The sequence below is a fragment of the Haliotis asinina genome, chromosome 12, assembly GCF_037392515.1.
Source record: "Haliotis asinina isolate JCU_RB_2024 chromosome 12, JCU_Hal_asi_v2, whole genome shotgun sequence".
Taxonomy (NCBI): domain Eukaryota; kingdom Metazoa; phylum Mollusca; class Gastropoda; order Lepetellida; family Haliotidae; genus Haliotis; species Haliotis asinina.
This window is the reverse complement of record NC_090291.1, coordinates 55,838,813-55,982,991: the sequence shown is the minus strand read 5'-3', so window position 1 is coordinate 55,982,991 and position 144,179 is coordinate 55,838,813. Positions and strand designations below refer to the sequence as shown.

At 39.6% G+C, this 144,179-nt stretch overlaps 3 protein-coding genes across 3 annotated transcripts; 1 reads left to right on the top strand and 2 right to left on the bottom strand.

Moving 5' to 3' along the window:
* Window positions 1-56,145: 56,145 nt before the first annotated feature.
* LOC137258672 (sodium- and chloride-dependent glycine transporter 1-like) lies at window positions 56,146-105,717 on the top strand. The gene is made up of 14 exons (XM_067796363.1): window positions 56,146-56,356; window positions 56,770-56,901; window positions 57,056-57,244; window positions 58,006-58,135; window positions 58,858-58,990; window positions 66,047-66,181; window positions 80,095-80,198; window positions 87,164-87,288; window positions 88,500-88,612; window positions 89,114-89,242; window positions 89,559-89,658; window positions 90,032-90,132; window positions 103,663-103,830; window positions 104,716-105,717. The coding sequence occupies exons 1-14, from the start codon at window positions 56,146-56,148 to the stop codon at window positions 104,851-104,853; spliced, it is 1,908 nt and encodes a 635-aa protein (XP_067652464.1). The 3' UTR covers window positions 104,854-105,717.
* Window positions 71,026-72,170, bottom strand: LOC137258622 (uncharacterized). The gene is made up of 2 exons (XM_067796319.1): window positions 71,939-72,170; window positions 71,026-71,843 (listed from the first exon to the last, which is right to left on the bottom strand). Exons 1-2 carry the CDS (start codon window positions 72,168-72,170, stop codon window positions 71,026-71,028), a joined length of 1,050 nt encoding a protein of 349 aa, XP_067652420.1.
* A 14,393-nt stretch (window positions 105,718-120,110) lies between the features above and the next one.
* LOC137257584 (sodium- and chloride-dependent glycine transporter 2-like) lies at window positions 120,111-135,523 on the bottom strand. The gene is made up of 11 exons (XM_067794903.1): window positions 135,463-135,523; window positions 135,042-135,336; window positions 134,713-134,845; window positions 132,190-132,324; window positions 131,130-131,233; window positions 130,776-130,900; window positions 128,927-129,039; window positions 121,212-121,343; window positions 120,796-120,895; window positions 120,457-120,557; window positions 120,111-120,305 (listed from the first exon to the last, which is right to left on the bottom strand). Exons 1-11 carry the CDS (start codon window positions 135,521-135,523, stop codon window positions 120,111-120,113), a joined length of 1,494 nt encoding a protein of 497 aa, XP_067651004.1.
* Between the last annotated feature and the right edge of the window lie 8,656 nt (window positions 135,524-144,179).

Sequence of the window (144,179 nt, the reverse complement as noted above, 5' to 3'; positions counted from 1 at the left end):
GGGTTCAACTGCAAGGGTGTCTTGTCAGGAGTCTCAGTTACAATGAAACGTGGCCAATACTCAATCGATGCAGACGGTCTATAGTCAATATCAACAGGGTCAGTATCAAGTGGACGTTTCGTTTTTTGGTTTGGTTTTCATAAGCCATGGTTAGTTTAATTTGGTTCTTCATCCGAGCTCGCCAACCACCACGGAGTATCACAAGGACAATGCTAAAGTAAGCGGGCCTCCAGCTTACAGCACCAAGGATACTCGGATGACATACTCCAGCAGAAGAATTAAAACATTAATAATTCTACCAGATTGGTCCATGAGCCATCGCCTTCAGAGCATACTACTCCAGGCAAAAACATGAATTAGTAAAATTTGAAATCGGCCAAGACCTACTAAAATATACATTCGATTCTCGAAATTTTGTGCACCATTACATACAGTAATGCTCAGGGCTTGGCATGACCAGCCGATTGGTTGAACCGGGCCCATTCAACCTCCCATCTAGGTAAAGTCAGGGCCGAAGTGGTGTGTTGAGCAGTAGGAACACTGGTCTTGCTCCCATTGCCCTCAACCACCAGGATCCCTTCCTCCACCGACACAGGGCGGCAACCCACGGCAAACGGGTTGGTGGACCAAATATCTCACCCCCCCCCCACCTCCCCCCGGGTCCACTACGGGGGTGTCGGCGAGCTCTTAGCATTACCCAGCACCCACCACGAGGAGGTGGCTCGCCACGGGTGCCACAAATAGACAGAGTTTTAAAATATGGACAATATGTTTTGGTCTACAACTATGGTGAAAGCAATACTTTTAGAAACTGCTTGATATGAACCTATGCCACTGATGTATTCTTATCCTAACTAAATATACTATCGAATTGTCTTCTCTGTAACAAACATGTCATTGTTAGTCACCTTATTTGGATATGTGAATATAACATGTACCACTTACTGTACTTCTGAGGGTCACACACAAAGAACTTTTTCTTTCATTACAAATAGATCAACGATTGTTGTTACTTTCAAATTTATTTCACACATTTTCTTTCCAATAACGTAGAGTGTCTTTGGCACAACTATGCTGTCTTTCATATAACAGGACTTGAAAGTAAATGTTTTATGATCTAAAGACTAAGAAATTGTCAGAAATCAATCAGAAATATCACAATATTCTCTTCAAATCGACTTCAGTGCAATATGTTTTTATGACAGGCAGTTGAGGGGATATCAAGAACATTGAAAAGTACCATCAGATTTAACTTTTTCATCTGACACAGTGTAGATCAGGTTTATTTCATAAACATCATAGAACTGAATTTTTAAGTGTGTGTAACACAATAACGGGTGAGGTAGAATTTACAATGCAATATCTTTAGGTATCAATGTATTTTTGAGAAAAGTATAAGTATTTCTGTTGTTGCAGGAAAGACATTGTGGCTTTGACCTAATTAGTTTAATTAGTCTTTATGACAATACTGAACATAATTAAGCCTCAAACATTATTGATATGTGAACCTTAACAATGTAGTTTGCCATTTGTGAAAACAGTGATTGATTATTTTGTATTTGAATTATGTTGTCTTTTGTACACCAAATACTGTCTCACAAAAAAGAAACAAACTTCGTATTTAGAGATGGAGGTAAACTTGCTAAGCATGAACACTGGGCATATGACAATATTCCTTTAGTAATTAAGGCATATTTTAAGTATTTAGGATTAGTTACATCTTCAAGATTATCATGGTCAGTATCTTGTAAACAATTAGCATGTCAAGTCTCTAAACCGTCCAGTTTATACATTAAAAGAAAGTGGTAAACGTTCCATTTTCTACAGCATGTTCATTTTAATGGTAACAATTTTCTTATATGGGGCACAAAGGACTTGAACCATGTGTACATTTTGAGCTTTCCAACACAATTTTAATGTCATGTTTTCCAGAAGGTATAAACAAGACGATATTGGTTTAATGAAAGTGCAAACTCTAAGTTGGGTTTTACTGAAAATTAATTTCATGTGTTATTAATCTGTGAAAATATAAATATTTAAGAGAGATATACATGCAGTTGCAACGTTGCTAAAAAAATATGTTTACTGATAGATAACTATCCGTTTGTGCTCAGGTGCCAGTACAAATACATTTAGGAGATACCTCCGTCGGTTCCAATGTATTCCCGGGCTGCAATTACTCATTACCACCCGCAAATTGGCCAACACATCATGTTTATCGACACTGTAAACAAAATGGTAAACCAGAAGGTTTTGCTGTCTGCAGACGTTTACATCGAGTACGTGTAGAGCAGAGAAGTCTCAGCTGATTCCAAAGGTAGCATCTGGAGCTGCTCATTTGTGACGTCATTCTGACAGTCTTACAGTTTCCGGAAATTGAATAACATTTGATCATGTTTTTCAACCAATCAGATTACAGAACACTATGGATTTTGGTTCAGAATATAAATTAACTGTAAAATGGCCAGTAAGGCCGGATATTACCGAATAAAGCGCCTGTCTGTCTGTTGTTCTGTCAGTTATATGGTAACACTTCTGCGGTCAGTAGATTGCCCTAACATGCTCATTATGCTAATTATGCTCATTAAAATGATAGGAAGTCCGAAGACTTGGTTCCTCTGATCTCTTGTAATTTGTAAGTGAGTGAGTGAGTTAATATTTACCGTCACTGTAATTTGTGTCATGGCAATTGTGTCAAAACAAAAATGATTTTAGACTAGTTTGTGACTCGCTTTTATTGGTCGAGTTGTCACGATATGCACCGGCACTTTCATTTTCACGCATGGTATCCTGAACCCTTTCCCACATCTGCCTTTTAAGGTGCGTGTCTTTGATATGATTTTTTCATCAGTATCGCACACTAATGTTGGTAATAATTATCAATCTGGATTGAAAAAACATGTTAACAAAACGATACAAGCAAAAACATTTTGTAAAAACAAAAACTTGCATTTTGGTTTTGAAAGGCGACGTTTCTTTTGTGGTTTAGTATATGTTGTGCAGACATTTGTCATCATCCAGCTGGTGACATGGGATCCTGAACTACTGAACCACAAGTGTGATGAATAGTAAATAAAGATAAGGACATGCGAATTTACCAAATAAAAACACTATTGAATCTAAACTGAAACGAAGTAATTCCATTCTTCTGAAGATCATCACAGTGCATGAGAGATCATGTGAGGGAATGCTAAATATTCCCTGCCATAATAGTCATTTTTATTGACGACATGTGTCGGTATTACATACCAGCCTCCATTACATTATAAGTATGAGATACATGTGATACAGCAGTAGGATGACGCAGGTCTAGCGCTATCAGTGTGGTAATGGGGAAAAGTCTAAAAACAAATGTTTCGTTTACATGATAACGTACGCTATGCTGGAGACAATAGTGAGTTTTTCAGAAGAGCTTTTAGAGAGAAATGTATGAATGTTGGCATAGCCTGTAACCACTACACATTCATTTCCATTTGTATTAAATGATTAAATTTGGCAGTACTTATGAACTATAATTATCCCGCTCTTAATGCTCTGCACTATACGTTTACAAGCAGTTAAAACAATTCGAGGAGTAAACGAGACTGACTCTTTGACGATTTGTTAAAGGTCTTTTTTATCATCCCCTATGAGTACAAAAGACATCCAGGAGACATCGTTGAGTGTCGTTGTATGTGGAAGATGTCTAGATACATGACAGTCCCGTTACTCTGTGAGTACGAAAAACACCTAGGGACATTTTTAAGTGCCGTTGTATGTGTTGCAGCTTGCGTGGATAGAGACGGTGATAACCAATGTGATTGATCAGTTCCCACCAGTGCTACGAAAGCGGCAGATTCTGGTCACAGCGGTCTCCTGTACGGCATACTTCCTGCTTGATCTGCCCTTCGTCACAAATGTGAACATGAGTTTACGTTTTCTGTCAAAGAATCTGGTTTCTTTTCGAACATATGACTCAAACGTATCTATTTAGTAGCCATGTCATAAAGTTGCAAGAAAAGACCAAACACGCAATACAAGGATTTAAGAAGTTCTCAAGAAATTTCACGCCTTCATGTTCATGCAAGTTCCATTGGCTTATCCCTCCAGTGGTTCTTGTATTATAAGGTATCACATCTTGTCGAGGGAAATACGAGGTTTTATCAGTCCCGAGTAAGGTTGTATTCACCGAATATTGGCTTATCCCTCAGTTGTTCTTGTATTGTGTCTTACATACATTGGAATGTCTGTTATTCTTATCATGAAATACACCCTCTATATCGATATATAAGACACCCTAAACTCGATGATTGAAATTCTGTTACGGGACTTTACGGGACGCTGTTACGGGAGCTCATAAATAAGATTTTGGAGTGCATAATTTTCAGCTGGATTTACGGTAGGTGTTAGCATGCACAGTAGCCTTCAGAAAGTGATTACACGTGACACATAACTTAGCTGGTTTACTCTTCTTGTGCAGATTCTAGTGTTTTTTAAACTCTACCTTGACCAGACCCACGCTACAAGAACTAACATCTGTACGTTCTTGAGAAAGTATGATTCCAAACCTATATAGATATATTATGTTCATTCATTTAAATTCATTCATTCATTTCTCACACTGAAAACCACTGAAAAATGTGCATACCATTTATGCACAGAAAATCTAGTTACATATAGAGACATTATGCCTTGGTCAGGTTCCAGGAGATTCAGTAATGACGTGCGGCTGATGCTGGGGAGAAGAACCCCTGTGTTCTTCTTCATCATGTTGGCCTACGTTACACCATGCCTCCTTACCGTGAGTTATAAAACCTATCTATTTTTACTTTGATGTGATCCTTTTAAGGGTACGATTAATTCTATCTGCAGGTCTGACTGGTTACATCTTTTGTTTATGCATTGATGGTTCTGGTCATTCTCATCTGATCCTCATAACATTGCAGATCGCCTTGTTCCTGGTTCTGTGGAGGTTCCAATCCCCGACCTATGGTGACTATCACAACCCCTGGGTGTGTCAGGCAGCAGGGTTGATCTTAGCCCCCAAGTCTGTCATCCCTGTACCTGTCATGGCGGCTGTCACCTTAATGAAGGCTAAAGGATCGATCATGGATGTAAATGACATTACCAGTACCTGATACATGTAATGGATGCAGCCCACCTTTTGTAAACAGTACCACAATAATGACATGTAATCAACATTTATGAAGCTGTTGTTTCAGTAACTAGATGAGTTGGGTCAGTGCTTAAATTTGCATCCCACAAATTGAACCGTAAGGCAAAATTAGAATACTTGCTGTATCAAAGTTAAACATGATAGATGATCACGTTTCCACCATCCTGAATGATAACAAAATCTCAGAAGAGGAGTTTCGTTTCATAAGCAAAGTAGAAGAATACAGCAAAATTAAGAATGAGATTAGATCAAAGGTTCATAAAAATTCTATAAGTGAGGACGAGAAAAAAAGTACATAAAACAGGGACACAACAAGCTCAACAGGCATGTATCGCGAAAACCAATGGCATAATAGAAGATACACATTAAACTGCTTCGCTGAAATCAACGTAATGGAGGAGGCCCCTATACTGCCTAGCTGGCTGCAAGCCACTACACCACCACCCTATTATAGATTTGTTTACACCTATGTATAATGATGGACTTGTGGCCAGCTGGAAACATATCTTGGGTTGCCGTTGAGCTTCTGATAGTTAACAAACTCAAAGAATTAGAGAATGGTGACTATATACTGACTATTGTTATTAAAGGAAAGGTCTACAAAGAATATTTCCCAATTGAATCGCTTGCTAATAGAATAAATATAAGGGTAGCCTTCTTCTTACCGTCAATAAGAGAACTAGATTATGGGTACATTTTCCCTATAATTGACATAGTTACTCTGAATAAAGCACATGATTACTGAAAAGCTACAAAGGCACACACCCTATAATACCCTCTCAGCCAACACGACCGCACATTGTGTGACCCAACCAGACAATATCGATCGTGCTTTACACAGCGTCTCGTTGCCATTGTCACATGACCCACTTTTCCTATTTTTCAGTGTAGTCTAATAATAGGCCATACTGCCACCTACACTGACATTGTGTGGAGGGAGACAGATCGTGTCAATTTGGGTTAAGTGTTTTGGTAAAGAGTCTAGATCTTTGTTAATGATATTAATTAGTAGCATAAATAATGCTGGTCTCGTGCCACCGTCTCACAGACCCTCCATTCTATGCACAAATGAGCCATGCTTTTGTTGAAGTGTTTGCATAATTATGTACGTTTATAGACACGTCATTGGTGGAATGGAAGAGCTTGTCTTTATTTGGTGATTTCGCATCAGTCAACTCTGCATCACTAGTTATGTACTGTAACACATTGAGCTCCAGATTGTGACAATTGTATCACGACCCGACCTTCGTGTACTTACCTAATACATAAATGCAATGAATAAAGATGCCCTGATATATATGCACTTACTGACGAAAGCACATGTACATGCGGCACCCATGAAGAGCCACCTCCTCGTGGTGGGTGCTGGGTAAAGCTAAGTGCTCTTCTCCCGTGTGGACCCGGGACAGAATGTGTTCACAGCACCCCAATGCTTGTCGTAAGAGGCGACTAAATTGGGCAACCTGTTTGCCATGGGTTGCGTCCCGTGTCGGTGGAGGACGGGATCCTGGTGGTTGAGGGCAGATGGGCTTTTAACTGCGTTTCATTTGCCCAACGCACAACTTCGGCCCTTACTTCACCTAGACGGGTGGTTGAATTGGCCCGATTCAACCAATCGGCTGGTCATGCCAAGCCCTGTGCATGGACTATATATACATGCCATTGCACAAATTGTATTTGGACATTTTAATTTCGGTCTTGGCCTTATTGTTCATCAATATGTTCTGAGTTTGAAATGCATTTTTGAAGTTCTTACCTTGCCTAGAGTCTTATGCCCAGAAGGCGGTGGCTCATGGGCCAATCTGGTAGATTAATTATATATAATTCTTCTGCTGGAGTATATCATCCGGGTATCCTTGGTGCTGCAAGTTGGAGACCCACTTGCTTTTTAGCATTGTCCTTGTGATACTCCGTGGTGGGTGGGGAGCTCGGATGATGAACCTTCTACACTAACTATGGAATACAAAACCCCCCAAAAACGAAACAAACGTCAACTGGACAGTGATGATGATGACCAACGACCTTCTAACTCAACTGAATACTGGCCACGATTTTTAGTTCTTGAGACACTTGACAAGTCACCATTAAAATTAAATCCGTTTGCAGTGTCAAAAGGTATCCAAGGTATTGCAGGTGAAGTCCCAAACATCAAACGACTGCGATCAGGTTCTTTGCTCATTGAATGCAGCAGGAAACAACAAACAACAAATTTGATGTCAACACAGCTTTTGGTTGGAATACCAGTTTCGGTATCTCCACATAGAACTTTGAACACTAGCAAAGGAATTGTCAGAGACCGGGATCAACTGTTTGCCGACATGAGTGAATTAGACATAGCCACAGAAATGAAAGAACAAGGAGTGATTTTTGTGAAACTATTCACAACTCGAAAAAACTCAGAAACTAAACCAACAAAGACCTACCTATTCCATTTTTCTTCTCCAACTGCACCAAAAGCAATTAAAGCAGGATATTGTCGTCTCAATGTTGATACTTATATTCCTAACCCGTTGAGATGTTTCAAATGCCAAAGGTATGGTCATGGTGTTACCAACTGCACAAATGCTATTACATGCGCTCACTGCAGCGAAAAAACTCATGTTACTGAAGACTGTGACAGCAACTTTAAAAAATGCACCAACTGCTCTGGAACACATTCATCTTTTTCAAAAGAATGTCCGATCTGGAAACAACAAATGGAAATTAATAAAATCAAATTCACAAGGAATCTTAGTTTTGCTGATGCAAAGAAACTTGTTGTTCACACATCAGAACCCAACGAATCCTATGCTTCAGTTGCGAGAACATCAACAAATCAAACTGTAACTTCAACAGTGTCCACTTCATCAGCGCAGTGCCAAACTGATTTGACATGGGTTGACACTGTTGCACCCGAAATCTACTGTCCTGACCAGTCAACGCAAACTCTTGTATGTACATCAACAACTGTTAGAGAAGAAGTTCAGTCTCGGCCATCTTCCCAGGAACAATCATCATTACAGCCCATTTCCAAACCTTCCTCTGGGAATAATGGGAAGCAACTACCAAAACAAAAACTCAAACCAATAAATGAGTCTGCAAACAAATACCATAAGGGCAGAACCTCAAAAGCGGCAGAAAATACAATCCAAATATATAATTTGTTTGGATCTCTTGAAGATATGGATGTTTCTGACAACATCCTCTGTAGAGCTCGTAGCTTGTCACCAACAAAAAAGATCAGGGGTAGATCCCCAATCAATCCCCCATAGAAACAGTTTCTCCGTGTATTGTCCAGTGGAACTGTAGAGGACTAAAAACCAACTTTAATGAATTACAGCTGTTGATTCAGGATTTACAACCATCAGCTTTCTGCTTACAGGAAACTTACCTGAAGCAGGCAGACAATTTTAACTTACGTCAGTTCATTGGATATCATTCTCTTTCTCCTCCAGGTGATAGGGCCACTGGAGGATCTTCAATCCTTGTAAATCAGAATGTTATACACAGCCCTGTCTCACTTACAACTAATCTTCAAGCCGTTGCAGTGAGACTTACTCTTCATGTTGCCTTCACAGTATGTTCGTTGTATATTCCGCCTTCTTCAACACTTCAACTGTCTGATTTGCAAGCTCTCTATGACCAACTTCCAAAACCCTGTATAATAATGGGTGATCTCAATGGCCATAATCCACTGTGGGGTGGTACAAATATAAACACTAAAGGTAAAACACTGGAAGATTTTATTTTCAATACTGATTTGTGCATATGTAATGATGATTCGAGCACATATCTGCATCCTGCAACCGGCACCTACTCTTCTCTGGATCTGTCTCTTGCAGACTCTAATCTACTTAATGAATTTGAATGGTCAGTCTACGATGACCTCTGTGGAAGTGACCATTTTCCTACTATATTAAAATCGGTACCTCCATCTGCTGTTCCTTCTTCATCAAGGCGGAATTTTAAAAAAGCTAACTGGGCTTTGTATGAAACACTGTGTGCTGAAAAACTTAAACCTGAACTTTTTATTGACATTCCTGATGCTATTCAATGTTTTTCTGATGAACTGAATTCCATAGCTGATGAGTGTATACCAAATTCCTCTGCAGTTCCACACATAAGAAAACCATGGTTCAACGATGAGTGCAAACAAGCTAGGAAGGCACGGAAAAAAGCAGAACATTATTTCCGTCGCCATCCTATGGTGCATAATTTAAACAAATTTAAAATTTTAAATGCTAAAGCAAGGCGTACTTTTAAACAAAATAAACGCCAGTCATGGCAAAATTACGTTTCAAAACTAAATTCACGTACGCCAATTTCAAAGGTATGGAACATGATCCAGAAAATAAAAGGTAAGGGCTCTAAATCTAGTATTCACCATCTTAAAGATGGGAATCAGTTATTGACTCATAAATCAGATATTGCTAATAAACTTGGTGAGACTTTGGCGAAACATTCTTCCTCATCAAATTATGTACCTGAATTCCAAAAATATCAAAAACAGCAGGAAAAGAAATCTATTAATTTTACTTCAGATAATGGGGAAGATTACAATGAAACCTTTTCGATACAAGAACTTCATACTGCTCTTGACCAAGCTCACGATACTGCTTCCGGTGCTGATGGTATACATTATCAACTTCTGAAGCACTTGCCAGAATCCTGTTTAGAGACACTTTTACATATATTTGATGACATTTGGACAACTGCAAAATTTCCTCCCTCGTGGCGAGATGCCATAATTGTACCCATCCCTAAACCTGGACGTGATCATACTGATCCATCGAATTATAGACCAATTTCACTAACGAGCTGCGTTTGCAAAACCATGGAACGCATGATAAATAATCGACTTGTTTGGTACTTGGAGACTAATAACCTTATAACAGATATACAATGTGGTTTCCGTAAAAACAGAAGTACCATCGATCATTTAGTGCGTTTAGAATCTTTTGTTAAGAATGCCATAATTAATAAACAACATGCTGTCTCAATCTTTTTCGATCTAGAAAAAGCATACGACACGACATGGAAACATGGGATTTTAAAAGATTTACAAGACTTTGGATTACGAGGCCGCCTGCCTCAATTTATATCCAACTTTTTAAATGACAGGCAATTTCAAGTCCGAGTGGGTTCTACCCTGTCTGACCATTATACTCAGGATCAGGGTGTCCCACAAGGCAGTATTTTCTCTGTCACTCTCTTTAGTATTCAGATCAACAGTCTCTCAAAGGTTTTAACTGATTCAATCGATGGATCACTTTTTGTGGATGATTTTAATATTTCTTGTCGTGGTAAAAATATGCGCACCATTGAACGGCAATTACAGTTGTGTTTAAATAAAATAAATAAATGGTGCCTTGAAAACGGCTTTAAATTTTCTCAAACAAAAACTAATTGTATACACTTTTGTAGAAAATATAAACCGCATAAGGACCCAGAACTGTCTTTAAATGGTACTCCAATCAAAGTTGTAAAGGAGGCTAAATTCTTGGGTATAATTTTCGATTCTCATTTAACCTTCTTACCACACATTAAATCTCTTAAAGTTAAATGTCTGAAGGCACTAGATTTGCTGAAGGTTGTTTCCAATTCTAAGTGGGGAGGGGATCAAACTACCCTCCTTCATTTATACAGATCATTGGTACGATCCAAACTTGATTATGGTTCCATTGTATATGGTGGAGCCTGCAAAAACAACCTGAAACTATTAGATTCTGTCCATCACCAAGGTCTAAGACTTTGTCTTGGGTCCTTCAGAACTTCACCTATTGACAGTCTTTACGTTGAGGCCGATGAACCATCTCTTGCACAACGCCGTATCAAATTATCTTTACAATATGTCACAAAACTATACTCTAACGAATCTAACCCTGCATATAACTGTGTCTTCAATCCTCTTTATGAGGATTTGTATAGCAAAATGTTTTCTCTTGTTCCACCTCTTGGGCTCAGAATAAAGCCGTTTATTGCTGCTGCTGGTATTCAGCTGGACAACGTAGCTCCTTTCCGTCTTCTTTCCTCTCCCCCTTGGCAGTTGGTTAGGCCACAGGTCGACCTAACATTAACGACTTTTAAAAAATCAGAAACGAATGAATTACAGTATAAACAAGAATATAATCAATTGAAACATAAATATAACAATTACAAATCCTTATTTACAGATGGGTCCAAGGATGGTGGCGCAGTAGCTTGTGCCAATGTCATCGGATCCAGAACAATATCTTTTAGATTACCAGATAATAGTTCTATTTTTACAGCAGAAGCTAACGCCATATTAACAGCTCTTAAATATATTGAAAGACACCCGAAACGTAAACAGTATATAATATATTCCGACTCTCTTTCTTGCCTTCAGGCTATTAAAAATATTTCTTGTAAACATCCACTTTTAATTGAAATTATTGAACTGTATAATAATCTTGCTACTGGCCAATACGACATCGTCTTCTGTTGGTTACCCAGCCATGTAGGCATTTCCGGTAACGCGGTGGCCGATCTTGCTGCCAAGGCAGCACTCAACAAATCTGTGACACCACTTCTTATTCCATACACTGATTATAAATCTAGCATTGGAACTTACATCTGTGATCTAATGCAGAAGAAGTGGGACACCCAAGTAGGTATAAATAAATTACATGAAATAAAACCGTATATTGGTTATTCCTGCTTGGGTTGTCAGTCCAGACTTGAGGAGGTAATCATGCGGCGATGTCGTATTGGCCATACTAGATATACTCATTCATACCTATTGAAAGGTGAGGATCCTCCGTTTTGCATCCCTTGTGATGAGAGAACCACGGTCAAGCATATCTTGCTTGACTGTGTTGAATTCTCCATCATAAGGGATAAATATTTCAATGTAAAAACAATTAGAGATCTTTTTAACACCGTAAGTTCTCATTTAATTCTTGGATTTTTAAAAGAAATTGATTTCATCTTTGAATTTTGATTATTATGTTCTGTAGATAGCTGTATTTTAATTCATGGTAGTTTAGATTAGTAACTAGAATTGTTAGTGGCTGTACCCTCAAAGGGGGTTGAAGTACCGTAAAATTATTGTCCTCCTGAGAGGGTACGTAAGTCCCAAAACATTTCCTGCACGTTTAGACTTCCACTGTTTTTAGTCGTAGTATATGTGTATTTTTAATTTTTGGCTAGATATGACTAAATTGCTAACAGCTGGGGGGATGATGTAAATCCAACTAGGGTCCATGCAGGTAGCAAAGGTACTGTAAGTCCCCATGGTCCCTAGTATGGTGATCTACCTTCAGTTGTTGGCAATCTATAGCCTGATTTTATATTGTATTGTCCGAATAGTGATATAAGTTTTAACTTTCCACACTAGTTTTAATCATATTTGTGATATTCTAGTTGTTTTACTGTCCCTCGTTGACAGGTTTTTATAGTATCCATATAATTTCACTTCAGTATTAAACGTTCTCGTCACGATATGGCTGAGATATTGCCGATGTGACGTTAAATATTAACTCACTCACTCACATGTACATGCGTTCACTTTCTGTATGTAGCTCACATCATTCTCTTCCCCATGACCAGACGCAGTAAATTCACTAACACTAACACCAGCCGTGAGTTACAAGCATACGCTGCCACTGGACAGGCTGAACCGACACGTACGCGTGTAAACACATCTCACTGTCAGATGCAAGCCACAGATATTGAGGCACTTGCCATGGAAACAGCCGATGACATGGACATCCAAGCGGCGATCTCTGGCGATTCCCATATATTTGTAACAGGACTTGTGGTGGTGAGTTGCTGTTGTCTTCTCTTTGCCTTATCTTCCTTTTGAACATGAGTGAGTGAGTTACAAGTTAACGTCACATAATCAATATTTCATCCATGCCATGGCAACAAAAAGGTACATACTAAGTTATATACTAAGAATGAATATATTTGTAGTTTTTTAAAACCTCTGACCAAAGGAAAGTATAACAAATAGATCATCACAAATGAATTAAAACTAATTTGAGTTTAGAGTAAAATGCTGAATCATTACAAAACCACACGGTATAAATTCAGGCCATACATTGTGATCAACTGATGATGATGATGATGATGATGATGATGTCACTTATGTAGTGCACATGTCCACACACTTATGAATGCGGTAAAAGAATTGATTGAAAGAGTCAGCCATAGGCACTCTGAACAGGTGAGTTTGATTACTAGAGGTAAAGAGTTCCAAAGAGTTGGTGCAGCATAGGAGAAAGCCTTATTTCTCATACAAAACTGGGTGGAATTGGGGAACTTGTTCTGAGATCGAAGTGATCTTGATGGGATGTAATCTGTGATGAGTTCAGTGACATATTCTGGAGCTTGATTGTGTGGAGACAGCTGGAAGTGATGTAGGGACGTTTGAAGTTGATTCTCTGTTGAATACGGAGCCAGTGTAAGGTGTTGAGAACAGGAAATATGTGATCACACTCAGTCTTCAGAGAAATATTTCTTGCAACAGTATTTTGTCTTTCACAAGTCTTGACGTTGGTACATGCCCTCAATCAAATGTGACTTTATTCCTGAGATCAGTTAGGTAATGCTTTCTGACAAAAGAAGACCCTCAATGTTTTCGTCATTGTGCTTTAAGGCTTGGTCGTTCATCCATGATTATATTCCGGAAATGCTGAGTTCTAGTTGTTGAATTGTTGGTGATTGTACACAGGTGAAATAGGGTTTAAGAACTGAGTGTCATCTACATACGAATATTTCAAGATTTTGAAGATTTTGAAGTTGATAGAATGAAGCCGGTTTTTATAGATGAGAAAGAGAACTGGACCTAGGGCAGAGCCCTCAGGTAAACTGCACGAGAAAAGGCCTTGCTGGAGAGTTTATCTGCAACTCATACAAGCTGACTCCTGTCTGTCAGATAGGAGTGAAACCATGTCAAGGATACACCATGGATTCCAGCATGACGCTCCAGAATGTGCAGCACTATCTTATGATCCATGGTATTAAATACTGCACTTAAACTTAGTAAGACCAAATATGCAGCATTGCCTGAGTCAACTGTCCATCTGAGATCATTTATGACTCTCAGTAGAAGAGTTTCGGTCGAGTGGTTTATATGCAGACTGGAATTTACACAGAATGTTATTTTCAGACAAATGATCCAGGAGTCTCTTTGTAACTGCTCACTCAATCAGTTTGGGCAGGTAGGGTAAGTTAGAGACAGGCAGTCTTCATGTTATCCGGAAACACACCCTCTGACAGACTCATGTTGATGATGTCTGTGATCAACAAAAATTTTGAGATGGATCACTCACAAAGGTTGTTACGTTTGATGATCTGATGAGAAGTCTAACTTCATGCTGTGAGAATGGTTCAAACTTTGACAGGGTTGTTCCAGTGACCTCAGACAGACTGCCTTGTCTTTTGACTGCACCGTCTCCATGAAAGAGAGTTTTAATGTTTCTGACTTTGGATTCAAAATAACTGTTAAAGTCATTTGCCGGCTTAGAGAAATCATCTGAATCTGGGAGATATTTGTGTCCAAGAGAATATTCATAAAATTATGAAGATTATGTGGCTTGCATGCAGATTGTATAATTTCGTCTTTGCAAATTTGGCGTTTGGAGTGTTTAATCATCTTCTTGACCTTGCTCCTGCAAGATTTATAAATCTGTTGATCAATTTCAAGCTTTGACCTGCGCCAGTTTCGTTTTGCTCTACGTCTTTCACATTTGGCACTGTGGATGTCTTCAGTGTATCACGGACAGTCTGTCCGCTGGGGAAAACGTCTGGTTTGGGATGGAGCATGCCTGTCTACGATGTCCTTAAGGGTCTGATTATACAGCTCAATCCTTTCATGGATGTCTGATGAGGTAGGGAGAGGGGGGTGGGTGGAGGGATTGAGAACTATGAAAGCTTAGCGTCAATGATATTTCACTGTGATCAGAAATATGTTTTGTCCTCAACAGATGTTTTGAATTAGATGTTCATCATCCAGTGATGTGACAACCCAATATTCGTCATGGGAGCTAAAATGTCATGGGTAGATCCTCTTGTTTCTTTAACATTTTGCCATTCTGATAATGGTGATATTCATGGCGATATTCAACATATCTTAGGAGCTTTCCTCATCCCTTTCCTTCTGTTACTTGTGACAAATATGTCTCGAGATGTAAATCAGTCAGTTTGCTGCCAAAAGTATCACAACCTACGTGTGTCAATCCTAAAGGGTATTTAACGTTGACTTATAGTTTCAATGATTGTAGTAATGCTATAGCCATTAAACATGGTTATTTATTCACGAAATTCTCTTTAGAGACACGGATGCAGCTGAACAGAAGAAAACAGATGTTTTCACTGTATTTTAGGAAGAAAGTTCTCGTTAAGAAATCAAGGAGAAAACGTCTTATTATTGTCAAAACAGATTAAATAGATGTCGACTTATAACTTATTGTAAGAAAAAAAATTAAGTCATTGAACATAGGAGACATGGATTAAATACTACGTTTACCTGCTTGAATCCAAGAATAATTAGTATTCACAACAACAGTGTTTGAACAAACTGGCTTGTGGAGTACTGTTTGAGTTCCAGAAGTGGCTAACAAGAGTGTCAGGACTGTATTTGCACAGGACACCATTGGCCCATGAAAGAAACACATCAAGATGAAGAAACGTCTGCAGAAACTGTGCACTGCCATTGTTTCAGGGAGGAAATCAACCCCACCATTACCTGGCCACCAACATGAGACTGCAAAAATGTCAGTAAATGTTTGCAAAGTCTTGCAAACTTACAGGGCAGTGTGAAAGTGAATGTAGTATTAAAGAACAAGTCCTACAAATGTATCAGTGCAGATGCAGATTTTTACCAAATTACTCCCACATAAATGTCTTTTTCTGATTGAAAAGGCACCCATGAAGAGCCACCTCCTCGTGGTGGGTGCTGGGTAACGCTAAGTGTTCTTCTCCCGTGTGGACCCGAGACAAAATGTCTCCACAGCACCCCATTGCTGGTCATAAGAGGCGACTAAATTGGGCAACCTGTTTGCCATGGGTTGCGTCCCGTGTCGGTGGAGGATGGGAACCTGGTGGTTGAGGGCATTTGGGCTTTTAACTGCTTTCCATTTGCCCAACACACTACTTTGGCCCTTACTTCACCTAGACAGGTGGTTGAATTGGCCCGATTCAACCAATCGACTGGTAATGCCAAGCCCTGTGCATGGACTGTCTACGTGTCATTGCACAAATTTGATTGGGAATTGTTGTGAATTTCGGTCTTGGCAATACTAGTGATAAGTAACTTGTTTGATTGTAAATTATGATAATATGAACACTGCCTAGAGTTTTCTGCCAGAAGGCACCCGTGGCGACCCACCTCCTCGAGGTGGGTGCTGGGTAACGCTAAGAGCTCGCCGACACCCCCGTTGTGGACCCGGGGGATATTTGGTCCACCAACCCGTTTGCCGCGGGTTGAGGCCTTGTGTCGGTGGAGGACGGGAGTCTTGGGGTTGAGGGCACTGGGGGCCTGTAACTGCGTTCCCTTTACTCAACACACCCCTTCGACCCTTACTTCACCTAGACAGGAGGTTGAATGGGCCCGGTTCAACCAATCGGCTGGTCATGCCAAGCCCTGTGCATAGATTATAAATATATGTATCATTGTACAAATATAATTTGAAATTGATGTAATTTTGGTCTTGGATTTATTGGCTTCTGAAATGAACATAATTCATGTTTGATTTTGAATTATGTTGTTTTGTAATTTGCCTAGAGTCATATGCCCAGAAGGCGGTGGCTCATGGGCCAATCTGGTAGAGTAATTACTTTGTGATTATTCTACTGGAGTATATCATCCGAGTATCCTTGGTGTTGCAAGCTGGAGGCCCGCTTGCTTTAGCATTGTCCTTTGTGATACTCCGTGGTGGGTGGGGAGCTCGGATGATGAACCAATTTACATTACCCATGGCTTATGAATTCCCCCCCCCCCCCCCCCCCCAAAAAAAAAAAATCAAAACGTCCACGTGAAGTTGATCCTGTTGATACTGACCATAGACCGTCTTTATCGATTGAGTATTGGCCACGTTTCCTTGTAATTGAAACTCCTGACAAGACACCATTAAAATTGAACCCTTTTGCAGTATCTAAGGGTATTCAAGGTATTGCAGGAGATGTGAAGACGCTTACATTCGGGTGCCCTGCTGGTTGAGTGTGGGAAAAAGCAGCAAGCAACCAATCTGATGAGTATTGATTCTTTTGTGGGCATTCCGGTCACGGTCTCTGCTCACAAGACCCTGAACACAAGTAAAGGTATCATCAGAGATCGTGATCGGTTGTTTGCTGATATGTCAGAACTTGACATAGCATCCAAAATGAAAGATCAGGATGTGCTTTATGTAGAGCGTTTTTCAACACGGAAAAAATATTTCTTGTAAACATCCACTTTTAATTGAAATTATTGAATTGTATAATAATCTTGCTACTGGCCAATACGACATCGTCTTTTGTTGGTTACCCAGTCACGCAATGGCCAATCTTGCTGCCAAGGCAGCACTCAACAAATCTGTGACACCACTTCTTCTTCTTCCCTACACTGATTATAAAGCTACCATTAGAGTGTATATCCGTGATCTGATGCAGAAGAACTGGGACACCCAAATGGGTGTAAATAAATTACATGCAATGAGACCATAGATTGGGTATACCCACTTAAGTTGTCAGTCCAGATTTGAAGAGGTCATTTTGCGGCGATGTCGTATTGGCCACACTAGATATACTCATGAATACCTTTTGAAAGGTGAGGATCCGTTCTGCATCCCTTGTGATGAAAGGATCACAGTCAAGCATATCCTGCTTGACTGTGTTGAGTATTCCATCACAAGGGATCAGTATTTTAATTCACGAATTATCTTTTTACTAATACCAGCTCTCATTTAATTATTGCATTCTTAAAAGAATTAGATTTGGTATCAGAGTTGTAAATAAATAAACATTTTATAATTGGCAGTCTAGATTAATAACTCAGATTGTTAGTGGCTGTGCCCTCGAGGGGGTTGGAGTATTGTAAAATTATTGCCCTCCTGAGAGGGTACTTAAGTCCAAAACATTCTATGTAAATTTAGTGCGTCCAACGTTTTAATCGTAGTATATTTGTTGGTTTTAATAATGGCCAGTATAATCGCCAATGACTGAGGGGATGATGTAAATCCATTTGGGATCCATGCAGGCAGTAAAGGTACTAAAGTCCCCATTGTCCCTAGTACGGTGACCTACCTTCAGTTGTTTGCGATCTACAGCCAGTATTTTATACCGTATTGTCCAAATAGTGGTATTTGTTTTAACTCTCCACACTAGTTTTAATTGTAAATGTGATATTCTAGTAGTTTTTGTAATGTATACATATTTCAAACCAAAATGTTCTGATCACGATATGGCTGAAATATTGCCAATGTAACGTTAAATATTAACTCACTCACTCACTCAGCAAATCTGTGACACCACTTCTTATTCGATACAGTGATTATAAAGCTACCATTAGATCTTACACCCGTGATCTGATGCAGATGAAGTGGGACACTCAGGTAGATATCAACAAATTACATGAAATAAAACCCTCTGTCGGTTATACCTGTTTGGGTTGTCAGTCCAGGTTTGAAGAGGTCATCATGCGACGATGTCGTTTTGGCCACACACGATATACCCACAACTACCTATTGAAAGGTGAGGATCCTCCATTCTGCATCCCTTGTGATGAAAGACTCACAGTTAAGCATGTCCTGCTTGACTGTGTTGAATACTCCATCACAAGGGACACCTATTTTAAATCACGAACTATGAAGGATCTTTTTAACAATACTAGTTCTCATTTAGTTATTAGATTTTTAAAAGAATTGGATATGTTGACTGATTTGTAAATAGATCAATATTTTATGACTGGAACTTTAAATTAATAACTCAGACTGTTAGTGGCAGTACCCTCAAGGGAGGATGAAGTACCTTAAAATTATTGTCCTCCTGAGAGGGTACGTAAGTCGAAAAACATTTGAAGTAAAATTTCAACTTTCACACTTCTAGATGTAATATTATTGTCATTTTAATTCGTGGCTAAACTTGCATACAATCGCCAATATCTGAAGGGATGGTGTAAATCCAACTAGGGACCATGCAGGTAGCTAAGGTAATGTACGTCCCCATGGCCCCTAGTATGGTGATCTACCTTCAGTTGTTGGTGATCAATAGCCAGTTTTTACGTGGTATTGTCTAACATAGTTTTGTGCTTTTAAAGATACATTCTAGCTAGTTTTAACTCTTTTTTGTGATACTCTAGTTATTTTACAGTCCGTCCATGACTGGTTCTTTAATTACTTGCATTTTCTGTGTGCATCTACAACATTTCTCGTCACGATATGGCTGCAATATTGCTGATGCGACGTTAAATTTTAACTCACTCACTCACTCTGTACCATGTACAATGTGTTACCTTCCGAACTATTTGAAGCTTTACAAGTTGTTTCAAAATGTTTACAGTAGCTCTAATACCTGGTTTGTCAGCCATGACTGATCATGTGATCAGTGTACAAGCCAGATGCATTCTTCTTTGCTGGCACTGAGTGACAGTGAGACGGGTTAGTAGTGTACGCTGTGAAGACCTCATTGCAGGTACTGTAATGTCACGTGTATGCTGTTACATTTGTGTAAGGGAGATTATGTGTGTGATGTATACCTCGTGTATATGGTGTACATTACGGCATTTATGTAACGGGGTGCAATATGAGGATAGGTCAAATGTCGAATGCTCGTTGAACTCACTACCTAAAGTTGTGCACCAGCGTTACCACAAATATTTTGCATACATTGATCACTCATGAGTTACCTGTCAAAGTTTCAAGACCTTGCAACAAACAGTATAATTAATGAACTTTACGAGAGCCTCTCTACCGTTCTTAACGTTTTACCTACCCTCGTTCAAACTGATTTGAGGTAATTGTGCCCATGCACTTGAGACCTCAAATATCGTAACAGGTTATTAATCATTACATGCCAGGTCAGGAATGTACTCGTGGCTTGCGCTTGCGTTGATGCCCTTTAGTGAAGGGACATAACCTGCAGCTCTGCACTCACTATCATCAGAATCCGAACCCTGTCTCTCTCTCTCTCGCTCTCTCTCTCTGTATTTTATACATTCACCTTTTGTGATTAGTAAGTGAGACTCTACAGATGAGCGAGCACATGCTTATTTTAGAAAATAAGAGCCTATTGTGACGATCCTTTTTAATGCGGTTCCGCTTCATGAATACAAAGATTATCTTATATGTTTTGCAGCTTGTTTGCAGTGAGGCTGAACATGAAATACAGAACTCAGTATTAAAGACTCTGACACCATGGCAAATAGTATCTTGGCACCTGACAGAAACAATATCGTGATAACGTGAAGCGAAAGCAAACCAGACCCAGACCCAGTTTTTCAAATGGTTGCTCCTTTAATGTTAGGGAGCGACAGTTCACATTCAGTCTCACGTACTTGGTACTGTATAGTCTCTGAGATGACTGGAAGACTAGCGTCTTATGCTAGTGTTATAGTATGGTGATTTGGGAAAACCAAATGTGCGATACAGGACTGCATAAGCATTAACAATCGTGTGCCCCCTTACCTAAGTCTCTTTACCGAACATAACCCAGGGAACCTTTAATACGTGTGACAGAATCAAGTATTATGTAACTGAAAGCATCTGTTTTAGCCCTCCATTACACGTACACGTTCTTATATCTCTGAGTCACTAGGGCTGACAGGTCAGGTCCGGACCGCTTCATTAATACATGAAAGCAATGTACAGAGTAACGTATATGCGTGTATTGAATAGCTGTTTGTGATTATAGTGAGAGAGAGATGTTTATTTCTGTAAGAGGGCAACCGACTCATTATACACATACATGCAGACTTGGAGCGCCAACGTTGTTACATGCTAAATCTTTTTCAGGGAAACGAACACGCTTTTTTTTCGTGCCAACCCGTGAAGGTCCCGGGGAAGGATAGGCCTTCAGCAACCCATGCTTGCCATAAAAGACGACTATGCTTGTCGTAAGAGGCGACTAACGGGATCGGGTGGTCAGGCTTGCTGACTTGGTTGACACATGTCATCGGTTCCCAGTCGCACAGATCGTTGCTCTTGCTGATGATCACTGGATTGTTTGGTCCCGCCTCGATTATTTACAGATTCACGCCATATAGGTGGAATATTGCTGAGTGCGGCGTAAAACTAAACTCACTCATTTTTTCTTGTCTAGAAACACAAATCGTACAAGACTGTTAATGGCACTGAATTTATGTTAATAAGTGAGTGAGTGAGTTAATATTTAACGTCACATCGGCGGTATCTCAGCCATATCGTGACGAGAACGTTAAATACTGAAATCAAATATATGGATACTATCAAAACCTGTCAACGAGGGACAGTAAAACAACTAGAATATCACAATTGGGATTAAAACTAGTGTGGAAAGTTAAAACTAATATCACTATTCGGACGATACAACATAAAATCAGGCTATAGATTGCCAACAACTGAATTTAGATCACCATACTAGGAACCATGGGGACTTACAGTACTTTTGCTACCTGCATGGACCCTAGTTGGATTTACATCATCCCCTTATCTGCTAGCAATTTAGTCACATCTAGCCAAAAATTTAAAATACACATATACTACGAGTAAGAACAGTGGTAAGTTTAAATTTACTGTGAATGCTTTTGGACTTACGTACCCTCTCAGGAGGACAATAATTTTACAATACTTCAACCCCCTTTGAGGGTACAGCCACCAACAATTCAAGTTACTAATCCAAACTTCCAATAATTAAGATACATCTATTTACACAACAAGTTTTCAAAATTCAACCAAGAAATCAATGTCTTTTAAAAAACTAATAATTAAATGAGACCCAATACTGGTAAAAAGATCCGTGATTGTTTTAACTGTATAATACTTATCCCTTGTGATGGACAACTCAACACAGTCAAGCAGGATATGCTTGACCGTGACTCTCTCATCACAAGGGATATAAAACGGAGGATCCTCACCTTTCAATAGGTATGCACGTGTATATCGTGTATGGCCAATACGACATCGTCTTAAAATAACCTCTTCAAATCTGGACTGACAGCCCGAGTAGGTGTAACCAATATACGGTTTTATTTCGTGTGATTTATTTATACCTACTTGGGTGTCCCACTTTTTCTGCATCAGATCACGGATGTAGGTTCTAATGCTAGCTTTGTAATCAGAGTATGGGATAAGAAGTGGTGTCACAGATTTGTTGAGTGCTGCCTTGGCAGCAAGATCTGCCATTGTGTTACCAGAAATGCCTACGTGGCTTGGTAACCAACAGAAGACGATGTCGTACTGGCCAGTAGCAAGACTATTATACAATTCAATAATATCAATTAAAAGTGGATGTTTACATGATACATTTTAATAGTCTGAAGGCAAGAAAGAGAATCAGAATAGATTATATATTGTTTACGTTTAGGGTGTCTTTGAATATATTTATGAGCTGTTAATATGGCGTTAGCTTCAGCTGTAAAAATAGAACTATTGTCTGGTAATCTAGAAGATATTGTTCTGGATCCAATGACAGTAGCACAAGCTACTGCGCCACCGTCCTTGGACCCATCTGTAAATAAGGATTTATAATTGCTATATTTATACTTCAATTGATTATACTCTTGTTTATACTGTAATTCATTCGTTTCTGATATTTTAAGTGATGTTAATGTTAAGTCAACTTGTGGACTAACCAACTGCCAAGGAGGAGAAGAAAGAAGACGGAAAGGAGCTATATATATGGTCCAGCTCAATGCTAGAAGCAGCAAGAAATGGCTTAATTCTGAGCCCAAGAGGCGGAACAAGGGAAGATTTTTTGTTATACAAATCCTCATAGAGAGGATTTAAAACACAATTAAATGCGGGGTCAGACTCATTAGAAGCTAATTTTGTAATGTATTGTAAAGATAGTTTGATACGACGTAAGCAGAGGGAAGGCTCATCAGCTTCGACGTATAGACTGTCGATAGGAGAGGTTCTAAAAGAACCAAGTCTTGGGCCTTGGTGGCGAACAGGATCAAGTAGTTTTAGGTTGCTTTGACAAGCGCCACCACATACGATGGAGCCGTAATCAAGTTTAGATCGGATCAGTGATCTATATAAGTAAAGAAGGGTAGATTGATCCCCTCCCCATTTTGAATTTGAAACAATCTTTAATAAATCGAGTGCCTTCAGGCATTTGGCTTTAGGGGATTTAACAAGCGGCAAAACGGTCAAATGTGAGTCGAAAATAAGTCCCAAGAACTTGGCCTCCTTGACGACTTTGATTGGGGTACCATTGAGAAATAGTTCTGGTTCTTTATGGGGTTTGTATTTACGACAGAAGTGTATACAATTGGGTTTTGATTTAGAAAATTTAAAGCGGTTTTGAAGACACCATTTATCAATTTTGTTTAAACACAGCTGCAGTTGCCGTTCAATAGTATGTATATTCTTACCGCGGCAAGAAATATTAAAATCATCCACAAATAAATATCCATCGATTGAATCGTTTAAAACTGTAGATAAACTGTTGATCTTGACGCTAAAAAGAGTGACAGACAAAATACTGCCTTGTGGAACACCCTGATGCTGATTATAATGATCAGACAGGGTAGAGCCCACACGGACTTGAAATTGTCTGTTATTTAAAAATTTAGCAATGAATTCAGGCAAACGACCTCGCAAACCGAAATCATGTAAATCTCTCAAAATGCCATATTTCCAGGTTGTGTCATATGCCTTCTCAAGATCAAAAAAGATAGACACAGCATGTTGTTTATTAATCAGTGCGGTTTTCACAAATGATTCTAAACGCACTAAGTGATCGACAGTACTTCTGCGCCACCGTCCTTGGACCCATCTGTAAATAAGGATTTATAATTGTTATATTTATGTTTTAATTGATTATATTCTTGCTTATATTGTAATTCATTCGTTTCTGATTTTTTAAATGTGGTCAATGTCAGGTCTACTTGGGGCCTGATCAACTGCCAAATAGGAGAAGAAATAAGACGGGAGGGAGCTATGTTTTTCAGCTGAATGCCGGCAGCAGAAATAAAGGGTTTAATTCTGTGTCCTAGAGGCGGGACAAGAGAAGACTTTTTGTTGTATAAATCCTCATGAACGGGATTGAAAACACAGTTATATGCAGGGCTAGATTGTTTAGAGTATAATTTAGTAATGTACTGTACTAAAAAGAGTAACAGACAAAATACTGCCTTGTGGAACACCCTGATCCTGATTGTAATGATCAGACAGGGTGGAACCTACACGGACCTGAAATTGTCTGTCATTTAAAAATGTAGCTATGAATTCAGGCAAACGACCTCGTAAACCGAAGTCATGTAAATCTCTCAAAATGCCATATTTCCAGGTTGTGTCATATGCCTTCTCAAGATCAAAAAAGATAGACACAGCATGTTGTTTATTAATCAGTGCGTTTTTTACAAATGATTCTAAACGCACTAAGTGATCGACAGTACTCCTGTTTTTACGGAAACCACATTTTATATCTGTTATAAGGTTATTTGTTTCCAAGTACCAAACAAGTCGATTATTTCTCATGCGTTCCATGGTCTTGCAAACACAGCTAGTTAATGAAATCGAACGATAACTGGATGGATCCGTATGATCACGTCCAGGTTTAGGTATTGGTACTACTATGGCGTTACGCCATGAAGGAGGATAGGAGCGTCTCTAAACAGGATTCTGGTAAGTGCTTCAGGAGTTGATAATGTATGTTATCAGCTCCTGTAGCAGTGTCATGAGCTTGATCAAGAGCACTATGGAGTTCATGAATAGAAAACGTTTCATTATAATCTTCCCCGTTAACAGAATTGAAATTGATAGTTTTCTTTTCTTGTTGTTCTTGATATTGCTGAAATTTAGGTACATCATTAGAAGAAGAAGAATGTTTAGCAAGAGTTTCGCCCAGTTTATTCGCAATATCTGATTTATCAGTAAGTAATTGATCTCCATGTTTAAGATGATGGACAGTAGATTTAGTACCTTTACCTTTGATTTTCTGGACCATGTTCCATACCTTGGACATGGGTGTCCGAGAATTTATTTTGGATACATAATTTTGCCGAGATTGGCGTTTGTTCTGTTTAAAAGTACGCCGCGCTTTAGCATTTAAAATTTTAAATTTACTGAAATCATGCACCATAGGATGGCGACGGAGTAATGTTCTGCTTTTTTCCTTGCCTTCCTAGCTTGTTTGCACTCATCGTTGAACCATGGTTTACTTATGTGTGGACCTACAGAGGACTTTGGTATACACTCATCAGCTATGGCATTCAGTGCATCAGAAAATCATTTAATAGCATCGGGAACGTCAATAAAACGTTCAGGTTTAAGCTTTTCAGCACACAGTGTTTCATATAAGGCCCAGTTAGCCTTTTTAAAATTTCGTCTTGATGATGGAGGAACATCGGATGGAGTTACAGCTTTTAATATAGTAGGTCCCTGTCCCAGGGTGTAAATATGTGTTGGAACCATCATTATAAATACATATATCATTGTCAGAACAAACGTCCTCCAACAATTTACCTTTAGTGTTTGTAGTTACACTACCCCAAAGTGGGTTGTGCCCATTTAAATCTCCCATTATAATACAGGGCTTCGGGAGTTGATCACATAGAGCCTGAAGATCAGTTTTCGCAAACGTTGAAGATGGCGAAATATAAAGTGAGCACAGCGTAAACGCTACATGTAAAGTAATTCTCACTGCAACAGCCTGCATATTAGTATTAAGTGAAACAGGGCTTTGAATAACGTTTTGTCTGACTAGAATGGATGATCCGCCAGTGGCTCTATCACCTGGAGGTGAAAAACAAAATGACGAAGGTCAAATGTATCTGTTTGTTTTAAATATGTCTCTTGGAGACATATCGCTGAAGGTGTGAAATCTTGGACTAATAGCTGTAATTCATGTAAATTAGTCCTCAATCCTCTGCAGTTCCACTGTACAATAATATTGGAATAAACTATCTTTTGGGGGGATTTATTGGGGATCTACCCCGCACTCTTTTGGAGGGCGACAAGCTATGTGCCCTAGAATGGACGTTTTCAGAAACGTCCATGTCTTCAAGAGACCCATATTCATGAAACAGTTGAATTTTGTTCTGTGACCCTTTAGGAGCTCTTTGCAGATTCTGCTAGGTTTTGGTATGCACTTACCGAACAAAATCATCAAAAATGTCAATTCATACATTAAAATTGAAAAAAAACGCGATGAAAAAAAGCGATCACGATTAGTTCACGATTCACTAATTTTCCCCCAAGGCTGGATGAAAAACTGGTTTCAACAGCTATGCTGCACTACGCTTATAACGCATGCGCAGGCAGTAGGTTCGCGGAGTATGTCTGCCCGGAGTATGGGGTCGTGAGAAGTAGTCTAATCTTGGTTGTGTGCATAAACAAGAAAATCTACTCTTTACATAAAAAAGCATGTTGATTGTGATAAGCAGACACTGTAAGAGAGAAAACACAATGTCTGGTTTATTGACACCTGTATGTCTACCAGCCTGTCTGCTTATGACAATATGCAATGCATAACTTCAATTGCTGACCACTTACAATTTGAATTTAACACCTATCCAGCCTACAAGTCATAAAGAAGGAGTCGGCTAAGCGTATCGGCAGATGATCCAGTGGCCAATGACTGGGTTCGGTATTGCGGCTGCTTCGTTTCCGACGGAGGTAAACCCAAGTACAAAATATTGCACTTTTGATTTGCGATTATACGCTTATAATTCTGTTTATTTGGTTTTCACAATCACCAATTCAACTGATATACCATGCACAAGTGATAACTGTGTATCTTTAATTATATTTGATTTGTTGGTTGCATGTGACCTTTAAGGAATGACGATCTAACTCACCTCTTGCCACGGGTTTCGGAGTGGATCTTCCAAGATGTAAGACCTCTTTACAAAACTTTTTAAGAGCACATGATATGCATTTTGATTTGTGAAACCCCTTGATCTCCGCACCATACAATTGGATTGCAATATCTGAACATCAAAAAATATGAAAGTGAATAGTGTATGGCAGATTAGCAAAGTTACGCAAGACCTTACGATACGAAGGACTCTAAGGGCTTGCTGTAACAATGTCTGTCGACCAGGAGAAATGAACACCGAGAGACATATAGGTGTAGACAATATCCAACTTGGGGCTGTTCAAAAAAAATTTCATTTTTTCTAAACTTGTCCTGCTTTCTTGAAAACCACAAGTTTAGTCTTGTCTATATTCAGTTGCCATTTATTACAGTATTCACCGAGTTTTTCTGACCTCATTTGGAACCCAATGACCGAGGTTTCAATTATCACCATGTGATCCGATGCAGGAGAGGTGGGACACTCAAGTAGGTATGAACAAATAACATGAAATAAAACCCTACATTGGTTACACCTACTTGGGTTGTCAGTCCAGAGGTGAAGATCCTCCATTCTGTATCCCTTGTTATGAAAGAATCACAGTCAAGCATGTTTTGCTTGACTGTGTTTAATATACCATCACAAGGGATACCTATTTTAAATAAGTATGAAGGACCTTAAGTGTGAAGGACCTTCTTACTACTATCAGTTCTCATTTAATCATTGCATTTTAAAAAGAATTAGATTTATTACATGAATTGTAAATAGATAAATATTTTATTATTGGAAGTTTAAATTCGTAACTGTGCTTGTTAGTGACTGTTTCCTCAAAGGGGGTTGAAGTACCGTAAAGCTATTGTCCTCCTGAGAAGGTACATAAGGCCACAAACATTCAAAGTAAATTCAAACTTTCCATGTTTTAAATCGTAGAAAAGTGTCCTTTTACTGAATGACTAGATTTCCCGAATTGCTGGCGGCTGAGGGGATGATGTAAATCCAGCTAGGGTCCATGCAGGTAGCAAAGTCCCCATGGTCCCTAGTATGGTGATCTAGCTTCAGTTGTTAGCAATCTATAGCCCATTTATATTATTAATTGTATTGTCCTCTATAGATAAATTGTTTTAGGTATAGTTACCTGTTTTATATTCTACTCTGTGATATTCTAGTTGTTTTACTGTCCTTCCTTGACAGGTTTTATAATAGATATATATTTCATTTGAGTATTAAATGTTCTGGTCACGATGTGGCCGAGATATTGCCGATGTGAGGTTAAATATTCACTCACTCACTCACTCACTCAGATATGATAGGTGACAGAGGTTGAGGGAAATCCGTGTTCACCCAAGTCAAGTTTGTCTGACAGCTTGCAGATAATTTCATTATTGTGGATGCTGCTTCTGGGTTTGGTCTGGCAACGGAAGCATGGCTTTTTGTTTGTACTGAGCTCTGGACCAATTTTTTGCATCTGAAAAACTGATGTTTTGTGTAAACTTTATTCCATTAATAGCCATTTTTGTTTCCACACAGGACATTCTGTAGTGAAAGAGGGATGATCCCCTGCGCAGTTTGTGCACTTTTTGACATGGCTGTCGCAATCTTCTATTGTGTGTTATTTTTTGACTACAATGACCACACAATAGACAATGTGCACGCATTTACACCATGACCGAATTTTTGGCACTTGAAGCACCTCAGCGGATTAGGAATGTACGTATCAACATTGAGGTTACAGTACCCTGCCTTAGGTGACTTTGGAGCAGTAGGTGAAGAGAAGGAAAACAGGTAAGTGTTGGTTTTTATGGTTGCATTGTTTTTACGAGTTGAGAAGCGTTTGACAAATATCACACCCTGATCTCTCATCTCGGAAACGATATCTAGGTCAGACATGTCTGCCAGCAAGCGATCACGTGCACGATGTCGCACTGTTCACTTACTGGTGTTAAGTGTTTTGTGGGCCATGAGTACCAACAAAAGTGTCAATATTCAAAAGGTTGGTTGACTGTTGCTTTCTGGCGCACTCAATCAACACCGTGCAAGAACGTAATCTTCTAATGTTCTTTACTTCGCCACCAATGCCTTGGATACCCTTAGACACGGCAAATGGGTTCAGCTTCAAAGGTGTGTTATCTTTCGTCTCAATGACAAGGAAACGTGGCCAGTAATCAGTTTGTTTGGACAGTCTGAGATCGTCAACGGGATCATTTTCGAGAGGACGTTTGCTCTTCTTAGTGGGGGTTTCATAAGCCATGGTTAGTTATTCATATTTCATCATTCGAGCTCCCCACCCACCACGATGTATCACAAGGACAATGCTAAAGCAAGCGGGCTTTATGTATCCTGCAATTTAAGTGTATGTGTTATCCTTGCTGAGGACTGTTTACTTTGACACAAATGTTTATATTTCTTCCATGCCTCAGTCTGGCGCAGTCAAGTGTCGACACGGTAAGTTGCATGGAAAGCATGAAGGTTAAATCAGGGAGCAGCGCGTGCCGAGCCACGCCCCTAGTCGAACCAGTTCCGACTGGTGTGACCACGTGACATTTGTTTACAAAGAAACTGGGTCTTGCGGTCGCTTGCACAAGACAACAATACATCGTAGGATGATTGGTAGGCTTCATTACTATGACTAGTCATTGTGTATGAGCGATCTCAGGGAATCAGGAAAGTCTTTGGTAACACTGGTCCACCTGCCAGTGCACTCGGTGGCACGCTCGCTGTTCTAGGCGTATCTTACTCTAGGTTTAAAAACGTGTGGCGAGGTATCAGATGTTCATGGCTACTTGTCAGAGAGTGAGATGCAGGCAGATGTAGGACTTTCATCGCCTAATTGAAAAGTATAACATAAAAATAAAGCATTGTGGGAACACATCAACGGTACTTTGTACGTCATTGGCAAAACATGTTATCTTACCATTACATATCCTAATTCCATTCCTTTTGCAAAACTTTCTAGAATTTCATGACCACGTGTGTTCACCGCGTGATCCTGAGAAACTCGTTGGGCGATGGTGTCGCTGCTAATGTACCCAGTATAATCCTCGACAGGCAGATGTGTCGGGTCATCGTTCAGTATGTAATCTGGCAGGGACGCAGTTCGTGCATTGAAATCCCCTTGTATAAAGTGGCAGTCTGATTCTAAACTTCTTCATGTCGTCTTCAAGTCTCACCATACCGGTAGATCACCATACCGGGGACCATGGGGATTTAGATTACTTTTGCTAACTGCGTGTACCCTAGCTGGATTTCCACCATCCCTATCAGCTATTAGCAATTTAGGCACATCTAGCCATGTAGTAAAACAACGACTATGCTACGATAAAAAAGTGCAAAGTTTAAATTGACTGACGTACTTACGTACGTTTGAGACTCTCACGAGGACATGAATTTTACAATGCTTCAACCCTTTTGGTACACCACTAACAATCTAAGTTACTCATCTAAACTACCAAGCATTAAAATACGACTATCTACACTAGATAATAAGCACAATTAATCGGTGAAATCTATTTCTTTTAAATAACCAATAATTAAATGAGAACTAACAGTTGTAAAAAGCGAATGAGTGAGGTAATAATTAACGTCGCATCGGCAATGCCTCAGACATGTCGTTATGAGAACGAAATATATGCATTTTGTACAAATCTGTCAACGGAGGACTATAAAACAACTAGAATATCACAATTCGAATTAGAACTAGTAATGAAAGTTCAAAATAACATCACTATTTAGACAATACAATATAACAACGGGCTATAGATCGCCAACAACAAAAGGAAAATCGCCATACTAGGGACCATGGGGACTTACAGTACCGTTGTACCTAAACTAAACATATCAACATTTATCAAGTAATTTCTATTTCTTTATAAAACTCAAAAATTCAATGAGGATTGACATTAAGTAGATCCGTCACTGTTTTGACACTGAAATATTTATTTCTTGTGATGGCAAAATCAATGCCGTAAAGCAGGACATGCTTGACCGTGATTCTTTCATCGCAATGAGATGCAAAACGGATCAGCCTCACTGCTAAATAAGTATTCGTGAGTATACCATGTATAAGCTTCTCAAATCTGGACTGACAAGCCAAGTGGGTACAACAAATATTGGGATTTATTACATGTTATTTATTGACGTACTCGGGTGTCTTTCTTCCTCTGCATGAGATTTTGGATATAAGATGACAGCCATATGGAATAAGAAGTGTCACAGAGTGTTGTCTTGGCACCAGGTCGACCATTTCGGCCTATACTGTTTATATTTATGATGTTTATATGTATATATATGTGTGTGTGTGAAAACGATCTATTTCCTGTTTTATATTGTATCGTCCTACATAGTTACAATATTTAGATTTCAGGAAAACGGGGAGGAGATTTGTTTTCTAGCTTGATGCCGACAGGAGACACGAATGGTTAAATTCTTGCTCAATGAGGCGAAAAAAGAGCGGATCTCTTATTGTATAAATAAGAGAGTGAGTTAATATTTAATGTCACATCGGCAATATTGCAGCCATATCGTGACGAGAACAATTAATTATAAAAATGCAAATGAATAAATAGCACGTTCATTGTAAAAACCTGTCAACGAAGGACAGTAAAACTAACTAGAATATTACAGAGTAGAATGTGAAACTAGTGATTAGACCTAAAAAAATGTATCTATAGAGGACAGTACAATATAAACATGAGCTATAGGTTGCAAACAACTGAACAACTAAGGGCCATTGGGACTTACAGTACATTTGCTTCTTGCATGGACCCTAGCTGCATTTACATCATCCCTTTAGCTGTTAGAAATTTTGACAAATCTAACCATACAGTAAAAGAACACTTATTCTACGATTAAAAACCTATAAAACGTAAATTTACATCAAATGTTTTGGGACTTGAGTACCCTCACATGAGGACAATTATTTTACAGTATTTCATCCTCCTTTGAGGATACAGACACTAAAGATTTGAGTTACAAATATAATCTTCCAATTATAAAATATTTATTTATTTACAATTTATTTAACCAATCAAATTCCTCCTAAAATGCATTAATTAAACGAGGACTAATATTGCTGAAAAGATCCTTCATAGTTCGTGAATTAAAATACTGATCCCTTGTGATGGAATACTCAACACACAGTGTGTAAGCACTGTTATATACTGTTATGGTTATATACTGCGATAATTTTATACGGAGTTGGTTAAGTGATTGCTCATCGGCCTCGACGTACATTCTGTCAGCAGAAGAGGTTCTTAAAGTCTCTAAACATAGGTGCATGGGGGTAGTTTGATCCCCTCAACGCTTAAAAAACTGGAAACGATGTTCAACAAGTCAAGTACCTTTAGGCATTTTCTTTTAGATATGTAATATGCGGAAGATAGGCGTCGAAAATTGGACCCAAAAATGTGGCCTCCTTGACAACTTTGATGGGAGTGCCATTTAGAAATAGTTCAGGGACCAAAGATTCCACAGAAGTGCTTTGACTTCAAAGTAGCTTTTACCGACTCCAGCCAGTGTGAGCCTAGAAAATAATTTATTTTACTGCATTTGCCGTTCACCAGTAGTAGAATTATTTTAAACGAAATAGTGTGGGACACCCTCATCCTGATTGTAATGATCAGCCATGGTTGTATGCACACGGGCTTCAAATTGACTGTCTTTTAAAACCTGTGATATAAAGGAAGTAAACGACCCCTTAAATCAAAATAATGTAAATCCTTTAAAATGTCATGCTTTAGGTATTGTATCCTTTCTCCAGATCAAGAATATCGATGCTGCATGTTGTCTATTTGCTAATGTATTTTTAACAAAGGATTCCATACATACCAAATGATCAATGGTCCTATGATTTTTCCTGAATCCACATTGAATAATTGTTTTAAGATTAGTGGTTTCAATTCTTGTTAACCATTCGATCTATGGTTTTACAGACACGGCTAGTCAGAGATACTTCGAAGTGTTTCCAAGCATTCAGGCACATGCCGAAAGGGCTGATATTATCAGACCCTGTCATTGTACCATGAGCTTGCTCAAGGGCGGTATGTAGCTCATGTAATGTAGTTCTGTAAAATCTTCACCATTGTCTGAGCAACTTATGGTTTCTTAATCTCTTGTTGTTCCTTGTGTTTCTGAAACTCAGAGGCAAAACTGAATGAAGAGGAATGTTTCTTCACGCTTGTTTGCAGTGTTAGCCTTATCAGTTAACATATCCTCTCTGTCCTTTACATGATGAACAGTATATCTGGAACCTTTGCCTTTTATTCTTTTGGATCATGTTCCATACCTTAGACATCGGTGTTCTGTGGGAGTTTCGACAGCAGTGTCATATAGGATAATACTCTAGTATCTTCACTGGTCTTAAAGGGGTCTTGCTTCAAGTGTTCAATAGACAGTGTCTCGTCTAATGACCAGTGAGCTCTGGCAAAGTTCCTTTTAGATACTGGTGGGTCATCCCAAGGGTTGACCGTTTTGAAAATAGTGGGAGCATTTTGCTGTACCAGTGTATAATTTGGCTCCCTGGCCAAACTATTGACACTTATAGCATCGGAGTGGATTAGGGACGTAGGCCTCCAGCTTTTATTGATGTGGGATCTTTTATAATGAAAAGGTGAAACTTCACAATATTTCAACTTATGTTGTTTTTTTTACTGGTAAAGCACTTTACACTGGTTACACTTTTAGATGTCAGTTCAGCTGCTATGAGCTCCTGTCTCATGTCCGACAAACAAAGAGCATGATCTCTCACAATGCTTCTGCAGAAATATCGTTTCACCTTTTCATTTGTTTAAATTGTTCAAAATATCAAACATCGAAAACGGTTACCATGCACAGGGCACGGCATGTATCGCAATTAGTGTCACAATTAGTTCTGTGGTCTAACAACCACACATAAACTGGTCTAATTATTCTATAACATGCTCCTTTTACGCAAAGGGAGATAATTAACACATGAAAATGTGCGCAACATTTTTGTGAGCGAGTGAGTTAATATTTAACGTCACATCGTCACATGCAGCCATATCGTGGGTCACGAGAACATACGTGACATAAAAAAGAAATACATGTATATGTGCTTATTATGAAGAACCTGTCGACGAAGGACAGTGAAATCACTAGACTATCACAAACTAGTGTGGAAACTTATAAAAATATAATAGTATCACTATTTGGACAGAAGAATAGAAAACAGGCTATAGATCGCCAACAACAGAGGGTGGATCACCATACGAGGGACCAGGGGACTTACAGTACCTATGCTACGTGCATGGTCTCAACATTTTTGTGATACACCGACAGAGTTAACCTCTTGTTTCTGGGGTTTTTTTTCCTCTTTTTTCTTCATATTCATTTTTTGTTTTTGTTGTTTTTTGTTGTTGTCTTTTGGGTTTTTGTTGTTTGTTTGTTCTTCTTGTTTGTTTCTGGTGAGGGGAAGGTCGGGGTGGCGTTTGTGGGATGTAAGTCCATGCAGTAAACGAACCTAGAAGAGAAAGTGATCTTGTCCTTGGTGATCTCCGCTAGTACAGATTCGCGTACCCTCTCACACTAGGTACAGGGGTGTAAACCTCGAATTCAACCGTAAACAACTCATCGGTCATTCTAGCCACCTGTAGCGTTACCTTGCAAGTAGAAGCCCGCGTAATATCTTACCAACATGGCTAATGTCAGGCCCCCGAAGCAAAAGCCACTCACAAAGAACGAGACAATTAACTAATTAACTCTTCAGGAAACCAGAGGAAGAATTTAGTGCACATATTATCTACATCTTATAGATGCCAATTTTGCTCCCTTTCTCGCTGACGATAGTGCATGGCTGATGAAAGTAGGAGCTAATCCACTGAAAAGATTGCACGATGATGGTGACTATGTTGGAGAACATCGGCTCAAAACGACTGCACACAAAAACATGAACACCTTGAACTTATGCTAGGGCAGATGGCTAATTATTGTACTGCTATTAGCAGGAACTCCATAATCAAGAAGTCAACATCTATTCAAGATATCTGGCAAACGAAGAGACTCCACTCATAGTGTTACGAGTGTGTATTTTCTGTATATTTGGTTATTAATTAGGTACTAATTATATATATATATATATATATATATATATATATATATATATATATAAAGGCTGGATGCCGTGTTGAGGGCGACACACACGCATTCATATTTACTAGAGTTACATCATCTGCATCCGTCAACGCCTTATCTACATCATCCACTGTCAGACCGATCGCTGTGTTTACATTCTGCATAGTTGATTCTCTCTCACACCAAGACTTTGGTGAGTTTGCTGCTAAATATATTTTGTGACCCATTGAATTGGATTTTGTCTCACTTGTATTGAATTTGTAATCAGCATTGTGAAATTGACTTGTAACCTTGTATAGTGAGTGAGTGAGTGAGTTAATATTTAACGTCACATCGGCAATGTCTCAGCCATATTGTGACAAGAACATTCAATATTGAAATGAAATATATGGATGCTATAAAAACCTGTCAACGAGGGACAGTAAAACAAATAGAATATCACAAATGGGATTAAAACTAGTGTGAAAAATTACAACTAATATCACTATTCAGACAATACAACATAAAATCAGGGTATAGATTGCCAACAACTGAAGGTAGATCACCTTACTAGGGACCATGGGGACTTACAGTAACTTTGCTACCTGCATGGACCCTAGTTGGATTTACATCATCCAAGTCACATAGTCACATCTAGCCACAAATTAAAAATACACATATACTACGATTGGACGTCTAAACGTACATGGAATGTTCTGGGACTTACATACCCTCTCCGGAGGACAATAATTTTACAGTACTTCAACCCCCATACAGCCATTAACAATTCAAGTTACTAATCTGAATGACCATTAATTAAAATGCAGCTACCTACAGAACATAATAATCAAAATTCAGTTATGAGATCAATTTCTTTTAAAAATCCAAGAATTAAATGAGAACTTACGGTGTTAAAAAGGTCCTTACATTGAAATATTTATCCCTTGTGATGGAGAATTCAACACAGTCAAGTAGGATATGCTTGACCGTGGTTCTTTCATCACAAGGGATGCAAAACGGAGGATCCTCACCTTTTAAAAGGTATTCATGAGTATATCTACTATGGCCAATACGACATCGCCGCATGATTACCTCTTCAAATCTGGACTGACAGCCCAAGTAGGTGTCACAAATATACGGCATGTAATTTATTTATACACTCAAGTCCCACTTCTTTTGCATCAGATCACGTATATAAGTTCTAATGCTAGCTTTGTAATCAGAGTATGGAATAAGAAGTGGGGTCACAGATTTGTTGAGTGCTGCCTTGGCACCAAGATCGACCATTGTGTTACCTGAAATGCCTACATGGCTGGGTAACCAACAGAGGATGACGTCGCATTGGCCAGTAGCAAGAGTATTATACGATTAAACAATGTCAATTGACAGTGGATGTTTACATCATAAATGTTTAATTGCCTGAAGACAAGAAAGAGAGTCTGAATAGATTGTATATTTTTTTACATTTAGGGTGTCTTTCAATATGTTTTGGAGCCGTTAATATGACGTTTGCGTCAGCTGTAAAAATAGGACTATTATCCGGTAATCTAGAAGATATTGTTCTGGATCCAATGACAGTGGCACAAGCCACTGCGCCACCGTCCTTGGACCCATCTCTAAATAAGGATTTATAAATGCTATATTTAAGTTTTAAGTGATTATATTCTTGTTTATATTGTACTTTAATTCATTAGTTTCTGATTTTTTAAATGTGGTCAATGTTAGGTCTACTTGGGGCCTGAACAACTGCCAAGTAGGAGAAGAAAGAAGACAGGAGGGAGCTGAATGCCGGCAGCAGAAAGAAAGTTTTTAATTCTATGTCCTAGAGGCGGGACAAGAGAAGCCTTTTTGTTGTATAAATCCTCATAAAGGGGATCGAAAACACAGTTATAGGCAGGGTTAGATTCATTAAAGTATAATTTAGTAATGTATTGTAAGGATAGTTTTATACGACGTTGTGTAAGAGATGGTTCATCGGCCTCAATGTAAAGACTGTCAGTAGGGGAAGTTCTGAAAGACCCAATACAAAGTCTTAAGCCTTGATGGTGGACAGAATCAAGAAGTCTAAGGTTGCTTTTGCAAGCTCCACCATATACCATGGAGCCATAATCGAGTTATCAACGGACCAGTGATCGATATAGGTGTAGGAGGGTAGTTTGATCCCCTCCCCACTTTGAGTTGGAAACAACTTTCAACAAGTCTAGTGCCTTCAGGCATTTAGCTTTAAGGGATTTAATATGGGCTAAGAAGGTTAAATGAGAATCGAAAATTAAACCCAAGAACTTGGCCTCCTTGACAACTTTGATGGGAGAGCCATCTAAAGATAATCCAGGGTCCTTATGCGGCTTATGTTTTCTACAAAAATGTATACAATTAGTTTTAGATTTAGAAAATTTAAAACCGTTTTCGAGTCACCATTTATTTATTTTATTTAAACACAACTGTAGTTGCCGTTCAAAAGTATGCATATTTGTACCACCAAAGGAAATATTAAAGTCATCCACAAAAAGTGATCCATCCATTGAGTCATTTAAAACCTTGGATAAACTGTTGATCTTAATACTAAATAAAGTGACAGACAAAATACTGCCCTGAGGTACACCCTGGTCCTGATTATAATGATCAGACAGGGTTGAACCAACTCGTACTTGAAATTGCCTGTCCTTTAAAAATTCTGATATAAGAAGAATCAAACGACCTCTCAATCCAAAGTCATGTAAATATTTCAAAATACCATGCTTCCAGGTCGTGTCATAACCTTCCTCGAGATCATATAAAATCGATACCGAATGTTGTTTATTGACTATAGCATTTTTCACGAATGATTCTAAACGTACCAAATGATCAACGGTACTTAGATTTTTCCTGAAACCACATTCAATATTTGTGATCAGTAATGCTACAACCAAACGGCCCAGGTTTTTGTCCTACGCGATCCTCCACATAAAATAACAATTGTGCTACCTAGGGACTATGTTGAGCTTGTTACCCCCGACGTGGTCCAGCATGATGCATCATGGGCACTGGAGCCGCCATTTGATAAAACTGGAAGTGGCCTGGCCTCGTGTACAAGAGGTGTCGTCAATTTATATTATCATTAGAGGCACTGACACAACTGACGAGCCATGATTGTTGAAAAGTAGTGAACACATCTCTCGAATCAAGAGTTGATTCGGCCCAAAGACAGCTGAAAAAATATACTGGAGGCACACAGATCTGTTGTGTAGACACCCTACGCAGCCACATACCCATGAAGGTCACGGGGTAGAATAGGCCTTCAGCAACCCATGCTTGCTATAAAAGGCGTCTCAGCTTGTCGTAAGAGGCGAGTAACGGGATCGGGTGGTCAGGCTCGCGGACTTGATTGACACACGTCATCGGTTCCCAATTGCGCAGATCGATGCTCATGTTGTTGATCCCTGGATTGTCTGGTCCAGACTCGATTATTTACAGACCGCCGCCATATAGCTGGAATATTGTTGAGTGCGGCGTAAAACTTAACTCACTCACCTATGCAGCCATAGTAACAATCGAACATGACAACAGCGTTCAGTAGTGCTTTGAGAGAATTGCGAGAAGAATTTGAAGAAGTTTTCAGACCACGTTTCCAAGTACAACGGATCCAGTTGGCCTCTTGAAGCTGTGGTAAACATGGAGCCTACACTTTTCCACAGACGAAAGGCCGCTTTCCCCACTACAACAGTGAGATGTTGGCGGAACATCAAAATAAATTTGATGAAGTGGAGGTAAAATACCTGAACCTCTCTTTTCTGGTTTCTCCCAAGCCTGCAGATTGTAAGATTCAGAAAAATGTTCATGCCGAATGTGGACAATGTGTTGCCAGACTTTAGAAACGTGCAATACATCATCAATCTTGCTGAAGTATTTTGGAGCCATGACACCACACAAAAGAACCATGGGTACGCCTGGATCTGAAACATACCTTGAGGAACTTATACGTCGAGGTCTTAGCATACCACTCACGAAGGTTGTGTTGCAAAATTGTCCGATGATCGTTTCTGTGGTGGGGACAGCCTTGACCAGGTATTGAAAACTGTGACATGTATTGTGTACACCTTAAGCGAAAAACAATCTGAGGCTCACAACTTTCAAAACTGCATCGTTCAACGGAACTCTTACAGCCAGTACACAGGACATCGCAGCACTGACCTCTGTCTCAACACCTCCGACAATACAGGGGTTGCTATCAGTTGTGTATACATTGATTTGAAGATCTCCAACCGGGAGACAGCATACGACGCGAAAACAGTCTAAGGAGAAGATTTGCTGAACTGATGATCTGTTTTGTTCATGCAACAAGGCCAAACCTGCCTTGTCGGAGAGCACGACAATCACTATTCCGAGACTATATTGTATCCATCGTCACAGATGCATCAACGAATAATGGTTCAACGTGAACATAAGATGTTCGTCGAGATACCAAGAACATATGTGGTGTGAACAATATCCCTACAGATTATTGTAGTTCATGCATGGGTATGAGTTGCCAGATATGCAGATTCACCCAGGAGGATGCAGAATCAGTCATTCGAGGTGTGATTGAAAAGGATGTAGAAACTGGTGTTCGAACTGTGCAGCATGGCGAGCGACATGATTGTTCGGATCTCGGACACATTCCCAACTTTATCAGTGATCTCATCCCCCAAAGAAGCACACAGATGTTATCTGTGATGTACTGACGTAATGCAGAGTTCTGTTAGATATCAACTTTAGTTTACAAACTTACCATATACTTAACAAATAACCAAAGAATATTTAGAATGCCAAAATTTAATGAGGTTTTTAAAGAACAAATACGCCTGAGAACAATTTAGTGTTAAAGTATTTAACTTACCTTGTCTCGTCGTATTGTTGCTGTGCTGTGCTGTACTGAATTGTTATCACGGGGGTGCACAGAATAGCGCATGGGGATTTGAAATTAGCCAACTGAGAGCTCTGAATTAAAGTCACGTGATAAACAGTGATTCTGGATGAGACCATACTCTTAATCCATTACACTCTCGTCCGTGTACCCATGATAGGAACTCCACAAATATAGAAAACTCCTATATGATAGAAACATGTGTTACAGCAATATCAGAAGAGCCACCAGCTGTTACCACTGTAATTATTGCCGCAGATGTCACTTATCTCTGGATGCAACAGTAAATAGGTAAATATGTTCCCCAATGGAAGGCCCATAACTACACATCAAGTCCTGCCCCTCCTGAGAGGGTACGTAAGTCCCAAAGCTTTCAGTTTAATTTTTGCTTACCCCATTTTAAACGCAGAATATATGCTCTTTTATAATTTGGCTAAACTACCCTACAATCGTGAGCGGTTGAGGGGATGGTATAAATCCAACTAGGCTCCATTCAGGTAGCAAAGGTACTCCATGGACCCTGGTATGGCGGTCTACCCTCAGTTGTTGGCGGTCTATAGCCCGTTATTATATGGTATCGTTCTCTGTAGTTACTCTGTTTTAGATTTAATTACTAGTTTTAAATGGCTGTGATAATATAGTTGTTTTACTGTCTTTCGTAGACAGATTATTTACCATTCACTGTTATGTATAATATTAATGGTTCTCGTCACAATATGGCTGAAATATTGCCGATGTGACATTAAATATCAACTCACTCACACAAGTCCTGCCTGGAGGGTGTAACAACAAATTCGAGTGCAATCAGTCCTCACTGTTTGTAATTATTATTTTGTTTACAATTTCCCCACAATTCATTGATGACACCCATGAAGATGTGAGTTTGAATGGCGAAGTGACACCCATGACTAAGCATCACTATCAACGTACGTGCCTCCCTTGATTAAAGTTGTCTGTTTAAAATGTCCAAATATTGGATGTATGTGCACGATCGGTATGTATGGTGAGAGAAAAAGAGAGTGTGTGTGAGTGGGAGGGGTGTGGGATGGGCCACTGACCTTAGGTACATTTCGTATATATGAGGAAACATTGCTTATTACAATAAAGTCAGGTGTGTACACATAGTCATGAACGGAATTAGGTTAGGATATTTTAGAGCACACCTGTATGAGTTATCCTAACCCTCTCTGCATAGCTAAAGCTATAAATGAAGCAAGTCTAGATTTTATCAGACTCAGAATCTCTGGTCTGAATGGGGCTCCTTTTTAATTTATATTGATTAGTATGTTACTATCGATATATATATATATATATATATATATATATATATATATATATACTAAGCATTAGTCTAGTCTTTTGCTATTCTCGTGCCTCTATATGTGTTGATATCGAGGCATGGAGGACGGTAGCATTATTGTAAACAGTTTCGTAATGATTCGCAAACACATGCTTCTGATATGGTCGGAATCGTGCCATGGATTAGCAGATATTTATAATGAAAACAGGTTTTTATGCATGTGGCTAGAAACTCGCTTTTATAAAGCCCTATTGTTTCGATCACAATACTTTTCGTTCTGCACCTTCTTTTCTCTTAACATGAAGACTTACGTAAAAACTAATATAAATTCCAATCGCAAACTAAAGAATGAGAGAATACCTAGTAGGCCAGATTGACGTTACCATGGCAACCTTCTGGTATTTAACCTGTGTGAGAGAGTAGTAAATACGATTCTAGGTATGGCAGTAGTACTGTAGATGATAGTGTATGTCGAACATTGTAATGAGTTACTTTAACACTATCACTAATGAGTGGGTATCTATTCGGTTATATGTGTGATGGACTTGCGTCGCTACTTTTCTCAATAATTTGAATGCATATACGTAGCATGAAACCGGCAGATACCCAAAGAAGAAAGTGTTTGCCCTACCTGTATCAACGATGTTCTGTGTCTACAAAAGGCATATTTAAGATGAAGATATTATCTTGGCATATTTAAGATGACACATACTGCGATCTTTGACAATAATCTCTCTGACTATCAGAACGAGGGCACTTCTTAAACATAACCGGTATTCTGTTATTGTATATATACCGTATCTTTCTCCGTATACTACTGTTCATAATTTAAAATTACTAGTGCCACGACATACATACAAGCAAAACAAGCACCCACTCTTGGAGAGACTATGTATCAAAAATTCATTAACGTATACCCATGTCTAAGGTGTGAAACATGGTTCAGCGAATAAAAGCAAAAGCTCAAACTCTGCTGTTCACCATCAGATGGTGACAACTTCGTAACTAAAACATCAGAACTTGCAAATAAAAACAGGCGAAGCTTCAACGGAAAATTGTCATCGGACACTCTCTGGGTTTCAGAGATATCAGAAACATCAGGAAAAGACAAAAGTAATTTTGATTCCAATGGTGAAAACTAAAATGAAGAGTTTCCATTACATGACGTCCACACTGCCCTTGACCAAGCTCATGATACTGATGCGGGTGACCATATTCGTTATTAGCTACTGAAACACTTGCCTGAATCAAGTTTTGAGACACATTAAGATATATTTGACAAATTATGGACGTCTATGATGCACTTATAGTGCCAATACTAAACCCTGGCCGTAATCACACGGGTACATCAAATTAAAAAAAAGATGTCGTTAACCAGCCATGTAAAGTCATGGAACGGATTGTAAACAACAGATAATACACTAGTAACCTCATTACAAATATTCAGTGTGGTTTTCGGAAGAACAGAAGTACTACCGATCATATACTCAGTTTAGAATCTTTCGTCAAAAATTCTATTATCGCCAAACAACATGCAGTTTCTAATATTCCTTGATACTGAAAAAGCTGATGATACTACTTAGAAGCATGGAATTATAAAGGATTTATATGATTTTGGTTTGCGAGGTCTTATGCCTCTTTTCACATCACAGTTTTTAACCGACAGTGGATTCAAACCTATCTGATCATTACAATCAGGACCAGGGTTTGTCACACTATTTACTATTAAAATATAGAGTCTTTCAAAAGTTTTAAATCATTCAGTTGAAGTATCCCTTTCCATGGATGATTTTCATAATTCTTGGTGAAAATATGCGAACTATTGAGAGATCGTTACAACTTTGTTAATTCATAAATGGTGTCTGTAACAGGTTTAAATTTTCTAAATCCAAAATTAATTGTATACATTTTGTAGATATACAACCCCATAAAGACCTCGAATTATCATTAATGGCACACCCATCAAAGTTGTCAAGGAAGCTTAATTCCTTGGTCTCATCTTTGACTCGCATTTAACTTTTCTGCCACGTATCAAACATCTAAAGCCAAATGCCTCGACAATATATCACAAAGCTTTATTCCAATCAATCCAATCCTGCACATAGCTGTGTTATTAATCATCTTAATGAGGATCTGTTTGGGAAAAATCTTTACTTTCTTACGAGAGTGCATTTTCTGTATATTTTGTTATTAATTAAGTAACAATTATTATTGGGTCACAATATTTAGTGTTTTGAATAATAATTATGATAGGTCACATTTCGTTTTAATAGATGGTCGACACTTTTAGGAGTCTGGTTTTCCAAAATTCATCTGCTCCTAGGTTTCTATCTGTTTACTTCCGGGAGACTTACTCGAGGGAATTGTACAGTGTTGACGAGTGTCGTAAGTGCCCGAACTTTCGAGAAATGACTGTATGTATATATATATAAATGCTGGATGCCGTGTTGAGGGCGACACACACTCATTCATATTTACTGGGTTTACACCATCTGCATCAGTCAACGCCTTATCTACATCATCCGCTGTCAGACCGATCGCTGTGTTTACATTCTGCATAGTTGATTCTCTCTCCCAAATAGACTTTGGTGAGTTTGTTGACCCATTGACTTGGATTTTGTGTCGCACCCGTGGCGAGCCACCTCCTCGAGTTGGGTGCTGGGTAATGCTAAGAGTGGACGTAGTGGACCCGGTGGATATTTGGTCCACCAACCCGTTTGCCATGGGTTGTGGCCCTGTGTCGGTGGAGGAGGGGATCCTGGTGGTTGAGGGCAGTAGGCATTTGGAACCGTGTTCCTGCTTCTCAACACACCACTTTGTCCCTGACTTCACCTAGATGGGAGGTTGAATGGGCCCGGTTCAACCAATCGGCTGGTCATGCCAAGCCCTGCGTGTGACATATATATCTATTCACTTTTTAATATATACTAGTTGGTTTTGATTAGTCTTGGCTAATGTCTCATGCCAGAAGGCGGTGGCTCATGGGCCAATTCGGCGATGTTGACCTCCGAAATCTGTATGTTTCCAATTTCTTGTTCTGGGTGAACCAACCAGACATTTAATTTGGTTTACTAACGCAGCTTTTCGCGTCATATTTGCTGAAGTATACCATTTCTGTATCCCTGGTGTTTGCATGTTGGAGATCCGATGCAATTCAACACAGCTCAGATAAATGTGATATCAGAAAATGTAATATGTACAATCACTTTTCACCTCCAGGTGTAAAAGCCACTGGAGGTTCTTCTATCTTGGTTAGACAGGATGTTATTCACAGTGTTGTTCCATTGGCTACTCATCTTCAGGCTGTTGCAGTTCGGCTTACATTTCATATAGCCTTAACACTTTGTTCTTTGTACATTCCACCTTTTTCAGCTTTACAGCAGTCGGACCTACACGGTTTATATGATCAACTTCCCAAACCATGTCTCATCATGGGTGACTTAAACAGACAAAACCCTCTATGGGGAAGTGTTATTACTAATGCTAAAGGCAAAGTAATTGAAGATTTTATTACTGACAATAACGTATGTATCTTAAATGATTGCTCCAACACATGTTTACATCCTGCCACGGGAACATATTCAGCATTGGATCTGACTCTGACAGATGCCAGTTTACTAAATTTGACTTGTCTGTTCATGATGACCGATGTGGAAGTGATCATTTCCCTACACTGCTTCAAGTTATGAACCCCACTGATGAGCCACCTTTAACCAGATGGAATTTTTCGAAAGCAAACTGGCCATTGTTTCAAACTCTTTGTTCGGGAACACTGCAGCCTGAAAGTATCAAAAGTAGTCCAGACCCTATTCAATTATTCTCGGAGAAACTGAAAGGTATAGCAAATGAAACTATTCCTAAGTCCTCTATGAACCATCACATACGTAAACCATGGTTTACAGACTATTGCAAAGGAGCTAGAAAATATAGGAAAAAGGCAGAAAAGTATTTTCGTCGACATCCTACAGTTCATAATTTTAATATTGTAAAAATAAACAATGCAAAGGCTAGACGAACATGTAAACAATGTAAACGTCAGTCCTGGAGGCATTATGTATCTAAAATCAATTCCCGCACACCACTATCAAAGGTGTGGAATATGGTTCAAAGAATTAAAGGTAAGGCAAGCATTCATCACCTCAAAGATGGTGATGGCGTTTTAACAGATACATCTGACAGCGAAAATAAATTAGGTGTGACTTTGGCCAAACACTCTTCATCATCGAATTATAATCCTAAATTTCAGAAATTTCAACAAAATCAAGAACGTCAAAAAGTCAACTTCAGTTCGGACAATGGTGAAGATTACAATGAAGTATTTTCACTACATGAGCTCAATACCGCTCTTGAGCAAGCTCATGACACTGCAACTGGAGAAGATAATATACCTTATCAACTATTGAAACACTTGCCTGAATCATGTCTCCAGACATTTTTGAATATATTTGATGAAATCTGGACATCGGGCAGTTTTCCTCCTTCGTGGAGAAACGCAATTGTTATTCCTGTTCCAAAGCCTGGCCGAAATCATACAGATCCATCTAACTACCGTCCAATATCTCTCACTAACTGTGTTTGTGAATAATCGTTTAGTGTGGTACTTGGAAACCAGTCATCTTATTACTGATATTCAATGTGGGTTCCGAAAAAAATAGAAGTACTATGGATCACCTTGTGCGTCTAGAATCGTTTATAAAAACTTCCTTCGTAAGTAAACAACATGCTGTGTCTATCTTTTTTTATCTTGAAAAGGCATATAACACAACCTGGAAATACGGTATTTTAAGATTTACATGGTTTCTGACTGCGAGGCCGTTTGCCTCTATTTATAGCTAACTTTTTAATTGATAGACAATTTCAAGTCCGAGTGGGGTCTACCCTGTCTGATCATTACAGTCAGGATCAGGGTGTTCCACAAGGCAGTATTTTGTCTGTCGCTCTATTTAGTATCAAGATCAACAGTTTATCAAAAGTTTTAAACGATTCCATAGATGGGTCGTTATTTGTGGATGATTTTAAATTTGCTTGTCGTGGTAAAAATATGCATACTATTGAACGGCAACTCCAGTTGTGCTTAAACAAAATAGACAAATGGTGTCTTGAAAATGGCTTTAAATGTTCTAAATCGAAAAGTAATTGTATACATTTTTGCCGTAAATACAAACCACATAAAGACCCTGAACTATCGCTTGATGGCACTCCCATCAAAGTCGTCAAGGAGGCCAAGTTCTTGGGATTAACTTTTGACTCACACTTAACATTTCTGCCTCATATTAAATCCCTTAAAACTAAATGCCTGAAGGCACTTGATTTGTTAAAGGTTGTTTCAAATTCTAAATGGGGAGGTGATCAAGCTACCCTCCTCCATCTCTATCGATCACTCGTCCGTTCCAAACTTGACTATGGCTCCATTGTGTATGGTGGAGCTTGTAAAAGCAACCTTAAACTTCTTAATTCTGTCCACCACCAGGGCCTAAGACTTTGTCTTGGGGCCTTCAGAACCTCACCTGTTACCAATCTCTATGTTGAGGCTGATGAACCATCTTTTACACAACGTCGTGTAAAATTGTCCTTACAATGCATTACTAAATTATATTCTAATGAATCTAACCCTGCGTATAACTGTGTGTTCAATCCGCTTTATGAGGATTTGTACGACAAGAAGTCTTCTCTTGTTCCACCTCTTGGGCTCAGAATTAAACCATTTCTTTCTTCTGCCGGCATTGAGCTGGAAAACATAGCTCCCTACCGTCTTCTTCCTTCTCCTCCTTGGCAGTTGGTTAGGCCACAAGTTGACCGAACATTAACTACATTTAAACAATCAGAAACTAATGAATTACAGTATAAACAAGAATATAATCAATTAAAACAGAAATACAGCAATTATAAATCCATATTTACAGATGGATCGAAGGACGATGGCGCAGTGGCTTGTACCACTGTCATTGGATCCAGAACATTATCTTCTAGAATTCCATATAATAGCTCTAATTTCACTGCAGAAGCAAACGCCATATTAACGTCTCTTAAATACATTCAAAGACACCCTAAACAGAAACAGTATATAATCTATTCCAACTCTCTTTCTTGCACTTTTAATAGAAATTATTGAACTGTATAATGATCTTGCTACTGGCCAGTATGACATTGTCTTTTGTTGGCTACCAAGCCATGTAGGTATTTCTGGTAACATGATGGCCGATCTTGCTGCCAAGGCGGCACTCAACAAATCTGTGACACCACTTCTTATTCCACACTCTGATTGCAAAGCTAGCATTAGAACTTACATCCGCGATCTGATGCAGAAGAAGTGGGACACCCAAGTAGGTTTAAATAAACTACATGAGATAAAACCGTATATTGGTTACACCTACTTGGGTTGTCAGTCCAGATTTGAGGAGGTCATTATGCGACGATGTCGTATTGGCCATACGAGGTATACTCACGATTCTCTATTAAAAGGTGAAGATCCTCCATTTTGTATCCTTGTGATGAAAGAATCACAGTCAAGCATGTCCTGCTTGAATGTGTTGAATATTCCATCACAAGGGGTAAATATTTTAATTCACGAACTTTCAAGGATCTTTTTAATAATGTTAGCGCTCATTTAATTATCCATTTTAAAAAAGAATTAGATTTGCTAAATGAATTGTAAATAGATAAATATTTTATACTTGGAAGTTTGAATTAGACTTAGAGTGTTAGTGGTTGTATCCTCAAGGGGGGTTAAAGTACTGTAAAAGTATTGTCCTCCTGAGAGGGTACGTAAGTCCCAAAACATTTGAAGTCAAATTTGATCTTCCCTCTTTTTTAGACGTAGTATATCTGTTATTTTAATTTGTGGCTAGTCTTGCATACAATCACCTGCAGCTCAGGGGATGGTATAAATCCAGCTAGGGACCATGCAGGCAGCAGAAGTACTGTACGTCCCCATGGCCCCTAGTGTGGTGATCTACTTTCAGTTGTTGGTGATTTATATAGCCTGTTTTTATATTGTATTGTCTGAATAGGGATATTAGTTTAAACTTTTCACGCTAGTTTTATTTCTTATTGTGATAATCTAGTTGTTGTACTGTCATTTGTCGACAGGTTTTTCTCATATACATAGATTCCTTTTTTAAGAATGCTCTCGTCACGATATGGCTGCAATCCTGCCAAGGTGACGTTAAATATTAACTCACTCACTCACACACTAGATTTTGTCTCGCTTGTATTGAATTTGTAACCAGTATTGTGACTATTGACCTGTGACTTTGTATACCTTGCTCTCGTTGCATAATAATACAACATAATACAATAGAGCCACAATAAACTCGGTACACCTTGTGGTTGCAAGAGTTGTATACAGGGAGTTTATATTGAAATATTATGTGCTGTTGAGATTGAAATCTAGTGATCGGGGAAAAATACCAGCGCCTTGGGCATGCACTAGTGCGTGGATATGTGTGCTATATAAACATCCAATATATCTATCCAGTCTAACATTTATGACTTGTCTTTGTTCTGTTTTGCTGGATCACAAGGGGATTTCTTACATCGTTTGTCACAGTAAATTCTTAACCGTAACAACTTGTTCCAAGCGTTTATTTCTGCTGCTGGCATTGATCTTGAAACTATAGCGCCTTCCCGTCTGCTTTCGTCCCCTCCTTGGAAATTAGTAAGACCACAGGTATACCTAACACTGACAACTTGACACTATTGAATTAAATAGACAAGAATTTATCCAATTAAAAAACAAATGTCATACATACAAATCCTTATGTACAGATGGATGGTAGCGCGGTGGCTTGTCTCACTGTCCTTGGATCCAAAAAACTATCATCTAGATTACCGGAGAGCAAGAAGCAAAAGCCATATTAACTGCTCATCAATATTCAAAATCACCCAAACCATAAACAATCTTTCCTGACTCTCATTCTTGTCTGGAGGCGGTTAAGAATATATCTTGCTAACATCCACTTTTAATTGAAAATATTGAATTGTGCAATGATCTTGCTACTGACTAATACGACATTGTGATGTGTTGGTTACCCAGCCGCTATGGGAACACATTGGGTGATTTTGCTGCTTAAGCAGTGCTCAACTAATCTGTGACCCCGCTTCTTATTCCATACTCTGATTTTAAAGCTACAATTTGATCTTATATTCGTGATCTGGTGTAGATGAAGTGGGAAACCCAAGTAGGCGTCAAAAGGTTACATGCAATAAAAGACTACATCGGGTACATCTACTTGCGTTGTCAGTCCAGATTTGAAGAGGTCATTATTCCATGATGCCTTATCGGCCAAACAAGATATACTCATGAATACCTAATGAAAGGAGAGGATCCTCCATTTTGCGTCCCTTATGATGACAGAATTACAGTCAAGCATGTCTTGCGAGACAGTGTCTAATATTCCATCGCAAGGGATAACTGTTTTAAGTTACGAACCATGAAGGATCTTCGTTGACAGGTTATTTACAATTTCTCAATAAGTACTGTGTATGAGATAAATTGTTGAAATATTTTAAATTGTAACTCACTGATACAGTACCCATTGAAATTCAAAGGAATGCAATGGAAATACTGTGATCATGTATTTACCGAGGTATCCGTTTGGCAATTCATGTTTGGGAATACCTGACAATTCGTTCATGACCTACATGAACAAAGTGCTTGTGCATATGAAAATATACGATGAGCATACCTTTGGAAGAAATATAGGCCAGGAGTTTGCAAAAATATATGCAAACATACATAAATCCGGTCATAGCATGTATTTGCTACTGTGTTTACGTTTGTTTCAATGTTGTACTATCTGGCTTTTGGTCCAGTGAAACCATTTGCGCATGCGAAAAATGTTATTATTTTCAGTACCTCCATATCTGACCATATGTTCCGTGGATCAGTAAATAAATGTTATGCTTTTATCGTTAAATTTATCTGTTTAGCAGTTCCACTGTAGGAGAGCTTTTCTATCATATGTCAATGCTGATGAACGGTCTGAAACAGAGCAAGGTAACACCTGTATTTTGCACGAGGGGGTATCAACGTCACCCACACTCAGCTTCTCAAACATGATGCCAGAAAGATAATATAATACAGCACAGCAAGTATTTGTCAGATGGAGTCTGCTGCAGAAAGTGCGTTCCAAACAAACACTTTTATGGAAACGATCATTAGTCGACATGATCATGATCAACTATACCTACCTCCCTTCTCATGACTTTCCATGAACAGGAATGGAAGAGAAGTTATGTGCGGAAGAGCCGACCATATACAGAGCAACTAAAATGTGGTATTTTCTGTGTATGTGAACACTGGCTGGGGTCACAAAACGAACATTTCTTTTAATCCTGAAAGACTGATATTGTGTTGTGTTCTCTAAATGTTCGCAACAACATGATCGTAATCAGCGCGGATCTTGTGGTAATTCGATCTATGCCACAGACTGAGACACCAAGTGACAGGATCAGGATAATAGCAGTTGAAATCAAACTTTCTTCACAAATGATTTGTTTGATTAGAAGCTGGAGACAAATAGAGGGTAAGATTCTTTATGGATAACAACTTCTTCATTGCATATGATGCGACGTTTCGGTATAGATCCTGATACCGTTGTCAAGCAAGAGTCAAGCTGTAAACGAGCGAAATCTACCTTCTGTTATACCTCTACATGACAACATGGCCTATTCCTACAGCAGCAAAAGTATAACTTCAAATCGTTGATAGACTACATGTTCATCGGAGCATGAGCAGTGATTTCACCCAATTCTCCACCATCTACCTGATGACCTTCCATGTTGTACCGGAACCAACCCAGTCTAGTAGACAGTACTGAACTGGCATAGCGCAAGCAGTGACGAAGACTCTCTATGGTTTTGAAACATAAAGCTGTTTCCTTGGAGAATATTTTACCTCGATAACTATCCATGTTCTAGTGACTGTATTGAAGAAATTGATGAAAGAGAACATTACTCAGTGTCTTCTAAAAGCAGTACACAATGATGCGTACACTCCAATAAGGTCGTGTCGACCTTATCTTAATCCTAGATGGAAAAGAGTCAATATTAGTGGGTGAGTGAGTTTAGTTTTACGCCGCACCCGGCAATATTCCAGCTATGTGGCGGTGGTCTGTAAATAATCGAGTCCAGACCAGACCAACCAGTGACCAACAACATGAGCATCGATCTGCGCAACTGGGAACCGATGACATGTGAAAACCAAGTCAGCGAGCCTGACCCCCCGATCCCGTTAGTCGACTCTTTAATGGCATCATGCTGATGTACAAGGCAAACGTTAGAATTGGGGATATAAGCTTTATATGTGCAGTATGAACAAGCAAGTTCCGAAAAATGCTTGTAGCGGTCACGACAAGCAAGATATTTTCCAAGAGATATTGGATTATTTACCCATGATGAAGTCATATCTTCATTAAAAATCCCTGGCCCTGGCTCTCTCGTGTAACGAACGAAGTATGCTGGCAGGTGTCTGACATCTAAGTTTTGTGCCCAGTTTAGAAACATTTTAAAGAATGAATATTGGGAATATCATACCGATACATAAAGGGAAAAGTAAGTGTGACCCCTCCAGTTATAACAGTAAAACCCTCACATCAACTATACGCGAAGTTTGAATGCCTCAATTTTGGCTAGAATTTAAAGATGGGTTTCTTCATCGCCTTCAGTTGGATTTTCTACAGCATCTTGGAGGTTCCGTGTACCAGGATAGAGAACTTACTTTAAAGAGAGGAAATTCTCAATGTTCCGTATGTTTCTTGATAATGAGAAGCCCATTCATTGAGTTTTGTTGGATGGGTTGTTTTCTCGAATTGTATAATTATCAGGATCAGAAGTAAAATCTTGACACATCTTCTAATGTCATACTTGTCCAAGTAATCATGTGCTTGTTATGCTGGTTTTCTGTCTGATGGCTTTGGAAAAAGGTGTAAGACAGGGATGAGTGATTTCAGCTTGGCTATTCAGCAAATACAACAACGATACATCTAATACCAAGTACTGGTATAGCTTTCAGGAATCCACGTACTTTTCAGAATCTTCTGAAAGTCAACACAAGTGCCTTGCTAGCGTTCAGTGCAGACAGATCCCATACACCAGTTAGTCTGTACATGTTGTTCTGTGGCCATCCCTCTCATACAGTATGTTACGTACGCTGGAATTCAGTTGTCTCATATAATAAGTCATATGACAGAACAATATGTCATCATGCAAAAAGGCTCGTAAACTTGTTAATATGTATTATGACTCTATGCTTGTCGTGTATGGAATAATGTCATTTCACCATGTGCTTGATATGGTTGTGTCCTGGGCAGTTTAACATCAAGAGAATTCAAGTGAGTGCTAGAGTTATGTGGCGTCACATCTCCAATATTTCGGCCATATGGTGACGAGAACAATCTAATTTATATCAATATTAAAATTAATAGTTAGAACATAAAAAAATTATCATCGAAGTACAGTAAAACTATCACAATATCACAGATACATAAACTTAAAACCTGCACGCCATCGTAAAATTAAATCACTGTATAGAATGTACAAATTTAAAACGAGCTATAGATCGTCAAAAACTGAAGGTAGGTCACCAGACTAGGGTCCACTGGGAGTTACAAAGACTTACAAGGCTATCTGCAAAGTATATAAGCTCGATTTATATCGTTCCTTTAGCCATTGGCGAATGGAGTCAAAATGAATCATACTTAACACGTACTCTGCTATTACAAATATGTTGTGTGAAAAGATCTTTGAAGGAATGGGAAATAAACATCTTCTCAGGGGGACAATATGTTTACGCTACTTCAACTCCATTTTACAAAGAATTGGACAAACTGGAGTCCACGCAGCGGTACCTCTGTAGAAAGGCACAAGGTCTGTCTAACCACAGTGCTTCTTCTGTATTTCAAGATACACCTAAATCAAGGATATATTGAGTGAGTGAGTGAGTTAATATTTAACGTCACATCGGCAGTATTGCAGCCATATCGTGACGAGAGCATTCTTAAAAAAGGAATCTATGTATATGATAAAAACCTGTCCACAACGGACAGTAAAACAGCTAGAATATCACAATAAGAAATAAAACTAGCGTGAAAAGTTAAAACTAATATCCCTGTTCAGACAATACAATATAAAAACAGGCTATATAGATCACCAACAACTGAAGGTAGATCACCATACTAGGGCCATGGGGACTTACAGTACTTCTGCTAACTGCATGGTCCCTAGCTGGATTTACACCATCCCTTATGCTGCAGGTGATTGTGTGCAAGATACAAATGACAGATATACTACGTCTAAAAAAGAGGGAAGATCAAATTTGACTTCAAATGTTTTGGGACTTACGTACCCTCTCAGAAGGACAATAATTTTACAGTGCTTTAACCCCCCTCGAGGATACAGCCACTAGCACTCCAAGTTACTAATTCAAACTTCCAAGCATAAAATATTTAGCTATTTACAATTCATTTAACAAATTTAATTCTTTTAAAAACGCAATAATTAAATGAGAGCTAACATAACAAGGATATATTGGAAAATCTCTTTGCTCATGTGTGGTAGAATTATTTCTTCATCGTCTGTTATCACTGATAAATCCCTGTCACCTTTTCTGTACATTGTTGAGCTGGTAAGTAAGTATGGCATGGTTATGTTGTTAAAAAGGTGTGTGTGTGTGTGTCTGTGTGTCTGTGTCTGTGTCTGTGTGTGTGTGCGTGTGCGTGTGCGTGTGTGTTTTCGCCGTGTTGTGTGTTTTTTGTTCTTTGGGATATCCATTCATGTCGTACAGATGGATGTGTGGATCGGGTACGAATTTCCATCAACAATAAATCACCAGCCCCCAAATACATCACTGTATTGCTTCTTCAAGTGTTTGGATAAATCTAGAATGCTCATCCCCACATGGACCGATTGACTGAATCTGATGTGACCCTTGTTCATGTACAATGTCGCAAAGTTGTTATCCAACATTACTCTTTGGTTAAAGGTTTGACTTGTTATCAGTTTCCAGGACAAATAAGATCAGACTATTTTCCTCACATTTTCCTTCATTATAGTTTTCCAATTTATCAAATCATTTGGATAATTGTTCCGTTTGAGACACACATTCGCACGTTGTAATAAGAAACTATCATAGAATATCATAGAGACTTTGCTAGGTTTGATCAAATCATTCCAAGATACCTTCGGTATAATCAGATTGGTTTTTGGGGGTTTTTTTTATGTACATATACCATCTTTCCACTGTTTGGCTATACTAAGGAGAAAATCAAGTACAGTACCCTTAATCAAGTCTTTGAAGGGCATTTAGAAACCAGCAATCAACCGTGACCAAGGAGTGTACCTACCAAGTGCCTGGGACTTATTGATAAATTAATCTCATCTATCTGTGTACATTCTATCTATGTAATTCATGTATAGCCAATCTACCCGTGTACATCCTTATCTACTTGTGTTTGCACATCATCAACCCCCATGTAAACATGCCCATCAACTCTCATGCAGTCATGTACATCATCCTTAATCACCAATCAAGTGTTATGTAAACATCACCCACCATTGGCTTCCATCCTTTTCCCCTATCATGTACATCGTCCTTACCCCCTACCTGTGTTATGTAAACATATCCCATCATCTGTAATGTATTACCATTGGCTTCTATCATTGTTATCATAACTGTCGGGTTCCAATCAGCGCTTGTTTATACTGGCTTCCAGCTTTCGTTAGGTCATTCCACTTGTTACTTTGTTATTGTTTTACCTGTACATATAAATATAGCCCTGTACCCCATTCTCAATCACCTGATGAAGGAGTAAGCATTAACTCCGAAACGTTGTGTTCTCATATAAAGAAGTTGATATCCATAAAATCTTCATTCTTAGTACCCTTAATGCTAAATTTTCCCACAAATGTTAGAAAGGTGTGGTGATTTCAAATATTTCTTGTAAACTACACTACATTTAAAACAGTTATGAATGATCGGGATTGACTGGTTACAATGGTGTTGGCATAGAGTATTTCGCTAATATCATTATTGTTGCACACATATCTTTTCACGTATCTTATGCTGGACATAAAAGGATTGTGTTTTGTAATGTTGGCACATAGTAGAAGATTGTATTGCAAAGGGAAATGGGCAATATCATAGCTATTTTGAAATATATCTTCACAAGCTTAAATGTTAGACAAATCTAGATCTAGTCATACATTAAATGGTCACACATGCTATGATTACAAGAAGAGATAAGTTTGAGCTTTAGAACTTGTCCTTGAGTAATAACGCTAAGAAAGGCAATACTTTCATGATGATTGCAATAACCCAGCCCCTTTGTGGAGACAGCCACTAACTATATCAGTTACTACTTTTAAACTTCCAATAACAAACTAAACGTAAAAATGTTAAATAGGTTTTATTTACTTTACAAAATGAATAATCAAAAGACACTTAATATTAATTAGGGTCATTAACTGTTTTACTTTGAAATAGTTGTCTCTTGTGATGACAAAATCAACACAATCAAGCTGTGCAATTTACATATGCCAAGGACCATTTGTGGATTTTATACAGACATTGTACCAGTCTTTCGGTAGTATTCATATTTTTGCCACGACATGAAATAAGTACCGAAATATGGCAAAATGTAAAGACATCCGGTTATAGCCGTATTTCCTTCTGTATGTTGGCTGTGTAATATTGACTGTTGGATAGTTTGAAATAATATCACATCTGTTTTGCTTTTGTTCTGATTACAAGGAATGGTTTCTTCGTCGTTTTGGTTTCAGTAAAGACTTGAAAGAAAGAAGCATATATATGTATATGTATTTCAGTGATGGACTCTGGAAACGATATGGGGGAGAAAGGACCTGAAGTGATCGTCTTATCTGAAGCCTCTCACAGCAGCAACTCCCAGCAGGTGCAAAAGCCATCAGCGAGAGGAGCATGGGTTTCACAAATCGACTACCTCTTGTCTGTGATTGGCTACTGTGTCGGACTTGGGAACCTGTGGCGCTTTCCCTATATCTGCAAGAGAAACGGAGGAGGTATTTACTTATGAAGGCAATTTGTTGTTTGTTTATCTTTATTGTTTGTTTATCTTTATGACCTTAGTCACGTTGCATCACGTATCGTGATGATATTTATACAATCTTTCGATTAGCATGTAAATATATATTCTAAGTAGTCGTAGCTAAGACTGCGCGATGTCAATGTATGTTTGATTATATCCTTTATCTGTCTATTCTGTTGACATACAGAGAGGCACCTGTGACGAGCAACCTCCTTGGTGCTGGAACATGCTAATAGCCCTTCCCCAATGACAGTGTGTAAACTAAGTGGTTGGAGTGTTTATGTGTGTAATGCGTGTGTTTAGTGTATTCCACAGGCGATATTTCATTAATAACACTAAGGGCGTCCTAAATCCACATACAAATGAACACTAACCTCTCTCTTCAAGGAGCCTTCCTGATCCCATTCATTGTGTGTCTGGTGCTGTGTGGCCTTCCTCTGTTCTTCCTCGAAGTCGCAGTGGGGCAGTTTTCTGGAAAAAGTGCAACCCATGTGTGGAGCGTATGTCCAGTAATGAAAGGTATTTTGAACATTGACAGCTCCTGTTTGATTTGTAGAAGTTTAAAGAGTCACTTCCGCCGGACGCCGCCATTGCATTGATCACTTAGTCACTGATAGACCTGACATGCACTTGTAATCATACTAGCTCATTCAGACTGATTTTTCTACATCAGGTGTTGGGATTGGGATGCTGATAATGTCTGCCGGCACCGTCGTCTACTACACCGCAATCTGCGGGTGGGCACTGTACTACACCGTCTTCTCCTGTCGAGCTGTTCTTCCCTGGACGGACTGTGGCAACTCGTGGAACACTGACAGCTGTGTGAGGAGCCTGCAAGTCATGTCCCAAGGGCGAACTGAAGGTAGGATGTTTTCCCAGGTTTTGCAGAGTAGCCCCTTCCATTTTAAGCGAACACACGCACTGGACTTAGAGAGTGGTGTCAAAATATAAGAAGAAACCATAGTCCATATGCTACCTACAACATTCACGTTCTAGCACGAAACGTGCTCTGAGTAAATGTAGGATCACCTTACTTCAGTATACAAATTGCCAGTGGTGGCATGGCTAACCACATCTACTACTGACACGACCCGTGAAGAACCGGGTTAGAATACTGGCCTTCGGTAACCAATGCTTGTCGTAAGAGACGGGATCGGGGACCCATGCTCTCTGACATGGTTCATACATGTCACCGATTCCCAAATGTGTATGGGTAGAACTTGGGACTTTCTACAGGGGGTATTCCATTGTCATTTGGTGCCTGGACCTGATCATCCAGATTCAGATTATTCCTTAACGGTACGGAATGGCAGGATAGGAGAGCGGAAGAAAATGACAACAATAAAATAATGGCCGGTTATTCAGCCAACTGTATCATGTGTGTCGTTATAGAGTGCGAGAGAAACAAGGACCTTTCGAAGGATTAGTGTCTATCGGGAGGACACCAACAACAAAATAGTTATACTTTTCATAGAGGAGCGTACAGTTCGTCAGATTTGTACTTGTTTGTCAAGTTAAGGATTATTACAACTTACATTCTGCCATATATCACACGCCTTATTACGAAAACGTATTTGGAAATCTTACAAACTGTACCTGAGTTCGTCTTTCTTTCGTATTCAGTCAGCAACTCCATAGTGTTAAATGGAACGGAAGTGAACTCGACACTGACAGAGTACATCAACACTACCATCACTTACAGAAGGAAAGCCAATGACAGCCTGGCCCATACGGCGGCAGAGGAGTTCTTTCAGTAAGCGGAGGCTAAATTTCACTATTTCCAGTCGCTTTCATGATTCCTTACACATCCACATTACAAACATTTCTTCCTAGTTAAAGGTTTCTCTTTTCAAGTGCGACAATATGAAGTACTGAATATACATTTCCCTACAATTTGTGTGAAATTATCGCATCGAAAGTGTCTTATTTGCTTGTAATATCCCAAGCCAGCCATAGAGACACAACAATGCGATACAATGCGTGAGGCTGGAATATTAACGACGGTCTTGTTAGCCCATCTCACCTGATGTGTGTCCAGGTATAGAGGCCTCAGTATCGGTGGATATGTCCATGTTAGCCGATATCAGTGGATGTGTCCATGTTAACACAACTCATCTGATGTGTTACCAGATATAATGTTCTCGGTATCAGTGGGTGTGTCCATGTTAACACAACTCATCTGATGTGTTTCCAAATATAATGTTCTCGGTATCAGTGGATGTGTCCATGTTAACACAACTCATCTGATGTGTTTCCAGGTATAACGTCCTCGGTATCAGTGGGTGTGTCCGTGTTAGCACATCTCACCCAATAATATCCCAAGCCAGCCATAGAAACACAACACGTACAATGCGTGAAGCTGGAATATTAACGACGGTCTTGTCAGTCCATCTCACCTGATGTGTTTCCAGGTATAGAGGCCTCGGTATCAGTGGGTGTGTCCGTGTTAACACAACTCACCTGATGTGTTTTCAGGTACAAAGTCCTCGGTATCACTGGGGGTCTGGAGCAACTGGGCAGCATCAAGTGGGAGTTGGCGCTGTGTCTCTTGGCTTCCTGGGTACTCATCTTCGTATGCATTGTGAAGGGAGTCAAGTCAGTCGGGAAGGTGAGCTGTCCTGTACTGAACATTGACTCTAGCTTTGTCCACACTGGAGATTCATCTGAGCCGGATCATAAGGGATAGCTATTTCAAATCACGAGCTATTTCAAATCAAGATTTTTTAAAAATAATTTAAGTTATCATTTAATTGTTGCAATTTTAAAAGAATTAGATTCGTTAAACGATTGGTAAAGAGTAATAAATACTTTATTGTTGGCGTGTGTGTGTGCGGGGGGGGGGGGGGGGGTCGTAAAGTACTGTAAGAAGCTATTGCCCTCCCGAAGGGGTACGTACGTCCCAAAACATTCAAAGCATTCATTTTTAAACTTTCCGCCTTTTTAATCGCAGAACGGCCCCTTCCTCGTGGTGGGTGCTGGGTAAAGCTAAGAGCCGTTCAAACCCCCGTGTCTATAGAACCCCATTGCTGGTCGCAAGGGGCGATCGAATTGGGCCACGTTTTTGCCGTGGGTAGCGTCCCGTGTCGGTTGTGGACGGTAGTCTGGTGGTTGGGGGCAGTAAGAGCCTGAACCGTGTTCCTGTTGCTCAACACACCACTTCGGCCCTTACTTCACCTTGACGGGTGGTAGATTCGGCCCGATTCTATCGATCGGCTGGTGTATGCACTGTGTATGAACTTGTATGTCATTACACAAATTTAATTTGAAAAAGGTTTACTTTAAAATTTGGGACTTAGCACATTTGTTTATATCAAATGTTAACGATTTTTCAATATGTTGTTTTGAACTTTGCCTAGAGTCTTATGCCCAGAAGGCGGTGGCTCATGGGCCAATCTGGTGGATGTGTTATTTATATCCTTGGTGCTGCAAGTTGGTGACCCACTTGTTTTAGGCATTGTCCTTGTGATACTCCAAGGTGGGTGGCGAGCTCGGATGATGAACCTAGTCATGGCTTACGAAACCCCTATCACTAAGAAAAAACGTCCTTCTTGACACAGATCCTGATAATAATGAAGTAAGACCGTCCACATCTATTGACTATTGGCCACTTTTTATAGTACTTGAGGCCGTTGACAAGACACCCTTGAAGTTGAACCTATTTGCCCTTGCAAGGCAAGCAAGGCACTAACAGCTCATGCGACCATTCATCTTCGTCAAAACAGTGTCCAATATGGAAAGAGCAAATGGCGATTAACAAAATAAAGTTTACCCAAAATATCTCTTTTTCTGAGGCAAAGAAACTGGTGAAGAGATCTGACCTTCCAGAAAGTTATGCTACAAAATTATCATCTGATTCCAGTTCTAAAATAACAAAATCATCCACAGGATGCCAAACTACCTTGACTTCAGTTCCGACTCTCCACGGGTTTTATACCCTGCTATATCATCCAAGACTGAGGAATCACTTCCTACTACGTAAGTCTGATCATAAGTCATCTTCACAGTCACGCTCTGAGTCTCATTCAACAGCTGATAGACTACAAATTGTTAAAACTAAACCCAAACCTAAGTCTGATGCTTCAACGTAACAAAGTGGCAGAGCCCTAAAAGGTCACAAAATAGAATTCAGTTGTTCAACAAATATGGATCTCTTGAAGACATGGACGTATCTGAAAACGTCCATTCTAGGGCACATAGTTTGTCGCCTTCAAAACAAGTGCGGGGTAGATCCCCAATAAATCCCCCCAAAAGATAGTTTATTCCAATAATATTGTACAGTGGAACTGCAGAGGATTGAGGACTAATTTACATGAATTACAGCTATTAGTCCAAGATTTTACACCTTCGGCGATATGTCTCCAAGAGATTTATTTAAAACAAACAGATACATTTGGCCTCCGTCAATTTAATGCATATCATTGTTTTTCACCTCCGGGTGATAGGGCCACTGGTGGATCATCCACTCTAGTCAGACAAAACATTATACAATGTCCTGTTTTACTTAATACTAATATGCAGGTTGTTGCTTTGAGAATTACTTTACATGTAGCATTTACGCTATGCTCACTCTATATTTCGCCGTCTTCGACGTTTGCCAAAACTAATCTTCAAGCCCTGTATTATAATGGGAGATTTATATGGGCAAAACCCACTCTGGGGTAGTGTAACTACAAACACTAAAGGGAAATTGTTGGAGGACTATTGTTCTGACAATGATTTATGTATTTATAGTGATGGTTCCAGCACATATTTACACCCTGTGACAGGAACCTATTCTGTTCTTGACTTGTCAGTCACAAATTCAGAACAACTAAATAAATTCGAATGGTCAGTCAACGATGACCTCTGTGAAGTGACCATTTTCCTACTATACTAAAATCTGTAACTCCATCTGATGTTCCTCCATCGTCAAGGCGAAATTTTAAAAAGGCTAACTGGGCTTTATATGAAACACTGTGTGCGGAGAAACGTAAACCTGAACGTTTTATTGACGTTCCAGATGTTATTGAATGTTTTTTTTTCTGATGAACTGAATTCCATAGCTGATGAGTGTATACCAAATTCCTCTGTAGTTCCACATATTCGAAAACCATGGTTCACCGATGAAAGCAAACAAGCTAAGAAGGCTAGGAAAAAAGCAGAACATTATTTCCGTCGCCATCCCATTGTTCATAATTTCAATAAGTTTAAAATTTTAAATGCTAACGCGGCGTGCTTTTAAACAGAACAAACGTCAATCTTGGTAAAATTATGTATCCAACATAAATTCTCGGACACCCATGTCCAAGGTATGGAACGTGGTCCAGAAAATTAGAGGTAAAGGTACTAAATCTGCTGCCCATCATCTTAAACATGGAGATCAATTACCTACCGATAAATCAGATATTGCTAATAAACTGGGTGAAACTCTGGCTAAACATTCTTCCTCTTCTAATTATGTACCTAAATTTCAGCAATATCAAGAACAAGAAGAAAAGAAAACTATTAATTTCAATTCTGATAATGGGGAAGATTATAATGAAACGTTTTCTATTCATGAACTCCATAGTGCTCTTGATCAAGCTCATGACACTGCTACAGGAGCTGATAACATACATTATCAACTCCTGAAGCACTTACCAGAATCCTGTTTAGAGACGCTCTTATAAATTTTTGATGATATTTGGACTTCCGGGAAAATTACTTCTTCATGGCGTGACGCCATAGTAGTGCCTATACCTAAGACTGGACGTGATCATACGGATCCATCCAATTATCGTCCGATTTCATTAACTAGCTGTGTTTGCAAGACCATGGAACGCATGAGAAATAATCGACTTGTTTGGTACTTGGAAACAAATAACCATATAACAGATATACAATGTGGTTTCCGGAAAAACAGAAGTATTGTCGATCTCTTAGTGCGTTTAGAATCATTTCAGTACTTTTGATCACCTCGTGCGACTGGAATCATTTGTTAATAAACAACATGCTTTGTCTATCTTTTTTGATCTTGAAAAAGCATATGACACTACCTGGAAATATGGCATTTTAAGAGACTTACATGACTTCTGGTTGCCAGGCCGTTTGCCTGAATTTATTGCCAAGTTTTTAAACAACAGACAGTTCCAGGTCCGTGTGGGTTCTACCCTGTCTGATCATTACAATCAGTATCAGGGTGTTCCACAAGGCAGTATTTTGTCTGTCACTTTTTTAGCATCAAGATCGACAGTTTATCTAAAGTTTTAAACGATTCAATTGATAAATTGGGGGGTTTTTTTTGGATGATTTTAATATTTCTTGTCGTGGTAAAAATATGCATACCACTGAACGGCAGTTGTGTTTAAACAAGATATATAATTGGTGTCTTGAAAACGGCTTTAAATTTTCTAAATCAAAATGCATATATTTTTGTCGAAAATACAAACCACATAAAGACCCTGAACTGTCTCTAGATGGCACGCCGATTATAGTTGTGAAGGAAGCTAAGTTCTTGGGTCTAATCTTTGATTCACACTTCACGTTTTTACCGCATATTAAAACACTTTAAACTAAATGCCTCAAAGCACTTATTGAAAGTGGTGTCAAATTGTAAATGGAGAGGGGATCAAGCTACCCTTCTCCATCTATATCGATCACTCGTACGTTGTAAACTTGATTATGGCTTCATCGTCTATGGTGGAGCCTGCAAAAGCAACCTTAAACTTCTTGATTCTGTCCACCATCAAGGTCTGAGACTTTGTCTTGGGTCTTTCCGAACTTCACCTATTGACAGTCTTTACGTTGAGGCCGATGAACCATCTCTTACACAACGCCGTATCAAATTGTCTTTACAATATATCACAAAACTATACTCTAACAAATCTAATCCTGCATATAACTGTGTCTTCAATCCTCTTTATGACGATTTGTTAGCAAAACGTCTTCTCTTGTTCCACCTCTTGGGCTCAGAATAAAACCGTTTATTGCTGATGCTGGTATTGAGCTGGACAATATAGCTCCTTCCCGTCTGCTTTCTTCTCCCCCTTGGCAGTTGGTTAGACCACAGGTTGACCTAATATTAACTACATTTAAAAAAGCAGAAACGAATGAGTTACAGTATAAACAAGAATATAATCAATTGAAACATAAATATCACAATTACAAATCCTTATTTACAGATGGGTCCAAGGACGGTGGGGCCCACTGTCATTGGATCCAGAACAATAGCTTCTAGATTACCAGACAATAGTTCTATTTCTACAGCAGAAGCTAACGCCATATTAACAGCTCTTAAATATATTCAAAGACACCCTAAACGTAAACAGTTTATAATATATTCGCACTCTCTTTCTTGCCTTCAGGCTATTAAAAATATTTCTTGTAAACATCCACTTTTAATTGAAATTATTGAACTGTATAATACTCTTGCTACTGGCCAATATGACATCGTCTTTTGTTGGTTACCCAGTCACGTAGGCATTTCTGGGAATGTGATGACGCTATATTAACGGCTCTTAAATATATTCAAAGACACTCTAAACATAAACAATATATAATCTATTCAGACTCTCTTTCTTGTCTTCGGACGAATAAAAATGTATTATCTAAACATCCACTTTTAATAGAAATTATTGAATTGTATAATGATCTTGCTACTGGCCAATGCGACATCGTCTTTTGTTGGTTACCCAGTCACGTTGGTATGTATGGGAATCTGATGGCCGATCTTGCTGCTAAAGCAGTACTCAGCAAATCTGTGACACCACTTCTTCTTCCATATTCAGATTACAAAGCTTGCATTAGAACGTATATCCGTGACCTGATGCAGAAGTGGGACACTCAAGTAGGAATCAATAAATTACATGAAATAAGACCGTATATTGGTTACACCTACTTGGGTTGTCAGTCCAGATTTGAGGAGGTAATCATGCGACGATGTCGTATTGGCCATACAAGATATACCCATAAGTACCTGTTAAACGGTGAGGATCCTCCATTTTGTATCCCTTGTGGTGAGAGAGTCACGGTCAAGCATATTCTGCTTGACTGTGTTGAATTCTATTTCAATGTGAAAACTGTTAAGGATCTTTTTACAAACGTTAATTCTCACTTAATTATATTTTTTTTCAAAAGAAATTGATTTTTTATTGAATTTTTGAATAATATGTTCTATAAATAGATGTACTTTAATTATTGGTAATTTAGATTTGTGACTTGCATTTTTAGTGGCTGTACCCTAATAGGGGGTTGAAGTATTGTAAAATTATTGTCCTCCTGAGAGGGTACGTAAGTCCACAAACATTCAAAGTAAATTCAAAATTTCCAGGTTTTTAATCGTAGAATAAGTGTTTTTTTACTGTATGGCTAGATTTCCCAAATTGCTGAGGGGAAGATGTAAATCCAGCTAGGGTCCATGCAGGTAGCAAAGGTACTGTAAGTCCCCATGGTCCCTAGTATGGTGATCTACCTTCAGCTGTTGGCGATTTATAGCCTATTTTTATATTGTGTTGTCCCTTCTAGCTAAAATGTGTTATATTTAATTACTAGTTGTACTTGTATATCTGTGATGTTGTAGTTATTTTACTGTCCTTTGTCGACAGAGTTTTAACATATGCATAGATTCCGTTTAAATGTTAAATGTTCTCGTCACGATATGGCTGAGATATAGCCAATGTGACGTTAAATCTTGACTCAATCAGTCACTACTGTCCTTTGTTGGCAGGTTTTTATAATACAAATATATTCCATTTCAGTGTTATGTTCCCGTCACGATATGGCTGAAATATTGCCAATGTGACGTTAAATATTAACTCACTCACTGGTACTCTACCTGGGTGAGGTTAAGGGTTATATCTGGTGCCAATTCCATACTTTATGTAATGTATACATGCAATACTCATGGTTTCTATCTTAGTTCTATATGTGACTGAGGTACAGGGAAAGGGCTAACAGTATATCATGCAGTGGGCGTCCGAGACAAATCTACAGTTTATAGTGGGTGTGATGTGTGAAGTTAATACAGGATGTGTAGTGATTCTACAGTGTGAGTGTGAGTATAGTGTGAAGGGGACGGGTTGCTTAAAATATAGACTGACATCAATATTATTATGTCATATGACGGTGTTTCAAAACAACTGCGGCCACCCCGTCAAAATCACGCTTGGCACATGTTATTCTGATATAATGTAGGAGATTGGAGCTTTGCCAGTGAATCATCGATAAGCCCGTTTTCACGAACATTGTCTCCCAGCAACCATGTGCTTACCACTTTCTCAAATCAACGAAATGATGTGTACAGTGTTTATTGAATAGTGGATTATCAACAAGCGTCTGCCGTGTGGACCAAGCATTACGTCATATTTATTTCACATCTCCTTTCGTCGTGTTGAATTTTGCAATGTTCTTTTGCTGGGTAGGTAGGTAGGTAGGGTTATGTCTGGTATCAATTCCCTATCTATAGTCTGTAGACTTTACTGTTTACGTATATGCAATAATCGTAGTTTCTTTCGAGCTCCATATTTAACATGGGAACTTATTTTAGAATACAGTTGTGATATGTATAATGTTTGCAGAGTACTGATATAAAACTTGCATGTACAGGGCACATGTCTTAGAATAAGTTTAGAGATATGTTGTGTGTAGTTTGAAACATGTTGGTTCCTTGGAATACAGACTGACAGGTATAATGTTTTATCTCTGACAGGTTGTCTACGTGACTGCCACACTTCCCTACATCATCCTCACCATCCTGCTGGTCCGTGGCTTGACGTTACCTGGAGGACCTTCAGGTGCCATGTTCTACCTTACTCCTGACTTCAGCAAACTGCTGGAAATACAGGTGAGTGGCACACACATAATGAAGTTCTACTAGAGTGTCTACTTAAGACGAGTATGGCTTGATCTTGTCCTTGTAATACTAATCGAATTAAGTCTAATCAGGAGCTGAAGTGATGCTACTGTCCCGTTTGCTGCAATAACCTCTATCCACTCAGTCACTACCATTCAGCTATAACCCATCGCCCAAAGTACTCACAAACTTGTAAATCCTACTTACAGGACGCTCTCACAATTCCGAAAGCCTGATTCTGTTACCATTAGGAAGAGGAGCGCGTTGTGCAAGATGCTACAGTCAGTCTGCAAGTCAAGCGTAATGAGACGTTTCAAACATAACCGTAATATAACAGCTTAGTAAAGCAATTTCTGGAACAGTTTTTCACACATAGAAATCTGTCTGTAAAGGTCATTCTTTTCACCCAGAATATCCGGTGTTGATCTGTCTGGAAGCTGAATCTATATGGCTGCTGACTGACTGTAGTGGCATTATCTCTGGTACTCCAGTGTATACTTTGCCATTGTTCTGTAGATGAAATTATCACGCAATTTCTAACTATCACTGTTTACATACTGTAGGTACTTTTATTTCAATACAATTTCCACTCTTCGGATTGGCCCAGTAGGCCACATGACAGTTTTGATACTAATGTCAACCTCGGCACGTCGCAAGATGTTGATGTGATATTCTAAGCACCTCCCGTGGCAAAAAATACATTTGGGGTATTCCAGCTGTGAACTCCGCACTGCGCGCGTCAGACAAGATACGGAAGAGACATAGGCATCGCTTTGTCCCTGTGACTTTTGGTTTAGAGTGACGTCCCATCTGCATCAAAATGGAAGATGACACTACTTATATTGAGGTTACCAAATGTTTTCCCATAGACATCTATAGTAACCTTATATTTTTATACAAATATCCAGGCTATCAACAGCCAAGCCATGTACAATTCAATGATTTCAATTAAAAGTGGATGTTTTCATGATAACTTTTTAATCACTTGAAGACAAGAAAGAGAGTCTGAATAGATTAGGTATTGTTTATGTTACAGACAGAATGATGATGGTGCCAGATCTTGGACTAATAGATGTAACTCATTATAATTAGTCTTCAATCCTCTACAGTTCCAATGTACTGTGTGTTTGGAAGACATTATCCTTTCGGTGGGTTGATTGGGGATCTACCCCTTGCTTTTTTGGAGGGCGACAAGCCATGTGCCCTGGGGTTCACGTTTTCTGACACATCCATATCCTCGAGTGAACCATATTTGTTGCACAGTTTGATTCTATTGTCTGACCCTTTCACGGCTCTGCCACTTAGGATCTGTTTTTTTTGTTTGTTTGTTTGTTTTGGAAGCATAGCTTTCTTTAGGTTCAAAACTTTAGACCAGCTTTTTGGCATCTGCAGAACTAATGTTTCGGGTGAATTTTAGTTTGTTGATCTCCATGTTATACTTTCAGACAGGACATTCTTAAGAAAATGATGAATGGGCACCAGTGCAGTTTGTACATTTCTTAATGTTACTGTCACAATATCCTGTTGCATGTGTCTTTTCACCAAAATGAGCACAAACAACAGACAATGTACAGTTATTAACCCCATGGCCGAATCTTTGGCATTTGAAGCGCTGAAGAGGGTTTGGAACGTACATTTCAACTTTGATGTTACAGTATCCTGCTTTTAGTGATTTTGGAACATTTGGAGAAGAGAAAGAGAACAAATGTGTATTTGTGTTTACGGTAGCATCATTTCTACGGGTTGTAAAACGTTTGACATAAAGGACACCTTGATCCTTCATCTGCGACACGATGTCAAGTTCTGACATATCAGCAAACAAACGTTCAAGGTCCCTGACAATTCCTATGCTCGTGTTAAATGTTTTGTGAGCCGAGATCGTAATTAGAATGCTGACAAAAGATTTAGTACTCATAAGCTTGGTGGCTTGCTGCCTTTTTGCACACTTAACCAGCAGAGCACCGGAACGTAATCGCCTAATATTCTTAACATCACCGGCGATGCCATGTATGCCTTTAGCTACAGCAAAAGGATTCAACTTCAAAGGTGTCTTGTCATTAAGTCTCAACGACGAGAAAACGTGGCCAGTAATCAATTGAGTTGGGCAGCCTGTTGTCAGTTTCAACGGGATCAGTATCAAGTTGACGCTTGCTCTTTTTCGAGGGGTTTCGTAAGCCATGTTTAGTTAGTTAGATTTTATCATCTGAGCTCGCCACCCACCACGGAATACTACAAGGACAATGCTAAACGCAAGTGGGTCTACGACTTGCACCACCAAGGATACTCAGATGATATACTCTAGCAGAAGAATTATAAATAACGAATGCACCAGATTAGTGGCACATGAACCATCGCATTCTGGCATAAGACTCTAGGCAAAGTTCACATGATCATAATTCACAATCCAAAAAGTTACAGATCAACAGTATTGCCAAGACCGAAATTCAAAACAATTCAAAATCAAATTTGTGCAATGTCACATACACAGTCCACGCACAGGGCTTAGCATGACCAGCTGATTGGTTGAACCGGGCCCATTCAACCACCCGTCTAGGTGAAGTCAGGGCCAAAGTGGGCAATAGGAACACGGTTCCAGGCCCTCAACCACCAGGATCCCTTCCCCCACAGTATCAGGGCCGCAACCCACGGCAAACGGGTTGGTGGACCAAATATGCCCCCGGATCCACACGGGCGGTTGGCGAGCACTTAGCGTTACCCAGCACCAACCACGAGGAGGTGGCTCGCCACGGGTGCCAGTTCACACTGGAAAATGATTATTCCCGTGTTTACTCAAATTCGAGTAAAAACTCAAACTTAAGTCAAAACTAAGACTTAATTGTAAGTTTGTTTCGAGAAATCGGTGCGTGGCCAATCGATTCTCGACTGTTGAACCCTTAAGTCCCCTTGTAGGTGAATCCCCCTTCCGTACTAGATGTGTATGTGTGACCCTGGGGTTGACATTATTGGTCAGTGACAGTAATATCCGCAAGTTTATCACAGTTGTGTGATCAAATACAGGTTCATTTCTACGTATGGGAGCATCCACACCCTGACTCATTCAGGAATTATGTTTCAATTCTCGTTCAATTATGACGACTCAATTTTCATGGTGATTCATAAGCACATGCGCAGTCATCACGGTAACAGTTACACGATTGGACACACTCGGTTTGTTTACAAACGACATTGTGCGGCTGTAATGCAGCTGAAACAAGGATATATTCATGGTATAGTCACAACTGCACAATTGACTCTGCTTTTACCAGACATTTCAAATGGATGTAGAAAGGGTTCTGCCGTTTCTGTTTGTATATGTTTTTTTTACCAGAATAAGTCGTACTGCATAAAGTGTATGTTCATCTGTGCTATGTTACTTTAGGATCGCCTTAGGACTGTCTGCAAGAAGCTGTATCCACGTTTCTCAGTTACCACTAGCGACTCCAGCCGAACACGGAATCGAATCACTCTGTGCTAATGTGCTGGGCTTCCTGAAAAGTGTTATTATTGATCTTCTAATGTCAATGATTATTTCGAAATGATCTGAATTTCGACGACATTACAAACATACTTATTTCACATCCCAAGCTGACATTGATATTACCACTTCAACTCACAAAACGTCCACGCTAACACTTCATGACCTGTCGTCAGTTATGTAAAGACTGTGATGATAATAATGAACGTAACTTAAGCATTTTATTTTGTCAACTATCACTGGTATTTTGTCAATTATACATTGCAGGATGACTCTCGAATAAGTGAGTTAATATTTAACGTTTATTACTCGCCCGTTGAAGATATTGCAGTGTAACATTTTTTCGGCAATATTGCACTAGTGTAATACCGCTTGACGTATGACGTCAAAATGGTTCAAACTTGTGACGTCACAATGCTAATGCCGATGTCACAATTTTACTAGACCCTGCTTGACTCGCGGAAAGCTGAGAGTCCTCACGCTGTAGGGAATTTCGCGGCAGTTTCTGTCAATTTATGTTGGCGAGTAAATAACTGAGTTAACAGTGATAATACTTTTATATTCTTTACAGAGTCTATTGAATGTTGTAATGTGAATGTTAATGTTTTAGAATGTTATCGAGTGTCGAGTTTCTTAATGAGGTTTCTAAAATGGAACCTGTTTTGCCAAGTGAGCTCAAATAGATCTTACTTTATATACGTGTACCTGTAGTAGCGGGTAGGGGTTAATGTTGGTGGAGGGGTGCACACAACACAACGCTACTGGTGGTTACAGCTGACAGCCATTTATTCCAGTTAAAATGGACGGTTGAAGTCACCCTGAAAACATACATACATGTAACTACATATTTGAGCATAGCTTCATAACATGGCATACATATAAGAGTATTACATTTTCCATATATTCACGGAATACAGCTAGCCCTGATAATGCACTAGCAAAATACATTTCAAAATATAATTAGCAACATGAAAGATTTCATACATATATAAATCATTTAGGATATCCAATAAATATATCACACATATACCTGAGGAAAATGCGTAAAGTTTATTACTTATATAGTCCTGTAACGTACAGTTACCACTGTGTGGCAATGAGTGAATACAACCTCTCATGCAGTCGTGTAGTCGCAGATCATTCTAAAAAAGTAAGACACAGCCTTGATTATACTAATAATGGTATGTAAGATACGTTATAATAAAATCAACACATCTCACACCTACCCTCACCATTTCATATCACACGATTATACATTCACACCATGTGTTAATTTTGTCTAGTTACTTTCAGACTGGTAAAGACCAACTGCATATGCCATAATTAATGTAAATAGGTAATTGATATTCAGTGACGTAATTTAGATAAGTTTCACTCCTTGGGATAACTTTTCGCCATTTCCGCTAAAACCACTTGTTTGATTGGAGTCCATCCCAGGGTTAATTGATCTTGAGATTTGGTTTCCTCGACAATTCTGGGCTGGATGGTTGTCGTTCCCACATCTTGAACATGCATGCTTGAATCTGCATTGTCTACGAAAACAGGAAGCATAATTGAAGGAGTTGCATGTGACCTGCCTTTTATTACCTGGTCGCTGAAACTGTCTACTCAATCCTCTGTTTTGTGTGGTAGAACTCGGGTTTTGCTGCGCTAAGGGATCTTGCACATACAGCATCCATAGTTCTACATTGACGGTGCCCCATGGACTGCCTGGACACCTAGCTTGCCGTAACCTAACTTGCTCATCATATAATCTCCATCCATATCCGGGATGTCGAGTTGCTGCCGTTCTAATGGTGTTCATGTACTTAAGCATGCCTTGAGTAGCCTCCGGGTGTGCGAGAATGTAAATGCTCATGTAAACAGTAAATGCTGGCGTCCACTCAAAAATGTTCTGCACCCTTTTACCTGTTGACTTTGGTTTGAGCTCGAGTTGACCTCCCATGTTCACAAACACTGCTGACGTACATGCATAATCCTCCAGTTCCCTGTCTGATTTCAGCAATAAAGATAGATTGGCGTACTCACCTTTCCATATTTTCTCCTTGAGCGCGATTGGGAGATTCACACCTAGATCATCAACCCCACACTGAGTCAACCCGGGTACATCACCGCCAGAAGCTGACAAAATCTGAGGTGGCCATGTTTGCGTACTTAACGGGGAATTTGCTGCAAAGGCTGTGAGGGTTTGGGAACAGGAATATCTGTCTGCTGTAAAGAATGCGAATTAGCATCAACTATGTGTGGATCAAATGATATGTCAATATACTCACCGCCTGTGGGCAATGCCCCACCGTGACTCCCGTTCGGTTCTGCTGGCCTCACCTCGTCCGGAACCACGCGGTCTCGGCTCGCGTCAGCGGTCCTGCTCTCTCTCACCGCCTCGTCCTCGGTCGCTCGCCTCGATTTTCTGGCTGCTTCATGCCGTCTTTTCCCTGTTATCTTGTGTCCTGGCACTGTAGTCACGTTTCCGCGCTTTCTCTTCGCCTCTCTAGTCCCTGGCATGTCGACACCATCAAACCTTTCACTCTCAGCAATTGAATTGTGTGTTGCCTGAATGGCGCACTCAAAAGAGGACATTCAAACCATATGCATTTATCCCCCTTTCTTGAAAGGGAACAAGGGCTTGGATAACTGTGAGCCATTTTAGCCCGACACACAGAGTTACGTCCCATTGCAATAGTCGTTAATCCATACATTGGTATATACAAGGAAAATTTAAGTTCATATAATCGAACCTTACACCTGAAATTACTGAAATAAAATATTTTATCCTGTAGGGATAAAAGTAATTAAATTACTTATCCAACCGACTGTACTGATAGTTGGAGAACAATAAATGCATTTAGTTATGGAACATTAGTCACGAAAGGAATAATATAACACTTCTGTAAGGAGTACACTATATACAATACCATAAATACATATACAATATATGTACTAACCTGAGAAATAAACTCATTAAACCCCAGAAATGTTCCACAAAACATCCAAGATCCTGACCTGATCCACCTCTTTAAATTATCTGTGTTGACTGTCAACAAGCTATGTGTGACACAAACCTTTAAAACTTAGCAGACAGTAGGTGGCAAGCTGACCAGAGAAACTGAGACAGGACAAAAGAAGCATGTGCAGAGTGAAAGCAGAACCTGGCCTGACCCAGTAGAGTGGCTATCGTTAATTTGAGTGATTGTGGGTGCATGGATACATTTAACTGTACACATAAAAGCTGACACCTATACACTAGATATTGACTATATACATGTACTTAAACTTGAAACGTATACACTATGAAACTTATTATGATTAAAACATGACTTGGCCACATACCTTTTCTCCAAAAGCTTCATTAAATGACGGCACCCGTGGCGAGCCACCTCCTCGTGGTGGGTGCTGGGTCACGCTAAGAGCTCGCCGACACCCCCATAGTGGACCCGGGGGGATATTTGGTCCACCAACCCGTTTGCCGTGGGTTGCGGCCTGTGTCGGCGGAGGAGGGGATCCTGGTGGTTGAGGGCAATAGGGGCCTGCAATCGTGTTCCTGTTGCTCAATACACCACTTTGGCCCTGACTTCACCTAGACGGGTGGTCGAATAGGCCCGGTTCGACCAATCGGCTGGTCACGCCAAGCCCTGTGCTACATTTGTTTACTGTTGTGAGAAAATTACGAAATTATAACATGTCTAAAGACTTGGCGAATGTTTTGATCTTAATGTTGTTTGTTTTTGCCTAGAGTCGTATGCCAGAAGGCGGTGGCTCATGGGCCAATCTGGTGGAACTATTAATCTTTTAATTTTTCTGCTGGAGTATATCAACCGGGTATCCTTGGTGCTGCATGCTGGAGATCCGCTTGTTATTAGCATTGTCCTTGTGATACTCCGTGGTGGGTGGGGAGCTCGGATGATGAAATCTCAACCCTAAATATGGCTTATGAAATCCCCACAAAAAAAACCAAACGTCCTCTTGAAAATGATGTTGATGATAATGACCTTCGACCGTCCAGATCAATTGAGTTTTGGCCACGCTTTCTTGTGATCGAATCTGCTGATAAAACGCCTCTAAAATTGAACCCGTTTGCAGTTGCCAAAGGTATTCAAGGTATTGCCGGGGAAGTTAAGAACATTAAACGGCTACGTTCAGGTGCACTGCAGGTTGAGTGTGGGAAACGGCAGCAGTCAGTCAATTTGATGAGCATAGAATCGTTTGTTGGAATTCCGGTTACTGTATCTGCTCATAAGACGTTAAACACGAGCAAAGGAATCATCAGAGACCGTGATCGGTTGTTTTCTGACATGACAGAACTTGACATCATGACTGAAATGAAAGATCAAGGTGTGCTCGATGTCAAACGCTTTTCAGTCCGCAAAAACAATGAAAGTGTTCCAACCAATACTTATCTGTTCTCCTTTTCATCTCCGACAGCTCCAAAATCACTGAAGGCTGGTTACTGCAACATCAAGGTTGACGTGTACATTCCTAACCCGCTCAGGTGTTTTAAATGTCAGAAGTACGGCCATGGTGTAAATACTTGTACATTGTCCGTTGTGTGTGCCCACTGTGGTGAGAAGACACACACAACAGAAGATTGTACCAGTGATTTTAAAAAATGCACCAACTGCTCAGGCGACCATTCCTCATTTTCTAAACAATGTCCTGTTTGGAAAGAACAAATGGAAATTAATAGAATCAAATTCACTCAAAATATCTCTTTTTCCGAGGCCAAAAATATAGTAAAAAGATCTGATCTTCCAGAAAGCTATGCTGCAGTAGCAAAAACAACATTGGAGTCACGCTCTAAAATAACAAAATCATCCACAGGCTGCCAAACTACCTTGACTTGGGTAAATTGCGATTCTCCACAGCTTTTGTACCCTGCTATATCATCGCAGACTGAGGAACCACTCCCTAGTAGCTCAAAGTCGTCTTCTGATCACAAATCATCATCATCTCAGTCACATTCAAGGTCTCAATCAACATCTGATAGTCAGCAAACGGTGAAAAGTAAACCAAAGCCAAAGCCTGATGCTTTAAAACAACACAGTAGCAGAGCTCCTAAGGGGTCAAAATAAAAATCAATTGTACAATAAATATGGGTCTCTTGAAGATATGGACGTTTCTGAAAACGTCCATTCTAGGGCACATAGCTTGTCGCCCTCCAAAAGAGTGCGGGGTAGATCCCCAATATATCCCCCCAAAAGATAGTTTATTCCAATAATATTGTACAGTGGAACTGCAGAGGATTGAGGACTAATTTACATGAATTACAGCTATTAGTCCAAGATTTTATACCTTCAGCGATATGTCTCCAAGAGACATATTTAAAACAAACAGATACATTTAATTTTCGTCAGTTTAATGCATATCATTGTTTTGCACCTCCGGGTGATCGGGCCACTGGCGGATCATCCATTCTAGTCAAACAAAACGTTATTCAAAGCCCTGTTTCACTTAATACTAATATGCAGGCTGTTGCAGTGAGAATTACGTTACATGTAGCGTTTACGCTATGCTCTCTTTATATTTCTCCGTCTTCGACGTTTGCCAGAACTGATATTCAAGCTCTATATGATCAGCTCCCGAAGCCCTGTATTATAATGGGAGATTTAAATGGGCACAACCCACTCTGGGGTAGTGTAACTACAAACACTAAAGGGAAATTCTTGGAGGACTTTTGTTCTGACAATGATTTATGTATTTATAATGATGGTTCCAACACATATTTACACCCTGGTACAGGGACCTATTCTGCTCTTGACTTGTCATTGACAAATTCAGAACTACTTAATGAATTCGAATGGTCAGTCCACGATGACCTCTGTGGAAGTGACCATTTTCCTACTATGTTAAAAGCTGTAACTCCATCCGATGTTCCTCCATCATCAAGACGAAATTTTAAAAAGGCTAACTGGGCTTTGTATGAAACACTGTGTGCTGAAAAACTTAAACCTGAAAGTTTTATTGACGTTCCTGATGCTATTAAATCTTTTTTCTGATGAATTGAATTCCATAGCTGATGAGTGTATACCAAATTCCTCTGTAGTTCCACACATAAGAAAACCATGGTTCAACGATGAGTGCAAACAAGCTAGGAAGGCAAGGAAAAAAGCAGAACATTATTTCCGTCGCCATCCTATGGTGCATAATTTAAATAAATTTAAAATTTTAAATGCTAAAGCACGGCGTACTTTTAAACAGAACAAACGCCAATCTTGGCAACATTATGTATCCAAACTAAATTCTCGGACACCCATGTCCAAGGTATGGAACATGGTCCAGAAAATCAAAGGTAAAGGTACTAAATCTACTGTCCATCATCTTAAACATGGAGATCAGTTGCTTACTGATAAATCAGATATTGCTAATACACTAGGTGAAACCCTTGCTAAACACTCGTCCTCTTCAAATTATGTACCAAAATTCCAGCAATATCAAAAACAACAAGAAAAGAAAACTATTAATTTCAATTCTGATAATGGGGAAGATTATAATGAAACATTTTCTATTCATGAACTCCATACTGCTCTTGATCAAGCTCATGACACTGCTACAGGAGCTGATAACATACATTATCAACTCCTGAAGCACTTACCAGAATCCTGCCTAGAAACTCTTCTCAATATTTTTGATGATATTTGGACATCGGGTAACTTTCCTCCTTCATGGCGTGACGCCATAGTAGTACCAATACCTAAACCTGGACGTGATCATACGGATCCGTCCAATTATCGTCCGATTTCACTAACTAGCTGTGTTTGCAAGACCATGGAACGTATGATAAATAATCGACTTGTTTGGTACTTGGAAACAAATAACCTTATCACAGATATACAGTGTGGTTTCCGTAAAAATAGAAGCACTGTCGATCCAGTGCGACTGGAATCATTTGTTAAAAACGCACTAATTAACAAACAACATGCTGTGTCCATCTTTTTTTATCTTGAAAAAGCTTATGACACAACCTGGAAACATGGCATTTTGAAGGATTTACATGACTTCGGTTTGCGAGGTCGTTTGCCTGAATTCATTGCTAAATTTTTAAATAACAGGCAATTTCAAGTCCGCGTGGGTTCTACCCTGTCTGATCATTATAATCAGGATCAGGGTGTTCCACAAGGCAGTATTTTGTCTGTCACTCTTTTTAGCGTCAAGATCAACAGTTTATCGAAGGTTTTAAATGATTCAATAGATGGATCACTTTTTGTGGATGATTTTAATATTTCTTGCCGTGGTAAGAATATGCATACTATTGAACGGCAACTGCAGCTGTGTTTAAACAAAATTGATAAATGGTGTCTTGAAAACGGCTTTAAATTTTCTAAATCAAAAACCAATTGTATGCACTTCTGTCGTAAATACAAACCCCATAAAGAACCAGAACTATTTCTCAGTGGTACCCCAATCAAAGTCGTCAAGGAGGCCAAGTTCTTGGGACTTATTTTCGACTCACATTTGACCTTTTTGCCGCATATTAAATCCCTTAAAGCCAAATGCCTGAAGGCACTCGATTTATTAAAAGTTGTTTCACATTCAAAATGGGGAGGGGATCAATCTACCCTTCTTCACTTATATAGATCACTGATCCGATCTAAACTTGATTACGGCTCCATCGTCTATGGTGGCGCTTGTCAAAGCAACCTAAAACTACTTGATCCTGTGCACCACCAAGGCCTAAGACTTTGTCTGGGTTCTTTTAGAACCTCTCCTATCGACAGTCTATACGTCGAAGCTGATGAGCCTTCTCTCAACTTACGTCGTATCAAACTATCTTTACAATACATTACAAAATTAGCTTCTAATGAGTCTAACCCCGCATTTAATTGTGTTTTTAATCCTGTCTATGAGGATTTGTATAACAAAAAGTCTTCCCTTGTTCCGCCTCTTGGGCTCAGAATTAAGCCATTTCTTGCTGCTTCTAGCATTGAGCTGGACCATATAGCTCCTTCCCGTCTTCTTTCTTCTCCTCCTTGGCAGTTGGTTAGGCCCCAAGTTGACCTAACATTAACATCACTTTAAAAATCAGAAACGAATGACTTACAGTATAAACAAGAATATAATCAATTGAAACATAAATATAGCAATTATAAATCCTTATTTACAGATGGGTCCAAGGACGGTGGCGCAGTAGCTTGTGCCACTGTCATTGGATCCAGAACAATATCTTCTAGATTACCAGATAACAGTTCTATTTTTACAGCAGAAGCTAACGCCATATTAACAGCTCTTAAATATATTCAAAGACACCAGAAACGTAAACAATATATAATCTATTCTGATTCTCTTTCTTGCCTTCAGGCTATTAAAAATTTATCATGTAAACATCCACTTTTAATTGATATTATTGAATTGTATAATGATCTTGCTACTGGCCAGTACGACATCGTCTTCTGTTGGTTACCAAGCCACGTTGGCATTTCTGGTAACACAATGGCTGATCTTGCTGCCAAGGCAGCACTCAACAAATCTGTGACACCACTTCTTATTCCTTACACTGATTACAAAGCCACCATTAGATCTTATATCCGTGATCTGATGCAAAAGAAGTGGGACACCCAAGTAGGTACAAATAAATTACATGAAATAAAACCGTATATTGGTTACACCTACTTGGGTTGTCAGTCCAGATTTGAAGAGATTATTTTAAGACGATGTCGTATTGGTCACACAAGATATACCCATAAATATTTACTTAAAGGTGAGGATCCTCCATTTTGCATCCCTTGTGATGAGGGAACCACGGTCAAGCATATCCTGCTCGACTGTGTTGAATTCTCCATCACAAGGGATAAATATTTTAATGTAAAAACAATGTCAGATCTTTTTAACACAGTTAGTGCTCATTTAATTATTGGATTTTTAAAAGAAATTGATTTCATCAATGAATTCTGATTATCATGGTCTGTAGATAGTTGCATTTTAATTATTGGTAGTTTAGATTAGTAACTTGAATTGTTGATGGCTGTACCCTCAAAGGGGGTGGAAGTATTGTAAAATTATTGTCCTCCTGAGAGGGTACGTAAGTCCACAAACATTCACAGTAAATTTAAGTCTACCAGGTTTTTAATCGTAGTATTCATGTTCTTTTAATTTGGGCTAAATTTTCGTACAATCGCCAGCAGCTGAAGGGATGGTGTAAATCCAACTAGGGTCCATGTAGGAAGCAAAGGTACTGTAAGTCCCCATGGTCGCTAGTGTGGTGATCTACCTTCTGTTGTTGGCGATCTATAGCCTGTTTTTATATTGTATTGTCTAAATAGTGCTATTAGTTTTAACTTTCCACGCTAGTTTTAATTGAAATTGTGATATTCTAGTTGTTTTACTGTCCTTCGTTGACAGGTTTTATAATAGATATATATATTTCATTTCAGTATTAAATGTTCTCGTCACGATATGGCTGAGATATTGCCGATGTGACGTTAAATATTAACTCACTCACTCACTCACTCATTAAATGACAGCTGAAATGAGACTGTCTTTCCAGACTTTTGATTGGCCAAACATTTATCTCAAACCTTTCAAGGCTACACAAAAACAAAATCACGATGGTTTCAATATAGACTGCAGCACAGAAATAATTGCAATAAATGTATATTTATTTAAAACTGATAAGACCGAGAGTCCTCTATGCAGTTTCTGTAATTCGGAACAAGAACATATTTTGCATCTTTTCGGAGGGTGTCATGAAGTGAAGGCTTTTGGGTTAAGTTACTTCTTTGTATAACTAATAGCTGTGACCATATTGGTTTAAGAGCAGAACTTATTCTATTTGGCGTAAGGGAAGGTGTAACTACTGATTTGACACTCTTTCAAAGTTTTTTTTTTTAATTTCATTCTTTAATGCTTAATTCTCTCGGGAATTTCCAGTATGCAATTTAACAAACATACATAGACAATAGAAAAACAAATGTTTACTGATGAAATGTGAACAGCATGAAGTTTATTCTCTGTGGATGTCGTGCCACTCATTTTTTAACCCTCCATTTAACTAGGAATTTCCTGTGTCCTTGCCCCTACCTGTAACAGGGATTCAGTAATAAAATATCAATTTTAAAAAATCAAGTGCCTGTGATTCATCGGAAACACGCTCAGAAATTTGTTGAATAGACATGATTACATTGCACTCGATTTTACTGTTTATTTATGTTCACAATATGTGATTTATTTTTTGTATCAGAACAACACAGGTTGGTGTACAACTGAACTCATCTGTTCCCGTATTATCAGAGGCGGAGATTTTACTCCCATGTTCAATATTCGTGGGGTCTTTAAAACGATAATCACCTTGAGAAAATTTTAAAAGGCGTGCATTTGTTTACCCATATGCTACTGTCAGGTAAATACAACTATCTTTTAATGATCTTAACGAAATTGGAATCCTCTTTTAAAGTCACTTTGTATAATTACAAGGAAAATACTGCCTGCTTTGCTGCAGGTGTGGCTGGAGGCTTGTCTCCAGGTATTCTACTCGCTCAGCCCAGCATGGGGGGGTCTCATCACCATGGCAAGCTACAACGAGTTCAACACCAACTGTCTCAGGTAATCAATGAATTCCCACGAAAGGTCTTACTTCTTACAGACTAGTTCAACATGAGGAATCTTCTAGATACTGATAACTTGTTCAAGGTCTTATATCTGACATTCTTGCTTGCAGTCTTATGCCCTGATGACTATCGCACATGAGCAAATCTTGTGGCACAAGAAATTTAATGTTCAATTCTCCTTATGGAGAGCCAAAGGCATTTGACATCGTTGACACCCACTGGTGGTCGAGGAGCCAAGAGGGCGCAACACGAACTATACCGAAAAAGGAAAGCATACACAGCATCACTGATAAACGGACAAGCTATTGTTACCACTCTTTCTTAAAGATGTAAACTCTTCGTGTTTGTTTTGAATTAAAATAAACACCGCACATTCAGGTGCAACTAAGCACAGTCAGGTGAGGTGACACCAGTGTTTAAGGCGGTCTCCAGCATGTGTTGTGGTTTCATACACAACCTTTTTCAAGAGATCGACCCAAAAACGTCAGATGTCAGATCCCGTTGGCTACAGAGATTTCAGGACCATGCGCCTTGTCTATGTTTTGTGCACGTATCCCAATTTCCAGTTTCTTAATCTTTTGTCAATCTCATTTGAACCCAAATGGACTGTAAAACTGAATGTTTTACAAACTTTCTTTACTGTATGGATAAAGACCTTTGGAATACCCTGCCTGTGTTCCCTTACGCCCAGTAACATTCTGGCATGTTTTATCCAAATTATACAATATGGAACTTGTCACTTTATGCCAATGATTTGCAAACATCGTGATAGTAGTTCCATCCATGGAAAGTGGAGGGCTATGCACATGTATTGATGCTATTTTACTGTCATTCACTGTTCAGGTACCTGCCTGAAATTAAATTGAGACGTTTTTGACATCTGCTGAAACGGGCAGGAAATAGACCCAGAGGAATCTGGTCAAACTAAGAGGCAGATTGCTGTTAGCTTTAATGCGAGTCAGACATTTGGTAGACTGTGGCAGAGATTTCAAACAAATATTTCCGTGGAATATGCAAATCTACCAGGTGATACCGGTCCGATATGAAACGTTCATGATTAACACTGTGTTACATCGTCGCACAACATACTTCAATGTTAACAATATAAGGATATCCAGGAGCAGCATCGGTCAACGTTTAAGGATACCCAGACTCCGCTGTAGGCGACCTGCAGTCCGTCCACCACTAACACCACGTCTCGATCAGGCACTTCAGACTTCATGGCGGATGGAATCAACGTCAGTGGTCTTGTGTGCCCTTCGCAGGTGAAAGCAGGTTCAGTTTGTACTTAAATGATGGCCGAGAGAGGATTTATTGTCGCAAAGGAAAGCGAATCACAGATGCAACTGAGGCCAGTATAACTTGCTGGTGACGATGTGTCAATGAAAAAGATGAGATCTGGTTTTATATTACTTGAGTGCAATTTCATCTACACTCTTAGCTGTTACACATCTCATGTCCGTACCTGTTACTGTGTCCCCACACAAAACTCTCAACAGTTCTAAGGTCATTGTCAGAGACAGAGAGCGTTGTCTGTTAGACATGTCTGAAGATGAAATAGCTTTTGAACTAAAAGACCAGGGTGTAACAGGTGTAAAACGTTTTACAAGCCGACAAAATGGTCAGGTTCTAAAGTTAAACGCATATCTGCTCAACTTTTCTGTTCCTGTTCCACCGCCATCCATCAAAGCAGGCTACTGCAATATTAGTGTGGATAAGTACATACCGAACCCGTTTCGGTGTTACTCGTGTCAAAAGTTTGGTCATGTGCTAAATCTTGTACCAACAGCAAGAAATGTCATCGCTGTGGAGAGCTCGCACATGACATGTCAGATTGTCCAAACAACCGAAAATGCGTTAATTGCTCTGGCGATCATGCTGCTTCATCTAACTCTTGCCCTGTCTGGCAACAGCAACATCAGGTTGTGAAACTGAAACATAAAAAAAATATTTCTTTTGCAGAAGCTAAACGTTTGGTTGCACATGATAGCACTCCAACTACAACTGTGCCATGCTCTGCAGCTGTTACCCGTCAACCTACTAATACTGTTAAATCAGTTGAATGCCAGACTGAACTCACTTGGGTGAATACTGAGAAGTATTCTACGTGTGAAATGCAAGCCGTTGCTTCCACGCAAACAGCATCACAATCCCGCCCACAATCTCATTCACCATCACCTGTTATGAGGAATGCTAGCAAGACAGTGAACTATCAAAAAAAGTCAGATCGGAATCAACGGAATCCGGTACAAGTGTTTAATAAATATCAACTTCTGGAAGATATGGGTGTCACTCCTCACCACCGTGTGCGCCAAAAAAGTCATTCGCCACGGTCCAGCAACAGATCGCCTGTGTTACCACCTATTGTAACATGAATAATACACTTATCCAGTGGAACTGCAGAGGCCTTAGGACCAACTTAAGTGAAAGCCACTGGAGGCTCCTCTATCTTGGTGAGGCAGGGTATAATACACAGCCCTGTCGATCTTACCACAAACCCTCAAGCCGTTGCAGTCCGGGTTTCGTTACACATTGCATTTACTTTATGCTCTACATACCCCAATCTTCAAACCTCCAGAAATCTGACCTTCAAGCTCTGTATGCTCAGCTTCCCCATCCCTGCATTGAATGGACATAATCCTTTATGGGGAACTAATGTTATCAATACCAAGAGAAAAATAACAGTCTCTGCATATTTAATGATGGTACACAGACATATTTACACCCTGCTACAAGTAGCTATTCTGCCTTGGACGTTACACTCACAGATGCAGATCTTCTGAATGAATTGTCATGGTCAGTTCATGATGATTTATGTGGAAGTGACCATTTCCCTTCACTTTTCTCACTCAATAACAAGTCTGATGTTCATCAAGGTGGAACGTTTCAAAGGCTAACTGATCTAAATTCACATCATTGTGTACTGAGAAACTCAAACATGAAACGTTCCGGAATATTGCTGACCCTATTCAATTGTTTTCAGATACACTGCATACTATAGCTACCGAAACAATTCCTAAGTCCTCTGTACATCCACACATTCGTAAGCCATGGTTTGATGGCGATTGCAAACAGGTTAGGAAAAACAGGAAGAAGGCGGGAAAATATTTACGCAAACATCCAGCAGTACATAATCTGAATAATGTTAAAGGAACCAGAGCTAAAGCTCGACGTACATTTAATCAAAATAAGCGTAAGTCATGGAGAGCCCATGTCTCCAAGATTAACTCTCGCACACCTATATCAAAGGCGTGGAATATGGTACAAAGGATCAAGGGCAAGGGTTCCAAAACAAGTGTTAAACACCTTAAAGACTGAGATCACATTTTGGAAGATGCTTCAGATATTGCAAACAAACTTGGTGAAACATTAGCTAAGCATTCGTCTTCACCAAACTATCTTCCTGAATTCCAGAGTTACCAGAAGTTAGAAGAAAAGAAAATCATTAATTTCAACTCTGACAATGGTGAAGACTACAACGAAGTATTTTCCCTACATGAACTACAAACTGCTCTCGTCCAAGCTCATGATACAGCAACAGGGGCTGATAATATTCATTACCTGAAGCATTTACCTGATTCATGTCTTGAGGTACTTTTAGACATATTTGATGAGATTTGGACTTCAGGAACATTCCCTCCCTCGTGGCGGAATGCTATTGTGGTTCCTATACCTAAGCCTGGTAAAGACCATTCAGATGCATCTAATTATCGACCTATATCATTAACCAGCTGCGTTTGCAAAACTATGGAGCGAATGGTAAATAATCGTTTAGTGTGGTATTTGGAGACCAATAATCTGATTTCTAACATTCAGTGTGGTTTCCGTAAAAATAGAAGCACTACTGACCATTTGGTTCGATTGGAATCTTTCATTAAGAATTCTATTGTTAATAACCAGCATGCTGTATCTATATTTTTCGACCTTGAAAAGACTTATGATACCACATGAAAACATGGTATTTTAAAAGATTTACATGACCTTGGTTCGAGAGGTCCTTTGCCTCATTTCATATCACCGTTTTTAACGGACAATTTCAAGTCCGAGTGGGGTCTACCCTCTCTGATCATTACAAACAGGATCAGGGTGTTCCACAAGGCAGTATTTTGTGTGTGACTTTATTGAGTATTACAATAAAGTCTTTCAAACGTTTTAACAGATTCAATCAATGGTTCCCTTTTCGTGGATGACTTTAATATCTCTTGTCGTGGCAAAAACATGCGAACTATTGAGAGACAGTTACAAATCTGTCTCAACAAAATTCATAAATGATGCCTTGGGAACGGGTTTAAATTTTCTCAGTCTAAAACAAACTGCATTCACTTCTGCCGAAAATACAAACCTCATAATGACCCTGACTTATTTTTAAATGGTACACCAATCAAAGTTGTAAAGGAAGCTAAGTTCCTTGGTCTCATCTTTGACTCACACTAAACATTTCAGCCACATATTAAATACCTAAAAAGCAAATGCCTGAAGGCGCTTGATTTGAAAGTCGTTTCAAATACAAAGTGGGGAGGAGACCAAACAACCCTCCTACATTTATACAGGTCACTCATCAGATCTAAACTGGATTACGGCTCCATTGTCTATGGTGGAGCCTGTAAAAGCAACATCAAAATACTTGATTCTATCCATCATCAAGGTCTAAGACTTTGTCTTGGATCATTCCGAACTTCTCCTCTTGATAGTCTATACATTGAAGCAGACGAACCTTCTCTTGACCACCGTCGTATTAAATTATTTTTACAGTATCTCACTAAACTGTATTCAAATAAGTCCAATCCTGCATATAACTGTGTCTTCAATCACCCGTATGGGGATTTGTACAATAAGAAGTCTTCTCTTGTTCCGCCGCTTGGACTAAGAGTAAAACCTTTTCTTACTGCTGCTGGCATTGAGCTAGATAATATAGCTTCTTCTCGCTTGTTTTCTTCTCCTCCTTGGCAACTAGTTAGACCACAACTTGACCTAACATTAAGTAAATATAAAAAATCAGAAACTAATGAATAACAATACAAACAGGAATACAATCAATTAAAAAGTAAGTATAGTACATATGGGTCCAAAGATGGTGGCGCAGTTGCTTGTGCCTCTGTCATTGGATCCAGAACAGTATCTTCTAGATTACCACATAGACCCGTGAAGGTCCCGGGGTAGAATAGGCCGTCAGCAACCCATGCTTGCCACAAAGGGCGACTATGCTTGTCGTAAGAGGCGACTAACGGGATCGGGTAGTGAGACTCGCTGACTTGGTTGGCACATGTCATCGGTTCCTAATTGCGCAGATCGATGCTCATGTTGCTGATCACTGGATTGTCTTGTCCCGACTTGATTATTTACAGACCGCCGCCATATAGATGGAATATTGACGAATGCGGCATAAAACTAAACTCACTCACTCACTAGATTACCAAATAGCAGTTCCATTTTACAGCAAAAGCACATGCCATATTAGCAGCCCTAAACTATATTAAACTATATTAAAAACACCCTAAATATAAACAGTATATCATTTTTTACAGACTCTGTTTCATGCCTTCTTTGAGCTGAGATTGTTGAATTGTATAATGACCTCGCTACTGGCCACTGTGACATCGTCTTTTGTTGGTTACCCAGCCATGTTGGAATCTCTGGTAACACAATGGCCGATCTTGCTGCCAAGGCAGCACTCAACAAATCTGTGACACCACTTCTCATCGCCTATTCTGATTATAAGGCCTTTGTAAGATCATATATCCGAGATCTAATGCAAAAGAAGTGGGACACCCAAGTGGGTATCAATAAATTACATGGAATAAAGCCCTGTATCGGCTATACACACTTGGGTTGTCATTCCAAATTCGAAGAGGTTGTTATGCGACGATGTCGCTTTGGTCACACGTGATATACTCACGGACACTTGTTAAAAGGTGAGGATCCTCCGTTTTGTATCAATTGTGATGAGAGAATCATAGTTAAGCATGTTTTGCTTGACTGTGTTCATTTTTCCATCACAAGAGATACATATTTCAATGTGAAAACTGTAAAGGATCTTTTTTATAATGTTAATCATCATTTAATAATTGAATTTTGAAAGGAAGTAGAATTGCTACATAAATTTTGAATATGTTTTGAATATGTTTTGTACATAAATAATATATCTTTTAAGCATGGTATTGTAAATTAGCAAGTGCAATCGTTAGTAGCTATGCCCTCGAGGGGGGTTGAAGTAGCGTAAAATTATTGTCCTCCCAAGAGGGTACGTAAGTCCCAACAACTTTCAAAGTTAATTTTGCTGAACCATACTTTTTAGTCGTAATATGTTTGTTCTTTTAATTCTGGCTAAATCTTCCTATCATCGCCAGTGTCTGAAGCGATGGTGTAAATCCAGCCAGGGTCCATGCAGGTAGCAAAGGTACTGTTAGTCCCCTTGGACCGTGGCATGGTGATCTACCTTCAGCTGCTGGTGATGTATATGGCCCGTGTTTTATCTTGTGTTGGCCAAATAGTTCTATCAGGTTTACCGTTCCACACTAGTTTTATCCATAACTGTGTTATTCTAGTTGTCTTACTGTCCTTTGACGACAGTTTTGTTGTAGTTTTTTTATATAATATGCACATATCTCATTTCAATTTCAATTCTGTTCTCGTCACGATATGGCTGAAATATTGCCGATGTGACGTTAAATATTAACTAACTCACTCTTTACATGTGCTTTATAATTATCATGTGACCATTTACTAATGATGACTAGTATATTTAACACAAGACAAGATTTCCCGCATCATTTGAAAACATACATGTTTGTTTGTTCATCTGTTTGTTAGTTTTGTTTCAGTTTTAAACCCCAAAGAAGAAAATATTTCCTTTCCATTACCCTTTTGATGGTATATCTTTTAATGCCATGTTATAATAACTTTCCGGAATTATCATTTATTTATTATCTCTAATTTGGAGTACGGTTTGTTCTTGTGAAGGAATGCCGTCATCTGTACGTTTGTGAGTGAGGGAACAAGCATGTATGCAGGTCTGGTAGTCTTCTCCATCCTTGGCTTCATGGCTCAGGAGGCTAACATCCCCATCAGTGATGTGGTGTCTTCCGGTACGTGCGAAATTACTTCACAAGGGCATTACGATCTGACAATGTATTGTTACGGATCAAGATATGTATTGCAATATTCAAGAAAAGTCAAAGAAAACCAGTAAGCATGCACACACCATTACACTAATCCTTACCACGCACACGCAATACGCACACGCAATACGCACACGCACATGCAATACGCAAAGGTGTATTGGTGTATCGGGCTATTTCCTTCTGAATCATGTGCATGTTCTGTACATCGGACTCTGTCTGCTGCCTCTCATTGGTATCCTAGTATAACGAGATCTGATTGTAAAGTATTCTCTGGGGCAAACTGGTTAATAGCACAACACGCGGCAAATTAGCTTACAAACTTACTCATGGTCGCTAATACTTTCCGAATACTCATCGATACTAGTTTGAGATCTTATCCCAGCATTGTGGATCTTCGCCTGGTAATGGTGACACTTTTGGTCAACAGACAACACGTGCTATACTAAACAGTTGTTTTACGATAAGACGTAAGATTATTAGGGATAACTATTTTACTGTAAAACAGTTACGGATCATTTTAACACAGTAGTTAGTTCTTATCTCATTATTGGTTTTTTAAAGGAAATTGATTTCATTGTTGAATTCTGAGTAATATGTTCTGTAGACAGATATATTTTAATGATGGATAGTTTAGATTTGTAACCAGATTTGTTAGTGGCTGTACCCTCAAAGAGGGTTGAAGTGTTTTAAAATTATTATCCTGAGTCCCAAAACATTCGATGTAAATTTAAGTCTACCGTGTTTTTTTAAAAGTAGCATTCTTGTTATTTTAATGTTGGCTAGCATTTCTCACACGGCGGAATGGATGGTGTAAATCCAACTAGAGTCCATGAAAGTAGCAAAGGTACTGTAAGTCCCCCTGGTCCCCAGTATGGAGATCTACCTTCAGTTGTCGGCGATCTATAGCCAAGTTTTATTTTGCTTTGTCTAAATAGTGATATTAGTTTTAACTTTCCTCACTAGTTTTAATTCTAAATGTGATATCCTGGTGGTTATACTGTCCTTCGTCGACAGGTTATTTTATAATATACATATATTTCGTATAATGTCAAGAATGTTCTCATCACGATATGACTGCAATTTTTCATGTGACGTTAAATATTCACTCACCCACTCACTCACTATTTATGACGTGACACACACACTACATTTTCTTTGTTAAATGTCTGTTAAAGGCCCAGGACTTGGATTTGTGATCTACCCAGAAGCCTTGGCTCAACTTCCGGTTCCACAACTGTGGAGTTTTATTTTCTTCTTTATGCTGATTTTATTAGGGCTTGACACTTTGGTGAGTTAAACAATGCATTTTTGCATTTTCTAATAAGGACATAAACGGTCACGTGAAGAGAGTATAGATGGGTTCCCTGTTGATGTAACCGCCGTTGGCTGGATTTTTAAGCGGAAGTGTCTTTTCAATACCAGCAACGTTCAGCGGCAATGCTTCTTTGACTGATTTGTCACTTAAATGGTACTATTTAAATGACATACATTAACGGACTGGAAAGAATTTGAGAATTTCTAAAATCTTTCACGCCTACATCTCTTCATAAAGGACAAAAATTGCAAACCATGGTAACTTTAGTTATCTGATTCTGAACTAAACACAGCTAATTTCGTCTGACACTTTTACAACTGATTACAAATTATACAAAATCCGCTGAGTCATTTTTCATCATATGTAAAAGGACACTTCCCAGACAGTCTATTTTCATTCATATAAGTCAACAAGGGTAATTGATAAAATCTTAAGAAACAAATATTTGTAACGCTTGTTTCATCCGTTTGCAAGTTTTCTATGGTGGAGACGGTGATATCGGCCATCTTGGATGAGTACCCCTGGCTCCTGAAATGGCGAGTCATCGTTGCGCTTGGTTATTGTGTTATTTCCTTTCTACTGGGGCTTCTGTTCACCACTGAGGTTTGTAGTACAGAACATTCAGTCTGAATAATTGTTACATCACATACAGTTTCATTTGTTCGTTAAAGCTCGAATCAGGCGTGTTGATATTCCCGGTCAGAATGTACCACGACCAAGTGGTTTCGGGTGGTGCAACTCTCTAACCTGATTGATAGTGTGTCTCTGCACATTGACGACGTGGATCATTGCTCACAACATCGATCACAGGATTGTGTAATCCACACTAGATAACTTACCTACCGTCACGTAGCTAAAGGACATTGTGGTTTCAATATTGTTTTAAAATAGAATTTGATTGTAGTCTTTGTCTTTTCAGGGTGGAATATATATTTTACAGCTGCTTGACTGGTACTTCGTCGTCATATTCCTGATTGTTGATGGCTTCCTGGAGTGCATCATTCTCGGCTGGATATATGGTTCGTCACGGAAATAATATTGAAACCTTCATGTTTATTATGGAGACAAATTATAATAGCCTGTAGAACAGATTTTTATCTAGTCGATGTATGTCATAAATGATGAAACTGTAAGCTCTTGTATGGCAGAAAAGGGTTGTATATAGACAAACATATTTTGGTAATCATACGAAATACAGCAGATTACGTGACGGTGCCATCGGCGTGGCAAGGTGATGACAGTGATGGTGGAGCATTTCAAAGTGATGGTTGCGATCATGCCTGCAGAGTAATGAAAGTTATCGGTCAACCTTGATACGTGTGCAAATAGTAAGACTTTGTGTATTTTTTTACAATTTAACCTTTTTAACCTAAGCATGTTTCTTTATTTCAGGTGTGGATCGTTTGAGTGCAGACATTGCACTGATGCTCGGAAGACCCGCTCCCTTGTTCTTCAAGATTACCTGGTGCTACGTCACACCGGCAATGCTTTTGGTAGTATCTTAACCGTTTACATTCACAAACATTGTTCTAACTGTGCCATTGTAATACATAGATCTCTGGTTAACAATCATTACCAGGAATCTCACCAGATTCGTACGTACAACGTCCTTTTAACCCCGATGTGAAATGATAGGATACAAACCGTTTTCGTTTACAAATACTGCTGTTAAAGTGCCTTTGTAATACGCAGATGACAGGTTTAGAATACTAGCCAGATTTTACTAAGTGAGGATTCGTATAGAGACTCTCAATGTGAACTGGAAGTGTTTCCCAGGAATTTGGCAGTGAGCAGTAACCTCCGCGTCCATGATTAAAGACTGCGCTAGCGTGTGACTTCAATGGGTTAATTCATAGTTGCATTCTTGTTGAAAGCAACATTTATGTCTGTATGATTTTCCGCCATTTTCATTTTTATGACGTCACATGTGTGGCATCTTGGCATGTGTGTGTTACCTGTGTGTGACCTAATCGTTTTTTGATTGTTAAACCCTGAAACCCCACCTCGTTCCGGACCAGCTGTGTATGACCTTTAGGTTGATCTGTAACCGTAGTATCTGCCAGTTTGTTGTCATCAAATATATGTTCATTGCTAGGTATAGGAGGATCCACCCCCCTGACTCAGTATGAGACGGCCATTCAGAAATTCTGTTTTCAATGATTATTCTTGTTCAGTTTGCCGACTCGAGATTTCACAAAACCGTTATAAACTTTATTGTATGGGATTAATGTGACACTATGCATATGAGAAGAATTTCAAAGGGCGAGACAGCTCAAAACATGCTAGTACTCCAGGAGCAACTCACAAGTGGTCAGTTTCCGTTAAGTAGGGAGAGCAATGTCTGACCGGAAGGACAGTTAACAATAGTAAACAGTTCAGGACTGATGGTCACTGTTTATATCAAGTGGTTGCACACGTCGTTGGACAATGTCGGCATGTCAAGTCAAAGGGTTGCACAATAATATGGAGCAAGTAGTGGCACAAAGATGATATGGATGGATGGATGGATGGATGGATGGATGGATGGAGGACGCATGCATGCAACCCCGAATGGAAACGCATAGGCGATTTGTATATTTAAAATATGTAATCATGTTGAAACGTGATTAGTCACAACTGCTAATGTAAAATGTCGATTTCACCTGAAAATGTTGATTTTGAAGAGATTTCTTACAAGGATTACAAAGGCATCGCCACAACGCAACAGAAATCACCTTCCAGTTGAAATTGTGCAGCAAAGAGCAATAATTGTCTGGCGATAAAAGTCCGGATTACTTTCAGAAATTGGCATTTGTTTTGAAGGAAACCTCAAGGTGAAATCATTACATCTTGACATCGTCGTTGAAAGAATGCATGCTTGAGACTATCAATCTTCTGTTGCCAGGCGTCTGAATGTTAGTCTCAGCAAAATGTCATGGCTTGCAGCTATTTGCAAGCAAACAGGTAAAACCAGTGACCCCTTAAAACCCCTTACAGACCTCGACTTAGCACTGCAGATCAAGATCGCTACGTCCGGGTACTACAGTTGCGTGATCGTACTGCCACGGGTGAGAGCACAGTAGCCAGGGTGCCTTAACGTCAGAGGATACCTGGTCAAACTGAACGGAACAGATTGAACGAAATTGGTCTGAGAGACGTCAGGGTCGTGCTACGTAGAACTCTCTCGGCCAGCCTCGTGTTTACCTCATAACAATATCAAAGGGAGGTAACCACCTTAAAGGCCTGCCGACAAAATACTAATAGCACTGAATATTTATGATACGAAATGTGACCCATATTAATTAACAGTCAAAACACTAAACGTTGTGACCCAATAATAGTTATTACTCAATGAATAATACAATTTACAGAATATACGTGTGTGTGTACGTGTGTGTGTGTGTGTGTGTGTGTGTGTGTGTGTGTGCGCGCACGCACGCGTGTGTGTGTGTGTGTATGTGTGTGGTTTTATTTGTCGGGTCATAATACATATTATTTGAATTGAATTTGACTCAGTGTTTCTTGTGTCTTTAGACCCCATGGCATAAAATAGAGATAAGTTATAAATCATGCGTATATCTCTATAAACGTGCTCCAGATTAATTTCTCCACTTTAGCGTGTATCATGTCTTCGTTTAAACCTCTTTTCATGGACAGCTGTCATTTCTCAGCCAGAAAGTCTTTATTCAGCTCAGTACGTGAATACATTTCTCTTCTACCTTGCTCTTCAAGATCAGCCATCCTATCCTGTGACATTGCTTAAGGATTCATCATCATCATTATCATTTTCCGTTTCAGGATATTGTTTATAGTGTAAATGTCCTTGTAAGTTGTGGTTATTGCTACACACTTGACCACAATAGTCTGGGAGAGGACATGGTCTCTTCACAGCAAGGAAGTTGTCTTCCTCCAACTTCCTTTAAATCTGGTGGAACGTTTTGGGAGACCAGTGTCTTCTATAATGTTTATGCAATCCTGCATGTCTTGAAACACAAGTCATCACGAGATGGCATTGTTTGGAGGTTTTCATCAAACGTCTACTCACACTGAAAGTTTAACTGGGACAGAATTGACTAGCTTGGAGTTTTCCTATTAAACTGAATATATGCTTTGGGACGTGAAATGTTCTGTGTAATGTGGAAACGTTTGTCTTGACAAAGTCAAAGATCGGTTGTTTGTTGATAGGCTTGTTGAACGGCCACCTCCTCGTGGTGGGTGCTGGGTAACGCTGAGAGCCGTTCACCCCCGTAGTGGACCCGGGGTATATTTGGTCCACCAACCCGTTTGCCGTGGGTTGCGGCCCTGTGTCGGTGGAGGATGGGATCCTGGTGGTTGAGGGCAATAGGGGCCTGCAACCGTGTTCCTGTTGCCCAGTACACCACTTCGGCCCTGACTTCACCTAGACGGGTGGTTGAATGAGCCCGGTTCAACCAATCGGCTGCTCATGCCAAGCCCTGTGCATGGATTTTCTATATATGTCATTGCACGAATGTGATTTGAACTTATTTTACTGTCGGTCTTGGCTTAATTGCTCATCTAAAATGTTGATTGATTTTGAAATCTGATGTTGTGAACTTTGCCTAGAGTCTTATGCCCAGAATGCCAGTCTGGTGGGATATATCTTTTACAGATATTTTCTGCTTGAGTATACCCTCCTAGTATCCTTGGTGCCGTCTGCAGGAGATCCAGAGGCATGAGGCATCGTCCTCGTTGACACTCCATTGTGGGTGGGGAGCTAGGGGGGCATCATATATTTTTCTACCATGGCACCCCCACTTAGAAAACGATCACACGAATCTGATTATTCCTTATCTTCAGATGATGAGTCGCATACAACTTCCAGTAACCCTGATAATTGGCGTCGTTTCATTGTGATGTGTGCCCCTGAAGGGGGCCCACTCAAGTTAAATCCCTTTGCTGTGTCAAAAGGCATTGAAGGTTTGGTTGGGGAGGTGAAAGACATTAAAAAGTTGAGATCTGGTTCCCTGCTAATCGAATGCAAGAAAGAAATACAATCCAAAATTCTGCTCAAAACAAAGTCTCTAGCAAATGTTCCTGTAGAGGTGTCCCCTCACATGACATTAAATACCAGCAAAGGCATCGTCCGTCATACTGGACGTTGCCTTTCAGACATGAGTGAACTTGACGTAGTTACTGAACTACAATCACACGGTGTTACTCATGTTAAACGCTTTACAGTCAAAAAGAATAATGATGTCTTCAAGACACACTTACTTGTTCACATTTTGTCTCTCGATGCCTCCAAAATCTCTGAAAGCAGGATACTGCAACTTAAGGGGTGATACTTTTATCCCCAACCCCTTGAGGTGCTTTATTTCCCAAAGTATGGGCACGGATCAAAGTCATGCCACAAACCAGCTGCATTCCAACGATGTGCTGGAGCATGCAAAGATAGTATCATTTGTGATAACACACCTGTATGTGTAAACTGCTCTGGTTGCCATCCTTCTTCAGCCAAGGACTGTCCTTCCTGAACGTTGCAATCAAAGATTTCACGGGTGAAGCGTGAGCAAAACGTTTCGTTCTTTTCAAAACAGATCGTTCTGGCACAAGAACAGTCGGGCTACATCCAGATCGAGCAATGAAATCACGAAGAAAAATCAACATAACAGGCCTCCGATGAGGTCTAATGATTAGGTCCAACTATATAATAAGTTTGGATCACTTGAGGCTATAGTTTGTCACCCACAATGAAAGTGAGGGGTAGATCTCCTGTACAGCCACCAAGGAAACAATGTCTTCTGCTATTATTCAGTGGAATTGTAGAGGACTCCGGAATAATTTAAATGATCTACACTTATTAAACCAAGATTTTAAACCGTCAGCGTTCTGCATCCAAGAAACTTATCTGAAACAGACAGATAATTTTGACCTCCGTCACTTCAATGCATACCACTCTTTTTCTCCTCCGGGTGATAGAGCTTCTGGTGGTTCATCAATTCTGGTGAGGAAGAATATTATCCATAGCTCAGTTCCACTAAAAACATATCTTCAAGTTGTTGCAGTTCGACTTGCATTACAAGTTGCTTTTACTTTATGCTCTTTATATATTCCGCCTTCATTGGCTGTCCAACTAACTGATCTGCAAGATCTCTATGATCAACTACCTAAGCCCTGTATAATTATGGGCGATTTAAATGGCCACTGTCCTCTATGGGGTGGCGCTAATACAAACACCACAGGTAAATTACTAGAGGAACGTATTCCAAATAATGATTTATGCATTTATAATGAACTTGTGGCTTGGTTCGTCAGCGCCAGCAGGCAGCAACCTGGACTCTCCCATTTTTTATGCAAAGTTCCATGGTTTATTCTACGCATATTAAGCTAATTCAATAACCAACATCTTCCTTGTGATGCATGGAACATTTTGATATGCAATGATTATTGAAATATCAACAGTGGTGAGCTTTGAGACAGTTTTAGTCCATGTGTGTACAGTTTTACTATTCACAAAAGGACCTACCAGTGAGATCACCCAAGCTGACTATATCCTCACAGTGAACTCCACTGACATAATGGCTATCAAGCAGAGGGTGACATACAATAGGGACACGCTGCTGTCATTGAGACCTGACAGCCCAGTTGGCTTAGATCACAACACAACTGATGTAACACCCTACAGACTCCCACAGTCAGTCTACAGCAAAGTCAGACAGCTGGGTCTGTGTGTTAAGAACAAGACGGAGAGGGGTTGTAGAGGTGGCCGCAACAAAGTCCGAAAGATAAGTGTTTTTCTGTCATCATCTTCCCAATCAACTGTGCTCAGTCACCGGGGCGTCAACAAGTCGAATTTGATAATTGTTCATCCAAAGCCTGCTTGTAAGCACATTCGTGCTGCCCTATTGAACTCTCAGTCAGTGAGAAACAAAACCAGTGATATTGCAGACTTGATCTTAGATGAAAATCTGGATATACTGTTTCTGACTGAAACATGGCTGTATGATAGTGGTGATGAGGGGTTAGTATCTGATATGACACCAGATGGCTATTCATGTAAACATGTAGCGGTGGTGTTGCTGTGATCCATAGAAACGGTTTATGTGTGCATTCGGGTACATCTCCCGATGTTTACACCTCCGATGTTTACACATCCTTTGATCATCTTTCAATATAACCATAAGGGCTGTATGTCTATATCGCCCACCACCTCCTGTCAAAAACAAACTTAATCATTCTGATTTCTACAATGATCTTGCACGTCTTTGGGCATCTCCACCAAAGGAAAACAGTATTTACATGGGCGATTTCAATGTGCACTTTGATAATAACAAGAAATCAGATGTGCTGAAAATAAAATCACTTTTGTCTTCTCATGGTCTTAAACAGTACATTTGCCAACCAACCCACAGATCAGGTCATATATTAGATTGGCTTGTAACGTCCAGTGACAATATCATAAGCAGTGTTCGTGTTGAGGAAAAACTTATATCGGACCACCACGCTGTGTTTGCTATGTTGAATATGGAGAGTCGTGATTTGGAGAAATCAAGCCGATCATGCAGAAATCATAAAACTATTGATAAAGATGAATTTTCCTCTGACCACTCTCATATCGTCACGTATGAATCCAATAAAGGTGATGCAACTAGCTTGACTAAACACTGCTCTCCGTACAGTGCTGGATAAACATGCTTCAATGAAACAGAGAACATTCATAGGTAAACCAGGATGTGCTTGGTATCGTGAGGCTGTACGTGAAGCCAAACGTCTCACAGGCCGTGCTGAACGAAAGTGGAGGAAAACTAAACTAGTTGTACACCGTCAGATATATCAGTCACTTCGAAATAAGGTCTCAAAGACAATAGAGCAGAGTAAAAGAGAATTCTACAGACAGAAAATCTCCAGTCTCCAGGGCAAACCACGTGAACTCCAGAAAGTTTTGAATTCTATTCAGGGAAAAAAGAGTAAAGATATACTTCCAGATACTTCGGATCCTGTTGCTCTCGCAGAGTCATTTAATGAGTTCTTTAAAGAGAAGATCCTGGATATCAGACAACCTCTGTCCTGTTGTGTCACCGATCAGCTGCACTCCAAGGATCACCTCTCATTGATTTTCAACCCTATTCTTTTTCGGATGTAAGATCCCTTATCTTGCAAGCAAATAAGACTATCTGTCCCTCTGACCTTATGCCAACACAGCTTGTCGTGGATCATTTAGATTGTCTACTCCCTGTCATCACAGATATCATAAACACAGGTATTCGAAACTGGCATATTTCCCCAATCTTTGAAAACTGCAATAGTCAAGCCTCTGATTAAAAACAACAAATTGTTCAGAACTGAAAAGCTATCGACCTGTGTCAAATTTGCCATTTCTTTCAAAACCTGTTGAAAAGGCTGTAGCAAAGAGGCTGATGGAACACCTTTCATCACATGATCTGCTTCATCAAGACTTGAGTTACCACATGGAGTTCCTCAAGGGTCTGTCCTTGGGCCGATTCTATTCCTGCTTTATGTGAACTTGCTACCAGCAGTTATCAACAAGCACAGTTGCATCCACTATGGATATGCAGATGACACCCAGCTCACTACCGTCTTGAGACGGAGCTCACTTTTGACAGACCTGCAGATTGTGGACGACTGTGTGTCTGACATAAAGAGATGGATGACATCTAGGATGCTTCAGCTCAGTGACAGTAAGACAGAACTATTGATAGCCGGCAGCCATAGGCAACTGCATGGAGTATCAGTCTCAGGTGTCAAGGTAGCCTCCTCTGTCATGCTCTGTTGCCAAGGACCTTGGAGTGTACATAGACCTCTCACTAGAGGCCCACATCAACCATCTAAGTAATGTCTGCCATATCCACCTCAGAATCATAAGCTCAATCCGCCGATACATCACCACAGACTGTGCCCATGCCTTAGTGAGATCTCTTGTCCTTTCTAGGCTTGACTATTGTAATAGCCTCCATGCTGGATTGAACCCCGTATGTCTAAAATCCAAGCGAGATAACATCACTTCATCACTCATTTTCCTACACTGTTACGTACCGTGTGAACTTCAAAATATTGTGTGTTGTATATAAATGTCTCCACGGTCAAGCTCCAGAGTACTTATCCGAAACTCTTACACTATACACCCCTACACGATGTCTCAGATCCCAGAATCAGCATTTACTTACAGTCCCCAATATCAAACTTGCCTCCTATGGTCAGAGGACCTTTACCTACGCCGCTGCATTGATTTGGAATTCACTGCCTGCTGACATCAAATGTGCCGAATCACTGAACTCTTTCAAGTCCCTTCTGAAAACCCATTATTTCTCCATAGCCTTCTCTTAGATCTTTCTTCCTTTTTTAATTCTAACTATTAGTAGCGTAATATATATGTCAAATATACATTTTACCTTCCTTTGTAGCGCCTTGAGCGAGCATCGAATGCATGGATACAGGCGCAGTTACAAATACCCACTATTATTACTATTATTTTCATGACGGCTCAAATACGTATTTCCATCCTGGCACAGGTACATATTCAGCTCTTGATTTGTCTATTACTGATTCCAACCTATTAAGTGAATTTGAATGGTCAGTCCACGACGATCTCTGTGGAAGTGATCATTTCCCAACAATTTTGAAAACGCTAATTGGCCTTTATATGAAACACTCTGTTCAGACAATTAAAACCTGAACTTTTAATGATATTCCTGATGCCATACAATGTTTTTCAGATGAATTGAATAATATTGCTGACGAGTGTAGAAGAAAGTCCTCTGCGGTTCTACATGTGCGAAAACCATGGTTTAATTATGAATGCAAACAAGCTAGGAAAGCGAAGAGAGCGGAGCATTATTTCCGTCTACATCCCATGGTCCAAAATTTTAAATGCTAAAGCAAGGCGTACTTTCAAGCAAAGTAAACGCCACTCTTGGCGAACCTATGTATCAAAAATACATTCACGCACACCGATATCAAAGGTGTGGAATATGATCCAGAAAATCAAAGGTAAGGGTTCTAAATCTAGCATTCACCATCTCCAAGATGGGAACCATTTATTGACTAATAAATCAGACATTGCGGATAAACTTGGTGAGACACTTGCAAAACATTCTTCCTCGTCAAATTATGTACCCCAATTTCAAAAATACCAAAATCAGCAAGAAAACAAGGTTATTAATTTCAGTTCAGATAATGGGGACGATTACAACGAAACTTTTTCGATATATGAGCTTCATACTGCTCTTGACCAGGCTCACGATACTGCTACAGGAGCTGATAACATACATTATCAACTTCTGAAGCACTTACAGGAATCGTGTTTAGAGACCCTTTTAAATATTTTAATATTTGGACATCTGGTGAATTTCCTTCTTCGTGGTGTGATGCTATAAATGTTCCAATTCCTAAACCCGGACGTGACTATACCGATCCTTCCAGTTATTGACCAATTTCACTTACTACCTGTGTTTGCAAAACCATGGAACACATGATCAATAACCGATTAGTTTGGTACTTGGAAACCAATAATCTAATCACTGATATACAATGTGGCCTCCATAAAAGCAGAAGTTCCATTGATCATTTAGTACGTTTAGAATCTTTTGTTAAAAATATCATCATTAATAAACAACCTGCAGTGTCGATCTTTTTCGATCTGGAAAAAGCATACGATTCGACGTGGAAATATGGTATTTTAAGAGACTTACATGATTTTGGATTAAGGGGCCGTTTGTCTCAATTTATATCAAATTTTCTAAACGATAGACAATTTCGAGTCCGCGTGGGTTCAACCTCATCTGACCATTACAATCAGGATCAGGGTGTTCCACAAGGCAGTATTTTGTCTGTCCCACTGTTTAGTATTAAGATCAACAGTTTATCGAAGGTTTTAAATGATTCAATAGATGGATCACTTTTCGTTGGTGACTTTAATATTTCTTGACGTGGTAAAAATATGCACACTATTGAACGACAATTACAGTTATGTTTAAACAAAATAAATAACTGGTGTCTCGAAAATGGATTCAAATTTTCTCAGTCACAAGTTAATTGTCTACAATTCTGTAGAAAATATTAGCCACATAAGGACCCGGAACTGTTTGTAAATGGCGCTCTCATCAAAGTGATCAAGGAGGCCAAGTTCTTGGGTATAATTTTCGATTCCCGTTTAACTTTTCTTTCATATTAAATATATAAAAAATAAATGCTTGAAGGCGCTGGATTTAATAAAAGTTGTTTCCAACTCAAAATGGGGTGGGGACCGAGCTACCCCCCTTCAACTCTACAAATCATTGGTCCGTTCAAAGCTTGATTATGGCTCCATGGTATATGGTGGAGCCTGCAGAAACGACCTTAAACTTCTTGATCCTGTCCACCATCAAGGTCTGAGACTTTGTCTTGGGTCTTTCAGAACTTCCCCTATTGACAGCCTCTACGTTGAGGCCGATCAACCAACTCTTACACAACGTCGTATGAAATTGTCTTTACTAAACTCTACTCTAATGAATCTAACCCTGCCTATAACTGTGTTTGCAATCCCCTTTATCAGGACTTATACAACAAAACATCTTCTATTGTTACGTCTCCTCGACTGAAACTTAAGCCATTTATTACTGTTTCCGGCATTGAACTGGACAATATAGCTCCTTCCCGTCTTCTTTCTTCTCCTCCTTGGCAGTTGGTTAGGCCACAAGTTGACCTAACATTAACTGCATTTAAGAACTCAGAAACTAATGAATTACAATATAAACAAGAATATCATCAAGTAAAAAGTAAATATATCAACTATAAATCTGTGTACACAGATGGGTCCACGGACGGTGGCGCAGTGGCTTGTGCCACTGTCATTGGATCCAGAGCAATATTTTCTAGATTACCGAATAATAGCTCTATTTTCACTGCTGAAGCTATCGCAATATTTACGACTCTTCAATATATTTAGAAACATCCTAAACATAAACAATACATAATCTATTCAGACTCTCTTTCTTCCCTTCAGGCTATTAAAAATATTCCTTACAGACATCCACTTTTAATAGAAATCATTGAACTGTATAATGATCTTGCTACTGGCCAATACGACATCATCTTCTGTTGTTTAGCCAGCCATGTAGGAATCTCTGGTAACACACTGGCTGACCTTGCTACTAAAGCAGCACTCAACAAATCTGTGACGCCACTTCTTATTCCTTACAGCGATTATAAAGCCACCATTAGATCTTTTATCCGTGATGTGATGGAAAAGAAGTGGGACACCCAAGTGGGTATGAACAAATTACATGCGATAAAACCCTATACTGATATACCTACTTGGGTTGTCAATCAAGATTTGAAGAGGTCATTATGCGACGATGTCGCATTGGCCACACAAGATACACGCACGAATATATACTAAAAGGTGAGTATTCTCCCTTTGTATCCCTTGTGATGAAAGAATCACAGTCAAGCATATCTTGCTTGACTGTGTTGGGTATTCCATCACAAGGGACACTTATTTCAATTCAAGAACAATGAAGGATCTTTTTAACAATACTAGTGCTCATTTAATCATAGGATTTTTAAAAGAATTAGATCTGTTACCTGATTTGTAAATAGATACATATTTTATAATTGGAAGTTTAAATTAGGAAATCAATTTGTTAGTGGCTGTACCCTCAAAGGAGGGTTAAAGTACTGTAACATTATTGTCCTCCTGAGAGGGTACGTAAGTCCCGAAACATTTGATGTAAAGTTAAGGTTTCCCGGTATTTTTGTCATTTTAATGTATGGCTAATTCTCCGCATAAAAGCCAATGACTGAAGGGATGATGTGAATCCAGCTAGGGCCCATGTAGGTAGCAAAAGCAATGTAAGTCCCCATGGCCCCTAGTATGGTGATCTACCTTCAGTTGTTGACAATCCATAGCTCATTTTTATATTGTATTGTCCTCTTATAGTTGAACCGTTTTAGATCTAATTATTAGTTTTACATTTTCTGTGATATTCTAGTTGTTTTACTGTCTTTTGTTGACAGGTTTTTATGATATAAATATATTCCATTTCATGTTAAATGTTCTTCTCACGATATGGCTGAAATATTGCCGATGTGACGTTAAATATTCACTCACTCACTCACTCACTCACTCACTCACTCACTCACTTACTTCAACAACAGGGAATAATGACAGTTTCTTAGTTGTGTCCGACCCTTGCTGGAATACAAATTCTGGTTCAAGGCAATCACAGAGAGATCACAATGATAACTTCCTTTTGTAAACATATCTCTTTTGGTAGGATCTCTGATGGCTGTTGACATTAAATCGTAAAACAAACAACGTTGACACCACTGCGGTTCAGAGACGCATCCTTTTCGAGAGCTGAAGGAATGCCTTGATGACATTCAATGTAGGGATAAACACAGGTTCTAATGGCATTATACAATGGCGGCCATTGTTTGTAGAGTCATATAATCCGTTCAGGATAAGGTTTAATATTTATCTTTTCTATAAGTTGCTTCACTATGCACGTTTTCCCACAGAAGGTTGACCCAGGGACGATCATGGTAAATGGATGTTTCAGCCTGAATTCTTCCAATGACTGGGCAGTACTTTCTGATGAAACTGGTGGCAACTGGTGATACTGCTGAGGAGGAGGAGGAGGAGAGGGTTGTTGATGTTTCAGTGGCTCAACATTTTGTTTGTCCCCGAAAAAGGCTGATAGCACTTCAGATACGTTGTTGACTGCATAGTGGTTCGAATCTAAATGGAAGGGAACTTGTCTGCTATCTACTTTTGTCTAAAAACCTATTTTCATTTCCTTTTTTGGCACTCACTCTATTGTGGTTTCCCTGGTCGACTGAAACTTTCTCTCTTCTACCTTGCTTTGGCCTGTTCTACCACTTGTTCATTAGGGGTACAAAATTAATCTTAGGCTGCTCTGAGGTTTCCGGTTTTTGTTGGTCTTTCGTCCTCTCAGAATCGTGCAGTTTCAAATAGCAATCAGCAGACCAACATGGCAGATTTTTATCCTCTACGTGTAACTGAATAATAAGGATCTCCTTTCCTATCAATACGGATCATTTTAAACGTACAGGTACATAAAGCTTGTATTGTGGATTATTCATGATGAAAACGGGAGCTTGAGGTGATGTGTCACTGTCACTGGTCCAATGATAAATCAAGCTAGATTGCCTTTGTGGCCCTTTATGTAGACATCATAATTCACCTTCAGTTTGGTATGGCTTTCAACATCATTGAAATCATGTTTTTGAAAGATGACAAAAACTACATGACTGACAAAACTAAGACAAGTGTATTTGTACCAAAATGTACGAAGCCAATGCTCTATCTAAGTAGCAGGTATTTTGAGAGGCCTCATCTCTGAGTGCATTGACAAACTGAATGGGCATGGGTATGACACTGGCGAAATGACCAAACACCATCTGGCTACCTTACTGTTCCAACAAACTGACCCCAAGTGGAAGTCGCGGTGGCTGAGCGGGATAGGCGGCTGACTTTGTGTGCTGGCGATTAGATGCCTGACTCTGAGGGTGCGGGTTCGAATCCCGGATGGGACTCAACCCAAAAAATTAAAAGAATTTGTACTTTACTGAGAAAGTGAAATCCAAAATATGACATATGTTACATCACAGGTATTATATCAAAGGGTGTTCATATATGAAGAATCCACCATTACAGAAGTAGTGTGAGTGAAGTTGTGTGAAAAACATGGTGACTTTTATACCCAGCGTGAGGTCACATGACAAAGAGCATGTGATGCCCGCCTGAGTATCATGAAATGATAAGGTAGGGTTTTTTCCCATTAGGTCACACACACGTACACACACACGCGCGCACGCACACACACATTATGGTTTACAAGGGGGAAATGGGGTGGAGCTTAAAGGTTTAACAGTCAAAAATCGCTTACACATCTGCCAACGTAACAAACATGTGACGTCATAAAAAGAAATTGAAAATTGCGAAAAAAAACCTGCTATACCCCCACCCCCATACCACGGTTTGCTCTGGCGAAACACCAATCATTATCATCACATCGATGCTTCATTGTTGACGTTGTAGCCCTCGATATTTGTTGTTGCAGGTAACATTTATTTTCACTCTGACTCAGTACCAGTCACCGACATATGGGAAATACGTGTACCCCGACTACGCCGCCACCATTGGTTGGTGTGCAGCAAGCGTCCCTGGAATCCCATTGGTTGTGATGATGGTCAAGGCCATTTACAAGGAGGAAGGGAGTCTGTTGCAGGTGGGCATGAATGTGAGTGAGTGAGTGAGTGAATTTAGTTTTACGCCACACCCAGCAGTATTACAGCTATATGGCGGCGGTCTGCATAATAATCGAGTCTGGACCAGACAATCCAGTGATCAACAACATGAGCATCGGTCTGCGCAATTGGGAACCGATGACATGTGCCAACCAAGTCAGCAAGCCTGACCACCCGATCCCGTTAGTCGCCTCTTACGACAAGCATAGTCGCCTTTTATGGCAAGCATGGGTTGCTGAAGGCCTATTCTACCCCGGGGGAAGAAAGTGAACGTAACTGATGGCTCAGAAGAATTTATCACGAAAACATACATTCCAGTAATGAATATCTAACATTCAAATGACCGTCATACTGCACCATTTACGACTGACACCCAAACTAAGATGGGAGAGCGAAAACAAACTTCAGCATAATGGACAATGACACTTTTCTGAAGGTCCCTTATGTGCAATGACAGGTGAAACACAACCCCTCGGACATGAGATCCATATTTCCATAGAAAAACATTGATGACGTGTTGTTTGCATAGCCATTATCCTTGGACCAGGTTTTTGGGGCTGACTGGAAGATGTAGTGCAGCAGGCCGCCATTTATGGCAAGCATGGGTTGCTGAAGGCCTATTCTACCCCGGGACCTTCGCGGATCCTTATCAAAATGAGATCAAGTACGATATCCATATCCACACATGGACTGCCTAATAATTAACTATTTGTTCATTGACGTAGGACCCCTAGTCTATAATGTTGGGAAGTTTTTGAATTCGTGCCTCAGTTTGTCAGGATAAGTGGAATTTGTATGATAACATATCCAGTCCTGTTTTCGAACGTATCATCTGTAAAAGTGAATGATTTTGCACGATGTTCCAGAGATTCCGGAAGTCCTTGAAACCTGACAACTCCTGGGGTCCATCCAAGTCATCAATGAAGGATTTTTACCTTGATAAAAACAGCGAAGCCACCACTCTGAGAGAAACTTTCATTTCGTCCTTGTCTTGTAAACCTTAGATAAATATCCATATGTACTAAATTTTGCAAATATTCCATACTGTTTAAAGGTACACAGGAACTGATCTGTTTAAAGGTACACAGGAACTGATCTATTGCAAAACAAATTCTTATCGTTGAAAAGGTTATTGTCATGAATTCCATAAATGGTAAAAAAATTAAAATTTGGGAGCTTTTCACAAACCTTTGCATCAAAACGCAGCTGTTTATATGCACGATATTTGCACATCCCCTTCAGCGGTTTGATAATTGATGCTCGCGCAGTTCATCTGCATAAAGTTTTCAGTTGGCTCCCCAAGTTAATGGAGAACTCAATCTTTGATATGACCATACATACTCATTATTGAATGGCCATGTAGCAATAGGGTAATACAATGCAAAATAAAATATGCAGTGACAAGATTATACAAAGAAGAGATAGTTTATTAACTGGGGAGAGTGTTTGGTGCCAGAATGTGAGAAAGGGATCAAAACTGTATCTACACGGATATCAAACAAAGGCATACTCCTCCCACCCCAAAAAGTCACAACAATAGAGTGAGTGAGTGAGTTAATATTTAATGTCATATCCGCTATATTTCAACTACATCGTGACGGGAACATTGGTGACATTGAAATGGAATGTATGTATTTTATCATAACCTGTCAACAAAGGATAGTGTAAGAACTAGAATATCACAGTTACAATTAAACTAGTGTGGAACGTTAAAACTAATAAAAATATTTGGACAAGACAATATAAAAACAGGCTAAAGATCGCCAATAACAGGAAGCTGATCACCATTCTAGGGACTATGGGGGCTTCGTCAACCTGCATGGACCCTCCACTGGCGAAGGTACTGATAGTTTGCAAAAAACAAGAAATATTGCGTAGAGCTAAATAGACTTTGAAAGGAAAGTTATAGGACTCACGTACCCTCCCAGGAGGACAATATGTTTACAGTACTTTAACCCCCCAATCCATCGGCGATACAGCCACTAACAATCAAAGTTACTAACCTAACCTCGCAATCATTAAAATACATATGCATTTCCTTACGGACATATTAATCGGAATTTATCAATTAAATCAATTTCATTTTTTAAGAAAACACGAATTGAGTGAGCTTCCCTTAGGAAAATAGGGATTTACCAGGCAATCGAGAAGATATCGTTTTGGATCCAATGACAGTAGCACAAGCTACAGCGCCACCATCCTTAGATCCATCTGTAAATTTATATGCATTATATTTATTTCTTGATTGACTAAATTCTTGTTTAAACTGTAATTCATTAGTTTCTGATTTCTTATATGTCAGGATTAGGTGAACTTCCTTAGGGGGAGAAGAAAGAAGACGGGAAGGGGCTATAGTTTGAAGCTCAATGCCAGCAGCAGAAAGGAAAAATTTATTTCGTATTCCAAGAGGTGGAGTAAGTGAAGATTTTTTTCATGATACAAACCCTCGTGAAGAGGATTAAAACACAGTTGTAAGTTAAAGTTGGTTTCCAGTCCTCGACACTTTCACTGTATAATATTGTTTAGGTAAACTATCTTTAGGGGGAAGGATTGGTATCCATCTCGTACCTTCTTAGAGGGCGACATGCTAGACTCTGTATGTCAGAGAGTGAATCCGGTTCATTTGTGTAAGTTTGAGGTGCTTCGAAGTTCAACCATGTCAAGTCTGTCTGGCAGTCAGTGGATAACGTTTTGACTTTGGGAGTTAGTTCAGGGGTTGTCTGAACAACAGGCGCATACGTTCGTGTGCTTTCCTCAGACTGAACAAGTTTCTTTGCGTCAGAGAAACTGATGTTTCATCTATTTGTTTTCATCTGCTGCTTCCAGATATGGAATCGATGCGCATGCGTGAGCTCGTGTGTGGACGTGTCAGTTACGAGCTCTGAAAAATGGGCATTTCTTTAGCCCAATACAGAGCCAAAATGTCTGTCTGTCTGTCTGTCTGTCTGCTTCCAGATAGGACAGTCTTTGGTGTATGACGCGTGACTCCTTGAACAGTTGCTACAGTGGGGATGTAGATGATAGGTGACTCCCGGAACAGTTGATACATTTTTAACATCAAAGTCACAGTATTCCTTTGTATGGGTTTGCTCACTGCAGTGAGCTCATGTAACAAATCTTGTATCCGTATTAACGCCATGGCCATATTTTCGACATTTGAAACAGGAATCAACTTTAATACTGCAATAACCTGATTTAATTTGTGACGCTGTAGTCGGTGTTGAAAATGAAGAAAAGGTAAGTATAAGTCGGTTGTGTTTTGTGACTTCTTTCGTGTTGAAAACCGTTTAACATACATAACACCTTGATCTCTCAAACACTTTGTCAACTTTAGTCATATCAGTAAACACCTGATGCCTGTTTCGAACAATTTCCTTACTGCTATTGAGTGTTCTGTGAACTGTAACTGAAACAGGAACGCCGACAAACTAAACTATTGACATAATGTTGGTAGATTGTTGTTTCCTGTAGCATTCTATTAGCAAAGAACCTGATCGCAATCGTCTGTCATTTTTCATTTTGCTGGCTATGCCCTGAATACCCTTAGATTTGCAAAAGGGTTCGGTTTGAGAGGTGTTTTATAAATTGTCTCAATCAATAAAATCGTGCTCGAGCTCTTAGCGGTTAACCAGCACTCTCCCTGGGGAGGTGGCTCGTCATGGGCGCCACAACAACAGAGTCCATGACTAATCAGTGTTTTAATGTTACCGACTCTCTAGTCCTGAACAGAGTTACACCGTGAACTCATGCTTCTGATTAAGTTCGTGAGGAATGCCTGTGGAATAGCCTCCCATTCTGTCACAAGTTCTCTGAAGATCCTGTAGTTCTCTGAAGATCCTGTAGTTCTCGTGGAACAGTGTTACGTCTGTAAACACATCAAAGTTCATCCTATGCATGCTCGATTGGACTTAGGTCTGGTGAATATGCCGGTCAGTCCATCCGTCCCACATCCTGTTGCTGAAGATAATCAGTGACCGCCCTGGCTCTGTGATGTCTGACATTATCGTCTTGTAGAAGAGGATCACGGACATAAAATCCATGCACAGCTTGCAGAAAGGGATTTCATCTCGATACCACTGACCAGTCAAATTTCCATCAATAATATTAATGTGAAGCTGGGTTCTTCCTGTAGCCATGTACCGGCCCAAACCATGACTTGACTCGCCACGAAACCTGTTGTATGTAGCATCAGTCTACCATTCACCTCTTCTGCGGAATAATCTCTGACGGCTATCCCTACGACGATGCCATATTGGCCGTACGAGATATACTCATGAACACCTTTCGAAAGGTGAGGATCCTTCGTTCTGCATCCCTTGTGATGAAAGAATCAAAGTCACACATGTTAAGGGGGTTAAGTATTGTAAAATTATTTTCCTCCTGAGAGGGTGTCCCAGAACATCTGTTTAATTTAGTACGGCGAAATGTTAAATTGTAGCGTTTTTTGGTTTTTTTTGTTGTTTTTTGTTTGTTTTTTTTTTTTTTTTTGCTGTTTTTAATAATGGATAAATTTCAGTATAATCGCCAATGGTTCAGGGGATGGTGTAAATCCATCTGGGTCCATGCAGGTAGCAAAGGTACTGTAAGTCCCCATGGTCCCTAGTATGGTGATCCTTCTGTAGTTGGCGATCTACAGCACGTATTTTATATTGTAATGTCCAAATAGGGATATTTGTTTTAACTTTCCACACTAGTTTTAATTGTAACTGTGGTATTCTAGTTATTTTACTGACGACAGGTTTTTATAATGTACACATATCTTACGTGTGTAGCCTATTGTGTAATTTATTCTTAGTGTGTGCATGAACCAGGTAGTTGCAAGGTTGACAGCAATCTGTTCAAGAGTAGATGTCCCAACTGCCAAAGTCAAACTAATGTTATTTGCACAATACATAAAGGTCACGGGCAACGCAAAACACATCTATGCAGATTCTGATACCTTTTGGTGTGGACAGTAACCCATTATCAACAATGCAGCTTCAACTTATAACAAATAAAAAATAACGCGATGAACAAAAAAACGAAATCGGACTTCAAATGATTCACTAAAGTCATCCAGCGCCGGGGTGTAAAGTGGCTTCAACAGCTACAGGTGTGCTGCGTGGCGCCAAAAACCCATGCGCAGTGATTAGGTTCGTGCACCTGAGTGATGTCTCTGTACATGGACGAACGAAAATTTCCAGTCACGCAGTGGCTCACCATCTCAGTATTCGCTGACTGGATCAAAAACAAATACAAATACCTTGCATTTACAAACCCCTACATCTCTATGTACATTCTTTATTTTGTTATTTTGTTTTATGTTATGCGGCGGTTTGATATGGTTTCTTATACCGTTATCACTCTTGTTTGAAAACAGTATCCATACCGAAACATCGCACCATATAGAGTAAAAAAATTGTTCATAAAGAATTTTACTTTCCTATAATTCACAATATGTCAAAATGCCAATCAAACATATCATCTCAATATACACACAATGAGCCCTCAGTCTAAAGGCAAAAGAAACAGCCAATGAAAGACTTCGTTACACTTGACTGCACACCCGCTCTTACTTCGGTCTCATGGGTTCTTCGTTTCGAGGGAAGTAAATCCAAGTACAAAATACTGCACTTTTGATTCCCGATTGTACGCTTATAATTTTGTTTATTTGTTGTTGTTTCTTCACAATCAGCAATGTACATTATAGTCATGAAAAATTGATAATTGTGTTTTAATTATGTGTGTTTTTTAGTTTTCATGTGACTTCTAAGCTTCTGGTACATCTATGAAGTTCACTTTCAATAACAATCAAATGCCAATTCACCTCCACTGATTTACCCACCTCCACTTGAAATAAAGGATACGAGTGAGACCGCCTCTTGTGTTCTTCCAACTTTAGAGTTATCCATGAAAATTCGGAACGTCAAAACTCATCAATGCCATGAAGAAAGGTTGAAGTTTCAAGTAGTCGGCTTTTATGACCATAACATTTAAGGTACAATTATTTTTTTTCACACATCTTTCTCAGAAGCTGCTCGATGATGGTTACAACAGCCAAAACTTCCAAAACGCTTCCAAAACAGGTTTATGGTAGGCAGGTGCAGACTTATCAAAGATCGCATGGGTGAGGGAGTGAGTTCAGTTTTACGCAGCATTCGGCAATTTTCTGTTAGACATATATGGCCGCGGTGTGATCGAGTTTGGACCAGATAATCCAGTGATCAACAACATGAGCATCGATATACAAGCCCGACCACCTGATGTCGTTAGTTGTTTATTACGACAAGCATTAGATCCATATCTGATCTTTATCCAACATTTTAAGCATCAATGGCACCAGTGGTGTCCGATGCAATTCCTTAGTTTCTCCTGCATCATTCATATTTTCATTCGAACAGTTTCCAGCCTCTGTACATGGTTAAGGAGATGCTGACATCTGATAGCATTACAGCTTACACTTGTTAGCCATTTGAAATATCATGAAGATTGAATTGTGCATTGCATTTTGCTTTTAGCTCAGGATTAGTTTGACTATGGAATGGCGTCGCGGCTTATGAGTGACAACTATTCCTGGATAATATCACACCAGATGCTCTAAACTCTCGTGTATCGTCCTGCCACGTCTGAATGTCTTTTCTTGCGATTTTCTGTGCCAGCAGATCAGGTCAATTCGACGAGCAAGAATTACATGTCAATGAATGAAACAAATAAGGAAAAACAAAGGAGAGGAAATACATATGTAAATGAAAGAAAGAATAAAGGATACACAACGGCCACCCATCCCCAAACATGTTAAAGAACAAAAACCTAATACTCGAATACATGTGTTAACACCAACAGTCTTTTTTTTTCTTAAAAAAATCTATTTTAGACATCTGTCAAAGGTAGTAAATTCAGATGCCGTATTGAATGTGTGGAATGGCATGGACATTGACAGAATGTTAACTGACACTAAAATAACCCTTTAAAAACAAAAAGATTTAAACAATCAAAAACCGTTGTAAAGACCTTTCCAGCATTTTGTGTCAAATACTAAGATCAACAAGACAGAAAGACGTTTTCGAACTATAACACTCAAGCATCGCAGTGTCAGATCAGAACAGATCGGCGATGTGTCATATGTATCACTCACATCAAATACACCATAACGATTTATCTAAAATTATAAAATTATAACTTTTACCTGAAAACACATTTCACATGGTTGTGTATTCCCCCCAGAAAAATTAAAAATGTATGTGAAAGACGATACTATATAAATAACTACAACTGCATAACAGTTGTCCGTTACTTTCGTTAATCAGGGTTAGTTATTGGTAAACAGGTACATATTTGGGCAGTTATATGAAACCGTGCTGAGCTTTTCCACCCCTCTACTTGATGTGTTTTTTATTCGTTGAGGCATACTTTGTTATAATGCTCGGAGGATATGATTTGTGAGAGAGAACCAATGTTTATAATCAATTCCCAAAGCTCTGAGCTTGATGTACGTATGTCTGTGGCAATGTTTTTATCAATGACATCCTAGAGGGACTCAGTTGGGTTCATGTAAGGAGAAATTCCGGGCCAGTCAAGCACTGGTACCCCCTGGGTCGCCAGAAATGTCGTGTGGACTTCGATTTATGGTCAGGAGCGGTATCTTACTTGAATAAATATTTCTTTAGAGGGAAAACGAGACACTCACAGTTTTGCTTGATACCATTTATGATTATTTGCTAGCATATCAAATTGTTCAGGGTACCAGGCACCTTTTTCAGGATACCCGGGCCATTAGATGACATGGGGTCCCACACATGGATTTGCGGTGGTGCGTTGAGAGCAGTAATGACGATAACCCTCAGATGAACAACGCCAAACTTTCATTCGGCGTCCATTACTGAAGCATCTACATAGTTACTCGTCGGAGAATATTACCTGGTTCCAAAACACCAAAATCCTTATATGTCTTGTCCCAGAGAAGTCTTTATTTCCTCTGACTTGGTACGTGGCATTTAAGTCCAAATTCATGTAAACGCCTTGACACAGATATATGACTGATACGTTTGCCTGAAAACCTCCGGAGTCTACCCCTTAAAATGTTAAATCACAAACCTGTCTCTCAGGCACAATCAGTGTATAATTCTGTCGACACGCTTAGTTGTTCATCGGCCCTGTCGGATCTTTTAGATCCGTTACTTTACAAATTGCCTTTAATTTCTGGCAGAGCTTGAACAAATTTAGAATGCAGGCAGCGCATTTGGATTTTGACGCAATGATGTGTTGCACATTCTTCCACGTCATTCCAGACTGAGTCCACTCACTCACTCACTCTGAGGCTAAATATTTGACCCCTTTCAACGTCTGTCCAATGTCGCCATCAAGCCATGCTTTCTGATGGACAGAGGCCTTGAAAACAAGATGATTATTTAGAACAAAACTGGATCTTATTTGAAAAATGTGGTGTAAAGTGAATTTATGCCGAAATGTTAATGTTTAGGCATGAAGTTTTACTATTTGTGGAAATATTGTCGAAATACATCAACCCAATTCACAAAACCTTCATTTGGAGATCGCCATGGGTTCAAGTGAATGTATGGCACTTACAACCGTCTTAGCACTAAGACAGCTTCAAAAATCTAGGACCTGGATGCCTCAGGGACATATATGTCCTTTCTCTTCAACCCTCACTTTGAAGTCCAATAATATTCTAAGAATATCACTCAAATTTATATACATCACTGTTTTGAATCCTGATACCATCTACCATTGAAATACTGTAATGAATATATCAACAATTAGACTATTTTACTACGTATGGCATCAGTTTAGCGTAAATGAAAAATAATATTTCAACATCTGAATGTTCGTTGATTCTTATGATTTTGTAACTATTTCTCTTCAATGATGCAATGAATGGGACAAAAGGATCGCTTTCTAGTATGGAACTATTAGAATATGGATGAAATGTTTGTTCAAATTAAGACATGACCTGGTATATATTTTTAAACAATTTTAGTATACATATTGAGTTAGATATCCCACCATCACAAAATGTTTTATTCGAATTTGAATTCAGTGTCTTAACGAAATCAATGAAAATGAATCATAAAATTCGCATCTGGTCAATCAATTTTCATAATTGCTTTGTCTATAAAACGACACAAACAAATTCAGTGAGCAAGCCAATTCCTTTAAATATTAAAATTTTCATAAAATGTATGAATCATTTTCATTATTATTACCAGTTGTACTTATAAGATTGAATTAATTCGCTGTTTATTCACCTGTTCACGTGAAACTGCAATAACATTCCCAACAAATTTGAAAAGCGTACATCACATGAACTTCAGCAGTAATGGCTTAATGGTAGAGGCTTAAAATGTGGTAAAGTGCACTTAATGGGTCAATTTCCCATATAAATATTATTCAAACAATCAAAAGCCTTCAAAGAATAAAAACGCAGACCCTGTATCCACATATGATGTTTAAAATATGATGTTTAAAAAGGATATATGTAGATACTGAAATTAGTTTCATGAACAATATCTGAACGATACGGAAAGTATACATCATGTTAGTGAAAGTGCAATCGGAATGACAATGCCATTGTGTTTTCCCTTGTTCAACCGACCTTCACCTCAGAGAAATTGCCTAATATGTGCAACAATGTTGACGTGTGACATCACTGCCTATGACCGATTTATTTCAAAATGGTGGCTTCGCTGACAAGGGTCCACAGGATTTTGCGAGGACTCTTCTCTTGATTCAGGAATCGTTTGCACATAAATATTTAGATGTACGTAATCAAAATGATTCTTACATACGCGTGGGTGAGATAACTAGTATCACACATATGTGTGAGATCAATTTCTAATCCCGTGATTGGCTACTCCATGGTGATCACCTAAGGTCAAGTTATGACGAACTACTTTCCTGATAAAAATTCATTGATAAGTTTCTCGTGCTTCAACCGAATGCAGACCTGTTACTCGTGTTCAATACTTCAAAAATCTGTACAGCTGTCACCTACCTTAATTGTGTTATTGCATTGTAAAAATGTACCAGTATTTATTAACTGAACCGAACGTAGTTTAGATAGTGACATGTATTTTAATCTATTTTGTTTTCCTTTGTCGTCTGCTACCGTACTTACTGCATATTATGCATAGTCACGACTTCAAAATGGCTTCAACAATGAGCAACATTTGTGTAAACGATTACGTGAAGATCGATGGTAAAGGCAAAGGGCGTGTTGTCTCCATTGTGGCTCCCTTTGGAACTATATGAACATTCGCAAATTGACAAATTCGTTCATGACAATCAAAACAGAAACACAGAACGTAAAACAATGTACAACATGAGGCGCTTGCAAGGGTTCATGATTGCAAATGGCGACACGCGTCCTGTCGAGTCCATTCAACCAACAGAACTTTGTGACATTTTGTGTACATGTTTAATTTCCCTCAGAAAGGAAGATGGTAGCAATTATGAACCATCAACAGTTCGCGGGATGTTGCCCAGCTTTGATAGATACCTTAAATCAAAACACAACTGTTCATCACTCATCAGTGATCGTGAATTCGAAAAGTTGAACACCATCATCAAAACTAAATAAAGAGTTCGAAAAGGTGAGCGAATGGATAAACATGCCATGGGGATAATCCTTTAGGTATCCGTAAAATTCAGCCCAAAGCATGGGCAACTAATGTTGAGCGTTGTCCAGTATCCATGTACAAACTGTACTCGAGCCTCCGTCCTGCAGGGAACTCCGTTCCAGATACTCCATTCTACATTGCCACTAACACCAAGGAACCATAGTGCAAATTCCCCTGGTTTAAACGACAACCCGTTGGTATTAATAAACTGAGCTCAATAATGAAAAGAATGTCCAAGAATGCTGGTTTCAAAAATCGACACTTCACAAACCATTCAACTAGAAAATCCTTGTCCAAAAACTTTCCGATGAAAATATTCCTCCAACTCATGTTATGCAGATATCGGGTTACCGCAACCTACAAAGTGTAAATAACTGCAGTCAAATTTCAAGCTCACAACAGCGGAACATCAGTGACGTCCTTAGTGGTAATGTCGAGCGCCGGGAAAACAGCAGTCTGTTTCAACGAAGAGTAGTTTCCCTTCAGATGTGAACGTAACCTCAGCAATTTGTCAGAGTCCAGCACAAAAGTTACGTTGAATGACAGTTTCCTCAATATTTTCAGCTCCCGTGTATGGTGGGACATTCAACATTAACTTTTTCGGAGGTGCAAGTCCCCATTTTTCGAAGAAATCCAAACTATCCCCCGATGTCGACTGTGTACAAATTGAATGAGCGCAACCTAGCACATGTTGAAAAATAATTTCACTTGAGAGAGAACCACTTACAGTTCCAAAGTCATGGTCTTTAAGTGTTTAGTAAAAGTTGTTTGATTTTTTTTTGTTTCCAAAATCGCTGTTGCCTTAGAATCCACAAGAATGACTGATACTTTCTGATGGAGGATTACAAATGTATGTGGAGTAAGTAGTCTGCTCAGTGACGTCACTCTTTCAAGACATTGTGTCATGTATCAATGCGCAGCTACAGTCAGAGAAAGGCCGAAATATACATCGAGTTGATCCAAAGTAGTAAGGTTTTAGGTGTGTAAGAAACAGATTACTCTACTCGTGTCTGTCAGATACCATTTATCTTACAACTCGTTGTTTCAGTGCGTATCATACATTTTTACTTTATTTCCAATGACTGCATAACATTTACATATTAGATGTATCATAACACTAGCTGATCCGTTTACATCAAATATACCCGAGCGATGGAATCACGTGTGGAACCCCGCAAACATCGCGTAATTCAATGGCGGATTAGCTCAGATCGGCGATATATCATATTTTTACACGTATCAAATACACCCTTACATATTTTTTTAAAACTATAAAACTATCGCTGTTACTTGCATACGCCTTTCAACTAATGATAAACGAATATCTGAACGAGGTTTTAGCGATAGAATTTAGTCTTCCTTCTCCGTGCGCCGACAATTGAAGCCAGTGAGCTATAACATGCCGACCTGGAACTTTATTTTAAATCAACTGTACTAGTACTGACAGTAATATCAAGTATTTGACTTAAAATGAAATGACAGAATACGTAACTTATGTCTTACATGTAGGTTTTCAGTTGTCACAACGTTCAGCAAATATAATCAGCTCCGGAAAAAAATCCGGACCCAGTGGGAAGAAGCAAGCTGGCACCACAGGGACTTGTATCGCTTAGAAACAGTGCTCGAAAAGTTTTCACCGTATTTGGTGATCCATGATGTTGGCGTGAAATTGCGGAGATAGCTGTTTTCGATGATTCGTGGCATATAACTTTTGAAATAATGATCCGATTGTGACCATTTATGGCTCATTTTGTAGGGAAATCATCTGGCGTTCGATCCGTTGGCCTCGACGTTACCTTAAAAATATTTTACTTGTAACTTTGATCGAACAGGGGGTGGTTTCTTCGTTACATCCCTTTCCTTTTATAAAGTACTAGGGTAGGGTCTATACACATATATGTCTTTCAAGCACTGTTTCTAAGCGATACAAGTCCCTGTGGCTGGCGCCATATTGGCTGAACTGGGCACATAACGAGCCGAGGCAAAGACTAAGGCTGTGTGTGGAACTCCGTAGACAGGTGCTAAAATAAGTTGAGGGTGTGTGTCGTTGACCTCCGTAGACAGGTGCTAGGTAATGTGGCTGTGTGTGTCTTAGGATCCTGTAGACAGGTCCTAGGTAATGTGGCTGTGTCTTAGGACCCTGTGGGCAGGTGCTAGGTGAGGTGGCTGTGTGTGTGCTATGGGAACCTGTAGACAGGTCCTAGGTAAGGTCGCTGTGTGTGCCGTGGGACCCTGTAGACAGGTGCAAGGTAAGGTGGCTGTGTATGTCTTAGGATCTTGTAGACAGGTCCTAGGTAAGGTGGCTGCGTGTGTGTCAGGGCCCTGCAGCAAAACTGGCACATTCTGTGCCACTTCCTTTCATCAGTATGACGTTAGAACAGCCATATGGACCATAAAGTTTACATCACATCAGTACCAGCAGTTTATATTTTCACAGTGGATAGAAGTTTGCCCATAGTTGATTCTAGGTGAATGCTTATTGCCTTTGTCAGACGCTGTTGTATACAGCCGCTTTTGTCATTTGCAGTTGGTTGGTTGTTCCATCTGCATCAAGCACAGACTGTTACTGTCAGTTGTAACAGTTGTGTGCCTTGATCCACAGTATATTATCCTATGTACTGCTCCTCTGACAGGTATTTAACAGTATTTAGTGTGCATATTAACTGCAGTTCACAGTTTACAGCCGCATCAACATACATGTATTGACATTACTCATGACAACTCTGGCGAGGTACATTGGGTGTCTGCCATCTGCACATTTAGGCGTTTTACTGCAATATTTGAGCAAGAACGACATTTATAAGTTGTAAAGATACAGAAATGTAGAAGATTATTAGGAAGTTTTAAGGTGTCGGGTTTTACGATTAGAATGAGAAAGCGGGAGAGCTAAGGATATTAACTTGGAGGAAAGATTTTATTGGCTTTGTAAAAACGGTAAAGTAGATAATGATATGCACTTTATGTTAGAATGTAAATACCTCAATACTATCAGTCAGAAACACGTACCAGAAACATTTCTAAAACTACCAGTAAGACATGCCTGTTCTCATGATGTTGAAGTAATTAAGAATGTAGGCTGTTATATATGTGGAACAGTATAGTGTTACGAGAGTGTGTCTTTCTCATTTATATAATCATTGATTAGGTGATAGTCTTTGTGGGTCACATTATATATGTTCAGTAGCAATATTATTTTAGCGGTACGCATTTTTACATAGCGCCTCAGAGTTGCCTCCCTTCACTGGTTGTTTATCTTGTTGACTTCCGGCTATCGAGAAAGTTCTAAGTGGCATGTCAAAACATTGATTAGAGAACAGTCTCGTTTCCTGTTTACTTGGTTCCCGTCCCATTGCGCATCTTAGTGCGATAACCAGTCCAGAATTTTTATACTATGTCAGTTAATTGGATGCATAAATATTAATCAGTAATTACAATTCATTTATAAATATCATTTTCTTATGAAACAAGAAATTGGAATTCAGTTTAACTAGAATTGTTTGAGGTGTCAATTTACACTTTCACACGAGAAATTTCGGATCGGCTGAAAAGTAGGTCAGTGCCTGAATAGGTTAATGAGACTTATGTTTCGGTATGTGGCGATACAGCCATGCTTTGCTCGATACTTTCCGACACTGTGTCAGTATATGTAAAGGCTGATTGTTGACGGAAACACACACGGACTTACACTTCACGCCTGACCGCTCTCATTGGAAACAAGCTCCATTTAGGATATCAGGTCTCACTGTAAAATACCATGATACGGGTTAATATTTGATATTTGTGACCTATACTTTATATTTGTAACCCAATTGTATTGTACCAGAAATCTGTATTGTGATTCATTGTAACTTGCTCACTGTTTGCTTATTATTATTGAATATTTTAGACTTGTCTGTGTTAGATTTTGCTGGTTTCTTATGCCTTTTGTCACGGCAATTTATTAACTTAACAATATTGCGAAAACGCTTATGAGCATTATGAGATTTATTGTCTATTTACAATATCACAATGGCTGTAAAATATTTGTTATGGACCGATCGAATAAAACGAGTGAGTGAGTGGTATAAACGACAAATACTAGAGTCTGCTTCAGCCAAACAAATCTTTAGCTTACTGTCTGGACAGAAATATGCCAAGGGGCCCGTTTTGCATGTTCCCGTCTCCATCTATTATAAGCCTTTAAAAACTGTGTGTTTAGAGGTAGCAAAAAAACACTGATCGCTGTGCAGTGGAATGCATATTGAAGCGGCAACACAAACCACTGACCAATAGAAAAGTCATCCAAGTAATCAAGAAGGTTCTGGGTGTTTCCAAAGCAGAGAGCACAGCGTGATCATATCTACAGAATCGGAAGGAAGCTAGGGTCTGCACGGATTCAAACAAATTTTGTCGTTTCCTGTTGTTTCCTATACATGCCCCTGTGTTTCTTCAGTGCAGGTCCCCACGAATCTTCAGGCCTGCAACTCGCTGTCAATCTCTGGAAGACATTGTTTTGCACGATTAATGATTCTCTGGTCGAATAAAACGTCACTATAATATCTGGTCATCTGATCCACACGTCCGTGTTTCGGTCTCACGTGACTGGCTGGTCACCATTTTGTACCCCCATGCCGGTAACTGGCACAATTAAAACGTAAGATGCTAGAGGCATTCCCCTAACACACTGTAAACCAAATGTTACTGTGTTCTGTAATCTGATTGGTTGAAAAACATGATTAAATGGTATTAGATTCCCGGAAACTGAAAGACTATTCACCGCGTATTGACACGTAAACAATTGTTTTGTTGTGTCATCAACAGTGGTGACGTCATTCAAATCATATTGTGACGTAAAGTTAGAATGACGCCACAAATGAGCAACTCCAGATGCTACCATGAGAACCAGCTGAAACGGCCAGCTGATGACACTTCACTGCTGTGTCCGTATTCGATGTAAACGAGTGCAGACACTAAAACCCCTTTGGTATACTTTTGTGTTTACAATGTCGATAAACATCATGTGTTGGCCAATTTCGACGCCGTCGGTTCCAAATGCATTCCCGTGCCTCAAATACTCAATAACACCCGGAAATTGGCCAACACATGATGTTTATCTCCTAATTAAATACTTCTGACACCCTTCCAGGCAATCCCATGCTTGCCTGGGTTTGTCCTGACCAGAAAGTAATAACGTATTCCCACATCATTGCTCATCAGGTAATAATACAATATTGACAACTATGGTGGAAGCACATCAACAACATTCGAAAGAATATAACATTATTTGTGGGTAATTATCACCTGTCGCCTTATTGATTTTCGTCGGTGTCGTGAAAGCTACACAGCTTCAACAAACCGTCTTCAACGTCTGTTGGTCTCTCAATGTAGCAGGGATAGTGAGGTAGTGGTTACTAGTGGAAGTAGTTACTAGTCGTTACACAAGCCCCAGCCTGGATTTCCCACATGGGTACAATGTGTGAAGTCCTTTTCCAGTGTCCTCAGCCATTATATTGCTATAATACTTATAAAAGCAACGTAAAACTAACTCACTCACTCTTTCAATCAGCCACGTAACATTAAACCCCCGAGAGTTCTTCTTGTAACCTGAACAACAGCTTTATAGGAGCTAATTTCACGTAATTGTATCACTCCCCACACACTGCAAATTACCCGTGCACAACCATGTCACTCACATCCATGAATGATCCTTTGGCCTTGTACAAGGTGACAGCCGCCATGACAGGTACAGGTATGACAGACATGGTGGCTAAGATCCACCCTGCTACCTGACACACCCAGGGGTACTGATAGTCACCATAGGTCGGGGGTTGGAACCAAAAAAGGACCAGGAACAAGGCGATCTGTGATAATAGGATGATTAAGACGGTCAACACCATCAATTTATACACAAATATGTTGAATCTGCTGCTCAGAGCTTCAGAAAGAATTGGTAAATCTTTGAAATATACCAAAGAATTTCTGAAGAATGAAGATAAAAATGGGTTTCCTTACGATGAGAAAGCCAGGCGTGATGTAGCTAAGCATGACGCTGAAGAACATGGGGACTCTCCTGTCAAGCATCAGTTCCACGTCCTCACTAAATCTCCTTGAACCTGACAAACAGATACTTTCAGGTGTTCTTATATGTATATGTCAAATTGATTGTATATTTCTGTAGAGTGTCTTTGTCTGTCTGTAACAAAACACTTACCAAGAAATGTAATTCCCAGCTGATTATGTAGAGCACATTTAACAACTAATTAGTCAGAGTTGGCCAGAACGCATCTGGTCCCATATATGAATAAAACATCACATCATTATACACTATAGTAATACGTCACGGCTACCTACCGTAAACCCAGCTGAAAGCTATGCACTCCAAAATGCCAAACAGAATTGCACACAAGACACCCATGTACCAGTCAGCGAGTTGGAAATAGAAGATCCCTCCCTGTAAAGGTAAATTTACTCGTGTGATCGAGCCGTTCTGTTTGAAAAAACAACGACTATTAAAGACTTCATCAAATACATTTCTCTTATTGTGTAAAATGTTTTCGATCATAGAAGCGATTCATATTTGACAAAGTCGTCATCTTATGAAGAAAATTCCAAAACATGTACAATACAGCAGGCTTTCCTTGGTGTTAAGATGTTACCAAGTGAAGGGACTTTCGTGAATACGTTTTACTGTTTACATTGATATTTCCTCTTCCATACGTACATTGTCACCAAGAATAAAAATAATTTGAAAGAAAGTTAATAATAACATTTGTGACAAAGGGCAGCCCAAGGAGGAAGCAGGCCGTACAGGACACCGCTGTGACCAGAATCCGCCGCTTCCGTAGCACTGCTGGGAACTGGTCAGTCACATTGGTTATCACAGTTTCCATCCACGCAAACTGTAACACATACAACGATGCTTAACGATGTCTCCAGGGTAGTTTTTAACTCACTGAGCAGCGAGATTGCCACGCATCGAGAAATCTTCACCAACAAATATACTATAATTCAGAATGTCAACTTTAGAAAATACTCAGTCTAGACTACCTCCACAAACTGTTTCTATTGGGTATGTGAACATTGTTGTGAACATTACACGTACAGGTGTTTTCAAATAAACAGGTGTTTAATCGTGTTGTTCAGTTTCATGATATCACATAATGTCACATTAATGTAATAACGCTTGAAGTTTTATATATTTGACTCTTTACCAAACTGAATGGGACGAACTTTTCTTGCAACGTGTTTTGTCACATTCTCCTAGGCGAAATGGACATCACCTAAATTGTCATCTCTTTTGATTCATTTTGTGAGTGTTGAGTCAAAATGTATGACGGATGTTATTTCCTACAATGAATTGTGTTGATCTTTAGATGATCCTCAGATGCCTTTCGTTTGCATGTGTTTACAACGGTTGACATAAGTGAAGAAGGATACTCTCGCCTACTTACGAAAGCTGGTATCATCATTATACTTCATAGTCGGACCTGTACAAAGGTCTTTGGCTTTCGTTTTGATATGGATGGATAATTATTTGTGGCCTGTTTAAGAATTTCGTATTGGTTAGGTTGTCTCTTTGTTTGTTATGCTTTTTGGTCGTTTTTCCATCACAGGAAATACTCTTACTCTTTATATCAAAATCACGTCTGAAGAAAAGTCACTATCTATTGCACCAGCCAGCCTCCTCCAGTGAAAAGGGTTCAAATAAGTGACGGCACCCCTGAACGGCCACCTCCTCGTGGTGGGTGCTGGGTAACGCTGAGAACCGTTCACCCCCGTTGTGGACCCGGGGGCATATTTGGTCCACCAACCCGTTAGCCGTGGGTTGCGGCCCTGTGTCGGTGGAGGACGGGAGTCTGGGGGTTGAGGGCACTGGGAGCCTGCAACCACGTTCCCTTTGCTCAACACACCCCTTTGAGCCTTACTTCACCTAGACGGGTGGTAGAACTGGCCCGGTTCTATCAATCGGCTGGTCACGCAATGCCCTGTGCATGGACAACATTCTTATGCAATTACTGTACAGTTCATTATTGTATTTTCTGAAAAAAGAATGATTGTATTTCAAATTATATTATACATATTTGCCTAGAGTCCTATGCCAGAAGGCGGTGGCTCATGGGCCAATCTGGTGATTTTGACCTCTGAATAATGTATGTCTCCACTTTCGTGTCTAGGGCCGAACCAGTCTCACATTAAACTGGTAGCAAAATGCATCTGTACATGTCATCTTCTCTGGAGTATAACATCCCTGTATCCTTGGTGTCAGCATCACGTATATCCGGTGCTATATGACACTGTCCTTCTTGACATTCCGTGGTGAATGGGGAGCAGGGGTGCTGAATCATTTTTCTTTCATTATGGCATTACAACAATCTGGTTCAAATAGACATGAAAGGAAAAGGCGTTTGGATGAACGTGACCAAAATACAGGAAATATGTCTACTACTGGTGGCTCATGGGCTAGATTCTTAGTTATCGAAGGAAAAGATAAAATGCCTATCAAATTGAATCCTTTTGCAATTTCTAAAGCCATTTCTGGAATTTGTTGTGAAGTTGCGAAAGTAACTCGTCTTCGTAGTGGCTCGCTTTTGATTGAGTGTGCACGGAGACAGCAATCTCTGAATCTTTTGTCAATCAAAATGTTTGCAAATATTGAGGTTGCTGTGTCTGTGCACAGAACTTTAAATTCCTGTCGCGGCATCGTTCGCGACAGAGCTCGTTGTCTGTGTGACATGAGTGAAGAAGACATTGCTTTGGAGTTAACAGACCAAGCTGTTACAGCCGTGAAGCGCTTTACCGTTAAAAGAGAAGGGGTTAGCATTAAAACTAATACGCATCTCTTGACGTTTGCTCGCGCTACTATTCCATCATCAATCAAAGCTGGATATTTGAACATCGGAGTGGAGGTGTATGTACCCAGTCCACTACATTGTTATAAATGTCAAAAGTTTGGCCATGGTTCGCAATCCTGTCGTAACACAGTGGTGTGCCACCGTTGTGGAGACCACCATGATGATACTGACTGTGAGAAGGATTATAAATGTGCAAATTGTGATGGCTCGCATCCCGCTTCTTCCAGATCATGCCCTGTTGGCAAGAATCTCAAATCATGAAACTCAAGTGTGAAAAGAATATTTCATACTTTGAGGCTAAAATGCTTTTCACAAACCAGACCACACCTCCAAGGAATATTACTTTTTCTGCAGCAGTTACACGCTCTGTGGCAACATCATCTATTGCTTGTCAGACTGACTTCACTTGGGTCAAGTCAGAAAAACCTGCTGTGTCAACTAACCCATCTACGACTGTAATCACTCAGTTGCCGCCTCAGGTTACTGTCACTAACTCTACATCTGGGTGCCAAACAGAGGGTCTGCCTGGCACATCATCTGAACCGCCTTCTTCCCAAACTTCAAACGCCAGTACCATGAAAAGGAAAGAAAAAAAATTAAACAGAAAACGAACCCCAACCAACCCTTCCCCTCCAGAGGTTCCTACAGAAAACTCTTTTGGGCCATCTCGATATGGAGGTAACCATGTCTACGCAAGACAGACGGAGGAATACTTCCACGTCACGTTCACGAGAACGATCTCCAATTGAGGCACCATGACTCAGCTGTCTACTTTAATGCAGTGAAATTGTAGAGGACTGAATAATAACTTCAATGAGATCCACTTGTTGATACAAGATTGTAAACCGTCAGCGTTATGTCTTCAAGAGACTTATCTAAAAAATACTGATAACTTTAATCTAAGACAGTATACAGAATATCACTCCTTTTCTCCTCTGGGGGATAAAGCAACTGGAGGTGCTACCATTTTGGTACGCCAGGGTATTATTCATAGCTCTGTATCTCTTAAAACTAATCTTCAGACCGTCGCTGTCCGTCTGTCCCTGTCTATTGCATTGACTCTATGCAGTTTGTATATCCCTCCTTCTTCTGATATTCGACAATCGGAACTTCAAAATCTATATGATCAGCTCCCTAAGCCATGTCTAATTATGGGTGACCTCAACGGACACAACCCGCTTTGGGGGAGTGACTGCACTAATTCTAAAGGTAAAATCCTTCAGGATTTCATATCCGATAATAATTTATGTCTTTTCAATGATGATTCAGCCACTTATTTACATCCAGCTACGGGAACATATTTTTCCCTGGATCTGTCACTTGCTGATTCCAGCTTATACAGTGAATTTGAGTGGGTGGTCCACGATGACCTATGTGGGAGTGATCATTTTCCCACCATTCTCACCATTCTCAAAACAATCAGCCCAGGTGATGATCCACCTATATTACGACGGAACATTGCCAAGGCTGATTGGTCATTATATAAGACTCTATGTACCGATCACTTAAAACATGATGTCTTAGCGAACAGCGAAGATCCTATACAGTTATTTTCAGACATACTAAACACCATTGCTGACCAAGCTATACCAAAGTCCACTGCAATTCCACATATTCGTAAACCATGGTTTAATAATGAATGTAAGAAAGCTTAGGAAGAAAGCAGAAAAAATATTTGAAATATCAAATGCCAAGGCTCGACGTGCCTTCAAACAGAATAAGCGTCAGTCTTGGAGGAACTATATTTCCAAAATAAACTCATGTACACCTATGTCCAAGGTGTGGAATATGGTGCAAAGGATTAACGGCAAAGGTTCTAAATCTACTGTTCACCATCTGAAGGATGGTGATAATCTTTTATCTGATAAAACTGACATTGCAAATAAACTTGGTGAAACTTTAGCCAAACATTCATCTTCATCAAATTATATTCCTGAGTTTCAAAGGCTTCAGAAACAACAGGAAAAGAAGAAAATCAATTTTACCTCACACAATGGTGAAGATTATAGCGAAATATTTTCACTACATGAGCTCCATACCGCCCTTGAGCAGGCTCATGAGATCTAGGCTAACTGCCCCCGGACAAGTGCCCCCCGCCAACTGCCTCCTGGCTATCTGCAATGTGGCCTTTGCTAGATGAGCTGATATCATTAATTGTTGTGAAAACTTTCACTTAATCTAGAGTCACATCTTGAAAACCACAGGATATCATAGAAAAACATTCTAATGACCTTACTGACCAGCATACACCTAATGCAGATTAGTTAATCCCATCATCTGTGATTATGCTGGCATATAAGCACTGAGGAAAAGATGTCCTCCAGCCAGTAATCGACCTTTTAAATGAATTGATACTCGTATTGAATCTAAAGATGATGTGTTGTGGTATTATATAGAGCTATAAATAAAAATAACATCATAACATCTAGTTTGTGTCTTTTGTTATGATGGGTGGGGGCAGTTGTTCGGGGGGCTATTAACCCGTGGGGCAGCTGTACGGGGGGCACAATGGATGGGGGGCAGATAGCCAGGGGGCAGTTGTCGGGGGGCAGTTGTCCGGGGGGCAGTTAGCCTGATACCGGCTCATGATACAGCAACAGGAGCTGATGATATCCATTACCAGCTCTTGAAGCATTTGCCCGAGTCGTGTTTGGAAACGTTGCTAATTATATTTGATACCATATGGACTTCGGGGAATTTCCCAAATTCCTGGCGTAATGCCATTGTATTTCCCATACCAAAGCCTGACCGGGATCATGCTGATCCGTCTAACTACAGACCAATCTCATTAACGAGTTGTGTCTGTAAAACCATGGAACGGATGGTAAACAATAGATTAACATGGTATCTTGAAACCAATAACCTTATCACAAATAATCAGTGTGGTTTCAGGAAAAACCGTAGCACCATTGATCATTTGGTACGTTTAGAATCCTTTGTTGAAAATGCTATAGTCAATAAACAACATGCTGTATCAATTTTCTTTGATCTTGAGAAAGCATATGATACTACCTGGAAGCATGGCATTTTGAAGGATCTACATGATCTCGAGACGACGTTTGCCTCATTTTATATCACAGATTTTACAAGACCGGCAATTTCAAGTCCGAGTGGGTACAACCCTGTATGACCATTATAATCAGGATCAGGGTGTTCCACAAGGCAGTATCTTGTCTGTCACACTTTTTAGTATAAAGATAAATAGTTTATCAAAAGTTTTAAACGATTCCATTGATGGATCGTTATTTGTTGATGATTTTAATATTTCTTGTCGTGGGAAAAATATGCATACTATTGAACGGCAACTACAGCTGTCTTTAAACAAAATGGATAAATGGTGTTTTGAAAACGGCTTCAAATTTTCTAAATCAAAAACCAATTGTATACACTTCTGTCGTAAATATAAACAACATAAAGAATCAGAATTATTTCTTAGTGGTGCCCCAGTCAAAGTGGTGAAGGAGGCCAAGTTCTAGGGACTTATTTTCGATTCACATTTGACCTTTTTGCAGCATATTAAATCTCTTGAAGCCATATGTTTGAAGGCACTCGATTTATTTAAAGGTTGTTTTTAATTCAAAATGGGGAAGGGATCAGACCACCCTCTTTCACTTATATAGATCACTCGTTCGATCTAAACTTGATTATGGTTCCATCGTATATGGTGGAGCCTGTCAAAGCAACCCAAAACTACTTGATTCTGTCCATCATCAAGGTCTAAGACTTTGTCTTGGGTCTTTTAGAACTTCACCTATTGACAGCCTCTATGTTCAGGCTGATGAACCATCTCTTGAGCAGCGCTTTGTAAAGTTAGCTTTACAGTACATTACTAAATTATACTCTAATGAATCTAACCCTGCCTATAACTGTGTTTTCAATCCCCTTTATGAGGATTGGTACAACAAAAAATCTTCTCTTGTCCCGCCTCTAGGACATAGAATTAAACCCTTTCTTTCTTCGGCCGGCATTGAGCTGAAAAACATAGCTCCCTCCCTTCTTATTTCTTCTCCTCCTTGGCAGTTGGTCAGGCCCCAAGTGGACCTAACATTGACCACATTTAAAAAATCAGAAACTAATGAATTACAATGGGTTCAAGGATGGTGGCGCAGTGGCTTGTGCCACTGTCACTGGATCCAGAACAATATCTTGTATCTTGTTCTATTTTTACAGCTGAAGCTAACGCCATACTAAAGGCTCTCAAACATATTCCTAAACATAAACAGTACAAAATCTATTCAGACTCTCAGGCTGCCTTCAGGCTATTAAAAACCTATCATGTAAACATCCACTTTTAGTAGAAATTATTGAACTTTATAACTATCTTGCGACTGACCAATACGTTTTCTGTTGGTTACCCAGCCATGTTGGAATCTGTGGTAACACTTTGGCTGACCTTGCTGTTAAGGCAGCCCTAAACAAATCTGTGACACCACTTTATATTCCCTATGCTGATTATGGTCGTATTGACCACACTAGGTATACGCATGAATATCTTTTGAAAGGTGAGGATCCTCCGTTCTGCATCCTGAACGTTCTGTCTTGCTTGACTGTGTTGAATATTCCATCACAAGGGACAATTATTTTAAATCAAGAACTATGAAGGACCTTTTTAGTAACGTAAAATCTCATTTAATTATTGCATTTTTAAAAGAATTCAGTTTATTGACTGTAAATAAATAAGTATTTTACGACTGGAAGTTGAATTAGCAGCTAAGATTGTTAGTGGCTGCATCCTCGAAGGGGGTTCAAGTACCGTAAAATTATTGTCCTCCTGAGAGGGTACGTAAGTCCCCAAACGATTTAAGTCAGATTTAATCTCCCACGTTTTTGATCGTAGAATATGTGTCATTTTAATTTGTGGCTAATCTTGCATACAGTCGTCAACAGCTTAGAGGATGGTGTAAATCCAGCCAGGCACCATGCAGGTAGCACAGGTGCTGTAAGTCCCCATGGTCCCTGGTATGGTGATCTACCCTCTGTTGTTGGCGATCTATGGCCTGTTTTTTTTTTTATTGTACTGTCCAAATAGTGATACTATCATTTTTTAAGTTTCCACGCTAGTTTTAACACTAACTGTGATAGTCTAGTGGTTTTACTAACCTTCGTAGACAGGGTCTTCATAATATGCAAATATATTTTTGTCAAGTATGTTCTAGTCACGATATGGCTGCAATATTGCTGATGTGACGTTAAATATTAACTCACTCACTCAAATTCGTGACTGCAGATTTCGAACCCACTCACATTATTTAACTTTCTACGTCGGTGATTTGCTCCCTCAGTCACTGCGGTTCCACCAAAATAGAAGTCTAATAACTGGTAGTCTAGATCACGTACTTTGCCCACCTCTCTGACAAGTGTAAATATGAATTGACGAGGTTATGAATACACAGAAAATAGTGTGATGGAACATGTATTAGACATTCATAAGTACAGATTCTAGTATTTGTTGAGGGGTCACATTCTTTCAGTGTGGGTTCGAATCTCGGATGTGACTCAGTAATCACGGTGAAAATAGCATTGAATCTTGCAACTTCCTACACTGTGTAAGCAGTCACTGAATCGAGCCTGTCTATACCTAACATCTGATGCTGTATTCCCTGTAAACATGTGCATGGCTGCTGCCTTACCTGGCTGTCCAATCCAACTGTCATCATCATCAGGAAGAACAGGAAGGACCAGAGTTGAGGCAGGGGAAGTTGAGACAGGCCTCCTGGGTACGCCACGAATGCAAGGCCTGGACCTGCAAATCAAGAAATACCGCTGCAAACAACGATATAGTTTTAGTGATATTTCTCGGTGTGGGACTATTTGTTTGGTTCCAGATCGCATATACTGACAAATACACTCGCACTCATGCACGCAGAAATCAGACATACATGTATATTCAAAGTTTCCTTGGGAAAACGTATATACGAGTTTTACAGTGAAATGTTTGAGAAAAAGCAAAACATGGATGGAATAATAGCTCTCAAAGTAGTATTCAACTATGCACATGTCGTTTCATTTTAGTGCTAGTTTGGGACTCAACTACGAATACATGCACATAACAGTTTTGAACAATTTTGAGGCCGCTCGCTAGTCAGGTACAAAGGGTGGCATAATAGTCCTGGATTAGCTAGATGATTATTCATGCCGGCGACTGCGAATGCGGGCGTTAAGTACCACTGCTAGTTATTACAATACCAAGCCTCACGTTGCTCTATGTAGAAGACGACAATACAGACACAACGCCATTGACGGATCCGATACAATAAGGTGGGACGTTGTTATAGCTGGAGCATTGTTTTTCAATGTGGCTGTGTAGTATGTTAGTGACTGTATTACGAAATTAGTCCCATTTCCAGTTACTGCGTTTACCGGGTTAGAACTTGTTGTGAAAATGGGATTATGGAAGAGGAAATATCAATTGAAACATTAAACAGAATTTTCATGGAAATACATAGACCTGATAACATCTTCACGTCAAGGAAGTGCATTATTTTGGAATGTTTTCCTTAGATCATGAACTTCTTAACGCAGAGGACTAAAGGGCTCGATGACTTGGTTGACACATGTCATCGGTCCCGAGCTATGTAAAGATGCTGATGATCACTAGATTGCCTGGTCCTGACTCGATTGTTTACAATCCACCACCACAATGCTGGAATAATGTTGATTCTCGCGTAAAACTGAACTCACTCAGTTATTGGGTGCTCTAAAAAGTCTCTTTATCACCCAAAGCATGCATTCATGGTGACCGAGTGTACAACGATATAGATACAGATATACTTCAGTGCACACGCCTATCTGAAGATCCTACTTCAGAAAGTACACTCACCTATCTGAAGATCCTACATCAGGAAGTACACTCACCTGTCTGAAGATCTTACTTCAGGAAGTACACTCACCTGTCTGAAGATCTTACTTCAGGAAGTACACTCACCTGTCTGAAGATCTTACTTCAGGAAGTACACTCACTTGTCTGAAGATCCTATATCAAGAAGTACACTCACTTGTCTGAAGATCCTATATCAAGAAGTACACTCACCTGTCTGAAGATCCTACATCAGGAAGTACACTCACCTGTCTGAAGATCCTACATCAGGAAGTACACTCACCTGTCTGGAGATCTAACTTCAGGAAGTACACTCACCTGTCTGAAGATCTTACTTCAGGAAGTATACTCACCTGTCTCAAAATCTGACTTCAGCAAGTACACTCACCTGTCTGAAGGTCCTAATTCAGGAAGTACAATTACTTGAACATCATCCTTCACTGATTCAAGAACTGGAGATCCTACTTCAGGAAGTACACTAACTTGTGTGAAGATCCTACTTCAGGAGGTACATGCACCTGAAGATCTTATTACCTGAAGTTCCTACTTCAAAAAGTACAACTACCTGAAGATCCTACTCCAGGAACTACTTTCACCTGTCTGAAGATCCCACTGCAGGAAGTACACTTACCTGAACATCCTACTTGTTGAAGACTACATACCTGAAGATGCTACTTCTGATACACCAACTCCAGCACTGTTGGCCATGAACCCAAGAACTGTGAAGATGACCAGACCCGAGATCAGACTTGTACCCTCACCACAGAAGGTCAGCACGGCGGAATTCCTGATGTGACAATGCTTTATAATATATACATGAACATTGTATAATTCAGTACAATATTGCAGATAGGCCATTGCAACGGACACGTATTATCCTTATGAATACATTCTATATTGGGGTGTGTTCATCCTCTTAAGATATGGAAATGTGTGTCACTGGAAGGTCCAGTATACTTTTTTCATATGAAACCTCAGTTTCTTTCTTCTTTCATTTGATCCCTTTTTAAGTGTACCTTAAGGTGTTGTCATGAAATTTGTTGTAACTGGCCAGTGTAATTATGACACCCCAGCCCGGACATAGCGAGTAGAACAACTGTAACAGAGCCTCCAGCCACACCTGAAACACAGGGTGATTTCATTGTCAGCATAATTCACACATGGGATATCGTGTTCACAGTCAGTTGGAAGGCAACACGCAAGAGAATAGGATTTCATGATCGATGCACATTCAACCATAACCTCACCAGATAGGTAACAACCATGAATTACCCTATGAGCGATTTGTAGCATAGCGTCAAGCAGTCTGCAAATTTAAGTAGGCTTTAAAAATGTTTGTTTGTCTGCAAGGTAAAGCCAAAGGACAAAACATGGTATACAGTTGCGGGCAATTTGCGGATGGGGGTCAGAAAAGACCGAAACATGGTTGCGCCCCTGTCAGCTGGTTACCGAGTCATAATTCTAGATCCTCGTTATCATAGTCAAGTAAACGTAGTGAAGCGTCTTACTTCCGTGGAAATTTTATAATCATCAAAATAGACGATATAAATCAACCGATGTAGGCTCCGACTCCTTTGGGGACATGTGTGATGTCGTATATGGCTAAAAAAAAATTGTCGCATTTGTGCCATGTAGACATCTGACTTCAATTGGCAACATGATGGTATATTATACGTACGGTCTAGACTAACAACTAGTCTCTGAAATAGTACACAAAATATAACATAATGAAAAGAGGCCCTGAGACTTTCCTCATGTTATTTTCAGATTTAACACGTTTTAAAGATTTGCATGGGCTTTCTTGGATATATTTTCCTCAGGCCCTTTATGACAGACTACGTATGATCAGGAAGGCATGCTTTTGACTACCGTATTCGTAATCACTGTGAATATCGGCTTAGCTTATAGCAAAATATTATTGCAACCATTCTAAGAAAACTCAGTTAAATACTGTTTTGGGTTTATGGCTGTATAGAATGACATTCCTGAAGATGTGGTTACTTTCTTGATACTGCAAAACAAAAAGAGTGTTCCTGACTTACCTTACGTTACATCTTAAATAATGTACTGTCCTACCTGCAGATCCAGGAGTCTGGTGAGATCTGGTTTCAGATAGAATACAATGCCATCCACTGCTCCAGGAAGTAGCAGAGTTCTGATCAACAGGACAACCAGCAGCAGGTAGGGGAGGAATACAGTCACATAGGCCACCTGTATAACAAGGTAGGGGAGGGATACAGTCACATAGGCCACCTGTATAACAATGTCGACATTTCACAGCAGCAGGCAGGGGAGGAATACAATCACACAGGCCACCTGTATAACAATGTCGACATTTCACAGCAGCAGGCAGGGGAGGAATACAATCACACAGGCCACCTGTATAACAAGGTAGGGGAGGGATACAGTCACATAGGCCACATGTATAACAAGGTAGAGGAGGAATACAGTCACATAGGCCACCTGTATAACAAGGTAGGGGAGGAATACAGTCACATAGGCCACCTGTATAACAAGGTAGGGGAGGAATACAGTCACATAGGCCACCTGTATAACAAGGTAGGGGAGGACTACAGTCACATAGGCCACCTGTATAACAAGGTAGGGGAGGAATACAGTCACATAGGCCACCTGTATAACAATGTCGACATTTCACAGTAGCAGGAAGGGGAGGAATACACTCACATAGGCCACCTGTACAACAAGGTAGGGGAGGGATACAGTCACATAGGCCACCTGTATAACAAGGTAGGGGACGAATACAGTCACATACACCACATGTATAACAAGGTAGGGGAGGAATACAGTCACATAGGCCACCTGTATAACAAGGTAGGGGAGGGATACAGTCACATAGGCCACCTGTATAACAAGGTAGAGGAGGAATACAGTCACATAGGCCAGCTGTATAACAAGGTAGGGGAGGAATACAGTCACATAGGCCACATGTATAACAAGGTAGGGGAGGAATACAGTCACATAGGCCACCTGTATAACAAGGTAGGGGAGGGATACAGTCACATAGGCCAGCTGTATAACAATGTAGGGGAGGAATACAGTCACATAGGCCACCTGTATAACAAGGTAGGGGAGGAATACAGTCACATAGGCCACCTGTATAACAAGGTAGGGGAGGAATACAGTCACATAGGCCACCTGTATAACAAGGTAGAGGAGGAATACAGTCACATAGGCCACCTGTATAACAATGTAGGGCAGGAATACAGTCACATAGGCCACCTGTATAACAAGGTAGGGGAGGAATACAGTCACACAGGCCACCTGTATAACAAGGTAGGGGAGGAATACAGTCACATAGGCCACCTGTATAACAAGGTAGGGGAGGAATACAGTCACATAGGCCACCTGTATAACAAGGTAGGGGAGGAATACAGTCACATAGGCCACCTGTATAACAAGGTAGGGGAGGAATACAGTCACATAGGCCACCTGTATAACAAGGTAGAGGAGGAATACAGTCACATAGGCCACCTGTATAACAAGGTAGAGGAGGAATACAGTCACATAGGCCACCTGTATAACAAGGTAGGGGAGGGATACAGTCACATAGGCCACCTGTATAACAAGGTAGGGGAGGGACACAGTCACATAGGCCACCTGTATAACAAGGTAGGGGAGGAATACAGTCACATAGGCCACCTGTATAACAAGGTAGGGGAGGAATACAGTCACATAGGCCACCTGTATAACAAGGTAGGGGAGGGATACAGTCACATAGGCCACATGTATAACAAGGTAGAGGAGGAATACAGTCACATAGGCCACCTGTATAACAAGGTAGGGGAGGAATACAGTCACATAGGCCACCTGTATAACAAGGTAGGGGAGGAATACAGTCACATAGGCCACCTGTATAACAAGGTAGGGGAGGAATACAGTCACATAGGCCACCTGTATAACAAGGTAGGCGAGGAATACAGTCACATAGGCCACCTGTATAACAAGGGCGGCATTTCACAACAGGTGTGTGAGTGTGTGTGTGTGGCGTGGGGGTGGGGGTAATAAGATTTGAGTTGTCCACCTACAAAACAGCTTTCAAACAGCTTTCGAAAGAGTTATGCAACAGATATTAATAGGAAAAAAATAAATAAACTCTGTTCTGATGAACATTGATGAACAAACCAGAATGATAAGTCTATGATGCAACACTGTAATGACACATTTCCTGTAAATAAACAAACAAGGTTTTTATTTGAAAAAGGTTTGTCTAAACTCAGGCTACAGCACGTAGTGGTGGGGTGTAGCTATTGAGATTCTCCATGGAATGAACTCTGAGCTGAACCCTATCGAACACATATTGGACAGTCTTGCATTTGCAGATAATGGCCCCTCCTGTACAACTTGTGAACGAAATAACTGCAACACTGCATGAGGAGTGCCTCGATAAGGTATCCCGAAGCTCCCTGAATGGTGGAGTCTGGCATCCATCTTGTGCATTTACTTAAAACAAAACGTTTAATGTCCGACACTAGCTATTTCTTTTATCAGTGTCTTTTAACCAGTTGTAATTGCGTAGACTCATTCGTACATCTGTTCATTCCTTCATTCAGGTTAAAATACATTGCACTAAAGCCTTACCTTTCCTACACTCTTTACTCCTTTGATAAGTGATGCAAACACAAGCGCCCAAGATGCAAACAGGGACAGAGCTAGATGCCACTGGACTTGGCCAATTCGATGAACCCCTTCAGACACACCTAGAGCCTTGTGCCTGAAACATTCAGAACAGTCAACCTGAAGACTCAAGGAAGCGCTTACTGGTTAATGTTTGATAAAAGATATATTTTTTCCCTTCGTTATTCGTTATGGTCATTGTATAATATAATGATGTAATGCATTTTTCGTCCTTACGTTTGGCAAGTTGTAAACATACACCATCAATACTTATTACTATTACTTATTCTTACTGCCAGAATTCCTCCGCATCCATGTGGACAAATGCAAACTGTGGAACTGTCGTTGCGTTCACGGTGCTGTTTGTGTTGGGCGGCTGACTGTATGTTTTGTTTGGACCAATGTTGTTTACCGTGATATTGCCAAGGGTTTCCTCGAGACAAGACTCTGTGTTCCACTCATTGCCACATGTTGACCAGGGAAGTATAGGAGCACATGACATAGCCAGGTAGTATATTGACCAGGCTATAATGGTCGGGTAGTAGATTATGACACATGTGCAGGCAATGAACTGGCCGACGCCGATACCTGTGACATTACAATGAACAATGTTCAAATTCATGCTTTTGCATCTATTTACTGAGTGGAACTTCAATAATGTATTGTTTCCAGTAAAATTGAAGTTTTATACTTATCCTGACAAATGCTTATTACCCATGTCTCCCTCTTCTATGCGAATGATAGTAGAACACTTGAATCCTTGTAGTTCGGACATAGCGTACGTAAAAGTTCACTCACCTTTGAGCTGTTTCCAGTCACGTGACTTGCCATGCTTCTCACTCTCTCCTGACTACGCCCTTGCACCCGAGGTGTGTGCTGCGGGGTTCGGGGAGGCTGAGAGGGCTTGACTCCATGAGTCAGGAAAAGTATAATACATCCTTATCCTAACTCCGATGCAAACAGTGGGTCAGGCCACATGGTTTCCTCAGCTGTCCATAGATCCTGTAGGCTTTGTAGGCCCTCATTACCGGAATCTCGACCTCATGCAGCGATTCTTTCTTCGTCTTCAGATCGCTAATGATCTATGTTGCAGGGCAGAAACCATCTGTCACATGTTGCTGCAAGCCCAGATAAACAATGTGTGATCTGTCAGGAGAAGACCTCTATGCATCCCGTGATGACAATGGAACCACGTTGTATACTGAAGTCTTTCCACGCCGGAAGGGTTGTTGTGGTTGTAGACAACTTCCTGGCATATGAAGTGTTTTGTCTCCTCAGAGTGTTGTGGACCATTCTGTGATATGGACTGAATGGGATGGTGTCTAAGCTCTGTCTTCATTGTCTTGAAGTGACGAGTCTACGCTGCTAGATCGTGTCACCAATGAAGTAGTCTGCCTCAACGTCATGTTTGATCTTCAGGTATCTCAGGCAACAACATTGGAGAATCTACATGAATGTCTGCTTCGCCGGGAGGCACGTTTATTAAACAATCTCAGCTCCAGGTCCGCCGAATGTTGCCTTTGTGAACCTTCCTTTTGCAAACGTTCCTTTTTCTACAAACGTGTCGTTTCCATCTCGCGTGAAGACCCTCATACATTGATCTATGTCTGTGGAAGCTATAGGATGATGAATTGGAATGACTGGATCACGAAGGTGATTCACGTCCACTATTGCCTGATGTTATCAGACGCTGGGGGTTCACAGACGTGACTTCGCAGTCAGTTGTAGTCTCTTTCACTTGCGTGGAATCTTCTTCCTTTCACCCTGTGATAACTGAGTCTTCTCCTCCGAAGACGATTTTCTCGAATGTGAACATTCACAAACATCGACTTCAGTTATAAACTTGTGGGATGGGGACGATGATCTCACAAGAACAGGTTCTTGCGCTTTCCCAAAGGCCCTTTGTTCTCGGAGGTGTCAGTCGTGCAGATAGTTGCTCTATCATAGCCATCATCTACATGATGAACTGCATCATGAAGTATCTCTTGTCCAAGTTCTGCATTGCAGGCTGGACCTGACGTGATTTATTCAAAGCGTTTGAGAATGGTAAGGCGCTGTCTTCGTCTTGCTGATGTGCTGACCTGCAGGAACGAGTTGATTTCATCGATTCTGTAGAAGAAGACGAATCCTTCTCTGCCACAGACGATGATTTCATCCTTTTGACTTTTGATGAGGTTGATTCAGAAGTCTTCTTCAACGCAGCTACATCCCGACGTCTGATGCCATTGTTTCTAACTATGACGTCAAAAACGTTTGCCTCTATAACGAACTCGGCAAGTCACACTGAGTTTTCCGTTTCATAAGTAGCTAACAACCTACGAGATCACTGACATTACCCTCAATGACTTCAGATGAAACGCTCAACCGCTCCATTACACATCTATAAATGTAACACTGACAAATTAATACAATATCTGAAACAGAAACAGGAAGAACATGGATTATTGCACGACGGGCATTGGTGTGAGGAACAGCTACTGATCATCTATGCGTTTCCGCGATGAGGGTGACAAGCATGGCAAGTCACATGACTGTTTTGGCGGGAAAAGGGAGGAAACTCGTGGATGAGTTAACTTTTACGCCCGGGAACTTCAAGGGATTCAAATGTCCCACTATCATTCACATAGAAGGAGACAAGAATGATAAGCGTGAATGAGGATAATGACAAATATGAAGATATCGTCTGCAGAAAGTATGTAAATCTTTATCTCATCTATACGTATTTGGTAAATATGTTATCATTTTCAGTAATTGTAGTATCAACTAAAATCATTGAGACTTCAAGTCAACGTTAAATACCTTTCAGGATTGGACACACCTCCCATATGTGTGTGTTACTTTTGGCAGCAAACTGACCGATTGAAATCTCTAGAAATATGAGCGGCAGTCCACAAGTCACGAGCAACAGAAGGAACGGAATGAGGAAAGCTCCTGAAACATGTTGGACATCGCCATCATTATGACTGGAATGGCAAAATATGATAAATTGATATCATATGATATGATATGATAAGGGTCTGTGAAAGATGTGTAATGCCCCATGACAAATTGTAATAGAATGTTCGAACACAAGAGGATCTGATAGCGACCTGCGAGTATGTTGACAGACACGTTATTGAAGAGTAGTGGGAGATCTTACTATTGCGAGGAACGATAAATCTGCGATTAAAACGATATAAGAGACTTTGCAACTTTTCGTTTCCGATCTGGTTCCTAGAAAATCCTTCAACTGACTCGTTTGCCTGTGATAGTAATGTCTAAATAAATGTCATTTTAATTTGCTAAACTTCATTATTTTAAACTTAGGCATAAAACAACTTTATCATTTCTAAAGAGGTCTGGACACCCGTGAACGGCCACCTCCTCGTGGTGGGTGCTGGGTAATGCGAACAGCTCGCCGACACCCCCATAGTTGACCCGTGGGGATATTTGGTCCACCAACCCGTTTGCCGTGGGTTGCGGCAATGTGTCGGTGGAGGAGGGTATCCTGGTGGTTGGGGGCATGGGAGCAGGACCATTGTTCCTATTGCTAAACACACTACTTTGGCCCTGACTTCACCTAGACGGGTGGTTGAATGGGCCCGGTTCAACCAATCGGCTGGTCATGCCAAGCCCTGTGCATGGACTATATATATACATGTCATTGCACAAATTTTATTTGCAATTGTTTGAATTTTCTTGGCACTACTATTGGTCTCTAACTTTTTGGATTCTGAAATGTGATAATATAAACTTTGCCTTGAGTCTTATACCAGAAGGCGATGGCTCATGGGCCAATCTGGTGGATCAATTATTTATATTTTTTTCTGCTGGAGTATATCATCTGAGTACCCTTGGTGCTGCAAGTCGGAGGCCCACTTGTTTTTAGCATTGTCCTTGTGATACTCCGTGGTGGGTGGGGAGCTCAGATGATGAACCATATTAAAGTAACTATGGCTTACACAACCCCATTAAAAGAAACAGGCGTCAACTTGACAATGATGATGGTGAACTACGACCGTCTATTCTGACCGTTGAATACTGGCCACGATTTCTAGTGATCGAGACTCTTGACAAATCACCTTTCAAATTAAACCCATTTGCGGTATCAAAAGGTATACATGGCATCGCAGGTGAGGTACGAAATATCAGGCTCCCTACTTGTAGAATGTAGCAATCAACCAACCTGTTGTCAACCTAACTGTTTGTTGGAGTCCAGGTTTCAGTTACTCCACACAGGACTCTGAACATGAGCAAAAGGATTGTTAGAGACCGAGATCAATTGTTTGCAGATGTGACTGAGTTTGACATCGTATCATAAATGAAAGATCAATTGGTGACTTTTGTTACAAGATTTACAACTCGGATAAACTCAGAAACAAAACCTACTAATATATATATATCTTCCACTTCTCTTCTCCAAGTATTCCAAAATCAGTAAGAGCAGGATATTGTAATATCAGTGTTGATACTTACATCCCCAACCCGCTCAGGTGTTTTAAATGTTAGAAATATGGACACGGTGTAAATACTTGCACATTGTCTGTTGTGTGTGCTCACTGTGTTGAGAAAACACACACAACAGAAGATTTTGACAGTGATTATAAAAAATGCACCAATTGCTCAGGCGACCATTCGTCATTTTCTAAACAAAAACATCATCTGAGTCTAGCTCTAAAAGAACAAAATCATCCACAGGCTGCCAAACTACCTCGACGTGGATAAATTGCGATTCTCCACAGCTTTTGTACCCTGCTATATCATCACAGACTGAGGAATCACTTCCTAGTACATCAGTCTTCTTCTGATCACAAATCATCATCATCATCTCAGTCACACTCGACTGAGTGAGTGAGTTAATATTTAACGTCACATCGGCAATCATAGTATCTCAGCCATATCGTGACGAGAACGTTTAATACAGAAGTGAAATATATGGATACTATAAAAACCTGTCAACGAGGGACAGTAAAACAACTAGAATATCACAAATATGATTAAAACTAGTGTGGAAAGTTAGAAATAAATTAATATCACTATTCGGACAATACAACATAAAATCAGGCTATAGATCGCCAACAACTAAAGGCAGATCACCATACTAGGGACCATGGGGACTTACAGTACCTTTGCTACCTGCATGGACCCTAGCTGGATTTAAAACATCCCCTCAGCTGTTAGCAATTTAGTCACATCTAGCCAAAAATTAAAAATACACATATACCACGATTAAAAACAGTGGAAGTCTAAACGTACAGGAAATGTTTTGGGACTTACGTACCCTCTCAGGAGGACAATAATTATACGCTACTTCAACCCCCTTTGAGGGTACAGCCACTAACAATTCAAGTTACTAATCTAAACTACCATAAATTAAAATGCAGCTATCTACAGAACATAATAATCAAAATTCAAAGATGAAATCAATTTCTTTTAAAAATCGAAGAATTAAATGAGAACTTACGGTGTTAAAAAGATCCTTCATTGTTTTTACATTGAAATATTTATCCCTTATGATGGAGAATTCAACACAGTCAAGCAAGATATGCTTGACCGTGGTTCTCTCATCACAAGGGATGTAAAACGGAGGATCCTCACCTTTCAATAGGTATGAATGTGTATATCTAGTATGGCCATTACGGCATCGCCGCATGATTACCTCTTCAAATCTGGACTGACAACCCAAGTAGGAATAACCAATATACGTTTTTGTTTCATGTAATTTATTTATACCTACTTGGGTTTCCCACTTCTGCATCAGATCACGGATGTAAGTTCTAATACTAGCTTTGTAATCACTGTCTGGAATAAGAAGTGGTGTCACAGGTTTCTTGAGTGCTGACTTGGCAGCAAGATCGGCCATTGCGTTACCGGAAATGCCTACGTGGCTGGGTAACCAACAAAAGACGATGTCGTATTGGCCAGTAGCAAGATTATTATAGAATTCAATAATTTCTATTAAAAGTGGATGTTTACAAGAAATATTTTTAATACCCTGAAAGCAAGAAAGAGAGTCGGAATAGATTATATATTGCTTACGTTTAGGGTGTCTTTGAATATATTTAAGAGCTGTTAGTATGGCGTTAGCTTCTAATGTAAAAATAGAACTGTTATCCGGTAATCTAGACGATATTGTTCTGGATCCAATGACAGTGGTACAAGCCACAGCGCCACCGTCCTTAGACCCATCTGTAAATAAGGATTTATAATTGCTGTATTTATGTTTCATTTGATTACATTCTTGTTTATACTGTAATTCTTTAGTTTCTGATTTTTTAAAAGTCGTTAATGTTAGGTCAACTTGTGGCCTAACCAACTGCCAAGGAGGAGAAGAAAGACGACGGGAAGCAGCTATGTTTTCCAGCTCAATGCTTGCAGCAGAAATAAGTGGTTTTATTCTTAAACCAAGAGGCGGAACGGAGGATTGAAAACACACTTATATGCAGGGTTTGACTCATTTGAATATAGTTTAGTTACATACTGTAAAGCTAATTTTATACGTCGCTGCTCCAGAGATGGTTCATCAGCCTCGACATACAGGCTGTCAACAGGTGAAGTTCTAAAGGAGCCAAGACAAACTCTTAGACCTTGATGATGGACTGAATCTAATAGTTTTAAGTTGCTTTTGCAAGTTTAGAACGAATGAGTGATCGATATAGGTGGAGGGTAGCTTGATCCCCTCCCCATTTTGAATATTAAACCACTTTCGACAAGTCAAGTGCTTTCAGGCATTTAGTTTTAAGTGATTTAATATGTGGTAAAAATGTTAAATGTGAATCAAAGATTAGACCCAAAAACTTGGCTTCCTTTACAACATTAATGGGCGTCCCATCTAGAGACAGTTCAGGGTCTTTATGTGGTTTGTATTTACGACAAAAATGTATGCAGTTAGTTTTCGATTTCATCTTAAACATGGAGATCCATTACTTTCTGATAAATCAGATATTGCGAATAAACTGGGCGAAACTCTCGCTAAACTTTCTTTCTCTTCGAATTATATACCTAAATTTCAGCAATATCAAGAACAAGAAAAGAAAACTATTATAATTTTAATTCTGATAATGGGGAAGATTATAATGAAACGTTCTCTATTCATGAACTCCATACTGCTCTTGACCAAGCTCATGACACTGCTACAGGAGCTGATAACATACATTATCAGCTCTTGAAGCACTTACCAGAATCCTGTTTAGAGACGCTCTTATCAATTTTTGATGATATTTGGACTTCCGGGAAATTTCCCTCTTCATGGTGTGATACCATAGTAGTACCAATACCTAAACCTGGACGTGATCATACGGATCCATCCAATTATCGTCCGACTTCATTAACTAGCTGTGTTTGCAAGACCACGGAACGCATGATAAATAATCGACTTGTTTGGTATTTGGAAACAAATAATCTTCTAACAGATATACAATGTGGTTTCCGGAAAAACAGAAGTATTGTCGATCACTTAGTGCGTTTAGAATCATTTCTGAAAAACGCGCTGATTAATAAGGAACATGCTCTGTCTATCTTTTTTTATCTTGAGAAAGTATGTCACACAACCTGGAAACATGGCATTCTGAGAGATTTTCATGATTTCGGTTTGCGAGGTCGTTTGCCTCAATTCATTGCCAAATTTTTAAATAACAGACAATTTCAAGTCCGCGTGGGTTCTACCCTGTCTGATCATTACAATCAAGATCAGGGTGTTCCACAAGGCAGTATTTTATCTGTCACACTTTTTAGCATCAAGATCAACAGTTTGTCAAACGTTTTAAACGATTCAATTGATGGGTCGTTATTTGTGGATGATTTTAATATTCCTTGTCGTGGTGAAAATATGCATACCATTCAACGGCAGCCGCAGTTGTGTGTGAATGTGTGTTGTGTGTGTTAAATGTGAATCAAAGATTAGACCCAAGAACTTGGCTTCCTTTACAACTTTAATGGGCGTCCCATCTAGAGACAGTTCAGGGTCTTTATGTGGTTTGTATTTACGACAAAAATGTATGCAGTTAGTTTTCGATTTGGAAAATTTAAAGCCATTTTCAAGACACCATTTATTAATCTTGTTTAAACACAACTGCAATTGCCGTTCAATGGCATGCATATTTTTACCACGACAAGAAATATTAAAATCATCCACAAATAACGATCCATCAATTGAATCGTTTAAAACTTTTTAAAACACCCTGGTACAGGGACCTATTCTGCTTTCGACTTGTCACTCACAAATTCAGAACTACTAAATGAATTCGAATGGTCAGTCCATGATGATATCTGTGGAAGTGACCATTTTCCTGCTATATTAAAAGCTGTAACTCCATCTGATGTCCCTCCATCATCAAGGCGGAATTTTAAAAAGGCTAACTGGACTTTATATGAAACACTGTGTGCTGAAGCACTTAAACCTGAACGTTTTATTGACGTTCCTGGTGCATTAAATGTTTTTCTGATGAACTGAATTCCATAGCTGATGGGTGTATACCAAAGTCCTCTGTAATTCCACATATTCGAAAAACATGGTTCACCGATGAAAGCAAACAAGCTAGGATGGCAAGGAAAAAAGCAGAACATTATTTCCGTCGCCATCCTATGGTGCATAATTTAAATAAATTTAAAATTTTAAATGCTAAAGCACGGCGTACCTTTAAATAGAACAAACGCCAATCTTGGCAAAATTATGTGTCCAAACTAAATTCTCGGACACCCATGTCCAAGGTATGGAACATGGTCCAGAAAATTAAAGGTAAAGGTACTAAATCTACTGTCCATCATCTTAAACATGGAGATCCATTACTTACTGATAAATCAGATATTGCGAATAAACTGGGCGAAACTCTCGCTAAACTTCCTTCCTCTTCGAATTATATACCTAAATTTCAGCAATATCAAGAACAAGAAAAGAAAACTATTAATTTTAATTCTGATAATGGGGAAGATTATAATGAAACGTTCTCTATTCATGAACTCCATACTGCTCTTGACCAAGCTCATGACACTGCTACAGGAGCTGATAACATACATTATCAGCTCTTGAAGCACTTACCAGAATCCTGTTTAGAGACGCTCTTATCAATTTTTGATGATATTTGGACTTCCGGGAAATTTCCCTCTTCATGGTGTGATACCATAGTAGTACCAATACCTAAACCTGGACGTGATCATACGGATCCATCCAATTATCGTCCGACTTCATTAACTAGCTGTGTTTGCAAGACCACGGAACGCATGATAAATAATCGACTTGTTTGGTATTTGGAAACAAATAATCTTCTAACAGATATACAATGTGGTTTCCGGAAAAACAGAAGTATTGTCGATCACTTAGTGCGTTTAGAATCATTTCTGAAAAACGCGCTGATTAATAAGCAACATGCTCTGTCTATCTTTTTTTATCTTGAGAAGGTATGTCACACAACCTGGAAATATGGCATTCTGAGAGATTTACATGATTTCGATTT

Excerpts from the sequence above, each read along its gene's own strand:
- LOC137258622 (XM_067796319.1), bottom strand. The coding sequence starts at position 72,170 with ATGCCAGGGACTAGAGAGGCGAAGAGAAAGCGCGGAAACGTGACTACA. Across the intron at positions 71,844-71,938 it reads TGGGGCATTGCCCACAGGCG|CCTTTGCAGCAAATTCCCCG; the intron begins GTGAGTATATTG and ends AAACCCTCACAG.
- LOC137257584 (XM_067794903.1), bottom strand. The coding sequence starts at position 135,523 with ATGTCCGAACTACAAGGATTCAAGTGTTCTACTATCATTCGCATAGAA. Across the intron at positions 131,234-132,189 it reads CCAGACTCCTGGATCTGCAG|GTGTGGCTGGAGGCTCTGTT; the intron begins GTAGGACAGTAC and ends CCTGTGTTTCAG. Across the intron at positions 121,344-128,926 it reads CAGTTGGATTGGACAGCCAG|TTTGCGTGGATGGAAACTGT; the intron begins GTAAGGCAGCAG and ends TATGTGTTACAG.
- LOC137258672 (XM_067796363.1), top strand. The coding sequence starts at position 56,146 with ATGGACTCTGGAAACGATATGGGGGAGAAAGGACCTGAAGTGATCGTC. Across the intron at positions 89,243-89,558 it reads GGCTTCTGTTCACCACTGAG|GGTGGAATATATATTTTACA; the intron begins GTTTGTAGTACA and ends TTGTCTTTTCAG. Across the intron at positions 103,831-104,715 it reads AGGAAGGGAGTCTGTTGCAG|AGATTCCGGAAGTCCTTGAA; the intron begins GTGGGCATGAAT and ends ACGATGTTCCAG.